The 106150-nt window shown below is 38.1% G+C and overlaps 4 protein-coding genes and 1 pseudogene across 6 annotated transcripts; 1 reads left to right on the top strand and 4 right to left on the bottom strand.

Moving 5' to 3' along the window:
* The first annotated feature begins 220 nt into the window (after positions 1-220).
* On the top strand, positions 221-8719 carry LOC144664724 (C-type mannose receptor 2-like). Its single transcript, XM_078525929.1, has 5 exons — positions 221-295; positions 2066-2497; positions 4259-4660; positions 6705-7106; positions 8530-8719. The coding sequence occupies exons 1-5, from the start codon at positions 229-231 to the stop codon at positions 8565-8567; spliced, it is 1341 nt and encodes a 446-aa protein (XP_078382055.1). The 5' UTR covers positions 221-228; the 3' UTR covers positions 8568-8719.
* A 2781-nt stretch (positions 8720-11500) lies between these two features.
* On the bottom strand, positions 11501-19450 carry LOC144664802 (uncharacterized). Of its 2 annotated transcripts, XM_078526020.1 has the most exons (4): positions 19351-19450; positions 14517-14633; positions 13144-13386; positions 11501-12653 (listed from the first exon to the last, which is right to left on the bottom strand). In XM_078526020.1, the coding sequence occupies exons 1-4, from the start codon at positions 19424-19426 to the stop codon at positions 12316-12318; spliced, it is 774 nt and encodes a 257-aa protein (XP_078382146.1). In that variant the 5' UTR covers positions 19427-19450; the 3' UTR covers positions 11501-12315. The 2 variants fall into 2 exon arrangements, with proteins under 2 accessions (XP_078382146.1, XP_078382147.1); XM_078526021.1 differs by lacking the exon at positions 14517-14633 and having other exon boundaries at positions 19351-19437.
* Positions 19451-22751: 3301 nt separating this feature from the next.
* LOC144664841 (uncharacterized) lies at positions 22752-40384 on the bottom strand (annotated as a pseudogene). The gene is made up of 16 exons (XR_013572860.1): positions 40259-40384; positions 39638-39889; positions 39379-39543; positions 38730-38843; positions 38074-38199; positions 37897-37993; positions 37500-37718; positions 36064-36440; positions 35775-35942; positions 35075-35185; positions 34452-34571; positions 33997-34087; positions 33134-33508; positions 27149-27283; positions 26227-26460; positions 22752-23851 (listed from the first exon to the last, which is right to left on the bottom strand). The product of XR_013572860.1 is annotated as an uncharacterized LOC144664841 (transcript).
* Positions 40385-52409: 12025 nt separating this feature from the next.
* LOC144664641 (uncharacterized) lies at positions 52410-68977 on the bottom strand. Its single transcript, XM_078525805.1, has 17 exons — positions 68657-68977; positions 67863-68008; positions 67180-67431; positions 65234-65398; positions 64747-64860; positions 63791-63916; positions 62950-63046; positions 62171-62389; positions 61264-61640; positions 60452-60619; positions 59995-60105; positions 59485-59604; positions 58776-58866; positions 58044-58418; positions 57133-57264; positions 56184-56417; positions 52410-52747 (listed from the first exon to the last, which is right to left on the bottom strand). Exons 1-17 carry the CDS (start codon positions 68739-68741, stop codon positions 52410-52412), a joined length of 3150 nt encoding a protein of 1049 aa, XP_078381931.1. The 5' UTR covers positions 68742-68977.
* Positions 68978-70916: 1939 nt separating this feature from the next.
* LOC144664640 (uncharacterized) lies at positions 70917-89419 on the bottom strand. Its single transcript, XM_078525804.1, has 17 exons — positions 89081-89419; positions 88280-88425; positions 87601-87852; positions 83711-83875; positions 83195-83308; positions 82295-82420; positions 81455-81551; positions 80755-80973; positions 79942-80318; positions 79401-79568; positions 78947-79057; positions 78436-78555; positions 77725-77815; positions 77025-77399; positions 76111-76242; positions 74934-75167; positions 70917-72371 (listed from the first exon to the last, which is right to left on the bottom strand). Exons 1-17 carry the CDS (start codon positions 89163-89165, stop codon positions 72034-72036), a joined length of 3150 nt encoding a protein of 1049 aa, XP_078381930.1. The 5' UTR covers positions 89166-89419; the 3' UTR covers positions 70917-72033.
* Between the last annotated feature and the right edge of the window lie 16731 nt (positions 89420-106150).

The following is a 106150-nucleotide window of genomic DNA, read 5'->3' as shown; positions in this document are numbered from 1 at the left end:
TGAAATAAATTTAACAAAATGGTGGCCTATTCAAGCATTTTATGATTATGCTCTGGAGGCTTGAACTATTGACATAGTTACTGGTTTAATTTGCGACTTACTTTTCATGGTCACTAGATTCTCAAGACGCGTACATCATTTATGATTGCACATGTACTCATAAGTTTCTCTCTTTAGCAAAAGAAATATTTTCAAAAATTCTAGCACGGCGAGTAAATCAAGCCGAGAATGGCTGTGGCGCGATGTTGTTTATTAGCTATGGCGTGCTTCCTGTTCTTAACTATCCAAGACGCTGGTAAGACTCATTTGCTTCTATTTGGTCATAAAAGTTTACCTTTTACATTTGCGTCCGCTGTTTAGTTTCACCGAACTGATACGGTGAGCTTTAAGACTGTAACTTCTGTGCGCGAAGGTGTTGTATTAGCATTAGTAACTTGCAAAATTTCGAGAGAAAAAAAAAATTAAAAAAGAGCTTTTTCTTACCGTATTGCCTTTAAAGGATTCTGCTAAGCATTAAAATGATACCTTACTCTATACAAGGAGGGTCATAGTAAATAATTAGTCTCGCAATAACGTGGATTTGTTAAGAGCACTAACGAATATAAGATGTAAAAAGTCTTAATATAATCCAAAACAGGTGAAGTTGAGATGCAAAATAATTTTCCAATTCAACTCTTCTTCCCCTTCGCCGTCGTGATTTCCGAAGGGTCTTGTTTGGGTTCCCAGAGGCCGTTTTGTAGTGGAACACGTTTACTTTGCTTATAGGAAAGGGCATAGACAGTTATTTTGTCCAATTTCAGCGAAAATTGCATAAATTGTCCCAGCTACTGGTACGTATCATAGTAAATCGGCAAATTTCCTCTCAAGAAATGCGTTTCAAATTTGATAACAAGCCATATAAGGCCATTCTTTGAACAATGACGCAACAGCTTCACACGAGGGATTTGTCGAAGTTTCCGATTAGCATACGAGCGGGAACTTTAAACACTCGGAAAGATTGAAGTGAAAGACAAATTCTACCCGGGCGGGTGACACTAGTAGGTTTTGTTCGGTGAAAATATCGACGACCCGGGGGAAGGTTAGGGGTGACGGTTGCATGAAGTTGAACAAGTGTAAATAAAAAATGTTAAGGTGGCTTAATACAGTTTTGAGAGGGCAAGTCAGTGCAATCTTCAACTCTCTTGTACAATCTCCAGAAAAGTTTTTTTCTTTCTCTTGTCACTATTTGTTACATTCTAAAACCATCTAATGCGATATTTGGAAAATAAAAATGCTAATAAACAGCTTAAATGGATGGCCGAGTGCTTGAGAGGGCAGTGGCACTAGTAGTTTAAACGGCGTTTTTCTCAAAATTTACCCGTACGACCCTACCTCAAAATTTCACAAATAAGAAATTGGCTTTGAATTATCATTCATGCAAAATAATGTAAAAATCTGTAAGACAGATTTTTCGCAAAATAGGAGACTGTGATATTTTGCCGATTTTTTAAAAAAACTCAAAATCTGTCTTACAGATTTTTTCAAAATTTTGGCTGTGATGTGGTTCAACCCTTAAATTTAGTTGTGAAAGTTTCATAATAGGTTGTACGGTAGGTTTTCGAGAAAATCTGGATCAAAATCTGGCTTTTACGACCTCCGAAGCGAATCAAATTGCGCGTGCGAGCGCGCGCTAATATGACGCCATGCATCGCGAGCGATAATGAAAGACAGATTTAGAAATTCTCTGTCGGTTGTTTATCCACCATTTTGTCGTTTTGTTCTCCGTCCCAAATTCGTATACAAATTTGGTAAAGCGCGATAAAACAGATGGAACTCTTTTTCGTTTCTGTTTAGAGTTGCTAGCGCCGTTTTAGTCCGCACGAGCAATAAAGACGTCAAGCAGAAAATCGTAGCGCGCGCTATTCAGCCACGTAAAAACTGTATTCAGCCACCTTAGAAAAGGTTTTGAGTTCTAAGCGTTGGTTTGCGTCTTCACAAATGTGAATAAAAGGCTTAGCAAGATTTGGAGCTCGAAGCGAGGGTTCACGTCCTTGTAAGTGTATCTGTTACTATTTATTCCGTACAGAAAGCGTTAATCCATGCCGTGGGAACTCCTGCTACTTTATCTCGACCGCTGAAGAAGGGCGCTCATGGGATAACAACCGAAAAACCTGCCACAGCAAAGGTGGTGACTTAGTTTCCATAGAAACCTTAGCGGAATGGCAGTTTATTAACGGAGAGATTCAAAAGAAAAGCATTGGAGGACCCAATGAATGGCACATTGGTTTGAATAAGGTGGGAGGGGTTTGGAAGTGGATAAATGATAGCCCATTTACCCTGGCAAGCAAATGGCAAACGTCAAAGGGAGAGCCATCTGGTGACGGAGATGTGGCTGTCATATCAAAGGATTACCCGCCTACTCATCAAGGCGAATTTAATGACCTTTCAAGAACGGTTAAGAGAGCCTTTATTTGCGAGTTACCCAAAGCAGGAGCTCATATTAAGCTTCAGCCCAAAGGTTAGTTGAAAAACGTTGAAGAAAAAAACACAAGTATCGAGTATCAGGAAGGAAAGAGACAAGGGCTAAGATAAAACCCTCTAATCTCAAGAGGGGGAAAAGTTTAGTTTGCTTTAATTTGTTGATAATGACTATCAATTTTAGGACATTAATTATACTTTGACATTCTTTTTTTTTAATTTGGTCTATATATAGCAATCTGCTATACTTTAACATCATGTTTCTCCACTTTCCCTCGCAAAAACGCAGTAAGGCCTCGGTTGCATAAAACGCCCGTAACACTTACGGGTATACGTATATGTACTCGTAATTTAAGTGACGGTTAAATCACTTTAGTGGTCCACTTACGAGATACTCGAAAGTGACTGCGAGAAATCCATCGTAAACAGCCTGCCTGCTCGGTTGTCGTTACTATCAAATGTTTGAAGATACTCGTGCTGCATTTTAAGAAGCGCATTTGTAAAGCTGCCTCCTGTTCTGTAAACAAACTGGTTATTATTCAAGCGGCACCCTGCGTTTTCTTTACAAAAGGTGTTTGCACCACTCGCTCAAATGTCCTAGCAATTACCGGTGTAACACAGATTCACCTAAAGTCCTTGTTGGATTGGAATGACTATTTTGGGGAGTGGATAGACATTAGCTTGCTTCCATGCACAGGGCCACCTTTGAGTTTACAAGGATAAGTTCCAAATTGCTTGTACTGCAGGTGCCAATATGACAGCGTTTTCCTTCCAGATCCAGAATGGTATGTTATCTGGTCCAGTAGCCGTTTGATTTGTTTTGAGCAGAGCATAATAAATCTGACTTAATGTGAGCTGTGGTACAGGAATGTCATTGAATCATTTCCCACAAGATTAACGTCGGCCTGCATCATTGTTATTGGACATCCATGTTATGGTCAATTCGATGTTTTCACCGCTCCCATAATAAATCTTGTTTAACCCCCAAAATTTGAGCTTAAGCTTTGTTTTCAATTTCTCTTGGGATTTACAAGACGTACAATCGTTCCCAGAGAAATTGAAAACAATGCTTATGCAAAAATTTTGGGGGGTAAACAAGTGCATTATGGGATCGTGAAAAAAACGTATTGTCGATATCGCGGGCTCACATGTACAGCTCATTGAATCCTTGTCTTTTTGAAGCTGATCACTGACCAGGTTATGGTTTTCCATTGAAACGCGGGCTCAATTTTTTATCTGGAGTAATGGCAGGATTTTGTGAACGCAATTTCTGCGATTGGAGTTGACGATTTATTTCGGCTGTGGAGGTGTATATGTGTGATAACTTAGGTAACAGTATTTTTAAATGAGAGTATTTTTGCAAAATGTTAAGATTAGAATCATGTAGAAAATAAGTTTGGAGCTCTGCTTCTAGGCTTAACTAAATCTATATATTACATAAAGGTCTTATTCCGCTTGTAACAGCTGGCTGTTCGAGGAAAAAAAATGTGCGTTATAAAACCTGAAGTCTTCAGTTTTTAACTACGGTTTACAGCAGTAGTGTTAAAAATCTAGCAGATGCCTATATCTAATCTGCGCTTTTAACGAACCTAAAGCTTGCACATTTCTGTAGGAGCAAAGAATCAATACAGTACTGGTATTTACACACACACACAAAAACGGTAATTCAACTTTGTCCCGCAACAACTTTGAATGTCATCGGTGAAAACATTAATTAGTCCGTTATTATTTCACAGTGTTTTTTTTAGCATTCTTGTTAAAACTTAGCTGACTTCATATCTGTTACTATCATTCTGTATAGGAAGCGTTAATCCATGCCGTGGGAACTCCTGCTACTTTATCTCGACCGCGGAAGAAGGGCGCTCATGGGATAACAACCGTAACACCTGCCAAAGTAAAGGTGGTGACCTAGTTTCCATAGAAACCTTAGCGGAATGGCAGTTTATTAACGGAGAGATTCAAAAGAAAAGCATTAGAGGACCCAATGAATGGCATATTGGTTTGAATAAGGTGGGAGGCGTTTGGAAGTGGATAAATGATAGCCCATTTACCCTGGCAAGCAAGTGGCAAAAGTCAAAGGGAGAGCCAAATGGGGACGGAAATGTGGCTGTCATATCAAAGGATTACCCGCCTACTCATCAAGGCGAATTTAATGACCTTCCAAGAACGGTTAAGAGAGCCTTTATTTGCGAGTTACCCAAAGGTAAGATGAAGAAAAAAACACAACCACAAATCGAAAAAATTGCTGTCTTTTTTTTTTTTTTTGCTCGAGCATCAGGAAGGAAATAGACAAGGACTAAGTTAAACCCTCTTGGTATATACCACACAAGTGAATAGTGCTTTCGCGCGTGCTGATTGGTTAACTCGGAGGTGATTAGCAAAATACTATTCCGAGCAGCTAAAGGGAAACAAACTGCCTTCGCGAGTCGCTTTGTTCACTGAAAGTCCGCCACTATTCACATCAACTTCGGTGAATAATTGTTAATTATCTCAAGAGAGGGGGGGGGTTAGTTTGCTTTAATTTGTTGAAAGACAACGACTATCAATTTCGGACATTACAAAATCTTGCGAAAAACTTCATTCACTTTCAAAATTTGCTCTATACATGAAGACCATCTGCTATACTTTAACTTTTTGTTTCTCCACTTTACCTCGCGCTAACGCAGCAGAAAACCATGATATTTCTTTGGAACTCAGTAAAACGTCTTAACTGTCGAGTAAATCTCGACAATACTTCACCCTTACCAGCCCTTACGCATTGCATTTTCAAGGTAATCGATTTGGAACAGTTTAGGCTTAGCTTATATACCGCCCAAGGTAAATACAGTTATCTTACTATATGGAATTGTGGTACTAAAGAGTTGTTTAGTACATGAAAAAGATATAATAAGCAGAAGACTGATGTATTGTTTTTAAAATATAGTATCATCATTTATTAAATTGTTATTAAAAAACATGATTAACTTTTGAACGTTTACCTTGACGACTATAATAAAAATAATAGTTTTGAAATGCAAAATCTGTTATTTTTATAAATGAATCGAGCTATTATAATTAATCAATTTTCATAGTATATGCAGATGTCTTTTTTAACTGCAATTAGATAACATTGTATCGATAACCACATTTAGAAGCTGGATTGAGCTCGCAGGTTTTCTCTGGTTCGGTAGTATTTTCCGAGTTCTTTTACTTATAGCGGAGCTCCAGGGTGCGTAGCGCACCAGTGAAGCACCATAGGTAAGAAAATTTGATAAACCCATCAAGGCGAAAAAAAATGGTTATCGAGTGAGTGTAGGTTCGCGGGTGCCTTCAAACTCTCGAGAGGGATAAGGGAGTCACATGGCAACCTGACCGAGGGGAGCAGAACGTCATCTAATCATTTCCCGTCTGCTTGTATCTTTGTTATTGGACATCCATGCTATGGTCAATTGTCCATATAGCGGGATCAGGTGTACAGCTCATCGAGTTCTTGTGGGTCTTTTTTGAAGCCGATCACTGACCAGGTTATGGTTTCCCATTGAAACGCGGGCTCATTTTTTTGGTCTTGGGTAATGACAGGATTTTGTAAACGCCATTTCTGCGATTGGAGTTGACGACTTATTTCGGCTATGGATCTTTCTTGAGTTGTATACGTTTAATAACTTAAATAACAGTATTTTTAAATGAGAGATTTTCATAAAAATTTAATATAAGAACCATGCAGAAAATAAGCGTGCAGCTCTGCTTTTAGGCTTGACTAAATCTATATATTTCGTTCAGGTCTTATTCCACTCGTGACAGCTGGCTTCTGTTCGAGGAGAAAAAATGAGCGTTATGAAACCTGTAGTCTTCAATTATTATTTTTTTCTACACATTGATTCGAATGACTAATATTGCAAATTTCAAATTTTTTGTTGAATAGTCTTCTAACTGAACGGTTTTCGGTTCTTCTAATGATTAATTCATTTCTTTCAGCAGACAAGTTTTTAATACGGTTTACAGCACTTGTGTTAAAAATTTAGCAGATGCTTATCTAATCTACGGTTTTAGGGAGCCCAAAGCTTGTATATTTCTGTAGGAGCTAAGAAGCATTACAACACTGGTATTTTCACAAACATTAATTGAACTTTGTTCCGCAACAACCTTGAATGTCATCGGTAAAAACATCAATTAGTCCGTTATTAATTTCACAGTGTTTTTTTATTATTATGTTAGCATTCTTGTTAAAATTCAGCTGACTTCATATCTGTTACTATCATTCTGTATAGGAAGTGTTAATCCATGCCGTGGGAACTCCTGCTACTTTATCTCGACCGCAGAAAAAGGGCGCTCATGGGATAACAACCGAAAGATATGTCAAGGCAAAGGTGGTGACCTAGTTTCCATAGAAACCTTGGCGGAATGGCAGTTTATTAACGGAGAGATTCAAAAGAAATGCATTGGAGTACCCAGTGAATGGCATATTGGTTTGCATAAGGTGGGAGGTGTTTGGAAGTGGATAAATGATAGCCCATTTACCCTGGCAAGCAAGTGGCAAACGTCGGCGGGAGAGCCATCTAATGACGGAGATGTGGCTGTCATATCAAAGAATTACCCGCCTACTCGTCAAAGCGAATTTAATGTCCTTGTAAGGAGGCATACGAGAGCTTTTATTTGCGAGTTACCTAAAGGTAAGATGAAAAAACAACAACCACAAATCATAAAAAACAAGGGATTAGCATGAGCTGTTTGAAGTATTGTACATTAACCCTCGAACGTACAAGGAAGGGGGTTTAATGCCACCCCCCTCCCATGAATATTTTTCAAAATTTTGAAAAGAGGATCTACTCTAAAATGCTGAAACGTTCAGTAGCTGTTTATTAATCACTTGCAGCAATTTTGATAAGTCAACCATGTGTTATAATTACAAGCAGATCTGGCCTAAAATCGTCATTTTTAACATTTTTTATTAATTGTTCCCGTTTTTTGAAACAACATTCGTACGATTAAGATATAAAAGGTAAAATATTCTCACTACCTACAATACTTATGTATAGACAATGAGATATGGAAGGGTGAAATGCACACAGCGGTCAAACGCAGCGCGCGTGCGCAGTTTCTGTGCAATTCCCTCCAAAATTCTCCATACAGTCTTAAATTTTCCGAAAACTTTCGCTTTAAAACCAAAAGTTAACGCCTTCCCTGGAAAGTTAAGGTTTATACGCCGCTTATTAGATTGGAAATTCGATAATTCATCTTCACTGAGTGTCCCAGCTTGAATTGTTCTTTCACCGTACTATTTCTTTAACGATTTTTTTACAAAAGTTTGCCCACTTTCGAGACAAAAGTTCGAGGCGGCGAAGACCGGATGTGACGTCAACTTTTGCGTTTGGCCGCTGTGTGGGTGAAATGTTCAAAAAAAAGAACAGTTCAAGCTGGGACACTCAGTGGAGATGAATTATCAAATTTCCAATCCATAAGCGGCGTATACTTAACTTTCCAGGGACGGCGTTAACTTTTGGGTTTAAAAGCGAAAGCTTTCTGAAAATTTAAGACTTTGTATGGAGAATTTTGGCTGGAATTGCACAGGACCTGCGCACGCGCGCTGCATTTGACCGCTGTGTAGGTGAAATGGGTCCCTGCCTACGCGAGTGGACAGCGGTATACTCACATGCGTTAAAGGTAGTGCACCGCGTCATGGCTGGGGGCTGGGTGGGTGGGTCGCTGTCTTAACTCTGAGATGTTGTTTGACAAATATACACAATACAAAGAAAGGTGGTAGTATATACAATGCTAAGAATTGTGGGATATCTATTGTTATGGAAATATTCTTGTGTTATTTCTGGTACTGAGAATAGTAAAATAAAATATAATTAAAAACTATTCTAAAAGGTGGGTCTTTAACAATGATTTGAATCTATTAAAATGTCTGTCGTTGCGTTACTCTTTTGGTTAATTGTTTCATAATTTTGGAGCAGCCGCCGCTAAAGCACGGTCTCCTAGTGTCTTTGTAGTCAAACATTTTGGGAGGCTGCAGAAGCAAACCTCTTGTTGTTCTACGTTTATATGGGTTGCTATCTTTAATGCTAACCAGTTCACTATGCTTTATTACAGCTGCCGGTGGAGATGCGGGAGGAAGTGCAGGGCAGTGATATTAAATGGCCACTCATAGACATAGACACTCTATATAAACCTCATATAAAGAGAAGAGAAATAGAACAGTAGCTAGTTTCCAATATATCGCTGTAGTGGCAAGTGAACATAAGATAATATAACAATAAAGTGTTGTTCGCTAAAAGAGAAACCCGACTTCAGGTTTACTTCTCTTTAAACCTTTAAAGTACTTCCATAACAAAATTTTTGATATTTATTCCTGCAAATTTAATTCAATTCTTTTTTTTAACTTCGGACTGCGATGTTTGGCTTTCCGGATGCTCGCTGGACTCAAGTCACAAGCCATGCGGCCCACACTGCCGGAGTTTATCCCGGTTTCCGTAGCATTAATTTTAGTGGCTAGGAATATTTCTAGATCTACTCCCCCTGAATGCGATGCTAGTCCATCAGACGGTACCCCCACCCAGTATTATGTTGTAACAAATTTACAGTCATGCAAATAAAGCTTGTTGTTGTTGTACTCATTTCTACACCTGGGGGGAGAGAAGCATTATGAGAGTAGTGTCTTGCCCAAGAACACAACACAGTTACCCGCCCCTAGGCACGTTTTTTTACGTGCCTAGCCTCCGTCTTCACTAGCATTGTAACACGAGACCTGCTGTCACGCGAAATTTGTAATTAAATGAAAACTTTTCCCGAGGAAAACAGCTCAGAGAGTCTCAATGTTTCCCGAGGCGAAGCCGATGGAACCACTGAGATTCGAGGGAAACAAAATTAACTGGTTTCCCGAGGGAAGAGTCAGTTTGTGTTTTGTTATATGGCATTACGAAGACTTAGGAACCGGTCATAAAGTACAGAGGGGGGTGGCCTATGAAAAATTGGCTTTTCTGTGCCACTCCAGGGATGAGCCGCCCCGATTTTGTCAAATAATTCGGGGTTGGGCCACTGAAAATCAGTACTTAAAAAGAAAAAAATCGTTGCCCCCCCCCCCCCCCCTGTACTTTATACCGGTCCCTTAGAAAAATAGCGCTAGTCGATCAACATTTTGTGGGCAACATTGTAATGTTACCCTCTGACGTCATAGATTTTGCAATGTTACCCGCTCAGTGACTTTTGGCGCAGAACAGTTTTTATTGTTAGATGTCATGTGACCTCGAATTAGCCAATACGAGCACGCGCTGTTGGAAAAAATTTCCAGCTATATTACCAATAATATTACTTGCATAACTCTGTATTCTTGTTATTTACATAACTCGTTGGTAAACGTAGGAATCGGTCTCGTGAGAGAAAACTTTTCAATTTAGTCAGGAGACAATTATTTTCTCAGAAATCGGTTTATTTTGAGAAGAAAACCGAGCGACAGATATGTCATGGCGTTATCCCAGCCGTTCCAAAAAAGTTTAGATCATTACCACGCTAAGGACCTGATTACATGGCGATTTTCAGCCCGGGCTGAAATTTCAGCCCGGTTTGCCGGACTGAGATTTTTGCTCGGCTTCCAAAACAAATTTTCCTAAAAACACGTTTGCGATTATAAGGAGAGAGTTTCTGCCCTGGCTGAATTTCACCCCGGGCTGAAATTTCCAGCCCGCTTTTTTGAAACCGGGCTGGAAATCTCAGCCTGGGCAAACGGGCTGAAAAACGTCATGTAATCGCATTCAAATTTAAGCCCAGGCTGAAAGGTGAGCTTACGAATGCGCAGTGATAATTTTCATCGAAAGAAAATGGCGGCTATGATAATTTTTCAGTTTTAAAAGTGCTTAGCCCGGGCTTAAATTCGCCATGTAATCGCAACAAAATTCCAGCCCGGCAAACCGGGCTGAACTGTTCAGCCCTGGCTGAAATTCGCCATATAATCAGGCCCTAAGAAATCGGCCGCGGACGCCATCTTGGCAGACAAAATATACCCGAAAGACAAAAGGGGAAAAAATTGCACAATAATCTAATGATATTTACGATTGTACGTAAGCGAAAATAAATAAATGCTGGCCGTGGAATTATTTACACTTGCAGCGTACAGTTACAAAGGCAATATATTTCTCTGTTTCGATGAAATATAAACTGATTTCAGTAAATTTTACTTTTCTCACCATGTATGAAACGAAAACGGATTCATCTGTCCAAACTTCATTCAAAACCTTGTTTTATTTAATGGCCTGCCTACATTTTGCACATTATGTTACTTGGAGTAGTTTCTAAAATATCCTCCGAGGATCGACGAAAGAGGAGTTAAAAGACGAGAAAGACAATGGCCGCGCGGAAACTGAATAACTATGTCTTTGCCTTAAAAAAACCTGAACCGAAGAATTAAAGGAAGAATGAGACCTGGATATTTTGATTATTTTGGTTTTACTCGGAATATCTTTATCCTTCGGGCTAATGTAATGGTCGCTTTTAAAACATTACTTGTAAAGCCAACTGAGATCCGGCAGTAATTTAGCTATAGCTAGCCCATAGCTAGTCTCCTGATTTTTCCTTTTGATCGTGTACATGCACTACTGGCTGGATTAGCACAGGCATACCAACCCTTGTTTTTGTGGTCACAGGCCTTTTAAGAATGTTACCTTTTTTTTCGGAAAAAGTTATCATGAATGTGTAAAAAGGTTTTGAAAAAAAAAAAACATTTACGTATTTCAAAGACGGCAAATCGCTAGTGATCAAGACATGTCAACTTCTTTGTTCACACTCGATCTTGCGTTATCTCCCGTGACATTGCGTGACATGTATAAAAATATTTCACTGTCAGTGCTGAAGAGGAATGACGGCTAATTAGTACTTTCTGCGACAATTTCATCATTAATTTTTCTGTGTTCCTAAATCGTAGATTTGACTGGTTTTTGTTGCTAGTTATTCAAATAATTTGGTTTTTCCTTTCCATCTAGCCAAATATTTAACTAAATGTTGTGTTGATTTAGAAAGACAAAGTGAAGGTAACCACATAAGGAACTCTTTTTCTCTGCCGGGTGAGGGACAGTGACAGAGACAAGAACGGAGACAAAGACAAAAAAACACGTTATTTTCACCCCGCTCTATTTTATCATTTCACACCTTTATGACCATTGTTTCCAAAAAATTCAGCAATTATTTCTGCGATAGCATAATTAATACAGCATAACTGAAATAAACCCACTGTTCAGTTCGCAACCGCACAAAAACTAATCATACTCGATCTCTTTTGCTCAATCTTTAACTTGAACAAAACAAGATAACTACCTTGGAGCCTTAATTAACATATAAGCCTATCTTGATAAAGTATAATTCTTAAGTGACTTCCGAGGAATTTAATCAGGAAAACCCGATTTGTTTAGAGCCCAAATTAACCGATTAATTATTTGGTTATCTAGCTGATACCTTGAGCCAAGGAAACCTACTTCTATTTTCCTTAGCACGAACACTATGCCAGGCTGACCACTCTTAAATCAACAAAATTTTAAGACAACCTTAATGTCCCGAGAACATCACGATAATATCACGCTTTCGTCCCAACAAAACCAAATAATGTAAACTTTCTTTGTTGCAATTATTTTCCAAGTGTATACCATAGGTTGCCGAGTCGCTTAACTAATGTCATGCGATCATATTTTTAAAACGAAAAAAAAAAACTTTTATCAACCGACAAACCAAATAACTAGATTTGTTAATATTGGATTGAAATATTAAGATACTGAATTTTTCTGATATTGTAATTTTTAAGTTTCAAGGGTTTATATTCCACTAATAAAATTCCAAAATTTATTTTTTTTGTGCAGGGCGTGTAAAGCTAAGACTCCGAACTCTGCGATTTCTTCAGGTTGTTTCATAAAAGACTTCCACTTCGTCAGGTTGAAAGTTGATACTACCCGCCAGGAATGACCGGGCGAAGGAGGAACCAAAGCTGTAACCAGATGGCGGGCTGTAGGTCCATCCAGGGTTTGCATATGAATTAGTGTTGGATGAGGCGTTGTCAGCAATGTAAAAAGAATGACCTCCTCCAAATATTGGTCCATGGGAAGAGCAACTGTTGATGGAATGGGCTCTAAAATAGCTATACGGTCCTGTTTGATCTAGTTTTGTTGGCTGCCAACCAGGCTTATTAACCAAAGAGAAAATGAATGCTGCTGAATCGTACCAATACTGACAACCGCCTAATAGGGAATAAGTAATGAAAAATATTAAAAAAAATTTGATGATTTCTACAATTTGGAATTTGGAATTTGTCTCAAGGTTTGACCCGGGGGGGGTGGGTACCCCCGAAATCAGTGGTGCTGGCATGTGGCCTGCTTCTTAAAACTTTCACCTTATTTGGGAATTAAATTTGTTTTTTAAAAAATAGATACCTCTTTAGACCTCTAAAATTAATACACGGGTCAGATTCATAAACTCGGCTACCCAGGAATGCTTAACTGATGATCAACTGGAAGTTGATAAAGGTAAATACTCCGCCGTAGCAAATGTGTAAAACTTGACGTTTCGAGCCCTTTTGAACTAAAGGGCGACGTTACTCTACACCAATCTTGCCTTAAAGATGCCCTTTCATAAAGCATGCTAAAGATTGTGGCCATTTTGTGTAGCCATATTTGTTTTACCTTCTAGTATGCGCATGTATTAAAGCAATATCATAATCATGTCACTTACTACTAGTCCATGGGATGTTGGTGTACCCTCCAAAGATGTAATTGTTGACACGTACGATCGTAACAGTGGGGCCTTTATCATCACAGTTGGTATGAAAAGTTGCTGCAGCCCAGCCATCCTCCGACGCACGCCAACAGCGCTTCCACTGAGTGTTGCTTTGCACGACAGGCTCTAAAAATTCACCTAAAGCCTTTAGATAACTGGGGTCCGCTTTCAAGATTTCTGAATCCTCTAAACCAGATGCTGAAAAAGAGAAGGGGACACATTGAACGCATTTTAAACAACTGTTAGATTTAGACGTTAGATGCGTTTAAACAAAGGTAAAGTCCTTCTGCCAAAGTGGTATGGCTGCCGGCTCGATTTCCGCAGCTCTCTCAGGTCCGGAGCGTGCGCTCATTTCCTTAACAGCGGCTGGTTATCGAGCCAAGTATGGCCGTGTCTCGAGCAGTTTGTCTTTGAAAAGTCATTTATAAATGTCCCTTGATTAACAGCAACCTTAGCTGAACTGATTAAAAAAATAATTCAACTGGCGATCATTTTTACATCAAAATAAACCAGAATACATATTCTAAATTAAGCAGAACAAACGCAATAGCAAATCACGTGATTGACAATAGATGCATCTGACAAAATCAACAAGGGTATTGGAATATAAATTCCAAAAGCATGGATGACCACGATAAAGAAAAAAACAGAGGAGAATTGTGCAACAGCGAACCACGAAGCTAAGGGAACAACCAACTGAAACAGCGAGGATCGAAAAAACCCAATCACAGCTGCTGAAAACCAGCCAATCACAGCGGGGAATCGTGCTTTATAACGTTCCTCGTATAACTAGTTAACCTCAACGCCTGATGAAGACTAGCAGTATGCAGTCGAAACGTGACTTTACAAGTGACTACATCGTGAGTCAAACCACAATATATTATAAACCTATTAGAAAAGAATGTAGAGGTGACGAGGATAGCGTCTGCCAATATGCATGGCAAGTTTAATCACGTTAGTCGAATACTCTAAGCAGCAATTAATGAATGTAGGAGTTGTTGTGTCAAATAATAATAAAAACAATGATGATGATGATGATGATGATGATGATGATGATGATGATGATGATGATGATGATGGAAGTTAAATTTCATCTGAAGGACCGATCGGCGAAATCATAGAAGGAAGACGCTGATATAAAGGATATGTTTCTCGTCGCTCGTTTTTACTGCTTTATTTGTTATAATTAAAGGGTTATGGATAACTTAATACATTACTCACTCCCACAACCATACTGTCTTGTCCTAAATATATATTTTATCATATCCTTTATTGAAACACCGTGATCAGATTTTAAGCACAATGCTTGTCGGATCAGGTCTATTTACCTTTGCATTCTTCCAGTGTTTTTATCTTCTCTTTCAATACTACCATGCTCATTTCCATTCTGTTTAGTTCTTCCAAGATCGTTTCTTTTATTGTTGTCCTTCGTTGCAGCCGATTACCTGTTTACGCAAGGACGGGTTAAAGTTCTTGTATCAGAATAAACGACAACAAAACAACAAATTCAAGTAGTCAAACTACGTCAAAAAAGTGATTCGGTCATGAATCTCATTGTGTCTGACGAAAACATGCATGCATTATGCCAATTTCAAATTAGCAAATTATTATAGTAAATGTAAGACGTTTGTTTTTAGAATAGCTTCACCTGGCCGGTGACCACTGGTAGCCTGTGAGCAGGTTCTCTTTTCGGCGGCAACGTGAATCTCTCTTCGAGCGCCGAAGGCGCGAGTTTCGCGGTTTCACTCGCCAAAACTCACGCCGTCAGCATTCGTGGGATCGCGTCTTTTGCGCTCGAAGCGAGATTCACGTTGCGCCTGAACAGAGAGCCAGCAAGCAGGCTACTTCACTGGTAAGAATTTTCACTGCCTTTGGTAGTCTTGATTCTGAAAAAAGAATTACACAGACAATAACGTGGTAAAATTGGCCGTAAAAACCGCCATTTTGAAAATGGGGCTTGACGACAAGTACATATTATCTGCAATTGATTAATGAGAAATTAGCCCCCATATAAAAACAAAAAAGTGATCTTAGATTCCAGAACAGGAAAACATGAGTCACGTCATAAGGTGGGTTCATACTAGCGAAGTAAGTATACCTTAAGTATGCTTGAATCTTACTTCTGATGTGAACGGGTCTAATTTCAACGTAAGTAGCCTACTTTGTATCCGTGACAACGCATCTTAAATTTCAAAAGAGTCGAGGTATAGAACCATCCATACCATCGAACTTACGCACTATCAAAACAAATTCATGAAATTGAATGTCAATCAAATGCGTTTTAAGGCTAGCTCGACACGCACATCATCAAATTTAGCACTGGATTTGTAAACTTTAAAAAATCTACGGCAAACCACAGAACCAGTTTTTGGACGTGGGAAAACCAAGCTTTTCTTTTGCGTTGCGCGTTTTGTTGATTTATTTGGCTGTTAAGGTCTGTAAAACACCGGGAAAACCATCAATATAATATATACCAAAGCAGTGGTTTAAAACTTCCTCCGATAACGAAAAATTCTTAGTGCAGTAGTAAATCTTTCTGTCGAAGTTTTTATATAAATAAAGAAGCGAAACAAGAAAAGAATTTTGACCTTTCAAGGTTGCGTTATGTAAGATAGACGTTAACATTTTTGGCGCTCTTTCTCAAATTCTTGAATATTTTTCTGTCACCTGAAACATACTTAGAACATTAAATGTGGACGCTTATCGGCATAAGTTTACATAAGTGATCTGAAGTATACTTGAGCTCTTTAATTTTTATACTTAGGGAATACTTACAAAGCTAGTATTTTGTTTCGTTTAACGTGTCAATTGCAGCTTATGACCTTTTTCTACAACTGTTAAAACGGAGACTTTGGGAAAGGAGAGAGTGTTAGAAAATAAGTTATTGGATTCGATTAGAAAAACACGCATAACCATAACATCCGAAAACTCTAACGATCACGGGAAGCTTATTTGAAGATGATATAATGTGCATTTTCTGACTATAAGTGAACATAATTCGAAATCAATGAAGCAGACGGCATTTGACCTTAGTACTACTAGCTCATACCCATGCCGGGTATCGAATGCCGTTTATGAAATGTGACTCTTAAATGTAACGCAAAATTTGTTAAAGCAGCAACAACAACAGGATATCTTAAAATAAATATAAGGTTCCTGTAAGATCAAATGAAAATTCCTAAAATTCTGGCGAGTTAACGTTGTCAGCTACTTAAAAAAAATATTAAAGAGGCGCTTGTTAAACGTCATCACTTCTGCATGCATTGCGTGCCGTTTATTTGAGACGGTGCGCTGTTTCAAGAAGATTTGCTAATCAAAACTTTGTCAGGGTCACCTCTGCAGGGTTAACTCAGCAGATTTCTTACCATAAACAACCTTTATCGCGAAAGGAGAGAATTATGTCTTAAATAATCATTGATCGAGCCAACTTAACAATATAGTTTTTTTGGCATGAATTGCAGTCACGCGCGCACATAAAAGCATGTTATCTCGGCGGTATAGTTCGATTTGTCTTAATTTCCAGCAGCGTCGTTCAGCGAAGATATAGTTAAAAGACCACTATTATGTTTTAAGAGACCGAAATAGATCGAATTTATGTGTTGTGAAATAGATCTTTGTAGTTAACGTCGGAATGCTCTCGGATGCTTTCACTGATTTCCTCATCGCCTTGCTCGGATGTGACAGGCAACATGTACATGCGCGTTTTCCGCTGCTAAATAGGCTGCTTTTTTAGGATCCTCGACATGATTCCGACTCTTTGCATCAAAAATGGATAATACTTAGAATTTGGAAAAACGTGCTTTTTTTTTCCTCGTACGATATTCTTAGAAATCTAATGGCCAAGCTGGAAATGGTAAAAGGTTTTAAAATTGGGTTTTGATGACGATATCGTAACTTGTAAACAAAAGTACGTTTTCTGAAGTAAAATTCTTAGTTAGTGCAAGCAGGTCGTGATTTGCAGGTCAGTTGAAGTCCTTTTGAAATCAATCAAGTGTTTCGTACGTGCATCACAAAACGAATAAAGATTCTTACGCAAATGGTTCTTATTCCTAAGCGAGCTCAAAACATAAATGGCTTAGTATGGTTGGACTTGTTGTGCACATAACGCTATTTTTTTTCCTGTTTTCCCTTTCAAGTCACGTAAATACAAACTTTAATATAAATATAGTTAAGTGCAAATACCTTTTATTATGAAAGAACTTCAGATGTTTTAGAAATGTAAATCGTACGACCGAAAATATAAAATCGATGCATATAGGCGCGCATAGAGAAACTAAACTTTATTGTGACCGTGTGTGTGTCTGTATGTATATGTAATCTGTAGGTCCAAATGTTATGAGAGACGGCTGTTTAAAGTCTGTCAGGAGGATGTGATAATCAGAACCAAGGGTCAACTCTGTTAAAGCATGATTCTACACATAAACAGCATTTATCACGAAAGGAGAGGATTATATCTTACACAAACATTTATTTGAGCCAAATTAACTATTGAATGACAAACGTGCTATGGCATGAAAGTATAGTCTATTTTTGTTTTTGCTCTTTGGTCACCAGATGAAAATTTAATTAAAAATATTTCCGTCTTATTGTCTAGCAGCGGTATTCTGAGCGGATCTCGCATGAAGACGTTATTCCAGTATTTTCAGAGACCGGGGTTGAGCGGGTTTGTGTCGTTTGACGTAGATAAGGGTTCTTCAGGACCAAATGCTGTGTTGCTTTCTCTAATTTCCGCATCGTCTGTCTAATGTGACAGGCATGCTTAATAGACTGACTTCTTCATGGGTCAAGATTTCAACCGTTTTGCATCAAAATCCCTGCAAATGCTCAAGGCGTATTGAGTATATATCTGCATTGTGTATTGGTTCATATTGTTCTTATAAATCAAGGCATTTGACGCGCACAAAAAAAGGTGATCCAGCCGAGTTCAGCCAATGGATTATCAAAGCAGATAGTCTAATGTGGATACACTAAAGTGCCAGATTCCCGAAGACAATATAAAATTGGAGAGGTCGGAAGCCAGATATGGAAACGATGAAGAAGGGTTCTAGAGAGAAAGATACACAGCACCCTCCTTCAATCCTGGCAGTGGAATATGGCTTTGGTTAAGATTATCTCGCGTTTAGTTAATATCTTTATGTCTTTAGGATAAGACCTACAAAGAATTTTGTGTTTTTTTTTTAATAGAAAAGGTGAATGTTTCTTTTGAAATGTCATTTAAACCGGACCCGGAAACCTGTCTCGAATCCGCGCACTCCAGAGTGAGCTTTATTGTCAGCTAACAACGTTTGACTGAAATGGACCAAAATGAACTTTTTGTATTCCAGGGAGAACGAAAGGCAAACGATAAGAAACAACTACAACTTTGAATCTCGACAGTAAAGCATTACTAAGAATTTTAACTTTTTTATGTTTATTTTTCCGGTTATAAGATCCTCAAAGGGCCGGGGCGTGTTTGAGCTTTCATACAAGGTTGAGCGACTGAAACAAATTCATTATTGTGCAACTTAGAAAGTGATTTTCCAAAATTCGTTTTCAATGATTTATATAGCGTTTTGTTTGGTTTACACGAAGAATATTTAAGATCCTAAAGTCTCTAGCTTGCGAACGTACCGAGCTAATGACGAAGACCTCAATGCAAAGCATGAGAACCATAAATAACATGAAGCGCGAATAATGAAAGATTAATACATGAAACAGCCTTTAAATTCAATCGCAACAGGCCGAAGGATTGTCTCTGATTTCTTATCTATTATCTAGTTTAAAAAATCTTTCCATAAGGGGGGCGTGTGATGGAGTTTTCATTAGTGTATCTGGATTGAAAAAAATCGTTGTCTCAATGCCGAATTCAAAGTTGCGCGTTACGAAAGCGAAATATCTGCCATTACATGTTTTCGTCAGTTTCCTTGTAATAAAAAGGCCCCGGTGATAAATCGCAAAAGGAAAAAAAACTGAAAGGACAAAAAATTAAAAAAAAAATTAAAACGACAACAAATCGATTTCTGAAGCAGTATACTCGAGATATTGATCACATTTGGTTAAGATAGACTCAACGTAAATGCATTTCAATTTTCAATGAATAAAATAATGCAAAATAAAATTCTTCGCAAAACATGTAAAATACAAAATAACTCTACAAAATGACGAAAATAATCAAAGCCTTACCTTTCACTGCAAAAGAGAGATTTCCAAGGACGACCAAAATCAGCAGAACTGACAGTGAAGAAGATGCAGGATTCATTTTGAAGCGCGTCTTTGACCACTGTATCGCTATGTGATATGTTCTCCGAAAATGTAAGTTTCTTGTATTAGTTCAACGAAGTTCTGATTGGTTTAAATCTGTTAGCTACGTCAAAGATATATCATGTCATAAGAGAACAACCAGGAAATTTTTAGAATTATTTCACAAACAATGTAAATTTCCTGTGCACGTGAACAATAAGCATGTGATATTTTAAGAACTGAATGTTCAAGCCTGTTACAGCGGTTTAAAGTACAACAAGATATCGGAGATGAACAAGGAAGTTTTGACATCGTCCCATTAAAAAAGAAATAAAACCGAGTTTAATTTTTCTTTTTATGTTTATCATGAATTATTATTGAATTTCTTTTGCGTTTTTTGTGTACGTTAGGAATCACAGTATGGCTTTTTGCACCATGCAAGCTAGCTAAGCGCTGTGCAGGTGATAAATAACCCTGTGATATTTTAAGAAATACATGTCCAAGCCTGTTGCAGCTGTGTAAAGTACATTGAGATATCATAGGAGACTAACGAAGTTTTGACATCGTCACATTAAAAAAGATTTAAACCAACTTTAACTTCTCTTTTTATCCTTAATATGAATTATCATTGAATTTCTTTTGCGTTTTTTGTTTGAGGAATCATAGTATGGCTTTTTGCATGCACCATGCAAGCTAGATAAGTGCTGTGCGCGTGAACAATAAAATTACAGGTCACCATGGAGCAGGTTTAGGCTATAATAATCGTGATAATTTTAATAGGGGTTAGGAATTAGAGGGGAGTTTAAATTATCGTCAGGAATTTTGCACCAGATCACAACACCTTCTTTAATGACAACCTTTTGAGAAGCATTTTAAAATTAACAAAAGTGAAGACTTTTCTGACGGAGGCTCAAAAACAAATATTGCCAGAAAGCAGCCTTAGCCTATTTACTCGGGGATAATTGGTGTCGGGAATTAATGGGAAGTTTATCAGACAGGAAGATCAGACTTGCATTGTACTCAGTTTTATTAGAATCTTGTGGTCAACACTTTTTAAAGAATATACGAACATCATTCAAAGAATACGATTTAGAAAATATAGCCTTTGTGAAACCACATATTACTCACCGGCTGACGTCAGCCTGGCTAGAGACTACACTCCACCTTTTCTGTGACCTCCAGGAGATCCTTTATGAGAGAGTAGACTAGGGACGAGGCCAAAATCGCCGCGTCCCAACCCTTCTCGGCCCAGATCGAGCTGCTTGTCCCTCTTAGCCAGCTAGGCCTGGGGCACGAGAAAAAATGCGTTTCTGGGGACACATGATTTGATTAGATCGAACTTCAACAAAGAAGTTAACATTAAGCAAATCAAATCAACCGTTTTAAAATCCCTTTGTTCTAAGGAATTTCACTACGGTTGATTTTGTTGGCAAGACTTAATTTCTCTTTGTTAAAATCTAGCCATTGATACAATGTGTCCCCAGAGCCAATTGTTCCTACTGCCCAGGCACTGCCGCCTTAGAAGGACAAGCGACTCTGGGTACGAGAATAATTACTTCCATTTCAATGCATGTAGCTGCTGATCAGTAAACTTTTTCAGAAGGAATACCGCTTAAGGAGGCTCGATGTAGTTTTTTTAGCCGAAGGGTGCTTGTTTTGAAAATTAAAATTATCTGGGAAGCCATTGTTCGATTTTTACCAAAATACACCATAATGATCAAATATGACCAAATTTTAAGTTTTTACCCGTCACTTAATCACAAAGGTTACCATAGCAACCGTTGACGTTTTCTTTTGTTCTCAAACTAGCTCGATTTTCTCGAAATCTAGATTGACTCTTGGTATTCTTTTTTTTGATATGTTCAAGTTTAGTAGATTGACTACCTGTACACAAAATTTTAGGAAAATCTGTAAGAGCGTTTTTGAGTAAATCAAGAATGAAGTTTTTGTTATTTTCTTATAATTTCCTACAATTGGCAAACAATATAATTTAACAAATTAAAGCAAAAACTCTTTCGCCTTTAGTTAATGGTTTTAGATGGTGTAAGTATATATATTTCAGTACGAGTAACTGCGCTCAAATAATACAAAACAATTTAAAAGCGCCTACTGTATATTAAAACAGGGTTTTTCTGAAAATTTCATTCTTCATTTACTTGAAAACGCTCGTACAGATTTTTCTAAAATTTCGTCAACAGTTAGTCAATCTTCTTTCTTTATGGCCAAAGCCCTAAGTGGGCATAGGGCCGGACATTCTTCTCCGCCATGCTGAACGGTCGCGGGCAGCCACTGCTGCCTGGTTCCACGAGCCAAAACCCAAAGCTGCTCTTTCTCTTTCTGCAGTTCTTCGCCAAGTCTCTCTCGGTAGTTAGTCAATCTACTAAACTTTAACATATCAAAAAACGAATACCAAGAGTCAATCTAGATTTCGAGAAAATCAAGCTTGTTTGAGAACAAAAGAAAACGTCAATCGTTGCTATGGTAACCCTTGTGGCTAAGTGACAGGTAAAAAATTAACATTTGGTCATATTTGATCACTATGGTGTATTTTGGCAAAAATCGAGCATTGGCTTCATAGGTAATTTAACTTTCAAAACAACCACCCATCGGCTAAAGAAACTACATCGAGCCTCCTTAAAAAGGCAAATGTGCTAGACTAAAAGCACCAGTCTTTCTCGCATTCTTAAGAGAAAAAAAATAACCGCGGAAAAACTGGGGCTCTACAGGTATGTGCGACAGCAAAGGGTGTTGAGGGTATTGTGTTTCGAGGCGTTTTGGTGTAAAAGGGGGTTTGAGGTGAATTGGTTTAAAATTAACCACAATTAACCACATTTACTATAAATCATGGCAGTCCCTATAACATCACTACTATCTTGCGTGACATTGCGTGACCAGCACTTTGTCACATATGACGCAACACTTTAGGGCACTTTAGGGTACTTTAGTTTGCTTTTATTTTGGACGTTTCCTTGCATCTCACCTTTCTCAATTGTACATGGCTACCGCAGATATCAGTTTTCAATATTCCCTGACTTTTCCCAGAAAAAAAAAAAATTATCTGACTTAATAAAAACAAACTGACAGATATAGCAGTTGTCCCAAGCCTACAGCCTACAGCCTTCAATGGTATAAAATCATAGTTGTTACAATTGTTACTTTTCCGGACTTTTCTTAATTCGAAATGTTGAAATTTCCTGACTTCCCCTAACCTTCAAGAATTTTATTTTTCTCTGGCCATTTTCTGATCCGTGACAACCCCTTTTTATATCGTGCAGTAACTGTAAATCAGGGACATAGCAGAGATAAGAACGGGATAAGAATAAGCAAAAAGATAAAACAACAGGTTATTTGCACCCTGCTCTATTTTATTATTTTACACTTTTACAACGTTGTTACTCACAATTGCAAGTAATTATTTTGTGGGATAGCACAATTAAATGAAAAAGATTCCGATCAGTACCCAACTACACAAGAACTACCATAATCTGTCTAGCCCTATTACCCTTAAAAATGTAAAACAGCAAAATCAGCTTGAAACCTACACCTGATTACATTCTTGACATGATAAATTATTTTATAGCTTTCCAGGAATTCAATTCATGCACTTTTCGAGAAAGAATCCTAAATTCGGTTACGCCCCATAATACCATAGGTCATTCATTCCAAGCTTAAGGACTCATTTCTTGTCGTTTTTATTACTGGATAGATCTATTCCCGATTTTCCTTAGTTTGAATACTAAGTCAGGCTGACACCATAAAATTATCTGAGCCATTTTCTACTGATAGTCTTACATGATGTTTCAAAAACGCTGTCGTGACGGCAAAATCAATTATTTCAATTTAATGTCCTGTTATAACTTTGCTGCAATCACCATTTATTGCTATAATTATTGTAATTAATATAATAATTCGATTCGTTTTTGCATACTATGAGTAAATGATACGAATATGTGAACTGATATATTGAGATACTCAAGTTTTCTAATATCCCGCTTCTATATATAGTTTTAAACGCTTTCTATTACAGTACTCCACTAATAAATTTTCAGAGTTTATCATTATTGTGCAGGGTGTGTTAAGCTACAACTCCGATTTCGGTGATTCCTTCAGGAAGTTTCATAGAAAACTTCCACTTCGTCAGGTTGAAAGTACATACTACCCGCCAGGAATGACTGGGCAAAGGAGGATCCATAGCTGTAACCAGGTGGCGGGATGTATTCATAACCAAGGTTTGTGTAAGAGCTGGTACTGCTTGAGGCATAGCTGACAATGTAAATATCGTACCCACCTCCAAATAATGGTCCATGGGAAGAACAACTGTAGATAGAATAGCTTTTCTGATAACTATATTGTCCTGTTTGATCTAGTTTCAGTGGTTGCCAACCGGGCTTGTTAACCAAAGAGAACAGAAAAGCTGCTGAATCGTACCACCACTGACAACCACCTGATTGGAAATAAACAATGGAAAAATATCAAATATTTATGATGCTTAATAATACTTGGGACCACTTCGCATCAAATGCGTTATATACGGTGAATTAGATTGGTGGTCAACATTTATCTATAATTTCTAAACTTCGTACGGAATCTTTGCCCCTGAAATTTTTCTCAAGGACATAATATATTAAGGTTAACCGTCCGATTAACAGGCCCGGGATGGGAGATATTCTTAAAATGTTTGGTGGCGTGCGGTTCACTTCTAAAAACTTTAACTTTAATTGAGACTTAAAACAAATCAATACCTCTTTTATACCTTTAAAATTAGTATACATGTCAGATAGAGAAACATATCTTAAGTACGGCTTTCGTGCGTAGAGTAGAGTAGATTTTCTGATGACGTAAGTCAAATTCTCAAACTGAATACATTTGCACTCATTGTCTCATTGTGAATAAATTGTTTGATTTCTTCCTGATATGATAGAATGTTTGCTGAAACTGCATTTGTTTTACACAATGCGTATAATTATAACACAAAAGAAAATGACTTTCAAAAAAAAATTATCTGGCGAATACAGCCGCTTTCAGAAGTGAAAGACTTTGTTAAAGTGTCAATAGTATTTAGCTTAAAAAAATAATTAAAGTGGCCGTATTCACAGGCCAAGACAAAATAAAATTACAGTTGTAAGGTTCAGGAACAACTTTTTATCACTGCTAGGCTGATGTCAGTTTATACTTAACATTTCAGAGGCAGATCTAGGGGAGGGGAGAAACCATGCCACTCCTTTCTGCGGAAATTTAACACCCAACGGGCCCACAAACTATTCGGGCATCCACCTATGAAGCAGGTCTACATCGCTCTAACAAATATCTTTTAAACAGAAACGAAAGGTCACTACATTGACCTTTGGAGAGCAGAAATGGGTCAGTTGGGTAAATGCTCCCCTCCCACCAATGTGTGACCCAGTTTTAAGGACGGTGCCTCCTATTGTTACTGCGCACTTAATCTGCGCATCGCGCAAGGCATGGATCACACTGCACGCGTGCGCTTTTGATTCAAATGACGAATTTAACTGCGCGACCAAAGCAAGAAAGATTTCTGCTGCGACGAAATCCGGTTTATGATGATATGCTAAGCCAGGAACAGCGGGAAAAGAGGAATAGCAATATATCGGTAACAACTGATTGCTAACCTCTAAAATTTGCGCACATTAACCCCTTTACTCCCACGTTTCTGTGATTTTTTAAAGGCGATTTCTAGGCTTATAGGATTTGGCAAATTTGGTGTTTATATGTGAGTTTTCGAGTCACTTTCCACTGCATAGCCCCCAGACTGGCATCAGTAAGCTAGAATGGTGGGTAGAGGCCAGCGTCTGAAAGAAACCAGAGATGAGAGATCATTTGACGTCGATTCAAACGTCAAATATATTGGAATCGAAAGGTGGCGGTTCACTAGTGAAGTTGTTTCTCTGGCCGTTCTGTGGATGAATTTCGAGACCTGCCAAGCAATATGGATGGATTTTGACTTCCAAAGAATGTAATCGGTGCAAAATTTTGCTAGGGAGGGGATAGGAAAAATGTATCAGACCCCAAAAGCGATTCCATAGAACTTGAGAACTTGAAAACAACTCGTATAACTTTTCAAAACGCGTGTTATTTTATAAAATGAAAGCGGTAAGTCTATAGAGCACATGTCTAATTTATCATTTATTGAAAAAAAAAACATTTAGGCCGTTTTTCTTGCCGTTCAAGTGAAAGCTGTTAGAGTCAAAAATGGCTCAAACGCAATCATGTTGTTAATAAAAACGTGGATCACGCGGTTTCGAAGACAAATTCTGTTAGTTATTTAATAGATTGTTATATGTAATATTGATTTTGTTCGTGAAAAACCAATTTCAAATGGAATTTGCAAAGAAGCTTTACTAGCTTTTACCTTTTTTTAAAGAAATGCCACGTCCGCACTTTTTTCCCAGTTTTCAAACCTAAATTTGCGTGTCTACCCCCAATTTTCCTTTTCGATTTTAATTGCCCTTGTTAACATCTAAATTTCTTGCATAGTCATTGGCCGGGCAAGAATATTCGTTAAGCACCGTCCTTAATTCCGTTCGAGAGTCCTATGGGCTGAATTTGTTGTTGTTGTTCTCTCGCCTTTCTCTGAGGGCTTTTCTTACGGTACTCTGGTTTTCTTTCTTTTTTTCCGGGAAATTTCACTCCTCATAGAGGATCCCCTTGGAAATCAGCTACGGCCGAGCGGCTTTCCAGTCTCCAGACACAGCAATTTTCCACGTACATAGACCACATTCGACATATGTGGCTGCTTAAATTCTTTTCAATTTTTGTTTCATTGAAATTAAAAGAGATAAAAAGGATCATATTACTTACTCCATGAGACACTCGTGTATCCTCCAAATATGTACCTTCCTACACGAACGATTGTGACAGTAGGACCTAGGCCGTCACAGTTTGAATGAAACGTTCCAGAAGACCAACCATTTACAGTTGCTCGGTAGCAGCGATTCCAGTACGAAGATTTACTTTGGGATACGGGTTTCAACCAGTTACTTAGGGTACTCAAGTAATTATCGTCATTTGCTAGGATTGCTGAGTATCCCAAACCTAAATGGGAGCAAACATACAATTTCAATAAAATGAAAGCTTGTCAGGATAAAATTAAGTGTTCAGTGCATTGCCTGGATATGTAAATTTACACATGTATTATCTCATCATTACATGTTGTTATCGTTACGAATATACACCACCCTTCCACACTTATGTTTAAACGTAACAAAGATTTATCTAGCAAAAGAACCAGACGAATTTCAGAGTGGCCAAGGTAACACTCTCGTCTGATTCACCATTAGTATAATATTTTTACTGTGCTTTCGCAAATGCTGCAATCTGATTGGCTGAGCTATCGAATATTATGACCCATTAGAATGTAGTGACTTCAGGTCGACATCAAAATTGCTTCGTTGCGCTGAAGTTTTAAAAGGAAATTAAGAAATATTAAGTAATAATATAATTCCCGGGAAGGTTGGTTTAAAAGTGCATTCACCGTTACGCAACTTTAAAAAACTCGAAATTTTTGAGCGCGTGTACACAGCTCCAGAAGACATAATATGTAAAGAGATAATTAGAAATTGGTTTTGAAGAAAATGGTTAGAATCCTACTCAAACAATAAGATATTGATTTTAATCACCTGATTTCTGAATTAAGGGTCAAAACAAGGCGCCGTAATGAACATTTCTTTAACAAAAGGCTTTGGACTGTTCATCAACTGCTTTCACTATTAATAAATCTTACCCGCGTAACTATGGTAACAATCAAAGCCATCCCCAACGTATCCATGGTTACAAGTGCACGTGTATGAACCGCGCTCATTAGCGCAAGTGGCGAGCTTGTGACAGTAATTCTTCTCTCTCTGGCATTCATTTAAGTCTGGTGGATAGATTAAATATCATTGAAGTAATCAGTTTATCTACTTGTACAACATTATTGACAGTACATTATATGACGTTTCTGCGGAACAACCCTATTAACTCGGTTCGATACGTCGATGCAGTATATATTTTAACTCTTTCACTACTAACGTCGACTTTTCTCGACATTTGGAGGAGCTGTCAATGAACCACTTGTGACGTCATCAATTTGAAAGTCAGCAGATTTTAGTGATAAACATCTGATAGAGCTAGGTTTGACCTTTTCAAAGAACTATTCATTTTGCGTATCGGTCAAAATTTTGGCTTATGCGCATGCACCAAAGTACAATTTTGTACATGTTTCAGTGGAATCTTCATCAAAATCTTGCTGCATTGTTGAAAAGTGCTTTTTAAGCAAAGTTAAAGGAAATTCAGGATCGTAGCATCAAAAATTCAGTTTAACGGTAGAAAAAAAAAACTGTTTTTGGAGAAATTTAGCACTGAAAGGGTTAAAATAGGTCAGCCTAGGGATATAATTTTTATTCCCTAAATTGTTAAGAGCACAGGTTTCCTACGGTCAAACATATGTCGGTAAGAGTCCTTAAATGGATTTCGCTCATACTCTTACCATGGATAGGCCTTAATATAAAATAAATCACAGTATACTTTGTTTGGCTAAATATCGATTTGTTTTCGAGAAAATCGATAATTCTAAAATCCAGCAAAATTGACGCTTTCGGAGCTCAAAATTTATGCCGAGTTTGTTAGCTTCGCGTCGAAAAATAAAGCACTCTGGAAGAAAAGTACCTATTTAATATCGAAGAATAACATCAAATTAGTACGTCGAAAGCAATTTCTGCTCTTAAAGTCCTTTTATTTACAAAATATAATTAAGTTTATTCGACACACTTTTGATTTAATTCAAAATAGGTCAAACTTATCGCTTTATTTAAGTATGAGCGAAGCGAAATAAATGGCCGAAAATTTGGTGTTAGACAGATAAATGATTGTTCTTTTCGATACTAAAAGGATTTCCTGGAGAAATGATTTAGTGCGATGCTTTCAGATCTCAAAGTTGCTTAAAATTCGTTAATTTAACCGACCGTGACATTGTTGATCTTATCAACATTATGTAAACATTCCACGCAAAGGTTAATTTTCCCCATGTGAACTTCAACTGAGTAAAATAAAAACATAGACTTGCTTACCGTGGTGTTCGCTGATACATTGTAAATCCTGTTTTCCTCATTTACGACAAAACCTAAGCCCTCGGCGAAGCTGTTATCCAATTTTCTTGACGCGCCATTTGTAACTGATTTCCACGTATTGAAGTGACAGTTCTTTTCCATGCATTCTTGAAAACAGTCCTGAGTCTTAACTGATCAGTGTAAACAGGAATACGAAGTACTTTGCTTTAAATCAACTTAAAGCTTAGCAGCAGTGGTAGATAAATCGATACGGCCGGCGAATCTTCGTTTCGAAAACCGCCATTTAAGATTTGTCGCCCCTTTGTTTTGCGGTATGCAGATAATTAATTCACACTTGAGTAACTTCCGGCACATGAAATCGACAACCACCGTGACCAGATAGCACCCTCCTTTTCGAAATATTGGTCGAGGCACTATTTTTATCATTTTAACATAAGCTCTCAATGAAGAACTTTTGGGCTGAGCTTGTAATAAAGTTTCACTTCAGTTAGCCACCGTTCGAGAGAGTTGTTAAATGGTTGCATGAAATCCGGGTGGAAAGTTCTTCTGTTGCGTTGCTTCGCTTTGTTTCATATTTTTTATCCAGTTCTTACCCTTGTTCAAATTCTTGTCCCTTCTTCAGTGGAAAATTTGAAACGACGTTAAAATCCCTATATAAGACGGAGATCTCTTTTAGACGAACTGAGTTGGAGCCGGTCCCGAAGGTACCCGTTTCAGAGAGAGTTGGCTGTACACAAAGCCTTAGATGGCGTCGTTGGATCCGTCTCCCGTGAATGTCAGTTAAAAATATATATTCCGCTGTGTAGTCTAGCCTGTAAACAAGCTCTCCTTCTTTCTCCTGTGGAGGATTGGGCGAAATAAAAGCGGGAAGGAAAGGTGGGGAAGGGGTGGGGAAAAAAGGGACCATATATCATGTATATGCAGTTGTAATACCAGTCACGGTAAACAATTTATAATAAAACGCTGAACATTTATGACTGTATAAAAAAATTATTGGTGTAAAAATTAAGGAAAGGGTGCTTTTCACTTCATTAGATTAAGCTAGGTGAAGAAAAGTACACGTTATCAGAAGTTTGTTATGGACTTCTGACGTGATGCCATATTTTGTATTTATTTCTGCAAAGTACAACAAAGCATTTATACCAAAGTAGCATTATTTAAAAAAAAATGAGCATAATTACAGTTGAGCATTATATCGGACAAAAAACAAGCATTGTTAGAAGCATAACATTCCCTTTTTACCAGCGTAATTGGAAGGGCCTCTGGTATTCAGTTAGAAAGAACTTGCATTCAAAAGATACCGCGTTCTAGAAACAAGTCACCCCGTTTTGGCTGCTGATATTTTGGAACTTTTGTGTGTTCAAAATACCATATCTCGTTCTAGATATCGTCTGATATTGAAAATCCCGTTCTAGATCGGGAACCCAAAACCACGACCTCATTGGACGGCACAGAGCCGTTTTTGGGGAATACCCCAGCTTCGACAACTCCTTCCTAATAAAGTTCGCCTATTGAATTGAGAATTAAGGTGATTATAAAGTTATTACTTTATATCTCTTGTTGTTTGGAAACTTGAGTCGTATTATAATTATAACCGTCTTATTTATGAAGGAATAGACTGCGGATAATATTTGAAACTTAAACCGTTTTCCCCTAATAGCTTCCAAATCAACTCAAAAACACACCGGAAAACAGGTTTAAAAACAAAATATTTATATAATGACTATGATATTTTTAAAACATTTGGGTTCCCTGACGGCGAGGCGCTTGTCCCTCCCCGCAAGCTCTGGCGGGGGGCACCTTCCCTTGTTTACGCCGGACCCCAACAGAATATATACATGGTCATATTTTTTAACATTCACGGAAGACGGATCCAACGATAACATCTTAGATTTTGCTTTCACCTGTTTTGCCTTGACCTAATCAAGAACTTGGACAAGGGTAAGAACAAAAAAAAACTATAAAGCGAAGCAACGCAACAGAAGAACCTTAGACCCGGGAGTTAAAAGCGCTGTCATGCAACTATTTAGCAACTTTCACAAACGGTAGCTACCTAAAGTGAAACTTAATTACATGTTCAGCCCAAAAGTTTTTCATTTAGAGCTTATATTAATATAGCAATAATATGGTGCCTCAACCAATACTATACCAAAACGCAGGGTGCTATCTGGGATCTGGTCACGGCGGTTGTCGATTTCATGTGCCGGAAGTTACGCAAGTGTGAAATACAATATCTGCACACCGCATGACAAAGGGCCGACAAATCTCAGTTTTCGAAAAGAAGATTTGCCGGCCGAATCGATTTATCAACCACTGCTACTGTCCGGAACGTTTCGGTCCGATTTTCGGATAGGATATGCCTTCTAATTACACGGATAGGATAGGCCTTCTGTTTACACGGGGCCGTTCTGGAACCGGTGCGGGACGGAACCAAAACTGGACCTGCTATTTTGCAGGCCAAGTTATGGAACCGTTCCGGACCGGTTCCAGAACCGTCCTGTGTAAACACATGGATCGGTGCCAAACGCTTCCGTGTAAACAGAGGCCGATCCGGTCCGGTCCAGTTCGGAACGGCTCCGGTCCGGTCCCGTGTAAACGTAGCCTAGCTGGTTAGAGTATAAAAATGACTGAAAAAACGGCAAGGACAGGACTAACACCAGGTGTCCGTCTTATAGAGATCTTCAATAAGGGAGAGTTGACTCTACCACTGTTTTGCCTTAGCCTAATCAAGAATTTGAACAAGGGTAAGAACTGGATAAAAAATATGCAGCAAAGCGAAGCAACGCAACAGAAGAACTTTCGACCCGGAAGTTAAAAGCGCTTTCATGCAACCATTTAACAACCATTTAACAACTCTCTCAGCCCAAAAGTTTTTCATTGAGAGCTTATGTTAAAATGATAAAAATAGTGCCTCAACCAATCACCAAAAAGCAGGGTGCTTTCTGGTCACGGTGGTTGTCGATTTCATGTGCCGGAAGTTACTCAAGTGTGAATTAATTATCTGCATACCGCAAAACAAAGGGGCGACAAATCTCAAATGGCGGTTTTCGAAACGAAGATTCGCCGGCCGTATCGATTTATCTACCACTGCTGCTAAGCTTTAAGTTGATTTAAAGCAAAGTACTTCGTATTCCTGTTTACACTGATCAGTTAAGACTCAGGACTGTTTTCAAGAATGCATGGAAAAGAACTGTCACTTCAATACGTGGAAATCAGTTACAAATGGCGCGTCAAGAAAATTGGATAACAGCTTCGCCGAGGGCTTAGGTTTTGTCGTAAATGAGGAAAACAGGATTTACAATGTATCAGCGAACACCACGGTAAGCAAGTCTATGTTTTTATTTTACTCAGTTGAAGTTCACATGGGGAAAATTAACCTTTGCGTGGAATGTTTACATAATGTTGATAAGATCAACAATGTCACGGTCGGTTAAATTAACGAATTTTAAGCAACTTTGAGATCTGAAAGCATCGCACTAAATCATTTCTCCAGGAAATCCTTTTAGTATCGAAAAGAACAATCATTTATCTGTCTAACACCAAATTTTCGGCCATTTATTTCGCTTCGCTCATACTTAAATAAAGCGATAAGTTTGACCTATTTTGAATTAAATCAAAAGTGTGTCGAATAAACTTAATTATATTTTGTAAATAAAAGGACTTTAAGAGCAGAAATTGCTTTCGACGTACTAATTTGATGTTATTCTTCGATATTAAATAGGTATTTTTCTTCCAGAGTGCTTTATTTTTCGACGCGAAGCTAACAAACTCGGCATAAATTTTGAGCTCCGAAAGCGTCAATTTTGCTGGATTTTAGAATTATCGATTTTCTCGAAAACAAATCGATATTTAGCCAAACAAAGTATACTGTGATTTATTTTATATTAAGGCCTACCCATGGTAAGAGAATGAGCGAAATCCATTACAGGGCTCTTGCCAAGAATTTTCATTTTTGTTTGAAATTTGTGCATATGTCCTCTTAACTGTTTTAAAATCGAGTAAATTTTCTTACTTTTTTAACCTTTCTTCATATGGTTTAATTTGGTTTAATTTGATTTTTGTTTGGTTTGGTTTAGTTTGGCCATAGTTCGCTTTCGTTCTTTGGGTTTGGTTTTGCTGGTTGTTTGGCGGGTTTGGTTTGGTTTAGTTTGGTTTGATTTGATTTGTTTGGTTTGGTTTGGTTTGATGAAATAGTAGTGCCCTTATCTTTTTATTATTATTTCCTGCCAGCATTCCGAACTCCAACATGTTTATAACAATTTTTAAGCTTTTTTTTTCTTGCAAAATATTAATTTGGTGATAACTAAATATTGCCAGACATTGTGTCGATGATAGATAAAATCGATGTAACTGACGATCTTCATCGATGGCAGTCGATGAATTTGGAGGTAATTGAAGAAAAGCTAAGCGTAACTATCGTTTAATCATCGGTTATCAAAATTATCGATATTCTGAATTGACAAACGATATCCTTGAGCGGCTAATCGATTATCGGTTTTCATCGATTAGTTTCGTGGTTTATCTCAATTATTATAAGCTGCATTTGGGTGACAATTTGTAACGATTCTCGACGTTAGATGTTGAATCTTGGATATATGCCAAGTAGGCATAATTCCTATCGTATTTGTTTACACACCAAGATACAAAGACTTAAAGCCTACCTTTCTTACAAGTATACTGATGACAGTCGCTACACTTCACGTCATTCCACTCGTAGTTCAACTTCAAACCAAGGGCGTGCGAACAATCTTCTCCTCTGAAATTATTAGGCTGGTTCCTCGCCCAAGCTGTAAAGTTCGCCCGTCCAACATCCGCCCAAGTAAAGTCACCTTCTGTTGATCTGTCCTTCAATCCCAGCCACGATTTCTCGCCATTGTGTCTGTGTTGAATGAAGACATTTTCCTCATTGCTGTTCAAATCAACAAGAACGGAGTTTTCTTGTTGACATTTTGATAGCGCATTTGTCCAGTTTGTGCAGGTGTCGCTCGTAAAATAGCAGTAGCCGTAAAAATAACTCCATCCAGGTTCACAAATATCTGCACAAATAACAAATGTATGTTAGCACTTTTGTCCTGAATGAGTTTACTAGTAGTTCTACTTAAATGATTACGTTGTCGGTATTTCGAAAGTTCACATTTGCACTTTTGGGCTATCAGTATATTAACAAACAACGATAAAAAATCCAAAAGGCTAACTTTTTCATTTGTTTCATTTAGTTTCCTTAAAACAGTTCGCATCAGTAAACAACGCAACAAACTATAAGTAATCTGTGCATTGTTTAGGTTTTGCCATTTTGTGTTTTTTATATCTCACTTGCAATACACCCATCATATATAAATGTTGACTGCAAGAAACATTCGGGGACAGTCCGCAAATCTCCATAATATACTTCTGCTAGAATGGATTTCTCACCCCTACATGTACTTTAAATTAGTTTCTCTTGATTTCAGTACGTTCAAAACCTCCCTCCCCCCGAAAGTAGCCAATATTTGAAATCACCACGTGTTATATTGTGTCTATTAACCTGTAAGGACCGCATAACTTACTGACACAGGGTCATATCTGGTCTCGTACAACTCTTTAACACAGGCTCTAAATCCAGAGGCGTTCATATTCTGCAAATAAAATACCATACTATATTAATAAATTGAAAATCATGAGTTCCGCAGTAACGAAAATAAGAACAATAAATAAATTTCTTCTAGACCTAAAAAGCTTAGTTTCCAAAATCTACAACCTTATTTGGATGTTTGGAATAGCTGTTCATACATTTTAATACTCTAAAACCTATTCGCATAGATAAAACATGACTTTCATCAAGATAATGTTGTTCTGTTAATAATTTATATTGTCGATATTAAATTAAATGGCTGTTTCCCGAAGCCAGGTATATAACGGAAATGTTATATTTTGTTTCTCAGTAGGAAATATTAAAGTGAAATATTAAAGTGATTTAAATCTTCAATGTGACAAACTTACCTCGATCCACGTAGTAATACCGTTGTGAACTGGTGCCGAGTTTCCGCTGGCCGTTGTGCTGTGATTGGCTGATATCAGGACTGATGGTGTTACGTTATAACTTCGTGTAAACGGCACAAACTGTAGAGTGGAACAAAATACCATAAACACTTTATTAAACCGTCAACTACTTCTTTAAACCCTTCCTCCCCCCCCACCTCTCTTTAGCCCCAGCCGGCCATGCCCCACCTTCTCTAATAACCCCTCCCTATTCTATTTAACCCTTTAGACCTCATCCTTAAAATAAAAGCTACAACAGCCTATTTAACAGAAAAAGAATTGTTTTGAGGCCTCGGTGAAATAGTGTATGACAGAAATAATTACGGAGGAGCTTGAGAATTGAACTGTTTTCTGTAGTTTCCCTGATGAAGTCAGGCTGTGCCTGACGAAAAATTGGAAGGAAAATATATATTCTGTATGCAGTTATAATTCAGTCGTCTGAGCCGTTACCCTCATTTCAAATCGCTCACTAAAGGATCCTACAAACTAAATTAATTTTGGCGGGGATAATTCAAATATAAATGAATGTTTCTGTATCTAGAAGTGTCTAGTAAAGTATACCCAAAGTGCATTTGTAATATTACCTCACAGTAAGGGTTGTTGTTTTCATCTGTTGGTGAGTTTGTGTTTGGAAACTTCACAGAGCCATGTTCAGTGAAGAGCGGCTTGTGTAGTTTAGAAAACGCCATCCAGTTCTGCAAATAATATGCGGAAATGGCACTCATAGCACAATTTTCACTTGATTTTTAAAACAATTTCTCTTCTACTTTTGTTAAGCATTGCTACTTTTTCAGACTGGTTAAAAAATCTCGCGCCACTTTTCAGTTCAACCAATCAGAAGTAATCCAAACCTGTTCGCGACTTCCTAACACACATTTTTCCCGCGCTTCGTGCTGGCTACATGTATTTGCTTTGAGTTAATTGGTTCAATGGATTATCCTGCCCTTTGTGATTGTCTTGAGTTATAACTATGTTATAAGACCCTCAAGTGAAAAAGGTTTTTTGATTTTATTACCTCATAACCTTCAACTGACTAAACTATCAATAAATTAGCGATAAATACAAAGAGCAATTAGCTTCACAACGTTTATCCTCGCCTGACCGAACATATTTCATGTCACCCGGCCACAGGGTACCCATACTACCAAAAAGGACTACTCAACTGAAATTAAATAAGGTTAACACGTCAAAGCAAGTGTTTCATTATTTTTTAAGGAAAGGCTTTTTATTGTTCATTTTGTTTGATCCAAAACGTTTCGCAAAATAAATGATTTGATCACATACCACATTAATATCTTCATGTTTTCCATCGAAGTTTTGCAATTCACGGAGACAGACTTTAAATGAGTCCTTTGTTACATCCTCTGTCCAGATCAGCGCGGCATCATACTCTTTACCAGTCCAAAGGTGCTCTGACGTCACCAGAACTACAGGCGCCTCCTTAAACTTGTCCTGCAATGAAAAAAGAGAAATTAATCATAAGATGACTGCTGATAAGATAATTACACCACATTGCATGCAGTTAGCTGTAAAAGTGTGTTGCGATTCTAAAAAAGATATATTTCAAGCTTACCTTTGGAAACGTCATATCTTCGCAATTTGTTCCAGACCACCATTTTTTAATACTGATTATTCCCGTCATTACTTCGGCCGTTGCTCCTTAATGCGCCATCCAGTCCAGAGTCGCAAAAGGATTAAAGTTGTTTCCATTCCTCCCAGATTGCATGGCGCAGACTGTAAAATTTCGTGTATTGACGTTTTCCGTCCACGAGGTGATAGCGTGGTGAACTGTTACCGAGTCATTCAAGTTCATGTGATTCAGTGTTATTTGTACATGAACTTGTTTATCTGGGTAGAACCGGTATGGCGGGAATGCCACTGTCTTGCAGCTTGAGTCAGACCATTTGGGAACTCGAAGAAGCTTTACACGGCCATGCGCAATTGGAAAGCCTGTTGTTGAATGGAATAGTTTTAGTTAAGCTACAATTACCTCATCACATCCGCCCACCACACCATTTTAGCAGCTGAATTGTATTGCATTTATATCTCGGACCTACTAAACAACAACCCATTAATTAAATTAAATTTACAATGCATATAAGAATAAAAATAATAAAGTAAAGTGCATGGCTTCCCAAAATAACCACCATTGGCTAATAAGATTGGGCAGCCATACTTAGTGTTTATTACAAAAATTTATAAAAGGGTCAGGTGTACTAAAGATTAAGATTACAACTACACAACACACAAACACACAAAAATAATCTAAGTAGGCTTAAAAAATTTACTAAAGTCATAAATAAGAAGATACGAGAATTTGATCACCGACAAGACTGTTAATGCAATTGACGTTTACGTGAAAATTTTACCCTTTATATAAGTTTAAAGTATTCTTCTCTAACCGTATTCAAACCGGGCTTTTTTGGATTGTTTCATACGGGGTAACTTCCAGAATATTTAAGCAATCACAACGAAACTTAGATGATACATAGTATGTACAAAAATGTATCTTTTAGTATACGTCGCGAGGGACGATGACATCACAACACGTGACAATGACATCATAATGTCATAAGAACCGCGATCTGGGATCCGCCATCTTGGATTTCAAAAGTTTTCTAAAACGTCAGAAAACCGCCTAAAATTACTGCAAAGTACTGAAAATAAAAAAAAACTGTGCTTGAAATCCCTAAAAAGGTGAAATAATTACATCAAAGCTATTTTTCATGAAAAGAAAGACGAAAATTTCAAATTTGGGAAAACATGCCTGTTAAATTTTCCGTTGCCATGGTGACGTCAAGTTCCTGACACAACAACCTATCCTACCAAATTATTCCTAGATAGCTTTTAGATAAAGTCACAAAGTTTGGCAGCGTTCGGTTAAATATTGAAAAAGTTATAGGCGTTCAAAGTCGGCGGGGGTACTTTCCGCCCTCCCCTCTTTCCCCCGTCTGGATAGGGTTTAGAGTTTAGAACCCGTAAGATATATCATGATAACTGCTCACTTACCCTCACAGCTTCCGGGGTGATAAATGGTATTATTGTCATGTCCCTTACAGAAACTAAGCTCATAAAGACATTTGTTGTCGTATGTTGTACCATTGGCGGTACACACTGGATCCTGATATGAAGGGCAGTCTTCGTTACACACACAGCGAGCTTCATGTGCACTGTAGGTCTTACAGACACCAAACGACTCACACACTACGCCCAAACATGGATTCAAGTCTATAGATGGATAATAAAGGGATAGTCATTTTGAGCTTTCTTTTAAAATCAGTGAAAGGAAATTAATAATAGTCACCTTCGCCATAGCACGGAAACTCAATCTCTCTATTAATTCTTTTAATTTTGGACATGGGAAACTTTTTAAATGAAAGATATCATAATTCAATTTATTACCAACCTCCAATCACAACATAACTGACTGTCAGGGGGTCGTGTTGACTACCTGTTCCAGATAAGTCCTTTACGCAAATTCTCATGGATGTCAGACGAACTTCCTACAAAGAAAATGTCAACTTTTTTAGTCAATTGATTTGGACTCAATAACTCTTTTCTAACAGTCGTCATTTAACCTTACCTCAACCCAGGCTGTTATCATGTTATTCTCCGGCGGAACATGACTTTTCACTTGTCGGTCATATTGATGATCGACAGAGACTAGCACAGCCGGGGACTTATAAAAAGTCGTGTTATACTGAACTTCCTGACAAATAAGAAAAGAAATACCGTTAATTCTTGAAATAACGACTTCCCGAAAACACCATCCCTTACTCCTCCCCATGCCCTCCCCCAATCGTCCAAATCTCATCCCTCAAAATCATTTCTGAAATAAGCCCTCGTGAATATAAGCAGATAAGCTTACTTTTTGATTAAACTTTTTCTCCTCTCACGTTGTTAGAGAATGCTTGACATAACTGAAAGGCATTTTTGGATTTTATCCGATATGTTTAGAGAGATACATTATATAATAGACATAGATCCCGTTAAAACTGAAACCTAGAACATTTTTAAAGGTAAACTTGCACAATAAAGCTCCTTGTATGTAAGCCCTCTGGAATATAAGCGCTTGTGAAAAGGGCGTTTAGCAAATCTAAACCTAGTGCTTATTTCCACGATTTTCATGTAGTAAGAAACCACGTGATTTGGGAAAATGTATTTTTAATTTAGCGGGTAATAACCTGCCTCAATTTTAGTTTTGGGATGGTGTCATTGAAGGTCATCAATGTCACTTACTTGACAGAATCCATAATTATTGTCCGTTATAGGACTGCCGCTGTTGGGGAAGTAAATTTCCCCTGTCCTCGTAAAATTTAAATCTGACCCATTGCCGGTGAATGCGAACCAGTCCTGGGAAGAAAGAATTAGTCAAGAAGAAATTAAAAAAGAAATACTTCAAGCAGGCCAAGGTCCATAATTTCAATTGACAACTGACTTTTACTGTTTATTAAGTGTTCGCAAAAAATGACAAGATTAAGAAACTGTTGCGAAGGAATATAAACTCGTGAAGTGCCTGATAAACGTAGCTGTGCGCTATGGTATATTGCAATTCCTGAGTTTTGAATGGTTCACAGTCCATGGTATACGAGCTCATATACCATGGACTGCAAATATGGTAGGAGTATACGAGTCAACGGAAGTGGCTGGGGTGCTCAAATACTGCCACTATTTGAGCGTTTTTAATAAGTCAATTATTTTACTCGCGCTTGTTGGATATGACATAGTTATAACTATCTACCGCATTATATCCAACACGCGCTCATGGAATAGTTGTTAATTATTCGAAGCTATTATTCCGTATATAAAACATTCAACCAATATCTTTAAAAAAAAGTTAAAACATTTTAACTTGAGTGATCGAATATTTTACAAGTCGTGTACCCACCACAACAGTATCTTGGTGTTTGCCGTCAAACGCCAAGAACTCTCGGAGACACACTTCGAAACTTCTGGGTTTTACATTCTCCAGCCAGACGTACATTGCGTCATCAGGCTTTGTGTCACGTGTGTACTTAGCTAAGACAAACACAGAAGGTCTTCCACCAAAGCTCTGCAATAGTTTACGTTCATAGAAATAAAATGAGTGATAATTAGTTAAGAGGCATTTTCGTAATAAATATCTGTAACAAATCAAGCCATCTTACCTGAGAGAATGTAACTTTCTCGCATTTAGTTTCTGTTGTCCAAATGCCATTAAAACTAACGCTTCCACGTGTCATTTGTGGTTGATCTTGGAAAGCCAGCCAGTTAAGGACTCCAGTTCCATTTGTTCCAATGCCTGACTCACGTGCACATACCTTGAATCCACGTGTACTGACTGATTCAACCCACACAGCAGCAGGCGAGTGAACACGTGAAAATTTCTCACCATGGCTCAATGTTACATGTACTTGAACCTTGAAAGAGTAAGATACAAAAATTTATGAGTTCTCTCTCTCAATTAACATGTTGGAGTTTTTAACCCATTTGTGTTGATTTGATTTCGTTTCTGCATTAGAAGTGTTAGAGCTGGAGAAATCTACTCGATGTTTCCGAGAAGTTGGATGAAAGCTTTACAATGTGTTTCATTTTCCTGATCTAGAAAAACAAACCACCAGGCCTAGGGAGGAATAAAGACCTCAAAAGAATATTTTCACAAAATAAAACGACCTGGGAGGTCACATTTTCACCAGGAAGGCCACGCAAAATTCACCAACCAGTCTGTGGGATCTCACAGCCGACTTTAATGGGCCTTTTAATATATTCATTGAAATGTATATACATACCGTTCCTGATCCACTGAATGTAAATGGAAATACGACGTTTCCACAACGTGGCAGACGACAATGTTGAGAGCAGCCACCGCTGCAGCCCCCGTCCTGCAGAGACTGTGACATATTAAGTTTGCCAATCTGCATTGAAGTGCCTTTTAGGAGAAAAACAACAAATCGTTATGATTGTGTTAGAAATCCTAGGGTTGCTGTTGATTTTTTGCGTAAAGAATTGTGTAAATCGAAGAAATACTTTAAGGGAAAGTGGGAACACAAGAAGAACTCTGTTGGAAACAAGGAAGCATGGACCCCCCCCCCCCCTCCCCCGTCCCCTCTCCCGGAGCGTTATGTCCATGTTCTGATGTCGTTATGTCGCTAGTGTGAATCAGGCATAAGTGTCACTGAAGAAAAAAGTATAACCATATACTGTATTTCCCTCGTTGAAAATGTCGAAAAATGGGGTGGATTTAATAAACTATAAACGACTTAACTATAAACGACTTAATCTCTGTTGAAAAAAAAGCCAGAATGGAACGTCACAAAAACGTTAGGCGACAAAGTTGAGTCACATCACTTTGCTTAATGTACCGTGACAATTTCATCTTACAGGAACTTAAATTGCCTCCTACAACAGGAATACTTGACCTGACCTTAATCGTGACGTGATCGCGACACAATTGCTAATCCAGCCAAAAGAAACGATAACAAAACAAGCGAAATCTTAGAGTTGGGTTTTTTGGGCATATTTCACGACATTTTCCTAAATCTGTAGCCAGGCGTTTCTACTCGAATCAAGAAGCTTGAAATGATTTAATACTGGTGGAATAAATCATGGGAAGAGGTGTGTTTTTTTTTCTCTATAGTCATCTATGACAAAAGGGGGTGTGCACGTGTTGACAAGATCAGGTGCAATAAATATAAGTTGTATTTTTAAATAAATATAAATTTGCAACAGAATCATTAAGATGTCTTCAGCTGTAGCTGATATAAAAAAAAACATAAAGTCTGAATAAAGTTATCGAGATAGATAGATGCTTTATTAAAACTAAATTGCAACCCGAGGGTTGAATAATATAGTTTTTTACAAAAAAAAATTACAATGGTTAAAAAAGGTTAATTTCTTATATATACAAAATGAAAGATACAGCTATGAAATGTCAAATATTTAAAATTTGAGCGCATTGCTAAGAATGAATGAGTTCTTCAATATATTTGTCTTAAAATTAGCATTGAATTTTCGTTTCTTCCTCAAATTGTAATGACAGGTGTTCCTCTCTGGGAGTGAATTATGGAGTTTGTTATTCCTGTCTTCTGCAATCTTTGAAAAAAGCTCGTTCGTTACGGACTGTCTTCGAAGAGAAATCTTACATCCAGTTTTAATCTGACCGGCATCACGATCGTAAAGCTGTAACCTTTATTATTTTAATACACACCCCTTGAAAAGGAGATGGTTGCATGGACTTGTGTCTTTTGTGTGAGCTATCTATCAACGTGTTTGGGACCACCAACTTTGTGAGTTATCATATGATAAGTGTGATTAGAGGACTGAGTAGTTTTCCTTTTTAACTGTGTCAGTCAATCAAACAATCAATCAATCAATCGATCGATCGATCAATCAACCAACAAATCAGTCAATTAATCATCAGAAATTAACGTGCTCACTTAACAAATGCTGTAAATTTTCAGATCAGGTGAAGTATAGTCCCTTTGAAAACAATCATGAGTTTCGTAACTGCATAACAGAATCAAGATGGATTCTTATGCAAACAATTCTCAATTCCTAATCCGAGCTCAGAACTTAAGTTACTTGTGCAGATAGCAAGCCTGAACCTGTTGTATAAGTTTTTCTTAATATAATTCGCAATTGTAACTGTCAAAGCTGAAAACTGTATTTTCCAGCGGATTTACAGTCAGGTTAAACTCATTTGTAAAACAAGTCAGTGCAGAAAACGTCAGCGTTTTTTATAAAGAAAACAAAACAATAACTTAATGATCAGATGATTTACAGATATAAATAATGACACCGTACCAAAAATATAAAATCGATACATATACTTTAGCTGTGCATCGAAAAAAATCGATTTATTTGTGACTATGTATGTGTACACGTATACAATGTTTTTAGGTCCAAATATATCTTTGAGAGGGTTGTTTACGAAGATGTGGTAATCAAAACTGTAACAAGGTCACTTCTGTAGAAGCGTGTTTCTAAACTAAACAACCTTTATCACGAAAACAGCGGATTATATCTTATACAAGCATACATTGCGCCAAATTTACCAAAGAATAGCAAACGAGCTTCGGCATGAAAGTAATGTGTATTCGCTTTTGCTTCACGGTCACGGAGATTGAAAAATTCAGTTATAAAAAACAATATTTCCGTCTCGGTACATATACTTGTCCAGCAGTGGTGTTTTGAACCAGTTTGATTTCAAGACATTCTTTCAGTGTTTTTAGAGACTTGAGTGTTAAGACTTAGATAATTGTACTTCGCGTTCGAATGCTGTGTGCTTTGTTTTCTTTGATTTCCTCATAGCCGTTAAACGGCCGAAAACGAGGTAAAAATGGCAATATAATTCGCCATTAACTATAACGACACAGATAGAAGGGATTGCAGGTGCTATGAATAAGGAGTACATCTCAGTTGAAATGTATCTAGAGTAAATACATTTACGCCCCCATACAACAACACGAAGACTAAGTTTTGAGTCCAGCAAAGAGTTTTAAAACTCTTAAAAAAGGTTAACCTTACGTTTCTCATAGAAAGGGGGAGGATGGAATGTACTAACCAATCATTTTCCCTATAAAAACGTTAGGTGACTAACGTGAGTAACGACATTTTGCTTAATTTGCCGTGACAAAGTCAACTTATTGGACCTTGAATTCCTTTCTGCAACGTGACCTTAATTTTGATGTGAACGTAAGGATCAAGCAAACAATGCATATTCAGGCAAAGGGAACAACAAAACTAACCCAGGCTTAAAGCTGGATATTTCCGGCATGTTCGTGAAACATTTCTAAATATTTGGCCAATCATTCTCACTTACACGAGAAACCTTCAAGTGATTTACTACTCGGTGAAAAGAATCCTACGCAAGAGGCGTTATTTTCTCTATCGACATCCATGACAAAAGGGGGCGTTCACGCGTCGACAAGATCAGTTCAATAAATAAAAAATATTTACTAGTTGCAACAGAATCATTGAGAAGTCTTCGGCTGTAGAAAAAAACACTGTATAAAAAACACTTAGTTTCCATAAAATTTATCGAATAGTAATCTTACATCGAGTATACATTTAACAAGCATCACTATCGAAAAGCTGTAACCTTTAATTCTTGATACACTACCCGTGACTTGTGTCTTTTTTTTCTTTTATATAGTGTGTGATCGCCAATTTGGTGAGTTATCATATGATGAGTGTGATTAGATGACTGAGTATTTTCTCTTTTACTGTAATAATCAATCAATCGATCAATCAACCGACAGAAAACGTAGCTTGTGCACTCAACAAATGCCGTAGGTTTGCAGGACAGGTGAAGTCACTTTGAAAACAATCAAGCGTTTCGTTCGCATGTCACAGAATGAATAAGGAATCTTACGAAAACGACTTTCACCAGCGAACTTAGTTTTTCACAAAAGTTAATCCCCGTTAAAAAAAAAAAACAGAATAGGACGTCACGAGAAAGTTAAGTGACAAAGTTGAGAAAGTCACGAAATTTTGCTTAATGTACCGTGACAAGTCCAACTTACAGGACCTTTTCTCTATCAATGTCATGACAAAAGGGGGAGTGCACATGTCGACAAGGTTAGGTGCAATAAATACGGAGTATATATCAGTTGCAACGGAATGATTAAGTATTTTTTAGCTGTAGCTGGAAAATAAAAGTTTAAAGTCCATAATATTAATCGATGAATACTCTTTGCAGTATAAAAATTTCTCTTCCAGCATCACGATCGAAAAGCTGTAACCTTTAATATCTTAATACACACCCCTTGAAAAGGGGGTGGATGCATGGACTTGTGTCTTTTATGTGAGCTATCTATCAACGTGATTGGCACCACCAACTTGGTGAGTTATCATATGATAAGTGTGATAAGATGAATGAGTAGTTTTCCTCTTTAACTGTGTCAGTCAATCAAACAATCAAACAATCAATCGATCGATCGATCAATCAACCAACAAATCAATCAAATAATCAAAAGAAATTAACGTGTTCACTCAAGAAATGCGTAGATTTTCAGGTCAAGGGAAGTCCCTTTGAAAACAATCATGGGTTTCGTAACTGCATCACAGAATGAATAAGCATTCTTAAAACCCAATCCTATCCGAGCTCAAAACTTAATTGGTAAATTTTTTTTAAATCAAAAAAAAAAAAAAAAATATTTCCAAATTAAGGAAATACATTTGTAAACAAGTTACTTGTGCAGAGAAATTCAGCGATTTTTTTATGATCAAAAAAAAATAACAATGAAAAAAATTTCGCAATCATATTATTTTCAAATGTAAATCGTGCCACCGAAAGAGAAAAAATCGACGCAAATACCTGCGCGTAGAAAAAAAAAATAGATTTATTTGTGGCTGTGTATGACTTTGTGTATGCAATGTTTTTAGGCCTATATGTTTGAGACCGCTGTTTTACGGAGATATTGATACTGACATAGGTCACTTTTTTAAAAGTGTGTTTCTAACCTAAACAACCTTTATCGCGTAAATAGAGGATTAGATCTTATATAAACATTGATCAAATCAGCCCGATTAACCATCGAATAACAAACGAGCTATGACATGAAATCATAGTCCATTTTCGCGTCTGCTTCGCGGTCACGGAGATAGAAAATATTATATCTAATGTTTACGATCGTCGCGGTACAGCTACTTGTCCAGCAACTTTTTTTCGTCATGGTTCCAGTGATTTTAGAAGCTTGAGTATTGTGACGTAGATAACGGTACCTCACGTTCGAACGCTGTGTGGTTTGCCTTATCCGATTTCTTCATCGTCGTCACACAGCCTGGTCATGGTAAAGATGGCAGTAGAATTCATTCGCCATTGATGGCACAGTTATATGGGGGGGGGGGGGGGGGGCGTGACGGCAAGTTTTGGGTAGTGGAAATAAGGAGTACATTTCGATTAAAATAAAATGATGAATAATTTCCCTATGGTATCTGGAGAGTATATATTTAGGCCCCATACATTTTAACGAAGATTGATCTTAGATTCAGTGAAGAAAACTCGTGGAAAAATTTTAACCTCATATTTCTCATTGAAAGGGGGAGGATAGACTAACCAATCATTGTTTATTTTGTTTGACGACAAACTTCTGTCACGATATTTAACTTAATTTACCGTGACAATTTCAACTAGTTGGACCTTGAATTGCTTTCTACAACTTGATCTTAATCGTGACGTGAACGTAAAGATCACGCAAAAATGTTAATTCAGGCAAAAATAACCACAAAACAAACCCAAGCTCAAAGTTGGGCACCTCAAAAATATTTCGCCACATTTTCCTAATTCTGTAGTCAAGAATTTTCACTCACACAACAAAGATTTGAAATGATTAACTTAACTCTCGGTGGAACAATCCTACGCAACAGGCGTTATTTTCTTTATCGACGTCATGAAAAAAGGGGGCGTACACGTGTCGAGAAGATCAGGTGCGATAAATAAGAAACATTTTTAATTTCTTGTTCAAAACAGTTGCAACGGGATCATCGAATGATTTTTAGCTATAGCTTAGATGTAAGCGTTTAGGCTTCATAAAATTTAATTTATCCAAGAATAATCGTACACACCCAACAAAAGGGGGTGTGTGCATGGACTAGTGCCTTTTTGTGTGAGCTGTCGATCAATGTGACAGGGACCGCCAATTTGGTGAGTTATCCCGTTATCATGCGATCGGTGTGATTTGACGACTAAGTAGTTTCCCTCCTCAACTGTGCCAATCAATCAATCAATCAATCAATTAATCAACAGAACAATTGTGCACTCAACAAATACTTTAGATTTGCAGGTTAGGGGAAGTCCCTTCCCGGGACTCCCTTTGAAAACATCACGTGTTTCGTAACTGCATCACAGAATGGATTCTTACACAAATGGTTTCTTACGCAAATGGATTCTTACGCAAACGGTTCTTAATTTCTAATCTGTGCTCAAACCATAAGTGGTTTGTGGAGATAGCAAGCCTTAACTTGTTGTGCAAGTTTTCCTCACTTAGCAAGGTAAGCTAAGAAAACAAAGAGCTATATCTGGCGGACGATTTGCTGCCAGGTTAAACTCATTAGTAAGACAAGTCAAAGCAGACAACTTTAGCGATTTTTTAATAATCGGTGCGGTTTTTTAATAATCAGTTGACTTACAAATGAAAATCGCCGGTATCACCGAAAATATAAAATCGATGGATATAGCTGCAATTAATTTTATAATTAAATTTATTTGTGGCCGGCTGTGTGCATGTGTATGCAATGCTTGTTGGCCCATATGTTTGAGACGGCCGTTTCAAGGGAATGTGGTAATCAAATCAGTGACAAGGTCACCCTTGTAAAGGCGTGTTTCTAAACTAAACAACCTTTATCACGTAAAATATTAAAGGTTTATTTTTTATATAAGCATAATATTGATTCAAATTCACAATAGAATAACAAACAAGCCATGGCATGAAGCATTGTAAAGTCTATTTTTGCATTTTCTTTGTGGTCACGCGGATGGAAAATTAGGATAGCGAAATAATTGTAAAACAATTTTTAATAAAAAAATTTGCGTGGAACTTAACACTCTTCGCTATAATATTAATCCAGAGGCCATGTTCCGACCTAAGGATTATTTCGACCTACACATCCTCATTTTGAAATGTATTTTTTACTGACCTGGGAATCTGCTTCGAAAGCACAACGGAGCTATTGAGGAGTTTTTGTTTTGACAGAATCGTATATACCATAGAAGATTAATGACAAACACCAATTGCTTTAAAACTTGGCAAACACAGCATTATTAAGCATCTCGTCACGTTTTGTGTGCGTTTTTTGGTGCTGACATGGCCCACAAATTAGGGGGCGTGTTTGCGTTTTCATACAACCCAGCTACGCAAACATAAAATAAAACCTTTGTAATTTATAACAGTCACCGAAATGCCCCAATATAATTTAGAGTTCTGCTTGCTTTAGACTGAGGACATTTTGCACCCTGAAGTCTGTAACGTTGTTATTACTAACAGCAAGCTGCTGGCGTGGTCATCAATGCAAGACATGGGGGCAATATACAACATAAACTGAGTAGAATTGAAAAGAGAAATTGATGCCAAACAACCTTTTACAGCTAATAATTGTCAATGTTTCTTGATATCTTTTCCTGAGTAGATGAGTACAAATAATGTTTCCACAAGGGGGCGTTAGATGGAAATCGAACTTCCATAAGTATCTTGATTTAATAAAACGTTGCCTCTGTGAATGCGTTAGATAGGTAACTGCTAATATATTAACAGCGAATTTAACGAAAAGATGTATTATGACACCAGCAGAAAGTTAAGACTTCCTTCAAAAGGACCCTATATCGAAGACAGAGTTACGCATTACAAAATCTCGAACTTGCCTTTACAAGTTCAAAGCTAAGTTTCTTTGAAAAAATGGGGCCGAAATAGCAAATGAAGCACAATTTCAGACAATCACAACTGTGAAATCAGGTGATAAAAAAGTCTAACAAATTTCCTGATCACATTTTAGTCGCAAAAGCTTTGTACAAAATCTCAACATAAATGCGTCACCTTAGTCTCCAGTTTAGGGACTAATGCACAATCCAAAAAATGTTCTCGTGTCATAAAATAATTCCCCTACACAATGACGAAAATATAATAGCAGGCTAACCTTTCACGGCAAAAGAGAGATTTCCAAGGATGACCAAAATCAGCAAAGCTGGCAGTGAAGAAGATGCAAGATTCATTTTGGAGCGCGTCTATGTCCACTGAATCGCTATGTGATGGGCTTTCCGAGAATGCCAGGTTTTTGTATCAGCACAACGATTTTAATTGGTTTAAATCTGTTAGCCAAGTCAACAATATATCAGCCATTAGAGAATATTCAGGAGTTGTTTGGAATTATTTCACAAAACAATCTCACGTGAACAGTTAGCATGTGATATTTTTAGAGTTGCATGTTCAAGCTTGCTACCTGGTTATCAGAGTGCAAAAAGATGTTGTGTAATCAAAAGTAGCGGGAGCGATGAGAGGCGACTGTATTCGCAGGCTACATCAAAGGTATTTACTGAGGAATCGCTCGATGAGAAAATGAAAAAAAAAAACATAAGTAATCAAAGTAAAAGTCGTTTTTATTCTCTAGTTTGATTTCTATTGCACATTTTATAGTTAGGAATCAATTTAAGTACCGCTCTTTGCTTCAGCTAAAGTAAGCGCGCAGAATCGACAGAAATCCGAAAATTGCATTGCCAGGGGGCGGGCTATTTAGGCTGTTTACTCGTTGATAATACGTGTAAGTGTATTGCGTTACCTACTCAGTAGTATTGTATTTCGTTACACAACGTTACTATTGTAAAGACCTTTTCTATTACTTTCCTTGGCAAAAGTAGAATAACTAATCACAAGATTAAGTAAAGAATACATTTTTTTAATAATTATTGCGAAAAAAATTCAGTTGAATAAGCGCAATGAAAGGAGTCATTTCAAATATAACTTCGCTATAATAGGGGTCTATAAATTATAGCTTAATTTATCACAAGGTCCGTGGGGTACCCCCTGAAATGACTTATACAGGGAGGCTCCGCCCGAAAGGGTTACCTTTTGTATATAAAAGGGAAGGGATTTCACAAGTTTAGGTATATGAAAGGGTATGGAAATCTGTCATTCACATTTTAAGAAGCCCTTTAAATGAAATATTTCGAACAGCCTCTGACTTTATCGTCTTAAATTACTAAGCGCTACATAAAAAAGAAAACTTCCTGTTTTAAGTATATGTCATGTCGTGTAGGTATATAAAAGGGGTACCTTTTTTTTTCAATAAAGGGTATACGAAAGGGGTGCCTTATCTGTCAAAATGGTGTCTTAAAGGGTAAGGGATTGGACCTCGAGGCGGAGACAACCCGTACAAAACTGTTTTGAGTACCCCCTCCCCACCACCACCACCACCGGGTCACAAGGACGTCCCCACAAGATCATTTCATTTTTTTTTTTTTTTTTTTGAGAACCTTCTGGAAGGTAGGAATGGGCGGACAATTTCAACGTGCCGCTGATTTCCTTTTTCCGGTAGAAAATCGACCTCTTCGGGTCTCACGGCGTAATTTGGTGTTAGTGATAATATCTTCATGCCCCTCCCTCGCTGAGGTCGATTATGTAGACCTGATACCATTTTGTGTGTCGTTCAACGGGAGTGACTATTCTGTACTCAGTTGATGTAGTGAGACAGCTGATGACACACACATTGTCAAGCAGAAAGATAATAAGAGTATTGCTTTGATGTACCAATCTAAAGGAAAGGGAAATTAACATTTCAACACTTCTGAAAAAACACGTCACCCTTCCCCTTTCATGCAGCTCAACCCCTTGACTTGCTCAAGAGAAAATAAGGAGACTTGCTTCACGTCGCTCGTTGTTTGTGTATGTGTAATATAGAGTTATTTGTTATATGACGAATTGATCGCTTACGAAAAAATAAAAAAACGCGTTTAAGGTGTTCGCGTGCGAAGCGCACTAAATGGCTTTTTCCACGATCAGCCGCCATTTTAATTTTCCTTTCGTTTTCCAGTGATAAAACAGATGGCGAGTTGGGAAGTAGCAGAGAGAAGTTTTATGTAAATCGGCAAGGCCTTCAGACACAATGTTGTTTCTAGGACTTTCCGAAGTTTAGAAAGTAGCAGTAAGTGTGTTTTTAGCCCGGCTTTATTTAGTATTTCCCACTTTTACAAATTGTGTCTTACGACGGCAGGTAATTATTTTATGGCATTGAATAATGCATTACAAACTAATAAACACACCAAATTAAAAAAAAAAAATCACTGAGCTGCTAGATCGACAATAAAGCCTCCCAAAAGACTGTTTTTATGGCAATTATTACAATCTGTAGCAATCTTATTGCACCTGATATTTAGATTTAAAAGTTGTACATGTTGCATAAGCCCAAAGGAGTCACATGGAAAAAGCTTTTCAGTGCGAAAATTGCGCGCACAAAATATTGTGTTATAAAAAGATCGTACTGATTTATTAGTAAATTCAAAACGTTGAAGAAATGACCTCCGGCCCCATAAAATTGTTTTCAAATTCTTCTTTAAGTAAGATATGGAAACCATATGTTGATGTTCTAGTTTTTGTTGAAAACTGTCTCCAGTTTAATTTTGGCATTTACAACTTGCCTTACGTTTTTAACAAACAATATTCGCAGTGAATACCGAGCCGCGATACGGCGAGGTAAATATCCACCACTAGTCAACGACACTGAGGTGAATAGTTGTTTTATACTAAAACAGTGAGATAATATAGCCCGAAATAATGATTCCTTTAAAGATTACAATTAACTCGCGCGCATTGCTCGGAGGTGAATAGGCACTTCTAATTGTGAATATTGCGAAAAAAGTATATTGTTAGTGCCAATAATGAATAATGAACTTTTTGGCACTAACAATATACTTTTTTTCGCAATATAAGGATATTCTTATTTTGAGTAGCCAATCAGCGCGCGCCAAAAGCTATCCACTGTTTTAGTATAACATTTATTTTAAACTAATGAATCCTATTATTTTAGAAAGTTGAAATACTAGTCAAATAGATCACCCGATAAAATCATGTGAGTTTCTGTGTAACCGTTATGTCCCGATTATTACGTGAATGTCACGCATTCCTTGTGACAAAATCGTTTATTTTAACTTTTCGGCAAATTTTATACTTCAAGTGATAAGTTGTAGGCATTTTTTATAGAATAATATTTCATCAACCGACAAACAAATTACTCACTGAGCAAACTTAAGATTTATTTAAGCGCGCGCATTACGTATTTGTATACGTAATTGGACTACATGCTGTCCAATTTGGAAATAATTTGATGAAAAAAATTCCGAGGGCAGCCAAAATTGGACGAGGCCGTAGGCCGAGTCCAATTTGGCTGTCAGAGGAATTTTTTGAATCTAATTATTTCCAAATTGGACAAGCATGTAGTCCGGTTACATATTAATTATATAGCTTGTAGTCAGTCAATCCAGCGTAAACAATAAACTTATGTCCAGAACGGGAAAAGCATTCAACAATAGTAGGCATAACACAGCACATGAAACTCACTCAAAGCATTGTCTTCACAAATAAATATTAAACAAAACAGCAATTTTATTCACCTTAGATTGCGAAGCTTGCTACAAAGCTGACAAAGTGAGTGAAAACACTGCATCAATCAATGAAAGTCGTAAACAAAGTGCCCGAAGAGCTTTACAACTTCGTGAATCTGACATACTCCTTTCCACTATCTCGTTCGTACTTCATCGCCGTCTTTTCTTTTCGAATTTCAGCAAAAAACGACAAAGAATTGCATCTAGCTCATGCGATGAATATCTGACAGATTTCTTGCTTCGCTTTGCTGCACTTACGTTCACCCAAGTTTTGTACTATTGGAAATGTTTGCTCTTGGTTTTTGCTTCTTAGTGTAGCTAGCTCCTCTTCTGACAACGTAGAAAATTTCTCTTTGTTGTTACTATTGCTGAAAAGCCCAAAAGGAATGGAAAAACGTAGCAAACTTGCCTTATAAAACTCCGCCATTGTCGACTAACAATGCGACAAGTTTACAGGGCTGACGCTATGCTTTGTGCTAATTGGCTAATATCCGTCACATGTTGTTTTTTCTTCGATTTGATTGGCTAAGATAAAACTGTCCAATTTTTCTTAAATTGGACAGTTTGTGCATTTTACCTGAAAGTCCTAATTGAAACTATCCAAATTTAATCCCAAATTGGACAGTTCTCAGAAATTAAGGAAAAATAACTGCGCTGACAATATAGGATTTACTGACAGCTATATAATTATAAACAGTGTAATACGAACATTTGGATTTAAAGTATTGATTTACTGTATTTCTTTAGTTTTAAAGGGTTTCCATACGTCAATAAATTTTCATAAAATTTAAAATTTAAAAATTTCTTTGACCAGGGCGTAAAAAGATATGACTCTGAACTTTACGATTCCTTCAGGTGGTTTCGTAGAATACTTCCACTTCGTCAGGTTGAAAGTTGTAACCACCCGCCAGAAATGATTGGTCGTCGGAGCTTCCATAACCGGAACTAGTTGGTGGTCCATAGGTGTATCCAAGGTTTGAATACGAGCTTGTAGTAGTTGAGGCGTCGCTGGCAATGTAAAAATCGTGTCCTCCTCCAAATGTTGGTCCATAGGAATAACAGCTGTAGGTGGAATAGCAATTATAATAGTAGTATCCTGTTTGATCCAGTTTCAGTGGTTGCCAACCAGGCTTGTTAACCAGTGAGAACATAAATGCTGATGAATCGTACCGCCACTGACAACTGTAGGCTAAAAAAGGAAACACACAATAAAGTAAACATCAAGTATTAATATTCGTTTTCAACTTCTTTAAACTTTTATTTTTCTCCTTTTGATTTATTACAAGGTTAACTTAGTTTCGTGCATTTTTTCGTAATAATCTCCGCACAAATTTACAAATATAGTACTTCCTAAATCAAAGTACGGTAAAAAAACCGAAGTCCATGGAACTATCGTAGCGCCTTTGTTTGCAGGGTTATATGCTTATGAATAAATAAGCCCCTACCGCTGAGTATTATATTTCTTTTTTCCGGGATTCGCATTACACAAAGAAAATGATGGAATTACAACTTCAACAGTACGGATTTGCGCGATTTTGTTTGCCGTTCAGTTTGTGAATAGAAATAGACATTCAGTAATAAACAATAGTCCTTGTCACGGTTTTCCACGCCATCTTGACGGGTAGGCAACGTGGTTAGTAATCGTGTTTGTATGGGAATTCGACGACAAATATCTTTTACAAAAGTTGAATTCTGAACAACTTATGATTTGTTAAGTTAAGATACTAGGCAAACGTTTTTTATTCGCCGAGTGAAGGATGTAGCTGGGCTAGAAATAGCCTGCGAACCCAGACGCATTTCCGGCTGTCGCTTGTCTCCGCCGAAAAATTGCGTCTGCGAAACCGAGCCAGAGAATGATTTCTGTGACGTCGCATCTTTTGTTTTCCCTTTGGCCAATCAGATCACGAGACAGAATAAAACACGAGTGCACACCGCGCGGCTCCCTCGCGACATCGCTGTTTTGAGCTGTTGGACAAACATCGAAGATTTCTTACGCCGGAGAAAGTTGTTTCTTTGCAAAAAAAACATTTTCAGTTGCAAAGGAATTTATTGTATTCGGTTTATGTATAAGGCATACTTTCATTTTTAAATCATTCAATGCAAAACCAAAGATGTACATCTGTCTGTTTACGTGGGCCGTGAATAGCTGCCCGACCGACTCTTGCGATTAAAGAACGCCCTGCAAAACTTGGACGAAATTGGGCATGGAATCCAATAAGATTTTGTCGTTGATGTCCGACATTTTGTCGGTAGATAGGTAAAAATTCTAGCAACACACAGGAGGTGGTAATCGACCAGGTGAGTTTTAGCCTGCGTGGCCGGCGTGCAGGCTAGGTGAGTTTCATCTTCACCTTTCGTAGCCTGCGAACCCAAACGCATTTCCGGCTGTACCAGTTTCGAGAAATTACACAAAAAATTAAAAGTTGCGACAAGCGTCATTGCAATGCCTGCGAGTTCTTAACCGGCTCTTTTGCGTTTCTAGCGCCCTTCTTTGCACCATGAAGACTCAAACACTTGTCCCAATGAATGAAACCCAATAAACCTTTGCAGGTTTCAGCGATAGCTAAAATTATGTTTATATCTACACCGCGGCGTAGAGGCGAATGTCAGCGAGTCGCTCGAACGAATCGTCTCTTTCGGAAGAGACAGTACACTGAAAATACAACTCTGACCAATAATATTTACTTATTGTTTTTATTTATTATCTTCCTCCTAGTTTCAGTACAGGGTAGTTTTGTCTATTAGTAAATGTACTGATAACAGAAGTATTAATTTTAATAGCGCAATTGACCCGAAAACACCGGAACTAGGCTCGATTTCCATCGCTCTCTTGGCTGCACGGTTCCAGTTGATCATGCACTTTAACGTAAAATTCCTGATCGATTTTATGACTTGTTTTGAAATTGCTGGTGATAGTATACAATCAAATAAACTTACCAACAAAACAAGTAACATGTGGCTCGTCAACGACTGCTGCTACCGGATATTTATCTCATGCTCACCTATCCAAGACTCTGGTGATCCGTAAACGATCGAATAGCGGCTGTTGTCAATACTTATTTTCTCGGTTTTCAATGTATCGTTATTCAGCGCTATTTCATTTACGCCAAGCGACGATAATAGGCTGACCTGCTAGTCCTTCATTCAACTTTAATACGAGCGGCGAAAAGACGATCACAATAGTATACTAAATATTCCTCTCAGGCAATGCTTAGAAAATAACTGATGTCCGATCCCAAATCCATTCGAAAGATTGGTGAGTACGTCTTCTCTCTTCCAATTCACGTATGTTAAAGCATTAACCTGAAACACGTTCCCCATCGCAGTGCAGTGTCCAACTTATTCGCCAGTTTTCTCCACGCGATTGTGCGATGCTCTAGCAGACTACACGCGTGGCACCTCTTCGGATATGCAAGGTAAATTGTGATTGGTTACCTTGAACTGACGTCACAGAAATCATTCTCTGGCTCGGTTTCGCAGACTTTTCGGCGGAGACAAGCGACAGCCGGAAATGCGTCTCGGCGGAGACAAGCGACAGCCGGAAATGCGTCTGGGTTCGCAGGCTAGGCTAGAAAGCGTTCGGTTACTTTTTAAGCGATGGCGTGACATCGCTTTTATGCCATCGCACGATCGGTTAGTTTGGTCTGTTTGGCCCGATCGAACAGAAAATCAAGTTTAACTTCACAAGAAATCGCCGCGTAAACACAAAAGCAAAATACTTCCGTGCAGTTAGAATGGAACACTACAATGTATAAACGAAACAGACTAATTATATATGATGGGGTCTATTAGATTTAGTTGACAGAAATTTCTTATTCTTATAATACAAAGGGACACTGTGAGCAAGAGACCGTTTGACCTTTATCTTTTGTCGTTTATCCGTGATATCACACTACAGTATAACGCAATATGTGTTGAGACAACATAGGGAAATCTAAAAAAAGTATAAAAATATAAAATAAAATATTACTGTTGTTCAATTGAGAAAATCTACGAAGAAAATGTATTATTTGCATCCTTGGTCTGTGAATTCACAACAGCTATACAATCAAAAAATGTAAGCTGCAGTTGGATAACAGTTTTTTTCACACACAAGGTGTCAGCTACTTTTATTTACTTTAAGTTTTTCCTCAAAATTTTGTGAGACCCCTTGTGAAACGCCATCGCTTCTGCATGCATCGCGTGCCATTTTTTAATTTCCCATACATTTGTCTTTTTTCCTGCAAATTAACGCGGTTGGCGGAAAAAAGTATAGACAAATGTATGGGAAATTAAAAACGTAACTGAACGCTTTCTAGGCCAGCTACATCCTTCAAACTTAGCGAAAAACAACCTTTTTCCGAGTATCTTAACATTACAATTTATAAGTTGTCCAGAAATCAATTTTTGTTAAAGATATTTGCCGTCAGATTCCCATACAAAAACTGTAATTTATACCCACTTTGCCTACTCGTCAAGATGGCGTCGAAAACCGTGATAAGGTCTATAAATCACATGTGTAAGATAAGAAATATCAGGCCATTGACCTGTTTATAAGGATTACAGCTTTTCAGAGAAAAGTTCCACGTTTTCTTAGCAGAATTTTAAAAAAGATAGAAAAATGAAAAGTGGGTTATGTAACTTACTCCATGAGTCACTCGTGTATCCTCCAAAGATATATTTCCCCACGCGGATGATGGTGACAGTTGGACCCAGGCCGTCGCAGCATGAATGGAAGGTGTAGGAAGACCAGCCATTTACAGTTGCTTGGTAACAGCGATTCCAGTAAGAAGATTGCTGAGATACGGGCTTCAACCATTTACTGAGCCATGTCAGATAATCCTGGTTGTTTCCTACAATGCTGGAGTGCTTTAGACCCCCTGCAAAAACATGAAAGAAAAATGTTGCTTTGAGCCTTTTGTAACTGACAAATGCTGGCACAGAGGACCCGATTAATACGAGCACCAAATAGGGGAGAGGCAAAGATGGCCGTAATCTATGAAGGTGGAAGGGCGGAATTCACTGTACCTTGATTTTGTTATTATAAGTTAGACGAATAAAGATAACGACGATGACGTCGAGCGACCTTTAGATTTGACTATGAGTACGAACTCGAGTACGAGTAAGACGTTGGAATTTAATTTCGAGACAATTTTATCCCCTGAACTATTGCCTCTTTATGTTGCTGCCTGACACATAAATAAGCGTTAGATAAGATTGGTGTGACTCAACCTCGTACTCGTTGTTCAATCTACTGAATCTAAAGGTCGTTAATCAGTTACTGTGTATGTAATATTGCTCATTCCAAGGCTAGTTGTTGTCCGTTTGAGGTGGGAAATCCGAAGGGTCAATAATGCAGCCATAACATTGTGAAACCTGTGTTTTCGATAGAGCAGTGTTGGAGACGAATATGTTAGTTGCACTCAAACTAGCAGAACCATTCACGAATCGTACTTATAGATCTGGAGAGTAGAGAGTTAGATCTTTGTTTACTGCAAAGTTGCACTGTCTCTCGTCTGCAAGGTATAAAATGAACACTCGACAAAAGCAGTCAAGTAGTGGAGGCGAACGTAAAACATAATTAAAAAAACTTACTTGCATATCTATAACAAGCAAAACCGTCTCCTTCATATCCTTGAAAACAAGTACAATTGTAAGAACCTCGTGCGTTTGTACAGACAGCGCTTTGATGACAGTAAGAAGTCCCCATGTCACATTCATTAAGATCTGATGAGAAAAAATAGAAATCAAACTTAAAACTTCATCGACTATAATACTCGGATTTTAATAAATAACAATAATTAATTCGAAATAAAGGCATGCTCAGTCGCTGAACTATTAGCCTCCCTGGAAAAATGAAGCAAAATTCAGTTTCCCGGAGCGGAAATAGATTGAGCTTGCTAAATGGTTGCTCATTATAAGCAACGAGGTACTTTATGAAGTTCGATTTCTGATTTTCAAAGGTATGTTCATGTCCGTAATTGACTGTCGTGGATTCCTTTCAGAGCGGACCAAGCATAGCGATTTCAAATTGTCAGAACTAATTCTCTTTAATATATTTTTTATTATTGTTAATTCCTACAAAACTTCACTTGTTCTTTTATTTTTATTTTTATTTTTTGGCGGCTTTTTTACTGTTTGTCGCCGTCTCATGGGTCTTCAGTCTCACGCATTTGATTCAAAGAAGTTTACATAACGAGTCAGCCAACCCTAAAAGGTAGCTCCATAGTTACCGTATTGATTTCTTGACCGGGGTCTGACCGACTGGTAGTGGATCGTCTTTTATTCCACTTGTTTATTTCCTTACTTCCTATTTCTTTCTACCCTCTTTCCTTCTTTGTATTTTTTAGGTCGTGTGGCTCAGCCCGCGCAAGTGGAGTTTAAGTGCCGTACGGACAGACAGACAAAGAATTACATGACAACGAAATTTTTTAGCGCGAAGTGTTAACCAAATTTTTAAAGGTGTGGGGCTCCGCTCACCTTCGACGCGTGCGTTTCTTCCTTACCTTTCTTACATGTATACTGATGGCAGTCGCTGCATTTCACGTCATTCCACTCGTAGCTAAATTCTACTCCAAGTGCATGCACACAATCTTCTTCTCCAAAATTATTAGGCTGGTTCCTGGCCCAAGCTGTATAATTCGCCCGTCCAACATCCGCCCAAGTAAAGTCACCTTCTGTTGATCTGTCGTTCAAACCCAGCCATGATTTTTCTCCATTGTGGCGATGCTGCAAATAAACATTCTCCTCATTGTTGTTAACATCAGCAAGGACTGATTTTTCTTCATGACATTTGCTTCTTGCTTTTGTCCAGTTTGTACAGGTTTCACTCGTGAAATAACAGAAACCATCGAAGTACATCCATCCAGGATCACAAATATCTGTTAAAAAAAACAATTATCTTTTATTGGGTTTTCCCTTTTCATTGACACACATACTTTTCCCGAGCAGTTGGGGTTTGTTAGGCCCCTTTGATAAACGGCTTTTGTGTCGAGTTGTAGTCAACAAAAATCCTGACGGACTTGATAGAAATAAATACGATTAATGAAGATATTCGTTCAAATCGGTGGTGCGGAGTCAAATTTGAAACATGGAAATGCAATTAGATTAAGGTAAGTAGTCAAGTAAACACCTCAGTACTGTAAAAGCGTATGTGTTTACACCTCGGAGCAGTGACTTCCCCCCTCCCTCCCATCCCCTCCTACGGATATAGGTTAAAACAAGTAATTTCCACTGACCTATCACGACTGCATAACTGACAGAAAGAGGATCATATCTGGTCTCGTATATTTCCTTGACGCAAACTCTGAAGCCCGTGGTATTCATATTCTGAAAATAGAAGGATAAGTGTTAGTCAGGGTAAAGGGTGAGGATGAGATTTACTCATAGCTAAGAATTGGTCAAAAATGGGAGCCTATTCAAAATATTAAGATCACCGTAAGAATTTAATTGATAACTGAGATTTCAGCAGCCCCATATAGACTATCAGGATGAGGGAAGTGTAGTATAGCACTTATTGTAAGCGACATTAATTGTGTATGTCATGACAATCAGAATCAAGTCTACCAAGAAGCCGAGGAATGAAAATTACCAAAGCTTTTACTTTCTAAACTGGTTGACTAGGTGAGGACAGGAATTGTTGGGAGAAGGGTCAGGAACTGTATACACCAATAGCTAAACTACAGGTGGATATCACAATCTCAATTCCGAAATTTGATTTTAGTCGAACGATTCATAGAAATGAACGTCAGCCCTTATACGTTGATCTGATATGACTATCTGCAATGCAACGACCAGTATCCGAGTTGGCAGCCAAGCTCCTTTCTATATAACTTAACTGTAAGCCCTTAGTCGTTGCTAACTTTATTTAGGACATTTTTATCGTTTACCTTGCGGAAAACCGTTCGCTAAATAATTAAGTACTACGCCTCATACGGGCATACTTACCTCAATCCATGTTGCTATACCGTTGTGAACTGGTGCCGAGTTGCCACTTTCCGATGTACTATGGTTAGCAGTTAACAGAACTGATGGTGTTGCGTTGTAGCCTTTTGCAAAGTGTACAAACTGTTGATGTAATAAAAAAATCAAACGTTTAATGAAAACAAATAAATGATTTTCATTCTGGTTTACCTGAGCTTCGCGTCAATTTCACACTGGCGAAATGACCATATAACGTCACCACATTTTCTGAATTATCAAACGTTTGTCTGTGAAACTTTTGTCGAGTAAACACTGTGTCAAAAGATCTTGATGTCTCCATGGAAGCTATGTCTTCGAATTCATGCAGTAGGTTTATAAGCGTCCCTCGTTGAAACGTTTTGGGTTATATTAGCGATTAACTTACGTCAGTTACGTCATTGAGAAAACGCAAAATCCAAGATGGTGGAATTTATGACGTCATTAACTTATACCAAGTGACATCATATCTGGCACGTTAGCACTCAATGATCTTACCTCACAGTAAGCGTTGTTGTGTTCATCTGTTGGTGGGTTTGTGTTTGGAAACTTGACAGAGCCATGTTCAGTGAAGAGTGGCTTGTGTAGTTTAGAGAATGCCAACCAATTCTAAAAACAGGTTAAATACAAAAAGAATCACAGTTTGTTGTTTGGATCAGTTTTTTCCGTCTTAATTTGTGACTTAATCCTAAATGTCCATTGATACAATCTGACGCACGCTTAGCTTTGTAGCAAAAGATTCAAAAGAATACTCTTTTCTCAAATGGGGAGTCATTCAAGGCAATACTCTCGGATCTGTATGTGTCTTCTTTTCACGTTTCTTTACGTTTATATTCTTTTTCTCTTTGTTGTGTTTTCCCTTTATCCATGATAACTTAGGGATACTAAATGAGCACAGCATTGCACCTTTAAGTTAAAATTGTTCCCTTTTGAAGTAGGTTATATGTGCACATACCACATAAATGTCTTCATGCTTTCCATCAAAGTTCTGCATTTCACGGAGGCAGACTTTAAATGAGTCCTTGGTTACATCCTCTGTCCAGATCAGCGCGGCATCATACTCTTTGCCAGTCCTAAGGTGTTCTGACGTCACAAGAGCAACAGGATGTTCCTTGAAAGTGTCCTGCAGGTAAAGAATATGACATTTTAGCCTTTCACCTTTTTCCTTGAAGCCTTATTCCCCATTTTATACATTATTTTTCCTGGTAAATACAAGATCTTGTGGAAGATCTAAAAAACACACTTTATTGTGTCTGAAAACACTTGCTTATTCTTGCAGTCCTCTTAAAACCATATTCAACGACAGCCTTAGCTGTCTAAAACAGCAAACATTCATATCACATATATTTAACGATATCAACTACATTTCTTAGGAACTGAAATAAAATAATGGCTACAGTAAGTCCTAGTTCAACTAAAGTTATTAGTAAATAAGTCAAGTTAGTGATAAAATTATTTCAAAAACATGCTCGAATACAATGACTCCCACCTTACGTACACCTCGACATAACGGAAACCCCGTTATGAAGGACAGAAGTTGAAGTCCAGGTGGATTAGAATTACTAAATAGAACTGAAGTCCAACCATAATTACATATATCCTCCATTAGGAACAACAAATTGTGGTCTTAAAGGTGTACGATGTAGAGGGAACTGACTATATCTTTTTAATTTGGGGCAGAATTTGTCCTGTTTTGTAACAAAATAACCCAAACATCTCGGAGGTAAACCTCAATTTAATGTGTTTGAAACATTATTTTAATCCTACCGTTGGAAACGTCACGTCGACACACTTGGTCCCAGACCACCAATTTTGAATCTTAACTCTACCGGCCAATCCTTCAATCGGCGCTCCTTGATAAGCCATATAGTCCACAGTCGCAAACCGATTAACATTCTTCCCATTCCTCCCAGATTGCATGGCGCAGACTGTGAAATTTTGCGTATTCACATTTTCCGTCCACAAAGAGATTGCGTGATGCACCGTGACCGAGTCATTCTGGTTGATGTGGTTTACAGCCACTTGTACGTGAACTTGTTTGTCCGGATAGAACCGGTATGGCGGGAAAATGATTGTCTTGCATCCTGAATCAGACCATTTGGGAACGTGAAGGAGATCAACACGGCCGCGGATGAATGGGAAACCTAAAAAAAACAGCGAAAGAAAATGAGATTAAATATAATGTGAAGATTTTTTGCTCTAAAACTCCTGAAAATCTCTTTTGTAATTTCTTTCCTTTTGAAAATTTTAAGAATGCACAGGAAAAAAAAGATGTAATTGCTCTATTATCTAACACAGCTCCTTAACCAAGATTTAATCAATCCAATATATGGAAATTAAAGTTTTGGTTTGCGTTTATTTTATTTTAAGATATTCATTAAAAATACTTCCTTCCATTTTTTGTTGTTAAGAGGAACGCAGTGACTAAGTTTGATTTTGGAGTCACTGTAAAGTGCTTCAACCATGTTTTCAATTTAAACGTTCTTGTGTAATTGTGCGTATAAATATATATTCTTCTCCTGTTTGAAAGACTGTTTTCTTGTTGTTGTAAGCGGCGTAAAGTAAAGTCGCTCGTTGGCTCGTACTTTCTTCTTTGATTTTTTAAGTTTCGACCAACATGTTTTAGAAAAGTAACAGAGCAATTCACTAAAAGCCTTGTTGCCATGACACTAACCTTCACAGCTTCCTGGGTGATAGAAAGTGTTGTTGTCATGTCCCCTGCAGAAGCTAAGCTCGTAAAGGCATTTGTTGTCGTATGTTGTTCCATTCGCGGTACACACTGGATCCTGATAGGAAGGACAGTCTTCGTAACACACGCAGCGAGCTTCATATGCACTGTAGGTTTTACACACACCAAACGATTCACAGACTACGCCCAAACATGGATTCAGGTCTTAAAAATGAAGAAACAAATATATAAATAAATTGAGATGCACTGTACATTGTATAAGTATCTTGGAAATATTCGTATGTGAGAATCACTTTGTGGACTTCCCTAGTAGTGTGTTTTTTCTTTTTCTTTCTGTTTCTGTTTACTTGTGAATCTGCTCTCTTGCCGACCTGTAATTTATTTTGATTTAATGCTAATGACAACAGGCTGCCTGGCTCAAGATGCCCCTTTGGTTATTCCAGGCAGCCAGTACTCTACTTTATTTAATTGCCATTAATATTTATGCAAGTGTAAGAGTCAACCTCGTTCCCAGGGCCTTTCCCTTTGTTTTCCAAGAGTACTTTAGAGTTGTTGTTGTTGTTGTTGAAATAAATGAACAGAAAAAAATTAAATATTTTGCAAAGACGAACAACTGAACTCCAAAGTGTGCAACCATTTCTGGTACAAAAGCTATCAACAACATCAACTTGTTTTATTTGCATAATTATAGGTTTTAAGGTAAAATAAAATCATTTGCGGACTAGTGAGTTATGCGATAACTTATATGTCGCTAAAACACCAACCTCCAATCGCAAGAAAGCTTACAGAAACTGGGTCGTGATAACTTCCTGCCCCGCTCAAATCCTTCACGCAAACCGTCATTGAAGTTAGACCTGCCTCCTGTAGAGATGTATGGTCTGTTGTTAGCACTGGCTACTAGGCGGTATTTTGTCTGATCTCTTAAAATAGCTACAGTTAAGATTTTAATAGAGCGATTTTCACATGAGTGTCGAAAGTATAAGTAGGTCTAATTCGCGTTTGCATTATTGTTTTGCATAAATACGCTCAGTGATTGGTTTAAAACTCTCGCGTAACTTTCTCAGTCAATCAGAAATAAAACCAAAACCAATCGTGACCCGCCTGCGCACGTTTTCCCGCGCTTCGTGTCGACAAGTTTTAGTTTACTGGATTATCTATGTATTTTTTTGATTGGCGAGACTGATTACTTTGACTTTGGTTTTACGACACTCAGTTGAAAACTGCTCTAGCAGATCCAACGTTAGCAGAATTATCGCTCGCGGTCCCTTGCTATTTTAAGTTTTACTTATAAATAAGATTTCTGATATTTTCCTAAGATTTCCGACCATTTTTCCGTAGATTTACAACCGAATGGTATTTCGTCTAAACTCGAAAAATAGCTATAATTAAGATTTCCAATTTTTCCAAAGATTTGGAATCATTTTTCGGAGATTTACGAGCATTTTAATATTTTTTCTAAAGTTTTCAGTAATTTACAACGTCGGGATATACCAAATATCAACAATAGTGTGCAACAGCACTACAAAAAAACGTAGAGAATATTAATGCCGCTGAAAGCCAATTAAGTAAAATACGACTCCTGAGGAAAATAAATCAACATCCTACCTCTATCCAGGCTGTAACAATGTTGTTTTCCGGGGGGACATTTGTTTTGCCAACGCGGTCATAATTATGATGTACAGAAACAAGTACAACAGGCGGATCGTAAAACGTCGTATTGTACGGCACTTTCTGCAAATGGATGAGATAAGAAAATAGTCAAAATTCTTTGTGTTCAATTATTTTTTTGGCTCAGTTTTGTTTTTGAAGGAATATTTCTAAAACCCCCCACCCCATGAATGGATTGATAGTGCTTTAATTTCAACCCCCAGCAATTAATTCGTCGGAAATCATTTATACACCTGAGTGTAGTGAGGCACAGTCAAAGTTACGAAGAATACAATGCAATGGCCACTGTCACGCCATATACATTCGTCGGAGTCACGCCATACAATGGTCATGGCCACTGTCACGCCATAAAAACGACTAACACGCAGGAAAAACTTTTCCAAGTCACATGTCTTTGTGGTACGCCTTCTTGAGCTAGTTGCCGAAGAACTATTTGCTATATTTCTGAGCTATTTGCTATTTGGAGCTATAGAGCTTTGGAACGCCATATTGGGAACAACATTAGTTCACCAAAATAGGAGCTGCAAATCGGTCATACCATCTGAGGAGCTTCCGTTTTGCTAACAAACACATCACCTAAGACTTTAAATGTTTAAATTGCTGCAAACTATATTAGGAGACTTTTTTCCAAACCAGACAACTTTGCACGACCACTACCTTCGTGTAACGCAATGTTAAAATTTGGAAATACAAAATGATGTATTTTCAAATTAATGAACCCACAAGACTGAAAACCTTCTAAACGAATTTTTCTAGCTCGTCTTTAACCAAGTGTAGAGTAAAATTTAGAGGACATCCTGATTTTGAGTTTCGAGTTTTATGGCAACACATTCAAACCAATTTTTAACCCAGCTCAATGACCGCGGTGCAATTACAACTGTAAAAAACCTTACCTGACAGAAGCCATAGTTATTGTCCGCTGAGGGAGAACCAGTGTTTGGGAAATAAACTTCACCAGTTCTAGTAAAGTTGAAATCAGACCCATTGCCAGTGAATGCAAACCAGTCCTGTGAAAAAAAAATTGAAAATCAAAATTGAAACTTGAAACAAGAAGAATTTCAGCATTCAACCTTCTGTGTCTGTAAATATGGAGTTAAGAGGGTTATATGATAAAATATTAAGTCTGTGGTCAAGCCAAGTGGTTCATTAGGCTGAAGCTTATCCTGGTTTCTGAAGCATTAAGCGACTAGGAGTATTTCTAATCCCCCCTAGATGGGATGCTATGTCATCGCAGGGTTATCCCCAGCAGTAAATTCGCCGGTACCCATTTATTCGCCTGGGTGGAGAGAGGCGCTATGAGAGTAAAGTGTCTTGCCCAAGAGCACAACACAGTAAACCCCCTTCCCCCCCCCCCCACCCTCCACCCCCCCTCATTCTTACCACAATGGTATCTTTGTGTTTTCCTTCAAACGCCAAGAACTCCCGGATACACACTTCGAAACTTCCGGGTTTAACATTCTCCAACCAGACGTACATTGCGTCATCAGGCTTTGTGTCACGTGTGTACTTAGCTGCGACAAACACAGCAGGTCTTGCACCAAAGCTCTGCAATGTGTTCGCACCATTGTTAGGACTTTGTGTACTTTGAAGCATTGAATAGTTTAAAATGTTAACCAACACAATTTAATTTTTTAAAAACTTTTGTAGGACAATTAGCGTTTTAAATTATTAACAATAAAATTGATCAAAATGCCCGTTTAAGGCTCTGCTTGCTTTGAAACGAAAATACATTATGGATCAGGCCTTAGCAGATAGCCACCTGGTATAAACAGCTGAAGGGGGCTATGTCACGCAATTTTAGGTAATTTCGGCACTGACCAACTGGTCATAGAATTAACTGAGATATCAAAATCAGGACGGCTTAAAACTGTAGAGGCCAAAAAGCGCCATGGATAGGCAAAATTCAAGAAGATTAAAACGGATTGCGTTCAGGTAAACTTGAATAACGTCGGCCCGACTTTTTTTAACTTTATCTCAATTTGTGTGAAAGTGCCATTTACAATGCTCGAAAATTACCCTTGTTTGTTATGTGGTCGTGATTTTGCCCAAAAAAGACTTTTGCTCTGCCAATTTGAAGTTTAGAACCCTTAATAAACGAAAATAAATAGAATTACCTCAAATACCGTGACATAGCCCGTTTAATACTCCTTAATGATTGCTGTACGTTTCTTTTGATGTTTGTTCTGAGAATTTCGCGTTACATCAAGACGTTATCTTCTAGCCGATGATTTTCTCAGTTATTCTCATTACATGTTTGTTTGACATTGTACGGATATTGTAAGAGGAAATTACGTGTTCATCAGTTGTTGTGCTTTTGGCGTGACAGCAACTAGATATTTCGTTTATCTTCCTTTGATACGTCACGTTCTTTAGTTCTGTTTGAAAGCTTTTGTTGTGCAGCTTAACCTTTTCAGAAAGGGTCGAGCAATCAAAAAATATAACATGGCTTACCAAAACAAATATATATATATATATATTTTTTTTTACCAAAACAAATAAACTTAACTTCAATCTGTTCATGTATCAACGGCGATAACTCATTGTATTCCAGACAGAACTAAATTCTGCATAAAGGTCAATTTCCTGCTACAAGGTTAAAAGACAGCATTGTTGAAAACAAAAGCCACTTAATTGCACTACTTGGAAAGCAGGTTGAAAGTACTTTTTTACGTTTTCCCTGCAGCCGATGATTTTCTCAGTTATTCTCATTACCTGTTTGTTTAACATTGTACGGATATTGTAAGAAGAAATTACGTGTTGATCACTTGTTGTGTTTTTGACGCGACATCAACTGGATATTTCGTTTATATTCATTTTCGGTCACGTTTTTTAGTTCTGTTTGAATTTTGAAAGCTTTTTCTCTACAGCTTAACCCTTCTCAGAAAGGGTCGAGCAAAACATGGCTTACCAAAACAAATCAATTAACTAAAAATTTAAGCTTCACATTTCAACGGCGTATCAATGTATCAACGGCGACAACTCATTGTATTAATAACCCAGACAGAACTAATTCCACATAAAATGTCAATTTGCTGTTACAAGTTTTAAGTGCAACGTTATTGAAAACAAAAGCAACTTAATTGCGCAACTTGAAGCAGGTTTAAAGGCCTAAAGACATGTCCATGTTGTGATTTAATGTTTGTTTTATGAAGATTGATATCACGATTACGTTTTAACGTTGTAAAATGTAACATTTATTATAGTTCGTGAAGTTATATAAAATATATAATCTGACTTGCATTGTTCTGATACATTTGGTTGAAATAAACTTGTTGAATCAGAGCGGATTAAAAATAATCCTTTTTTTGTCTCAGTGTTTTTCTAACCTGTGAAAAGGTCACCGTCTCGCATTTAGTTTCTGTTGTCCATATTCCATCGAAATTTACGCTACCATGTGTCAATTGTGGTTGATCTTGGAAAGCCAGCCAGTTGATGATTCCTGTTCCATTTGTTCCGATGCCTGACTCACGTGCACAGACCTTGAATCCACGTGTACTGACTGATTCAACCCACACAGCAGCAGGCGGGTGAACACGTGAATTTTCCTCGTCATGGCTCAGCGACACGTGGACTTGAACCTGCCAAAGAGATTAAATTATTTGAAAAAAAAAACATACAAAACAAGGTTAACTACATAATTTCTAAAACAAAACTCTGCATGACAGACACTTCATAACTTTTTTACTTTTTTTCCGCGTTTTATGAACTAAACTTTATTTTGCTGGCCGGATTCACTCCATATTAAATGCGATTACAAATTAAGATGTTCCTTATCCTTGGCCAGATTTCAGAATATCTTTGTAATCATCGAAAAAAGACTTCTATCTTCTAAAATATTCTACCCAAAGTTTACGCTGAAGCTTTGAAAAACAAACAATCAATTGTTAAATATGGCACGTGACCTCTGGGCTCACGGTCCACGAGAGTTCCCTCCCCTCTTAACCTTCCTTCCCCCCCCCCCCGCACCCCCAAAATCCCGAGAAGCCGGGGGAGAAGGCTTTGTACTAACCTTTCCTGATCCACCAAACATAAAAGGGAACACAACGTTTGAACAACGTGGTAGTCGACAATGTGGTGATGGTTCACATCCGCTGCTACAACTCCAATCCTGCAGAGTGTTTGACATGTTCAGATTCCCGCGCTGCAGAGCAACTCCTAAAGGACGAAAATAGAACCTTGTTGAAAGCGGATACAGGGGAGAGTTTAGTGAGGAGGGATTATTATATTTCCTTTTTAGGCGGATTTATAGGGATGGGCTACCTCCCCCCTCAATGTCCTGATTTTCGTTGTATAATTTTTTAATTTCCTTAATTAATTTTTAATTTCCTTAAGCTGGCGAGCACTCAGGCCGCAATTACTTTGCCGCCAGGGGCGAAGGATTGAATCGCCGACCTAAATTTGAATCTTTTTTTACTGCTCCATGTTTTCGGAAATCCTGACTAAGTTAAAATTGCATGAACATGAAAACGTTGTAGACAGCTTAATCTGAGAGGTAATTACGATTCGGCGAGCTTCTGTTGAAAACGTACCTTTAAAAATTGATAGTGGTGTAGCGGAAGTTAGCCGTACATAAAGTTATAATTAGAAAACAAACAACATTATCCTTGAATCCCGACGACAGATAAAGTGAATTCTGACCAATTAGTTGATTGCGGTTTAATTTCTTTGTCGATCTTGATGTTATGACACAAACGGGTTACCTGAAGGCGAGTGATGAAATTTAAAGTAGTTGGAAAGTCCCAAATGAGATACGCGTAACAAAAAAATGGTGACCATTTATGCTGCAAACTACCACAAACCTACCTTGCACTGGAGAAGTCAAATATCCCAGGACAGCTAAAAACATCAAAACTGCCATCGAAGGAGAAAGATTCATTTTGAAACGCATCTCGCTGCAGTCGTGTTTGAAGAACTCTTGATGCTCTGTTTTGGAACGAGTTCGTCCTACAACTGAGTATCACTGTTCTGGGTTGGTGTTAAAATAGGATCGGATATACGCATGCGCAATGCAAACGACTGTCAGCGACCGAAGCTTTTAATCCGCTTTAACAGCTTTCCCTCATAGTTCTGTTTCATTTCCTCATTTTTGTGTTATATTTTGGAACATAAGGGTCTCATGTTTATTATTTTTAGTGCTGAAACAAAATGTTAACCCTGTGAAATATCATATTCGAGATCACGCCTGCCTTGATGTTTATTGTTTTAAGAGCTGAACACTTAGCATTTAATCCGCTTAAATAACTTTACATCGTTCAATGTTGTTTCATTTCCTCATTTCTCGAGAACATGCGAGTTTCATGTTTATTATTTTAAGAGCTGAAACAAATACATATCATATTTGAGATAATACCTTAATTTTATGTTTGTTGTTTTAAGAGCTGAAACGGCTTGTAATCCGCCAACACCTTAACTTTTTATCATTGTTCTGTTTCATTTCCTCGTCAGTTTTTGTATCCTGTTTGATATTATACCGGTTACATTAATTATTTTAAGAGCTGAAACACATTTTAACCCGTGAAAACAACTGAAATACCCGACATTTTTTACATTTTGGTATACTATTACTTTAAATGAGCAAAGAAAAACAAATATATTTTGGAGTAAAAAAACCTTGTGCCAATTGAAAAATCGTGTATACAGTTAAAGGTACCACAAAACCAGGTATGCCGATCCCGAATATGACAGAACCACTAAGAAAAAGGACGCGGGTTTTAGCGCCGGTTAATACTTGTTTCAGCTGTTAATTATATTAATACACTGAACATAGCCCGGCGTGTTCTGGAATGTGACACAGAACAACGAGGAAATAACCGGAGAGCAATAAGGAAAAGCAGTCTTAGTGCCTGTTGAAATTAAAGTTGTTTATCAGAGCAATAAAGAAATGTTGTTTAGCACTGGTAAACATTTGTTTCAGCTCTTACGAAAGTAAACATAAAACGATGCATGGCCTCGAATATAATGAGGAAAAGCTGTCTTCGCGGGTAAACAATTCCTTTTCAGAAATACGAGGAAATGCTGTTACGGGGTTAAAAGTTGATTATTTCAGCTCTTAAAACAACAATATGTAAACCGAGGCATAATTCGATACAGAGCAATGACAAAAAGCTGTTTTAGCGGATTAAAAATTGTTTATCAGAACAGTGAGGACACGCTGTTACGGGGTTAAAAGTTAATTGTTTTAGCTCTTGAAACAATAAGAATATATGACCTGAGGCTTAATTTCGAATATGATACAGTGTAATGACAAAAAGATGTTTTAGCGAGTTAACAATTGCTTGTCAGAACAATAAGGAAACGCTTTTACGGGGTTAAAAGTTTATTGTTTCAGCTCTTAAAACAGTAAAAGTATGTAAACCGAGGCATAATTTGATACAGAGCTATGACGATAGACTGTTTAAGCGGATAAACTGATTGCTTATCACTGTAGAAAAATGTGAAAAACGCTTTTACGGGGTTAAAAGTTAATTGTTTCATCTCTTAAAACAGTAAATGTATGTGAACCGAGGCATAATTCGACAACGACTGTTTAAGCGGATTAAAAATTGCTTATCAGAACCATGATGTGGAGACACTTTTACGGGGTTAAAAGTTTGTTTTAGCTTTAAAACAGTAAACATGAACTCCACCAGGATCCCGAATAATATATATTTTTAGGGTCTTATGTTGCCTGCTCAGCGCTTAAAATAATTAAACACCTTCGCATTAAATGCACAGTGTTACTTTTTGAGAGAAACAGTTATATATTCGGGTTTTCTTTCAGTGTTTCTCAGGCTACGTTCACACAGGAGTGACCCAGACCGGAGATGATCGGCTTTTGTTTACACTGAACCGTTCGGACCAGTTTCAGAACGGTCCCTTGTAAACAGAAGACATATCAAGTCGTGAAAAACTGAAAAGGAATAAACAATAATAATAACAATAAGTTGTCGTCATTGATGGAATCACACGTAACGTGTAGAGTGGAGTGAAGTACATGCGCAAAGCCTTCGGGCATAATGTTTTCGCTTCCAGGTCTTTCCAGGACATGCTTAGTTCAGAAAGAAGCAATGTGAGTGTGTTTTTATCCTTTACTGAATTATTTCTCACCTTTACAAATTTTGTCTCATACGTAATTATTTTATGGCATACCATAATACGTTACAAACTAATAAACATACTCAGTTATATATCTGAACTGCTCCATCATCAATAGAAGTCTACTAAAAGACTATTTCTATGGTAATACTATCTGTAGCTATCCTACTGCAACCAATCCCTAGCTAAAAACATTATTGAAGCTTTATTTTTGCAGGAACCCAGGGAACTTACCTCTCGGAAAAGCTCTCGAATGAGAAAATTGCGCTTACAAGATAAAACGTTGAACAAAACGTTGATTCAGATTTTCGTTACTCTCTGCGGAAACCGGATGTTGATTTTATAGTTTTTGGTGAGAATGCAGGCCACCTCATATAATCGTGAAAGTCCTATAAAACCTTTATGTGCCGAGATTGTCAAGGTAAATGTTAAACTTTCGTCACGCAAAATCTTTTACCTATTCTTACTTATTTTCGCGAGTACTAACTTTCGCGATTTTCATCTTGTTCTCAACTAGCAGTCTTCCTCTGATTGCTGTTTTCTTCAGCTTATAAATCGGCCAAGACCTCTTTAGTACAGTCACCAAAGTTTTCGTTTACAGGCTTCTTGTAGTTACATTAAACAAGATCTTTGTATATTTCTAGAAGTTCCTTAGTCTTTGACGACTGATCCAGAAAACACTGAAGGAATTTAATACACTCAGTTTTGCTCTAACTTTTCTTGAAATCGCAAAAAATAAGCACTCGCGAAGTTCAGCTCCCGAATTTTTGCGAAATTAAGTACGTGCGAAAATAAGTAAGAATAAGGTATTTCAATTTTTTTTCCGGTAATTTTTATACTTCAAGTGAATCCCCAGGGTTACCGACTCGCTTAACTGATAAGTTGCGGCATTTAGTAGGTAATTACATTTGATCAATCAACAAACTGAAAAATGAGCAAACTAAAGATTTAAGCCAATTATTTTCAACAGTGTAATACGAATATATGGTTTTGAAGTATTTAAGTTTTCGGATGTTGACCTTTTTTAGTTTCAAAGTGATAAATTTTCAAGTTTAATTTTTATTGTGTAGGGCGTGTTAAGCTAAGTTTCCGAGCTGCGCTATTCATCAGGTGGTTTCATAGAAAATTTCCACTTCGTCAGGTTGAAAGTTGTGACTACCCGCCAGGAATGACTGGACTTCGGAGGTACCATAGCTATAGCCAGTTGGAGAGCTGTAGGTGTACCCTAGGTTTGAATACGAGCTTGTACTTGACGAGGCGTAGTTGACAATGTAAATATCGTGTCCATTTCCAAATGTTGGTCCATATGAATAGCAACTGTAGGAGGAATAGCCGTAATAACTGTGAACTCCTGGTTGATCTAGTTTTAGTGGTTGCCAACCAGGCTTGTTAACCAGCGAGAACAGAAATGCTGTTGAATCGTACCGCCACTGACAACTGTAGGCTAATTGGAAAGATACAGTTGAGTAAGGGACCGGTCATTATATTTATCGCCTGGGGGGGGGGGGGGGGGAGCGGAGGATTTTGGGATAAACATGGTGAAATTTAGGTGATCCCCCCCTTTAAATGTTATTTCATGAAGTGATCCCCCCTCATTACAATTGATAACTTTCGTGATCCCCCCCCCCCCCCCCCCCCCGCCGATGTCTGCACTCATACTCCAGCAGTTATCAGTTATGGAGCCCTGGCAAAAAATATCTTCTGCCAAACCAACACTCCACGAAATTGAAGTTTTTTTAACAGCGTTGCCAACAGATTTACGAGTTTGTGTTTCGTTGCAAGTAATCTGGGTTCAGGAACTAGCTGCTTGAACAATAGCAAATGCGATTGGCGCTGAACTTGATAAGATAGAGGGACTGTCAAACAAAGAGAATAATTTTCTAAAGAGTGAGAAATTTAATAAGTTCATTTTAGGCATACTAAATAGTTGCATTCGAAGGCGATGAGTTCACCTATTTAGAAAAAACACAAAGACGAATCACTGCGCTGCACACGGAACCTCAGTCCGCTCCTACAGGTTTACAAAAGCGCGGATCGACCCCCAGGAGAGGCGACAAATGCTTCATGTTAAACAAACATGCTATTTCACAATGTTTCAGTTATCAGGAGTTATGGTTCACAATTTATAATTCACCTGTCATGTTCAAAGATGAATATAAGCTAAGCATGTTTTAAAGGATAAATATAGACGTGTTAACACAAAACGTTCTCGATATAAATTGAATTGTGCACATTCCCCAGTATGACAGTTTCCGTTTTATAAATAAAGTTGCGTTAGAACAAATTGAGACCGCAAATACAATCATCTCCCAGTAGAAAAGGCGCGTTTATTTTGTACGCTCTTAAACTTGCATTATCCAAACAGATTTGAGTGGTCCTGCATCTGAATTCTTCCAAAATCTTCAGTGATCCCCCCTTTAGGGCGCCCAGTTACGACTGATCCCCCCCTTCTGTTCATCTATAATTCAAGTGATCTCCCCAAAAATCCTCCGCTTCCCCCCCCCCCCCCCCCTCAAGCGATAAATAATGACCGGTCCCTAAACTTCAGCCATTTATAGTAATTGTGACCCTCCACGGGATTTTTGTCACTTTGGTGTTGACACGCGCACAACACTCTCGCACGGTAAGACAAAAGAGACACGATTTAACACGGAACAACCATGTCCAGTTAATCCCTCATTAAAATTTTCTTTTGTTTTTTAGAACACGATAAAAACAAAGGACTAGACAATCGTCCGTGTCAGTACTCGAAAACAAAAGCTATTGTGCGAATAAAGCACGCTTACCGTGCGAAAAACACATGCTTACCGTGCAAAAAACACATGCTTACCGTGCTAAAAATTCAAGGAAGCCGTGCGAAAAAAACACACGATTACCGTGCGAATTACCGTGTCAACGCACACTAACCGTGCGAAGGATAAGATATATCGCGTTTAACGTGCGAAGAAAGAAATACAAGTCAGGGACTACCATAGTACGCTTTCTCGTCAGAGGATTTATAGGTCTATGAAATGCCGCAGAGAAATTTAAAAGGAAACTTGCTGTCATGGACCGATTATAAAAAAGTTAAGGACCTGCAATGTTCGATCGAGTTTCTGAAATAAACACTCGCCCGAACTCGCATTTCGGTCGTGTTGTTCGAAAGAACTACAACATCAGTCTCAGAAAAAAAAAAATGTCCTCAAGTCTTGGGTTCATTGCATATCGCACTCAGGGAAAATCTGATCCGACTGGAATTTAAATAATCACTTCTACCGGCATTTCGAATTTGATTTCGTCAATAATAATGTTATGAGACATTCAGCTATGTTGAAACTAAACACAATCAAAAGTAAAGTGTCAAAAACAAACCCCTTTCGTACCGTGTCAAGCAACGAACCCTTTTCGTACCGTGTCAAGCAACACGGAAGCTTAATCGTACCGTGTCAAGAAACAAAGCTTTTCCGTGTCAAGCAAGTAAGAACAAAGGCAACCAACACGGAACACGTAAGCTTTTGTTTTGCTTTTAAGTTATGCGCATATTGAAGTTCTTGATACGCTAAGCGTGTCGTGTTATAACCGTGCGAACGTGTCGTGCGCGTGTCAACACCAAAGTGACCCAAATCCCGTGGAGGGTCACAATTTCTAACTCATTCTAACGTTTATTTTTCTTCTTTTAATGTATTACAGGTTAACATTACAGTACCAATCCGCGCAGAAATTAACAAATATAACACTTCCTTGATCAAAGTACGGTCCCAATTGAAACCTTTTTTCCTCCATACATCCTTGAAGAACGATCATAGCGCCTCTGCTACCATGATATACGCTAATTGCGAATCGCTGCGGAATGAATAAGCACCCCTTGAAATAAGACTTTGCCTCCCTTCCCGGGACTTTATTGAGGGCCTACGCTGATTATTATATTTCACATGCCGCGAATCGCATATCAGATAATTGATCTATTCACAAGAAGCAACCGTGCAGAGAAAAGTCTCACGTTTCCTAAGTGGGTTCTGTAACTTACTCCATGACTGACTCGTATATCCTCCAAAGATATATTTCCCCACACGGATAATCGTGACAGTGGGACCCAGGCCGTCACAGCATGAATGGAAGGTGTAGGAAGACCAGCCATTTACAGTTGCTTGGTAACAGCGATTCCATGAAGAAGACTGCTGAGTTACTGGCACCAACCACTTACTAAGCCATGTCAGAAAATTCTGGTCATTTCCTACGATGTTGGAGGATTCAAGGCCCCCTACAGAAATATAGGAAAAGCCGTCATTTGGAGCCATTTTGTGACTGACAAGTTTTAAGTTTGTGGGAGGTACCTTAATTTTTGTTATTATTCGTTAGACGTCGCAACTATCTGGAAGATCGTAACATTTCCTGCACAATAATGAATTTGGTATCGTGTTTTAATGAAAACGATGATGATGATGACGGCGACAAGAAAGATTTTGATGAAAATGATATTTAAAATTGCCTTTCCTTACAATGACACCCTCAACTTTTCCGGCTATGAAAAGCCCATTCTTTATTGGGATATAAGAGTTAAGTATGTTGCTTATGTAATATTGCTTAATCCCAGGTTAGAATTAGAAAATGATTGTTCCTTTTTGGGCAGTAAACATCGCTCGGAAATTCCAACGGCCAGTGAAGCAGCCATAACACCGTAATTAGATCTGTGGCGGGCTGAATAGGTCAGTGTTAAAGACAAAAATGTCAAATTAAGCGACTAGTAGTAAAAGACACATATCGTAATTGCAGATCTGGACAATAAAATTAGATGCAATATATTAATAAAGAAGAAGATTGTTTCATCACATTTTCAAACACCGAGAAGAGAGTTGAAAATACGACGCCGGCATAGAAGAGAATTTTTGTCGAACCGTCGATGTGTTTAGAAATCGAGTGTTAGATATATCTTCTCAATCGGAACTAAAACTACGGGGAAAAAAACTACGGAGAAATAAAATCGTAAAAACCTATGCTAATTAAAATCACATATCCAAGCCACCCTCGCGGGTATGATTTACTATGTTTTAGCTTATAACTGCGAGTTTGAGAACTTTGTTTTTTACTGCACAGAGGCCGACTCGTGACGTCTGCCGCCTTTTTGATACAAAGCAGAAAAGAACTCTCGACGAAAGCAGACATATAATAGAGGTGGATAACAAAAACTAATAATGAAAACTTACTTGCGTATCTGTAGCAAGTAAAACCGTCTCCAACCTGTCCTTGGCTACAAGTACAATTGTAAGAACCTCGTGTGTTTTTACAGGCAGCGCTCTGATGACAGTAAGACGTTCCCGTATCGCATTCATTGAGATCTGATGAGAAAATAGCAATCAAACTTAAATTTTATCGTTTGTAACACTTAGATTTAAATGTAATGAAAAAAGTCTTCTCGGACGCGCATCTATTTCCTTTCTATATCTATTTATGTGGGACAATATCGATCTGTTCGCTCACGTAGGCTGTCGCAGGGTTCTTTTCGACTCGGCGTAGGAAAGCGTTTTAAATTTTTCAAATTTAATTCTCTATAATCATAATTTAAAATGGAATTATTATCATCGATTTCTATAGAATTCTTTGCCTTTTTATGTTGCAATCTCCTGGGTCCTGGGTTTAAGGTTTTTGGTATAGAGAGTTAATATATAGATTAAGCTAAGCCCAAAGCCGTAGTCTCACAGTTATTAATATGTTAGGTGGGGTTTGATTTGTAAATGACGTCACCAACTGAATACAGGGATACGATTGAACTTTAAGATCTTAAACTATCTTGTATCGCAAACAAGAAAATAATGGTAGTGAATTTAATTTCTCTTTTATTTCATGCGATCACTTGCATATTTCCTTACTTTACATAACTTTACTCTGCCCTCTTCTTTAACTCTTTTAAGGTAATTGGGCTCGGCTCGTGCAGTGCATTAGTGGTGCATGAACGTACCGATAAACAATCACGCTACAGCTAAACATTTCTCAGCTCCATGTGTTAACCAATTGTTCTTGGCTATGGGTCTCGGGCACGACTTAGCAGCGCGAGGGAGCGCTACTACAAATGCACGCCGGGCTGGCGCGCAACTTTCACATTCTAACATTTGCATCTTACCTTTCTTACAAGTATACTGATGACAGTCGCTGCACTTCACGTCATTCCACTCGTAGCTAAATTCTACTCCAAGTGCATGCACACAATCTTCTTCTCCAAAATTATTAGGCTGGTTCCTGGCCCAAGCTGTATAATTCGCCCGTCCAACATCCGCCCAAGTAAAGTCACCTTCTGTTGATCTGTCGTTTAAACCCAGCCATGATTTTTCTCCATTGTGGCGATGCTGCAAATAAACATTCTCCTCATTGTTGTTAACATCAGCAAGGACAGATTTTTCTTCATGACATTTGCTTCTTGCTTTTGTCCAGTTTGTACAGGTTTCACTCGTGAAGTAACAGAAACCATCAAAGTAACTCCATCCAGGATCACAAATATCTGTTAAAAAATAACACACACATACTTTTCCCGAGCAGTTGGGCTTTGTTAGGCCCCTTTGATAAACGGCTTTTGAGTCGAGTTGTAGTCAACAAAAATCCTGACGGACTTGATAGAAATAAATACGATTAATGAAGATATTCGTTCAAATCGGTGGTGCGGAGTCAAATTTGAAACATGGAAATGCAGTTAGATTAAGGTAAGTAGTCAAGTAAACACCTCAGTACTGTAAAAGCGTATGTGTTTACACCTCGGAGCAGTGACTTCCCCCCTCCCTCCCATCCGCTCCTACGGATATAGGTTAAAACAAGTAATTTCCACTGACCTATCACGACTGCATAACTGACAGAAAGAGGATCATATCTGGTCTCGTATATTTCCTTGACGCAAACTCTGAAGCCCGTTGTATTCATATTCTGAAAATGCAAGGATAAATGTTAGTCAGGGTAAAGGGTGAGGATGAGATTTACTCATAGCTAAGAATTGGTCAAAAATGGGAGCCTATTCAAAAATTAAGATCACCGTAAGAATTTAATTGATAACTGAGATTTCAGCAGCCCCACATAGACTATCAGGGTGAAGGAAGTGTGGAATAGCACTTGATGTAAGCGACATTAATTGTCGTGACTATCAGAAGCAATTCTACCAAGGAGCCGAGGAAAAAATAATTATTACCAAAGCCTTTTAGTTTCTGAAGTAGTACTGGTTGACTAGGTGAGGACAGGAATTGTTGGGAGAAGGGTTCGGAAGTGTTTACACCAATACCTAAACTACAGGTAGAAGTTATAATCTCCATTTTAAAACTAGATTCTAGTTGGCAGATTCTTAGGAATGAAGGTCGGCCTTTATCGAGCTGATATCTGCTGTGCATGCCAGTTTCCCATTGAGCAACCAGGCTCTTTTCTAAATGACCTGCTGTAAGCCCTCTAGACGTTGTTTCGTCGTCGCCAATTATATTTAGGAGAATTTTATCGTTAACCTAGATGAAAACTGTATATTCAATAATTTCGTATACGCTGCATACAAGGATGTTTACCTCAATCCATGTTGCTATACCGTTGTGAACTGGTGCCGAGTTCCCACTTTCTGAAGTGCTATGGTTAGCAGTTAACAGAACTGAGGGTGTTGCATTGTAGCTTTTTGCAAAGTCTACAAACTATTAATAAAATAAAATAAAAACGTTAGAAGAAAACAAAAAAAAATGATTTTTATTCTGGTTTAACTGAGCTTCGGTTCAAGAGTACTCAGATTTCGCATAAGGAAATATAACGGCACCAAATCTTCTGAATTACCAAAACCTTGGTCTATGAACATTTTGTTGAGAAAACACTTTGCCAAAATATCTTGGCATTTCCATGAAAATTATGTTTTCAAGTTCATGCATAAGATTCAATACAACTAGCGTCTCTCGTTTAACCTTTTGTAGCTTTTTATAACGATTTGCTGATGTCTTAAAAAGGTCTCAAAATCCAAGACTGGAATGTATGACGTCATACCCTTACATCAAGTGACATCATAATTGGCACGTTACCACTCAATTATCTTACCTCACAGTAAGCGTTATTGTTTTCATCTGTTGGTGGGTTTGTGTTTGGAAACTTCACAGAGCCATGTTCAGTGAAGAGCGGCTTGTGTAATTTAGAAAACGCCAACCAATTCTAAAAAAATAAATTCAAATATGGTGGGCAGAGTTTGTTGTTTGGGGCGTTTATTCCATTTTGATTTGTGTTTTGTAGCAAAAGTTTCAGAAGAATACTCATTTCTAAATGAGGAGTCATTTAAGACAATGCTCTGAGATCTGTACGCGACTTCTCTTCGCGTATCTTGTTTTTGTTCATTTTGCTTTTGTTGTTGTTGTTCCTGCTGTTGTTGCTGTTGTTGCTGTCGTTGTTGTTTTGTTGCGTTTTTCGCCTCATCAGTGATATCGTAGTTGAATGAGCACAACAATGCACTCTGTGTATCAATTACATTATTTTTTAAGGAGGTTATACGTGTACATACCACATAAATGTCTTCATGCTTTCCATCAAAGTTCTGCATTTCACGTAAACAGACTTTAAATGAGTCCTTGGTTACATCCTCTGTCCAGATCAGCGCGGCATCATACTCCTTGCCAGTTCTAAGGTGCTCTGACGTCACAAGAGTAACAGGATGTTCCGTAAAAGTGTCCTGCAGTTAAGGAATATGACATTAAAGCATCATCCTCCTTCCTAAAAGCCTTATTCTCCATTTTATACAATATTTCTTGCTGGTAAGTACAAATGCCCCTAACCCAAGTTTTCTTGTTTGTGAAAGATCTTAAAATACACTTTGTTGTGACTGAAAGCACTTGCTTATTGTAGGAGACCTCATATAATCACATACATTTAATGACAGCCTTCGCTATCTAAAACACCCATCACTCATATCACATATATTTAACGAAGTCAACCATGCACTTTACTTAGGAAATAAATAAATGGCTACAGTAAGTCCTAGTTCAACTAAAGTTATCAATACATAAGTGAAGTTAGCAATGAAATCAAAGTTATTTTAATCCTACCGTTGGAAACGTCACATCTGTACACTTGGTCCCAGACCACCAATTTTGAACCTTAACTCTACCGGCCAATCCTTCAATCGGAGCTCCTTGATAAGCCATGTAGTCCACAGTGGCAAACCTATTAACATTCTTCCCATTCCTCCCAGATTGCATGGCGCAGACCGTAAAATTTTGCGTATTCACATTTTCCGTCCACAAAGAGATTGCGTGATGCACCGTGACCGAGTCATTCTGGTTGATGTGGTTTACAGCGACTTGTACGTGAACTTGTTTGTCCGGATAGAACCGGTATGGCGGGAAAATAATTGTCTTGCATCCTGAATCAGACCATGTGGGGACGTGTAGGAGGTCAACACGGCCGCGGATGAATGGGAAACCTAATAACAACAGCGAAAGAAAATAATGAGATTTCAAAATTGTCACGATTTTTTCTCTAAAAACCCTGAAAATTTCTTTCCATTTGAAGATTTAAAGAATGCACAGTAATGCTCCAGTATTTAAAACGGCTCCTAAAGCAAGAGTTTATCAATCCAATGGAAATTAAAGTTTTGAAATTGAACTTAATTCCACTTTTGTTGTTTTGAGGAACGCTGTGACTAGGTGTGACTTTGGAGTCACTGTAGACGTTCTTGCGTAATTGTGCGTATACATAGATATTCCTCTCCTGTTTTAAGGACTGTTTTCTTGTTGTTTTAAGCGGCATAAATTGAAGTCGCTCCTTGGCTCGTAATTTCTTATTTGATTTTTTTGGTTTCGAGCAACATGAAAAGTAACAAAGCAATTCACTGAAAGCCTTGTTGCCATGACACTAACCTTCACAGCTTCCTGGGTGATAGAAAGTGTTGTTGTCGTGTCCCCTGCAGAAACTAAGCTCGTAAAGACATTTGTTGTCGTATGTTGTACCATTGGCAGTACACACTGGATCCTGATAGGAAGGGCAGTCTTCGTTACACACACAGCGAGCTTCATGTGCACTGTAGGTTTTACACACACCAAACGATTCGCAGACTACGCCCAAACATGGATTCAGGTCTTAAAAAGTGAAGAAAAATATATAATTGAAGTGAGACACACAGAAAATTGTATAAGAATCTTGAAAATATTCATATGTGACAATATATATGTGATAATGACTTTATAGACTTTCCTAGTAGTGTGTTTTTCTTCTGATTTTTCTTTCTGTTTATGTGTGAATCTGTTCTCTTGCCGACCTCAATTGAGTTTCATTTTATGCTAATAACAGGCAGCCAGTACTCTTACTTTATTTAATTTTCCTTTCTATTGTAACATTCATATAAGTGCAAGAATTCTTCAAAGGTTGTTGTTATTTTTGAAATAAATGAACAGAAAAAATTAAGACAAACAAACTCCAAAGTTTGCAACCATTTCTGGTATAAAAGCTATCAACAACATCAACTTGTTTTATTTGCATGATTATAGGTTTTAAGGTAAAATATAATCATTTGCGGACTAGTGACTTATGCGATAACTTATATGTCGCTAAAACACCAACCTCCAATCGCAATAAAGCTTACAGAGACTGGGTCGTGATAACTTCCTGCTCCGCTCAAATCCTTTACGCAAACTGTCATTGAAGTTAGACCTGCCTCCTGTAGAGATATATGGTTTGTTGTTAGCATTGGCTACTAGGTGGTATTTTGTCTGATCTCTTATAATAGCTACAGTTAAGATTTTAATAGAGCGATTTTCACATGAGTGTCGAAAGTATAGGTAGGCCTAATTCACGTCTGCGTTATTGTTTTGCATAAATACGCTCAGTGATGGGTTTAAAACTCTCGCGTAACTATCTCAGTCAATCAGAAATAAAACCAAAACCAATCGTGACCCGCCTGCGCACGTTTTCCCGCGCTTCGTGTCGACAGGTTTTAGTTTACTGGATTATCTATGTATTTTTTTGATTGGCGAGACTGATTACTTTGACTTTGGTTTTACCACACTCAGTTGATAACTGCTCTAGCAGATCCAACGTTAGCAGAATTATCGCTCGCGGTCCCTTGCTATTTTAAGTTTTACTTATAAATAAGATTTCGGATATTTTCCGAAGATTTCCGACCATTTTCGAAAAATTAACAACCGAATGGTATTTCGTCTAAACTCGAAAAATAGCTATAATTTAGATTTCCAATTTTTCCAAAGATTTGGAATCATTTTTCGGAGATTTACGAGCATTTTAATATTTTTTCTAAAGTTTTCAGTAATTTACAACGTCGGGATATACCAAATATCAACAATAGTGTGCAACAGCACTACAAAAAAACGTAAAGAATATTAATGCCGCTGAAAGCCAATTAAGTAAAATACGACTCCTGAGGAAAATAAATCAACATCCTACCTCTATCCAGGCTGTAACAATGTTGTTTTCCGGGGGGACATTTGTTTTGCCAACGCGGTCATAATTATGATGTACAGAAACAAGTACAACAGGCGGATCGTAAAACGTCGTATTGTACGGCACTTTCTGCAAATGGATGAGATAAGAAAATAGTCAAAATTCTTTGTGTTCAATTATTTTTTTGGCTCAGTTTTGTTTTTGAAGGAATATTTCTAAAACCCCCCACCCCATGAATGGATTGATAGTGCTTTAATTTCAACCTCCAGCAATTAATTCGTCGGAACCCATTTATACACCTGAGTGTAGTGAGGCACAGTCAAAGTTACGAAGAATACAATGCAATGACCAGTGTCACGCCATATACATTCGTCGGAGTCACGCCATACAATGGTCATGGCCACTGTCACGCCATAAAAAAAAGTGAAACCGTTCAATGAAAAAGCCAAAAAAATGAAATGTTATAAACGACTAACACGCAGGAAAAACTTTTCCAAGTCACAGGTCTCTGTGGTACGCCTTCCTGAGCTAGTTGCCGAAGAACTATTTGCTATATTTCTGAGCTATTTGCTATTTGTAGCTATAGAGCTTTGTATGGGAACGTCATATTGGGAACAGCATTAGTTCTCCAAAAAAAGAGCTGCAAATCGGCCATACCATCTCAGGAGCTTCCGTTTTGCTCACGAACACATCACCTAAGACTTCAAATGTTTAAATTGCTGCAAACTATATTAGGAGACTTTTTTCCAAACCAGACAACTTTGCACCACCACTACCTTCGTTTAACGCAATGTTAAAATTTGGAAATTCAAAATGCCGTATTTTCAAATTAATGAACATTTAAACCAATTTTTATCCCAGCTCAATGACCGCGGTGCAATTACAACTGTAAAAAATCCTTACCTGACAGAATCCATAGTTATTGTCCGCTGAAGGAGAACCAGTGTTCGGGAAATAAACTTCACCAGTTCTAGTAAAGTTAAAATCAGACCCATTGCCAGTGAATGCAAACCAATCCTGTGGGAAAAGAGTGAAAATCAAAATTTAAACTTAAAATGAAAATAATTTTGGCGTCAAACTTCTGGGTCTGTAAATATGGGGTTAGGAGGGCAAGGATAACAGGTTAAGCCTGCTGTTAAGCCAAGTGGCTCATAAGGCCGAAGCTTATCCCAGATTCTGTAGCATTAAGCGGCTAGGTGTATTTCTACTCCCCCTGGATGGGATGCTATTCCATTGCAGGGTTACCCCCAGCAGTAAATTCGCCGGTACCCATTTATTCACCTGGGTGGAGAGAGGAGCTATGAGAATAAAGTGTCTTGCCAAAGAACACAACACAGTGAACCCCCCCCCCCCCCAATCGTTTTTGTCTAAGATTGATATTTTACAGTCAAAGAGATCTATTGATAATAGAATTCTTACCACAATGGTATCTTCGTGTTTTCCTTCAAACGCCAAGAACTCTCGGAGGCACACTTCGAAACTTCCGGGTTTTACATTCTCCAGCCAGACGTACATAGCGTCATCAGGCTTTGTGTCACGTGTGTACTTAGCAGAGACAAACACAGAAGGTCTTCCACCAAAGCTCTGTAATAAGTTCACATCAATGTTAGAATTATGTCTCAGTGTACTTTGGGGACCGGTCATTATTTATAGCCTGGGGGGAGCGGAGGTTTTTGGGCTAAACATGGTGAAATATAGGTGATCCCCCCTTTAAATGTTATTTCATTGAATTGATCCCCCCTCGTTACCATCGATAACTTTCGTGATCCCCCCCCCCCCCCTCGATGTCTTTGCACCCATATGCAGTTATCAGATATGGAGCCCTGGCAAAAAATATCTTCTGCCAAACCCACACTCCACGAAAGTGGAGTTTTTTAACAGCATTTTCCAACAGATTTACGAGTCTGTGTTTCGTCACAAGTAATCTGGGTTCAGGAACTACCTGCTTGAACAAGAGCAAATGCGATGGGCGCCAAATAAGATAGAGAGCTGTCAAACTGAACAAAGCGAGTAAATTAGTAAAGAGTGAGAAATACGGAGTGGCATAAAGAGCTGCATTCGAAGGCGATGAGCTCGCCTGTTTAGAAGAAGCACAAAGGCGAATCACTGCGTTGTACATGGAACCTCAGTCCGCTTTAGACAGGTTAACAACAGCGCGTATCAACCTGTCAAAGAAGTTTCCTTATGCTAAGAAACTCATCAGTGTTAAGAAGAAAGAAGGAAAATAGGAAGGTCCGAAAAACCAAGGAGAAGCGACTTGAGTAGAGGGCACTTCATCTCTTTGGAAACTTGACCTCAATCGAGGTTACGGGACAAATTTTCGGTTCAATCGAAGGGAATGATAGAGTTTCCCCTGTAGATAGCATCAATGCTGCCTTTGCTAAGAAAACAACAAGGCGTTTGGATCAAGACCCTTTGCTGTGGCTACTAGGAAAGGATATTGTTAGCATGACCTTAAAAAAAAATCTAGAACAAGTAACGGCATTTTAAGGGCACAAAATCCAATGTCAAACTGCTTTAGGGGACTAAATGTTGTTATTAAATCGGATGATGAAGCTCATGAGGCAAATGAAGTTGTTGAATTGGATGATGAAGCTCATGAGGCAAATGAAGTTGTTGAATTGGATGATGAGGCTCAAGATGCAAATGAAGTTGTTGAATCGGATGACGAGGCTCAAGATAAGGCAGATGAAGCAGTTGAATCGGATTTACTATAGAGCTGAGACAGGATCCCATTCCTGGATCGAGAGGCGATAAAGGTCGATAAATGCTTTATGTTTAAACAAACATGCTATTTCACAATGTTTTAGTTATCAGGAGTTATGGTTCACAATTTAGAATTCACCTGTCATGTTCAATGAATTTTAGCTAAGTACTTTAAAAAAGGAATATATAGAATTTTTAACACAAAACGTTCTCGATATAAATTAAAATGTGCACATTCCCCAGTATGACAGCATCCGTTTTTATATAAAGTTGTGTTAGAACAAATTGCAATTGAGACCGCAAATGCTATCATCTCCAAGTAGAATGGGCGCATCTGAATCCTTCCAAAATTTCTAGTGATCCCCCCCTTTTGGGCTCTCAGTTACGACTGATCCCCCCTTCTGTTCATCTAAATATCAAGTGATCCCCCCCAAAATCCTCCGCTCCCCCCCCCAGGCGATAAATAATGACCGGTCCCTTGAATCATTGAATAATTTGAAGTGGTGATCAACAAAATTTAACATTTTTTAACTTTTGTAGGACAATTAGCGTTTTAAATTATTTAACAATAAAATTAATCAAAATGCACGTTTATGGCCCCGCTTGCTTTGAAACGGCAAGACATTATGGATAAGGCCTTAGCTGATAGCCCCCCTGGTATAAACAGCTAAAAGGGGCTATATGTTACGCAATTTTAGGCAATTTACCGTATTTTCTCAATTAAACGCCCCCGGCGTTTATTTCAAACTTGGCTCCGTGGATCCGGCGTTTATTCGAATGGTGCAGTTTATTCGAGCAAAATGTTTATTAAGCGAGGGTGTATAATCATTATTTGTGATATGAATGTATCTTGCCATCATACCTTAAGCATATTACACCTCAAATAAATGCCTAAAAGGCTTACTTACCATTTTACCTTGGAGACCCGGCGTTTATTCGGGGCCCGGCGTTTAATCGAGAAAATACGGAGCCTGGTTTTCACTAACGACTCAAGCACAAGCGAAAGCACAAACGCGATCACCCAAAAAGGACAAATTTTAATCAAGCACAGGCATCAAAATGCTATGCGCTTAAGCTTTTGCTTGAGCTCGAAGCCGTTTTCACGGAGAAATAAGAGCTGTTATCCTTGCGCTTGTGCTTGCGCTTGTGTTTGCGTCGCTAGTGAAAACCAGGCTTTAGGCACTGACCAACTGGTCATATAATTAACTGAAATATCAAAATGACGGCTTAAAACCGTAGAAGAACTCAAAAGAAACACAGATCAAGGCCCAAAAGGGGCATGGATGGGCAAAATTCGAGAAGATTAAAACGGACTGCGTTCGAGTAAGCTTCGGCCCGACTTTTTTCAAGTTAATCTCAATTTGTATGAAAGTGTCATTTACAATGCCCGAAAATCATCCTTGTTTGTTCTGTGCCGTGATTTTGCCAATAAAAGACTTTTGCTCAGCCAATTTGAAGTTTAGAGCTCTTAATTAACGAAAATAAAAAGAATTGCCTAAAATACTGAGACCTAGCCCCTTAAATATTCCTTAATGATTACTCAGTAAAGAGAATTTAGTGTTTGACATTGTACGGATATTGTAAGAGGAAATTACGTGTTGATCACTTGTTATGCTTTTGACGTGACAGCAACTTAATATTTCGTTTATCTTCCTTTGACCCGTCACGTTCTTTAGTTCTGTTTGAAAGCTTTTTGTGCAGCTTAACCCTTCTCAGAAAGGGTCGAGCAATCAAAAAATATAACATGGCTTAACAAAACAAAGAAACTAAACTTCAATCTGTTCATGAATCAACGGCGACGACTCATTGTATTAATAACCCAGACAGAACTAAATTCTGCATAAAGGTCAATTTCCTGCTACAAGTTTTAAAGACAGCATTGTTGAAAACAAAAACCACCTAATTGCACTGCTTGAAAAGCAGGTTGAAAATACTTTTTTTTACGTTTTCCCTGCAGCGGATGATTTTCTCAGTTATTCTCATTACCTGTTTGTTTGACATTGTACAGATATTGTAAGAGGAAATTACGTGTTGATCAGTTGTTGTTTTTGACATGACATCTACTGGATATTTCGTTTATATTCATTTTCGGTCACGTTCTTCAGTTCTGTTTGAATTTTGAAAGCTTTTGCTCTACAGCTTAACCCTTCTCAGAAAGGGTCGAGCAAAAACATGGCTTACCAAAACAAATTAACTAACTACAAATTTAAGCTTCACATTTTTCAACGGCGTATCAATGTATCAACGGCGACAACTCATTGTATTAATAACCCAGACAGAGCTAATTCCACATAAAAGGTCAATTTGCTGTTACAAGTTTTAAGTAGAACGTTATTGAAAACAAAAGCAACTTAATTGCGCAACTTGAAAGCAGATTTAAAGTACTTAAAGACATGTCAGTGTTGTGACTTAATGTTTGTTTTATGAAGATTGATATCACGATTACGTTTTAACGTTGTAAAATGTAACATTTATTATAGCTCGTGAAGTTATATAAAAAATATAATCTAACTTGCATTGTTCTGATACATTTGGTTGAAATAAACTTGTTGAATCAGAGCGGATTAAAAAATAATCCTTTTTTGTCGGACTGTTTTTCTAACCTGTGAGAAGGTCACCGTCTCGCATTTAGTTTCTGTTGTCCATATTCCATCGAAATTTACGCTTCCATGTGTCAATTGTGGTTGATCTTGGAAAGCCAGCCAGTTGATGATTCCAGTTCCATTTGTTCCAATGCCTGACTCACGTGCACACACCTTGAATCCACGTGTACTGACTGATTCAACCCACACAGCAGCAGACGGGTGAACACGTGAATTTTCCTCGTCATGGCTCAACGACACGTGGACTTGAACCTGTCAAAGACATTAAAAACAATTAAAATGTTTAAAAAAAAAACATAAAAAAGCGAGGTTTCAAAACAAAATTTCTACAATTCATCTTATTTACTGCTTTTCCGCGATTTATGAACTAAAATCTTTAACTTTTTCTTGCCGGATCGACTCGGAGATAAAACGCGGTTACAATTTAAGTAAGATGTTCCCTATCCTTAGGTAGATTTCAGAATATCTTTGCATTCATCGAAAAAAGACAGACTTCTATCTTATCTAAAAACAAAATACTCTACCCATAGCTTATGCTTTAACTTTCAAAAACAGACAATCAATTGTTAAAGATGGCACGTGACCTTTGGGCTTATGGTCCACGAGAGTTACTAATCCTCTTAACCTCCCCCCCCCCCACCCAATCCCGAGAGGCCAGGGAGGGGGGCTCTGTACTAACCTTTCCTGATCCACCAAACATAAAAGGAAACACAACGTTTGAACAACGCGGCAGTCGACAATGTGGTGATGGATCACATCCGCTGCTACAGCTCCAATCCTGCAGAGTGTTCGATATGTTCAGATTCCCGCGCTGCAGAGTAACTCCTAAAGGACCAAAAGAGAACCTTGTTAAAAAAAAAAACAATGGGAAAGTGGATATAGGTGAGCGATAAGTGAGGAGGAATAATTATTTTTCTTTATTTTTGGGTGGATTTCATGGGTAGGGTACCTTTCCCCTGCCCTCGTTTCAGAATTTATTTAATTTCCTTAATTTTACAGCTTGCGAGCGCTCAGGCCGCAATAACTATGCCGCCCCCGAGCGAAGGATTAAATCGCCGACCGAAAATTTTTAAGCACGTCGTTCGTCACCAGCTACTTTTAAAACTATTTGTACTGCTTCATATTTTCGGAAATCCAGACTAAATTAAAATTGTATGAACATGAGCTTTTGACCAAAAACGTACCTTAAGAAATTGATAGTTGCGTAGCCGGAAGTAAGCCATGCATAAAGTTTGAAAATGAAAATCCAAAACAACGCCATCCTTGAATTCAAACTGAATACGAGAATTTTGATCAATTAGTTGAATGCTGTTAACTTTTTTGCTCGGTCTTGAGATAATAACACAAACGGGTTGTCTAAAGGCGAGTGATGAAATTTAACGCAGTTGGAAAGTCACAAATGAGATACTCGCAATAAATAATGGAGAGAGGTATCTTTACCATTGTATGCTCAACATAAGTCAAGCTACCACAAGCCTACCTTGCACTGGAGAAGTCAAATATCCCAGGACAGCTAAAAACATCAAAGCTGCAATCGAAGGAGAAAGATTCATTTTGAAACGCATCTCGCTGCAGTCGTGTTTGAAGAACTCTTTATGCTCTGTTCTGGAACGAGTTCGTCTTGCAACTGAGTATCACCTTGTTCTGGGTTGGTGTTAAAATAGGATCGATAAACGCATGCGCAATGCAAAGCACCTGTAAGCGACACAAACTTTTAATCCGCTAAATCAGCTTTTAAGCATTGTTCTGCTACATTTCCTCATTTGTTGTGTCATATTCGAGATGATGCGAGTTTCATGTTTATTATTTTTGGTGCTGAAACTAATTTTAACCCCTAAAAATATCATATTTGAGACTGTTAACTGCGTTAATGTTTATTGGTTTAAGAGCTGAAACATTGAACATTTAATCCGCTAATTCAGCTTTTCAACATTGTTCTGTTTCATTTCCTCATTTTTTGTGTCATATTCGAGATCATGTCGGGTTTATATTTATTATTGTAAGTGCTGAAACAAACTTTAACCCTTAAAAATATCATATTCTAGATGTTGCCTGCGTTAGTGGTTATTGATTTAAAAGCTGAAACACTGAAAAATTTAATCTGCTAAAACAGCTTTTCCACATTGCTCTGTTTCATTTCCTCATTTTTTAAGTCATATTCAGGATCATGCCGGGTTCATATTTATTATTTTAAGTGCTGAAACAAATTTTAACTCCTAAAAATATCATATTAGAGATCGTGCATGCGTTTATGTTTATTGTTTCAAGACTGAGCTGAAACAACTTTAAACCCTCTAGCAGCTTTTAAATAATTTCCTCATTTTTCTGTGTCACATTTGAGACATGCAAGGTTCGTGTTTATTATTTTAGGAGCTGAAACAAACTTTAGTCCTTAAAAGTTTTATATTCGAGATCATGCCTGGGTTTATGTTTATGCTGAAACAATATTTAACCTGCCTGTGAAATGAAAGTTTTCCGTAATTTCAAGTTTTTAAAGTTTAGCTCTGTACATGATCGCTATCAATTTTAATCTCACTTCGACGTTGGCCTATTCGAGACAAAACAGCTATAAATTTCCTGATTGTTCTGTTTGATTTCATCATCTTTCTGTGTCATTTTAGAGATCAGCGATGTTCGCGTTTATTATTTTAGGAGCTGAAACAAATCCAAGTCTTTAAATATATTATATATTCGAAATCAATCATGCCTACATTTATGTTTATTCTTTTACGAGCTGAAACAACTTTAATCCGTTAAAAACCTGAACTCTTTCTCATTGTTGTGTATCATTTTCACATTGTTTTGTATCATATTTGAAAGCATACCAGGTAATACGTTTATTATTTTAAGAACTGAAACAACTCTTAACCAGCTGGGAACTTAATTTTTTTGAAGTACCTACAAAGCATTATTGAAACATCAACTATTTGAATACACAATTCCAAACTTTTTGGAAGAAATCTACGATAACAATGTTCATTTCATAACCGCTAAAAGTTGTGCTATTTTTGCCTTCAAAAATGTCCAGGGGACTGGGTACGAATATAAGACGCGTTTCCAGCCTGTGACGTCAGTTGTGTGCAAAAGTTTGTTTACGCTTGATTTTTAGTGGCAAAGGCGAAATTCTGAGAAAGGAAATTTGTTTAGTAATTCTCAATCGAGTAGTTTCGCGGAATTGTCGAATAGCTCTGAAGTAAAAGATATTTTGCAGAGTATGGGGACTATGAAACGACCCAACAATACACAAAGGGTTTTGCCAAGGGGTTTTAAAGATGTCACTGCTCATAACCATGTTAAGATGGCCTGCCTCATGTAGCCATGACCTGAATGCATTTCTTTTGAAGAATTTTTCATTCAAATTACCAGGCGTATCACATCGAACGTTCGGTTTTTGAACTCAATCGAATTAAATCGAACGATAACAGTTCGATTTTGTTCGGTTTCGAACACAATCGAACGCACAAAATATCGATGTGTATCGAACCAAATCGAACGTTCGATTAAGGTCGAAACTCGCATAATCTCAAATTATACGACACAGCAATGACGAAAGGTAACACAACAATCAGAAAAAGGTTAGGTTTTAGCGGATTAAAAGTTGTTTCGGAGCTTTTCGGTTCTTAAAACAATAAACATAAGCCCCACCATGATCCCGAAAAAAATAATTTTAAATTTAAAATTAGTTTCAGCTCCTAAATTTGTAATACCCTATTATATCGTTCAGTTCGTGATGTATTTTGATAAATGTCCTCGTAAGGATGAAGACATTATACAGTTTTACTGGAAGAATCCGCCACAAGACTACAAGTGACATGTGGAGTTAACAGTGGAGTTAACCTTGAAGATACGAATGTCGTTCCTAAAATCCATGCAACTTGGTAGGTGGAAAAATTCGCGTTAATTCTAGTCGCGTAAATTTTTCTTAACGTTAATTTCCGCACCGTCAATATTTTCGATACAGCCCAGCCGTTCTTGATTCCTAGAAAAAAGCATTATTTCATCAGCGTGAAAATCTGCCGGTATTACTGAGGTCTACTGAAACTGTGAAGAACGCTCGAGGCGGTCAGATTACTTCGCTTAACCTCTACGTTTAGGTTGATTCGTCTAGTATTGAAATAAACTTGTTCCTTTTGTCTAAACAAGTTTTATTTCTTTGTGTTCACCGCGTTACTTTCCTTCATTTTAAAATGTTAACCCCTCTTTCGCGTTAATTTCCTTTATTGGGAAGTAATTTTTTTCTTTAATTCGCGTTAATTTCAAATACCTTAATTAACACAAGCGTTAATTTCCTATAATAAGGTAACTTTGTAGCCAGCGCACAGGGGAGGGTAGCCTGCGTGGCAGGCGTAAAAGGAGAGGGAAAGGGAGACGGGAAACGAAGGGGAAGAGGGGGGTAGTAACTGAAATAGAAGTCGGTATTCTCCCCTGTTGGGACATTTTATACACGAATGACTCGTGAGACTTGAATATATGTTTCCAAACTGCATTGTTTACTACGGGACGGACCATTATTTTCTTGGAGGGGGGGGGGGATGAAAAATTTTCCTCTGCAAACTTCTTTTTTTAGTTTATGCACCTCTGCAAACATGTTTTCGAAATTCTTACTGTTTTTTGTTATACATATCGTGTTTGCAAACAATTTATTTTGTCTTTCCAGGCCCTGCAAACAATTTTTTTCAATATTTTTCATCCCCCCCTCCAAAAAAATAATGGGCCGGCTCTAAGCGGTATCATTTTTTCTTCAGAGTCTATAGAAAGGAATTTTTAATGAAAATAGATGTTGTGGTCAATTGACTCAAGAACAATAATTCACGCCCAAGCATGAAATGCATGTGGACATTGTGAGAACTGCTCTGTTACTGTTGACATTTTTTTAGGTTAGTCACGCCGTAAATTTCGTTTTTGTTAATTTTGATGTTATTGCAGTGTTTTATTTAATTCAAGGACATGTTCTTACTCAGCTGAAAAACGCGAAATTAAAGTAAATTCAGAATTTTCGCAAAATCGCGAAATATTCGCACCTCGAAATCGCGAAATTTACGTGTTACGAAAATTTCATGTAAGAAGGTAGTGCCAAAAGCTTGGGGAAAGTCGCTACGCAGACTCGGATTTATTTTCTCCAAAGAGAGGGAGGGTAGGAAAAAGTGATCATGACTAATACACCACACGAGTACCACGAGTAACATACGGGTAACATACGAGTAACACACGAAACAAATGGATACATACAAGTAACATTTCACTTATTTTATTTTATTTTTCATTTTTATTTTATGCTCCCCCACCCCCTTCCCCTCAACAGGGTTGCGTGACGAGCCCAAAGGACAAAACGCATTGCTGGATTTTACTGTCACGCAACAAAAACGTAAGACACAAAACTTTTTACTTGCAAAAAGTCAAGAATTTAAAATGTTATAAGATCAATAGCTCATCTTCTTGAGTTCACTTACATACGATCTTACCCGTAACATACGAGTAACATAACGACACATACGGGTGCATTTCACTTTATTTTATATGATTTTATTTTATTTTATTTCATTTTTCATTTTTATTTTATGCAACACAAGTAAACAAAACAAAACATACGGGTACATACAGGTAACATACGAGTAAAATAATCGAATAATAATCGAAAAATCAAATATTGGTCATTAGATGTAACGCGTTTCTCCATCGCTCTCCCCTCCAAAAAAGATTGCGTGACGAGCCCAAAAGACAAGGAGCAAAAAAATGAAAAATGAAAAATAAAATAAAATAAAATAAAATAAAATAAAGTGAATGAAATGGGAACTGGTATGCACCCGTATGTGCCCTTATGTTACTCGTATGTTACGGGTAAGATCGTATGTAAGTGAATTCAAGAAGATGAGCTATTGATCTTATAACATTTCAAATTCTTGATACGTCTTTAATACGTTTTGGCCTTTGGGCTCGTCACGCAACCTTGTTGAGGGGAAGGGGGTGGGGGAGCATAAAATAAAAATTACATACTTATTCTTCTTTTTGACTGCCAAGTTTAAAAAAAATTCTATCAAGCGCTTTTTATTTTGCGATCATTTTAGTAAGCAAAGGCCCTTTTTCGAAAAAAAGAGCGAAATAACACTTCATACCAGTTCATATTCAAGCCGATGTTTCAAGAAATCAAATGAAACGATTTCTCGAAGATTTTCTACCAAGGTAATTAAAAAGTACAAGATTCACTTAAGGCCAAAATGTTACTTAATCGGGCCTTGTGAACGTTTTCTCAATAATGTTTTGAGACTGCTTTGTTTTTGTTGTGTTTTGGCACCTAAAATCTTTAACCAAAATTTTCTCGAAAACGCTCTCATAGAAATTCTTAAAATTTTGCAGACATTGAAAAAACTATGTCAAGCCCAAGATCTAGAAGCCTATTACAAGAAAATCGGTCTCGTGGAAAATGGGTGGTGACGTCATTATGTTGCTATGGTTACTCCGATTTCGATGAAACTTATCTCATTCGAAACGTTCATCTTTCTTTAGTACAGCTGTACTGATCGATTTTCAGTCGGATTGTTTACGGTGGCGTACAAGTTGCTCAAAGTAGAAAGGTATCGTCACTCAAAAATCCGATCGAGCCACCTTTAAAGAAATCACTCCAAGTCCTGGATATTTAAAACATTGGGAATTTTGCAAATTAACTGCCAAGGCTTTTGGACCGAAAATATTTTCAAGAGATGGTGTTTAAGGCATTAGAATTGATCGTAAACGTGATGGTTTTGAGATCGACGTTGCTATGTTCTCAGGCAGATCGACTGGCAAAACATTATTTAGTTCTCTTCTCACCGGAGCTAGAAGTCACCAACGATTGAGCAAAGGTACCAGATATCTATATTTTTTGTAGTGTTTGTTTTTTCCGTTTTAATTCTAAAACTTGAGTGTATAAATTACGATTTCAATCGATGAATTAAACTGGTTTACACGTATGCAATCGAGCACTTGTGTTTGTTGTTTTCGTGTTTTCTATTGTTATTTTGCAGTTCTTGATATTCACCTCTGAAAATTATACTAAAACAATTATTCGCCTCTGGCTCAGTGATTATTGTTGAATAATCACTTCGCCTTCAGCGAATAATTGTTAATTATTATCAATACACGCGACCAAATTGAAAACCGCCATCTTGAAAACACGTGCTTTGCGGGCCGGAAATAACTTCTAGCGGCCATTATTGCTATTGGTGGACCTGCGGCTGATTGGTTCTCGGTTCATCATCCGATTAATTTTAACCAATCAGCGTCGCTCACGCGGGAAAACCAGGTGCGTACGCGTACAGCAAGCTTTAAAGTTAACGCAGCCTTCAACAGTTTCTCACACAGCGAATTGTGTTCAGAAGAAAAAACAGTCTTTAAATTGTAAATGGGACAAAGCGCTGCCAAGAAAATCGGATTTAGAAGCAAATGCACTAGGCGAAGAGACAAAGAGAGCAACTTCTTGTTGTTTTGCTAAAAACGAAACATCGTTCACTTGCCGGTTGTGTATCTCCGGTCGAGCTAATTTAGCTTAAGTATCGCAGGAATTTTACGCAGAAGTTCAATTGGAATACTAGAGACGAGTTACCCGTCTAGACGAGCATCGGCAAAAAAATTGTTGCTCGTCTGGTTATGCGTCTACGTCTTTAGTATAAAGATGGGCACAAGACAAGTTACCCGTCTAGACAAGCTACTTTTCGAAATGCGTCTTGAAAGACGGATAACTCGTCTTGTGCCCATCTTTATACCTGAGACGCATAACCAGACGAGCAGCAAATTTTTTTCCGAAGCTCGTCTAGACGCGTAACTCGTCTCTAGTATAAAAACGGCCAATGTAAGTTTGTAAAGTATTATTATCCATGAATCAACCCATTGCTCATTATTTTCAGAGACACTGCAGGTAGCTCTTTTATACTACAACTCCACTGTAAGACATAGGCCTCAGTAGTATCCATCGTGTAAAATTTTCGTTTCAGTAATTAGTGCGCTTTTGGTAGAAAACTGTTGCAAAAATGCTACAAATTTGAAACATTTGATTGGTAATAATTAAAAACTATTCAGCGAAGTGGAGGTACATAGTGGTGGATATTTTAGTATGATTTTATACTAAAACAGTGTGATTTTAACTCATATATTATTTTAACTCTTACTTTGGGTTTTTTAGCCTTTATAATTGTGTTATTTCCTATTTGTGTCTCATGCCTGCAGGTAATTTTTCTTTATGGCATTGAATAATACACTGCAAACCAATAAAAATACTTAATGAAATAAAAACCACTGAACTGCTCTATCAACAATTAAGGTGGATCGATCGGGTTTTTGACTGACGATAGCTTTTCACTTTGACCAGCAAGTCTAGCAATGTAAAAAAAATCTGGCAGAAAATCGATTGTTACAGCTTCACGAGAGAAAGGAGAAAGTTTGAGATGAGGTAAGTTTTATCGAAATCGTAGTTACTATAGCAACGTTATGACCTTTTCCCCTATTATCCATGAGACCTAATAATTTGTCATCAAACGATACTGTTGGAAAACGCTTTCTTGATCTTCGATCTGGCATACTTGTCTTGAGGTCTGCAAAATTTTAAGAATTTTTATGAGAGCGTTTTCAAAAAGTGTAGGGCGACGTTTTAAGGGGGGGTCCTTCTTAACTACAGATCTAGAGCAGTTGCTAAGGAATTTCTCAAGATGGTTTTAGGTGGCAAGCTAATTTGAAGCGTTCGGCAATGCTTAACCGTGAATTTTTGGTGGGGAGGAAAACCGAATTGAAAAAATTGATATTGCACGCGCTTAACTAGTGCCAGTCCCAAACCGCGCGCTAGAATTTGAAATCCCTAAAACTTTTGAGAGAAAAGTAAAGTTCCGATTTTTTTCAAAGAATTAGAGATAACATATCTTTCTTCATAATTCTTCGTATGGAATTACCATTTACATGTAAGAAAGGAAAGCAACTGAAGAAAGTCCAAATATACGAGTCTTTATTAGCCATGTTCAAAACGAGTAGGGGACTGGGTACGAATATTCAATATCGATTGGATTGACAAATTGGGCCTGTCATTTGAAAGAGCATCCAAAAATTAGTAACTCAACCAAATTTGAGAGTTATTGGTTTAAACGCAAAGGCATAGTACTCTTTTAAAAATCGTTAAAATAAGAGAGCTTAGTATGGATTGGATGGACACAGGAGCCCATCAACTGGAGCCTTCATACGTACTGTACCCTTGAGTCAACCCTTTCCCGTATATTTTTATTTTTAGAAACGCATTTCCCGCGAAAACATTGCTCCTGTGGTCAGACCACATGCAGCGCAGCTAGGGCGACGATGTAAAAAAATATGGCGGCCAATGTCGTACGCACATTCCCTGTCCGTTTCCTTTTATAATTTTTGCTTTTTCCCTGATTTTACAGCCGAGAGAGCCTGGTTTACTCGTGAATGAATAACGGTTTTAGTTAATTAATAAACCACTTTTTTGTCCTTGAAAATGAAGTCAGTTTAGTCATGGCGTTGATCGGAAACCCGGGGGGGCACTCCCATATATGAGCTATATAGGTATGTGCCGCTGTGAAGGGTAGGGTTTTCAAGCAGTTTAGTCTGGGATAGGGTTAAGAAATCAGAAAGTTTTGGTCTAGAAAAGGGTAGCATTTGCCGGAAAACTGATCTGTGTTATGACGAATTTAGTCCAGAATAGGAATAGAAACTCAGAAGAGAAAGAGGCTTTCCTAAACGTAAATAAAATCATCGCAGCATCGTTGTTGACAGATGGTTTTCCATTGAAACACTGATAGTGATACAGTTCTAAAAAATGCAAGTCTGGGATAGGGTAGGGATTTACGGTGTCTAGTCTGGTATAGGGTTGCAAAAATCCGCTGAACATGGTCTGGTATAGGGCAAGGGCTTCAAATTCCCAGCGGCACACCCCCACCCAAAAATATACAGGGTGCCCCCCCGCCCCCCGGATCGGAAATATGTAATTGCTTCAGTTGCTTGTTTGAATCTTACCGATTTCTGGTTTGCACGGACTTATTACATGCAGTGTTAGACGTAAACAGTACTGTGAGATTTGACGCTGGATTTGTAAGATCTATTCCCGAACAAAAGCAGAAATAATTTAATATGGGCCGAGCTGTGGCGAACGCGTGTAAATTATTTCTGCTTTTGTTCGGGAATAGATCTTACAAAGCTAGCTTGTTTCATTCGAATTCGAGTTCTGTACACTTCTTTATTTTATGTCAACAGACCTTGCATCATGTGACTGCAAATTCGAGCAATGATTGGATAACTGTTTGTTTTGATCTGCGGATCAAAACATTTCCAAAAGTGGACATTTAATTTTGGAAATGTTTTGATCCGCAGATCAAAACAAACAGTTATCCAATCATTGCTCGAATTTGCAGTCACATGATGCAAGGTCTGTTGACATAAAATAATTCTGCTCTGTCGATCGAAATCTAGAACAGCGAAGTGTACAGAACTCGAATTCGAATGAAACAAGCTTCGTTCTATAACTATGCGAAAATATGCCATTGACCTCTCTTGGACAGGAATAAGTAAAGCGGAGACGAGCGCTTGCATTTTAAATGATTTTCTGTCGCGCGCTATGCCCACACTATGCACTTGGTTTTGGTAAATTAAAAGAACTGAGCTATGAACTCCGCTTTTAAAATAAGATACTCTCGCAGTTTACGCCACATCATGCAAGGATTTAAGCATCCTGGGCCTAACTTTATTCACGGCTTGCAGAAAGAAAAAAATATGCCGTTTATCTCTCTTGGCCGAGAGTGAGTAAAGCCGGTGGAAATGAACGTTTTCCGTCGCGCGCTATGTACATATCAGTTACACACTAACCACTTGGTTTGGTAAATTAACAGGAGCTATGAACTCCGATTTTCAGATAAGATACTCTCACAATTATCCCGGGCATTAGCTTGGCGGCGTCTCGAATTCAAAAATTAAATGCGATGTCGCAAACTGACATGAAAACATTTACAGTTAGTTCTACAGTTGGTATCGTGCCAGAACTGACCGGTCTAACAAATTGATAGTCGAAGGTTTGCATAAGCCGTTAAACTTATTACTTGTTTTCTACGAATTAAACGAAAAAGTAAATTGCTTCCTAGAAGCCACATGAATATTTGGCGCAACTGAGTCAAGAAAATAGAACACGCGTCGAAGGAAGCGACACATTACAGTGGCATTACATTGCTGCAAATCAAACAGCCTGGCTTGGCAATAAAAATATTAGAAAAGAAAAATCCTTCGCGCAGCTCATAATCTGCTGGTCTTGTAGTAAAAACATAAAGTGAGCTGTACTGAGTTTTATCTTGCAATAAAAATGAGTCACAACAAACCTTTGAGTTTCTAACCTTTCTAACATATATTTCATCGACAAATCAGTAGGCGTCAAAACGTGTCAAACTCTGCTTCGCAAAATAGCTGGCCAGGAAATCAATTAGACCGATGACCTCAACTCGAAGGCTAGCTCAATCATTTGAAAACATCATGGCATTTTGAGCTTCTTATAAACATAACAACAAGACCGTCAGAACTCCTAGCTGGTTAGAATTAAGTTGACTACACTGAAATGCAGGAACATACATTGACTGAAGTCTCCTTCGCCTTCCCTGACATGGCGCAAACACACAGCTCGCCAGGGTTCTCATTCCTTCCATGTTTTTCTAACTCCAGGTTATCAAGAAATTGAATCTAATCGAGAAAATAATTTCCTTCGCTACAGGCGAGTCCGTGCTTGATTTCTTTTGCCAGATACCCTTCCTTTAAATACATTTCAATGTGCTTTTGCGCTTTTCAGCCGCGCGTCGACCTTCGGTCCAAAGAAACCAGAAAGAAAACAAAGCTCGCATCCTGTTGTCCTTGTCGTGTCTTTAAACACGTCCAGTAGATAATCTGTGGCGATCCTGAATATATTTAAGATGTTCTTTGACGTCAATTGTCCATCAAAGCGACTGAAGCGAACGAAAAGAAGCCCAAACAGATTAGTTGTAAGCAGTCTCACTTTGCGTAGACGATGGCTTCCAGCAAAAATCGCGGCCCATCCACCCAAATTGCGGCCCATCGCTCAGATTTCGCACAGAGCAACTAGAATAACTGTAAAACATTCCTGAATTTTTTCAAGGCTCAGAAAATTTTTTCACAAGAGATACACTGGATTAAAGCTGAAGAAACGACCCGAAAGACAACCAAAATAAATATACGCATCGAAAGTAAATGCTAACCTCCGCGCACAATCCGCCGTGATTTTACACAATTGTCACGCATAACGCTTCTTCAATGCTTTCTTTGTGTTGTGTTACCATCTGGCAGGAAACGCACCACGGGAAAACTTGAAAAAAGTCAAATATAAAATTCTAGTGGAGTCCACTCGGGAAGAATTGACAACCGCCATGTTGTTACGTCACGCTATTGTTTTCCACATTTCCAAAAGTGGACATTCTCCTGGAGCAGGCGGTGTGCGCACTGGGATCGCTATGCATCATGGTCGAAATTAAAATTCTGGTCATTTGTGTCAAGTCGTGGATAAGTGCACATCTCGTGGCAGGCGACGAAGGCGAGCTGTATTCGTTAAATACGCTGCGAAAATCAGTGAATTTGCTATGTTTTCTTTAAAAGAACGTTAATGAACAAACAAGTTCGAGTTTGGTTGCGAAAACAGTCTTCGCTTCTTGATACATACCGTTTGTTTATACGTACATTCGCATGATGGGATTTGCCCTGCCGGTGATCGACAGCGGTCGATAGCCTACCATCTACTGCAAGACGACTCAATTCCTGGGCCCAATATCACTTTGTTCGATCATTCACGATCAGTCAGTACTTTTTTGACTCTCCTTAAAGTCAGTGATCCCAAAACAATCGTGAGCAAACTCAAGGTAAGATGGCCTGTTCGAATGTTTTGACTTCTCTGTCCGTTCAGTCACTTCAGTGCCACCTGGAGCATTGAAATCGATTTGATCGTTTCGAGCTTTCAACTGTAGAAATATTGCGTAAAAAAAGCTTGATTTAATAGCTGCCTTGTGTTGTATAAGCTACCGAGTCTGCATGATAAGAATTGTACTGATGTATTCTAGTGTTTATGTTTATACAAACTGATCAAAAGTTGGAAAAAATGTTATGAACAAGATCCTTTATAATTCAAGCTTTTCCAGGCTTTTTGCTGCTTGTTGCAGTTCTTTTTTGTTATTTACGGTTGAGGTTTGACTTCCTCCTGCAAATACATTTTTAAAAATTATTGTGCACAATTTCCCATGGGCTTGTTCCCTTTAAACGAGAGCACTTCAGTAATACTTGTAACAGGTGGTTTAGAAAGTGTTAAATCAAATAAAAGAAAAACTGCATTTTACTGTATGTTTATTTGTCATTGCCAGTTTTTTGGTACAATTCTTATGAAAGTAGTTTAACTGTTCTGTTATAGCCATGAAACAGCAAATGGCATTTGTGCTTATACAGCCTGATGGAGTCACCAGGAGAGTTTGGGAGAATTTCATAGTTTATGTTCAGTTAGTTCTCTCATGGTTATATTAGGCTATCAAAACATGTCCCAAATGCCTACAAGTCATTCCCATGTTTACATACCTCCTGAAACAGGTTCGCACATAAATGAGCATGCAATTGCTTACTCGAATTGTAAAACAGTGAATAGCATACTCGTGAACCTTTCAGCTTTAGATCAGCCTACATTAACAGGTGTAATAAATAGCAACCAGATCAGAAATTATGATGCAAGTCTTCTTTCATGCCTTTTAACCCCTTCCCCCTCCCATTTATTGAATTATAAAATGGTGTCAGCACCTGGATCTTGAAATGTAGTGATCTAAGGCAATTTTTTGCAAGTCATTTCTCTCATCTGAATGTATTCTTTCATCATTGACATATTAGCACTGATCTCAATGACTGCACTTGCTTTGATGCCAGTTATTTATAGCAATAGCTGTTTTCCCTGCCCTTGGTTCACCTGGTGACCATTTTAGCACTGTATACATTCTGCCTACCAAAATAAGCAAATCCCTGAGTATCTCTGTTGTCATCTAAGGATCTTTATCATGCCGTCACCTTTAAAATTCACAAATTGGTGTATTTTTCTTTTTTAACAATTACCTGTCTTCAATGGGCACATTTTTTACATGTAAACAATGAACACAAGTCAAGCATACAGACTTTCATTCAATTTATTTAATCTTTATTTTAGACACCTGGAAGCTAAGAAAATGATCTGGGAATTTGTGTTCAACATCAAAATACCCTTGAATGAACTTCCCCACAGAGTTTGATTCAGCTTTTAAATACATCTTTGACTTATAATAACGATAAATCGTTCCGTGACTAAAATGAACTCAAATAATTTCATCAAATTGCCAGTTTCACAAGAAGCCAATACATTATTTTTTATTTAGCTTGGGTTACCCTGTTGATTTCTATCAGCCATGCACCGATGTAAAACATTTTAAGCACCGCTGGTAATCTAAACAATGTTGGAGGAAACGGTTCGTCGCTATCTCATGATTAAACGAGTCACACCATGCGATCACCTCTTGTATCTGTCACCTCTTCGAAGCCATATTTGCCACCAAAACATGTCTGTATTAATTCGGAAAATCTACAACACAACGAGGGGAGCGTTTGGGAGCGTTTATACCCTGGCTTAGAACAAGCATTGAAGAAACAGTTTATACCAATTTCTTCGTTCAATGTGCAATGTACGAAAAATTATAGCTCACGACAAGACGGATTCAAATTACATGCTCATACGGGACGAATTTTCGTTGTCCGCGTTTTTGCTGAAAATAATATACATTGCTTATTTTGTTGACAGAAATACAATCTTAGTGAGTATAAGTTTTTGTAACTGTAGAAAAGGAGCTCAGCAAAGAAATAATTCTATCGATAAACGAAGCTTGTAACTTACTAAATTTTCCTAGCTTCGCCGCCATCTTGAAAATTTTACATCCACAATGCATAGCAATCCCAGTGCGCACACCGCCTGCTCCTGGAGTGGATACGGCGACAAACACTATAAACGTGATGACTTCGATGCAAATTTTGACTATCCGTATGCTCCAAGATCCAGCCAATATGAGATCATCATGCTTCGAATAAAACCTCAGGAAAATGATATGTGTTTGTTTCCTCTAAAGTTCAGCAACTGGAATTATGGCAGAGATCGTTGAGTCGATGTTGCAGAGGTGATATATTGCGCATCTTACAATTTTAAAATTAAAGTAAATGGTTTGAACCCAGGAGTATCAGTAGTTCGTATAGTGTGATCGTCCGGGTGAGAGTAGTTCTGAGAAGAACTGTTGTTGGTGACTGACGTTTCGACAACCTGAGCGGAAGTCATCTTCAGAGTCAAGTGAAAAGTTGTTGTCAGTCGATGATGTTATAAGTCTGGTCCGTTGAAGCTGATTGGTCAGTTAAGCCGTAATGTTATTGGCTGTAAGACTCGTGTAAAGTTTGTCATCAGTAATTGGTCAGTTTCGATCCGTCTATTGTTAGTCTAATTAAGTCGTTCTGTTCCGTCTATTGTTAGTCAAATTAAGTCGTTCTGTTGGCGGTTCGTTTGTCGCTTCTGTTTACGTCGTGAATAAGTCGTTTGTAAGGTGCCGGTAGTTGTTGACATCTGTTGATAGGCGTCTGTTCTAAGTTTGTAAGACTGTACAGATACCTGACGACTACAAACTTGTGTCTTTTGACGTGAAATCACTGTTCACCAGTATTCCACTTCAATTGGCTCTACAGTGCACCGAGACCGCTATTCAACAATCTACTGTTACATTACCGCTACCGACTGAAGACATTATGGACTTACTGAACCTCTGCCTTACATCGACTTACTTTCAGTACAACGGAAAACACTACAAGCAGTTGCACGGAACAGCCATGGGGTCGCCGGTTTCCGTTGTTGTCGCAGAAATTGTGATGCAAAACATCGAGGAACGCGCGCTTGCAACTTGCCGACAAACGATACCGCTCTGGTTACGCTACGTTGACGATACTTTTACCGCCGTACACAAAGACGAAATCGACGACTTTCACAAACACCTAAACGAACAGAACGCCGACATTCAGTTTACCAGGGAGATCGAAGAAAACGGAAAACTTCCTTTTCTTGACTGTCTGGTAAGCCGCGACAACAACAAAATACGAACTACAGTGTACAGAAAACCGACGCATACCGACAGATTACTGGACGAAACATCCTACAACCCGACTTCCCACAAAGCTACGACTATCAAGACTTTGACGAGACGAGCGCAACTAGTTTGTGACACACCAGACAGTTTATCTGACGAAAACAAATACCTTGACCGCGTTTTCCACAAGAACAACTACAATACTGACTTTATTAGACGCAACACTCACAGAACTACTGAAACTGACAGAAATCTGACATCTGTTACTACAGCGACTTTACCCTACATCAAGGGCACTTCTGAGACTATTGCGAGGATCCTACAACCCTACAATATCCGTGTAGCTCACAAACCTATAACAACGTTACGACATTTACTGACCAACGTTAAACATTTGTTAAAGACAGGGACGAACCTAACAACAGACAGGGAGCGATTTATAAGATCAAATGCTCCGACTGCCAGGCCTCCTACATCGGAGAGACCGGTAGAAACTTGACCACGAGACTGACTGAACACAAACGAGCGACGAGAAATGGTGATGTCAACAATCACATTTCTGAACACCACCGACTTACTAAACACAAAATCGACTGGGACTCTGCTGAATGCTTAACCTACAGTACTAACTATTTTCAACGACTGACTCTGGAAAGCTGGTACACAAACTTAGAACAGACGCCTATCAACAGATGTCAACAACTACCGGCACCTTACAAACGACTTATTCACGACGTAAAGAGAAGCGACAAACGAACCGCCAACAGAACGACTTAATTTGACTAACAATAGACGGAACAAAACGACTTAATTAGACTAACAATAGACGGATCGAAACTGACCAATTACTGATGACAAACTTTACACGAGTCTTACAGCCAATAACATTACGGCTTAACTGACCAATCAGCTTCAACGGACCAGACTTATAACATCATCGACTGACAACAACTTTTCACTTGACTCTGAAGATGACTTCCGCTCAGGTTGTCGAAACGTCAGTCACCAACAACAGTTCTTCTCAGAACTACTCTCACCCGGACGATCACACTATACGAACTAATTTTAAAATTACACGCGTACAGGCCAACGGCCTGAATGTTACATCTTTCTTCGGTTAGAGACCGTGTGATCCGCTTATTTCAATCCCCGTACATTTCTTTCGCTTTGTATGTTTCCAAAGAGAACTCTATGCCTGTACTATCTGGAGAATTCTAAAGCCGAACGGGTCGTTTAGCCGGAACGGCTGTTTAGATTTTTATTCTACTGATGGTTGTCTAGTGCCTTCGCCACGAAGGACCAAACCTGTCAACCCTAAGCGTTCACAAGCTAGCGCTTGTTTGAATTATTGTCACTCAGAGTTTTGAATGCCTTGTAGAATTTGATTTGCAATGTGTTGGTACAGGCCAAAGTGCGTACCTTGTTTATAAATTTATACCATTGATACTTTCGTTTGGTGTGAATGTTTGCAACCCAGTAAAATTTATTGTTCACAACAACGATTAGAATCCGTCAAGCTTTTATCAAGCTCACGGCTGCCTTCTTATCGGAAGAATTACACGGCAAATTAATAATATTGACCGATCTGTTGCGCCTATCCATCCTCTTTTCAAAATATATTCGTACTTTCGCAGTTGCGAGATCGGTCTCGGCGCCTTTCGATTCGAATAATTGCTCTTACTTTTTTGACAGACCTGTACAAAATTCCGCAGTTTTTTTAGTCATAGCATTACTTGATGTCTTCCTTCGAAGAAATACTGAATTTAGAGGAGGAACAACATTCTGCAGTCTTCCCTTCTCGTTTCGCCATTGTTTTAGATATCAAAGCTTGCGTAGCCACAGCGGAATGCGACAAATGATTGACAGAGGTGCGAAATCTCCCGCGAAAGACCCCGGGAGATAAGTTCTAAAAATAAATTAATACGGGAAAGGGTTGACTCCAAGGGTTAGTATGGGAGATGAAGGCTCCAGTTGATGGGCTCCTGATGGACAGCTGTCCCTCCAATTCATACTGAGCTCTCTTATTTTAGCAATTTCTAAAAGTGAACCATACCTATGCGTTTAAACCAATAACTCTCAAATTTGGTTGAGTTACTAATTTTTGGATGCTCTTTCAGATGACGGGCCCAATTTTTTTAATCCAATCGATATTGACTATTCATACCCAGTCCCCCGCTCGTTTCGAACATGGCTAATTACGCCATAACTTTAATAATAATGCGAATTTCCTAAAAAACATACGAAGCATTAAGCACATGGACATTCTTTATCTGTTGACACTGTTTTTAATTCTTATATCTAAACGCCCTTTCAGTTTTAGGGTTTTTTCTATTCTGGTCACGTGACTTGTCAAATATGGCTGTGTTTTGAAACTTTTGAAGGACTCTTCAATAGAACTAAGTTGTGCAAAAATC

Source organism: Oculina patagonica, chromosome 9, assembly GCF_052425735.1.
Source record: "Oculina patagonica isolate OP01 chromosome 9, crgOcupat, whole genome shotgun sequence".
Taxonomy (NCBI): domain Eukaryota; kingdom Metazoa; phylum Cnidaria; class Anthozoa; order Scleractinia; family Oculinidae; genus Oculina; species Oculina patagonica.
Note: the sequence above shows the minus strand (reverse complement) of the source record. Positions and strands in the feature narration are given on the sequence as shown.

Coding starts and splice junctions, on each gene's coding strand:
- LOC144664802 (XM_078526020.1), bottom strand. CDS start 19,426: ATGAATCCTGCATCTTCTTCACTGTCAGTTCTGCTGATTTTGGTCGTC. Junction 14,634..19,350: donor TCTCTCTTTTGCAGTGAAAG/GTAAGGCTTTGA, acceptor TTGCGTAAACAG/GTAATCGGCTGCAACGAAGG. Junction 13,387..14,516: donor AACACTGGAAGAATGCAAAG/GTAAATAGACCT, acceptor TCTCTTTTTCAG/CATCTGGTTTAGAGGATTCA.
- LOC144664641 (XM_078525805.1), bottom strand. CDS start 68,741: ATGCGTTTCAAAATGAATCTTTCTCCTTCGATGGCAGTTTTGATGTTT. Junction 61,641..62,170: donor TCACCCAGGAAGCTGTGAAG/GTTAGTGTCATG, acceptor TGTTTTTTTTAG/GTTTCCCATTCATCCGCGGC. Junction 56,418..57,132: donor TGCTTGTTATAGATATGCAA/GTAAGTTTTTTT, acceptor ATGTTTTTGCAG/GGGGTCTAAAGCACTCCAGC.
- LOC144664640 (XM_078525804.1), bottom strand. CDS start 89,165: ATGCGTTTCAAAATGAATCTTTCTCCTTCGATTGCAGCTTTGATGTTT. Junction 87,853..88,279: donor TGTTTGGTGGATCAGGAAAG/GTTAGTACAGAG, acceptor TGTCTTTGACAG/GTTCAAGTCCACGTGTCGTT. Junction 80,319..80,754: donor TCACCCAGGAAGCTGTGAAG/GTTAGTGTCATG, acceptor TGTTGTTATTAG/GTTTCCCATTCATCCGCGGC.
- LOC144664724 (XM_078525929.1), top strand. CDS start 229: ATGGCTGTGGCGCGATGTTGTTTATTAGCTATGGCGTGCTTCCTGTTC. Junction 2,498..4,258: donor TATTAAGCTTCAGCCCAAAG/GTTAGTTGAAAA, acceptor CATTCTGTATAG/GAAGCGTTAATCCATGCCGT. Junction 7,107..8,529: donor TATTTGCGAGTTACCTAAAG/GTAAGATGAAAA, acceptor GCTTTATTACAG/CTGCCGGTGGAGATGCGGGA.